The sequence below is a fragment of the Coenobita brevimanus genome, unplaced genomic scaffold (assembly GCF_032717465.1).
Source record: "Coenobita brevimanus isolate Jiangsu-jjx unplaced genomic scaffold, ASM3271746v2 jjx.HiC_scaffold_2780, whole genome shotgun sequence".
Lineage (NCBI taxonomy): Eukaryota > Metazoa > Arthropoda > Malacostraca > Decapoda > Coenobitidae > Coenobita > Coenobita brevimanus.
The window spans coordinates 21,996-166,174 of NW_027643742.1; positions in this window are offsets into that span (position 1 = coordinate 21,996).

A 144,179-nucleotide genomic window follows, 5' to 3' on the forward strand; every position below is an offset into this window, starting at 1 on the left:
AAGACAAAGCTACTTAGAGATACAGAAATATATAATAACAGCGACGGAGGTAGAAGCAGAGGGTAAGGCAGGGACAGGGCAGGACACAGACACACAGAGAGACAGACATCAAAATGGACGGCAGATGTTAGTGTCAAAGTGGTAGCATGCAAAGTTGTGTGAAGCCATCTGTTACCTCTTAGATTACTGCTAGGCCTAGGGAATGGGCTGGATAGTCTATGCTCAGAGTCGGATACACAGAATTGATGCAGCTAGTGTAGATCCGGCTACATTATACTGGTGCTAAGGTAGTGCACTGGTTTATGTGATGCATGCATTGTGTAGGAGGTAGGCCCCATTTACACACAACTCTCCTTAGCTCACTGATGCAAGATTTATCCATTAATTCTCTCTCTCTCTCTCTCTCTCTCTCTCTCACACACACACACACACACACACACACACACACACACACACACACACACACACACACACACACACACACGCACAGCAGCTGCCAACCCTTGCTTATCTCTACCCATATTTTGGATAGCATTACCTTCAACCTGTCTCAGGGCTTCACCTATGCATCTCATTATCACAGGTCATCTTGTTTATCAGTCCCTTTCACACCGTCGCCAAAATGAAAGTCACATCAACATTCCTCTATCAGCGTTAGCCCAGTCCAGACCTTAGGCTTAGAAATCACACCCTCTTTTACTCTAACTTGGTCTAAACTTGCCGTCTCTATGTTGAAATACCCAAACCAATCTAAAACGCAGCATAAACACAAGAATATCACTCTAGTTTGGCTGGAAAGAGTGTGGGTGAAGGGGGGAAAAGAGTACTTAGAAATCACACCTTTTATTACTCTAACTTGGTCTAAAATTGTCGTCTCTGTGTTGAAATACCCAAACCAGTCTAATACACAGCTTAAATACAAGAATATCACTCTAGTTTGGCTGGGAAAAGTGTGGGTGAAGGGGGGAAAAGTGTATGAACAGCCAGCATAAGTTCAGGAAAGTCCGGCAGTGAAATCGGATGATTATTAGCATGAGAATCTAGCAGTTGGCTGGTCCCGTCCATTTATCACAGTGAATGAGCTCTCTCGTCCAAATAAACCACTTCAAAGCTAGGACGCATTTCTTTCTTGATGTTAATTCCACCGGGCGATTATATTCAGTTTAGTAGGGAAATGTATAAGTAAAGACGTTTATGAAGGCTCTATCTAACCTCTCCTGTTCGAAAATTACATCCTAAGGTAGAGAAAATAGTATAAAGTGTCAATATTAAACACACACACACACACACACACACAGATTTATTACAAGCCAAGCCCCGTGTAGGCTGAAACATTACTAATCCATTGACAGTGACGAATACTTACACACACATTCACAAGCCCTCACATGCGCTTGCCTATGTATTACTAAGACTGAACAAAAGAAGGTGGTCTACACCTAATGAACATGTGTATGGAAATGGGATTGTGTCATTTGTTTGTGATAATTGTGTTTGTGTTTTATTTATTACACACACACACACACACACACACACACACACACACACACACACAAAATACATACATAGGTAGGTATAGATAGAAAGATCAATATATAGACAGACAGAATAAGATATAGATAGATTAGTGTTTACAAATTTCAGTGCAAATTATTCCACTCAGTCTTCCTTGTATTATAACCCTATTTTTTTCCCTTCCACCTCTCCCACCACCTTTCTCACTCCCGACCACTTTTGTCCCTCCTACTCCAACGTCTGTCACTGGACTATGCTAGATAAGAGAAACTAATATTATCGATAGGAGCCAAGCCGTCCTATCACATAAACACGCTTAATGATGCCCCTCTTATCTACCTCTTATCAGTCTATCTTGGCCCCCTCTCCCACACCTCAGCAATTATCGAATCAACAGCATCTTCCTGTTATCTGCCCACCTCATCAACTTGTATTTCTATGGGCTGGGAAATAGAACATAATGGTAAGGATGAGGACCCAGTCTAATTATCGCCCTTTTTCCCACGATGTGTGTGTGTGTGTGTGTGTGTGTGTGTGTGTGTGTGTGTGTGTGTGTGTGTGTGTGTGTGTGTGTGTGTTCTTCCTATCACCACATTTCACTCAATTTAGAGGGATTTTTTTGAACAAGAAAAGGCCCAATACCCGGCCCAAACAATCTGTCTACATGCCCTTCCACGCAATCAGAGCACCACTGAAGGAACGTTGTAAAATAATCGAAGAGACGTAATAAACTGAGGTCTTTTCCCCGCTTGTAATCTAGTGTTTATAAAATAACCGTCAGCATGAATAAAAACTAATAATAATGCTCAGAGTTGGCAGGCAGGCACTGACTCTGTGGAGGGGGGTACTCTCTAGTCTAAATGAAGTCGTATGTTACTGGCAAATATAAACAACAGTAAATGCCTATTGAAAAAATTAACTGCCTCACTTATCTATTATCACTCCATCAGGGACATTCCTCTCATACACCATCCATTAACGCATCACCAACATCGTCCAGTTATCTGCCCACCTCATCAGCTTACATTTCTGTGGAAGGAAAAATAGATTATGGTAATGGCAGTGATAAGGGACCTATCTGGTTAAATTAGGGGTCGCTTTCTAAGGGGTTGGATTTCGTAACACTTTCTCCTTTGCGATTTATTTTACACCACCACCATGCTTCCCCTACCAAACAACTGCTCTTTGGCCCTGTGCTGGAGAGGGGCGCCTTCACGTGGTGGCACTTACATATCCAGACCACTCAACTGCCTATTTATACAAACGTCCTTCAGTCACTTCCTATCTCCCGCAAGGACGATGGTGAACTGCAGAATATCACCTTAAGCCTGCAGTCCACTGAGTTCACGTTTGATGAACCTGGGGCTACTACTGCTACTACTACTACTACCACCACCACCACCATCACAACTGCTGCTACTATTACTATCACAGCTACTATTACTACTACCACCACCACCACCACTGTTACTGCTCTTGCTGCTACTGCTACTACTACTATTATTACTACTACTACTACTACTACTACTGCTCCATGACCCACCTCCTTTGCGGTCTCCTAATCTAATCCTAACATGAACTATCCAGCTTGGAACTAGAAATCAGTGGCCTAGGCAGCATGTTTGTAGACCCACTGAACTGCTTTTGGAACAACAGCTTGCTTGTGAGCCCTGTATGTTGTTTATAGCATCATCAGTCTGGTTGAACACACACACACACACACACACACACACACACACACACACACACACACACACACACACAACACGTAAACACATAAACACAAACACTTAACCACAGACACACAGACACACAGACACACACACACACACACACACACACACACACACACACACACACACACACACACAACACGTAAACACATAAACACAAACACATAACCACAGACAGACAGACACACACACACACACACACACACACACACACACACACACACACACACACACACACACACACAAACACATAATCACACACACGCGAGAGAGAGAGAGAGAGAGAGAGAGAGAGAGAGAGAGAGAGAGAGAGAGAGAGAGAGAGAGAGAGAATGGAGGTCATAAGCTGCACATAAATTCTGGAATAAAGAGCAGACCTCACAAGTGGCTCTGAGTTGACTTTTTTTTTTTCTAATTCTGACTCCTGGCATAGGTTTAACAGCCCTTGTCCTGAGGCCCAACATTCCTTCTACATACCATATTCCTCCACACGTCACCACTTCGGCGCTAACACCCACCGTCCATAACTAAATACATCTCATACGGGACTGGTGCACCCGTACGTATATTGGCGAAGGCGTTTTTACTGCACTGGGCACATAGACGCTTGCATGAGCCGTACTGGACTGAGCTGTAAATTATTCTCTCTCTCTCTCTCTCTCTCTCTCTCTCTCTCTCTCACACACACACACACACACACACACACACACACACACACACACGCAATTTTCGTACACTCATCTACCTTTCCATCTCCCCCCACTATCTGTGTTATTATCTCTCTCTTAATACCTTTGGTCATGCAGCAGCTTTCTCCTTTGACCACATGACCCCTACATTAAGAAGAGGTTATGACCCGAGTTCTGACCTCTGTTGACCTCAAACAAGTGCACAGAGGAGAAGGAGGATGGGCGAGGAGGAGGGATAGGAGGATGAAGATGGGCGAGGAGGAGGGATGGGAGGATAAGGATGAGGAGGAGAATGGGGAGGACGAGGAAGAGAAGGAGATGGATGATGAGGATGAGGTTGATGAGGATGAGGAGAAGGAAGATGAGGATAAGGAGGAAGGAAGGAAGGAGGGATAGGGTAAAACGGAGAATATATATTAGATTAAATTAGGATAGGCTGGATTGGGCTAGGTCTCTTCTAAGCTTAATAAAATCGTCATATCAAGAATTATGGAAAGCTTTCTGAGGTAAATTTGTATTTTATTACCAGTACTAACAAAGACAACAGGGCTATGTATCCATCCCTATATGCCTGACCCTACTGAATACAAAAGGTGCTATGTATCCACCTCTGTCTGACCCTACCCAAGACAGCAGGGGCTCTGTATCCCCTTGTGTGCCAACCTATCAGTAGGAAGTAAAAAGCATGGCCTTGTTGTACTTTCCACCCCCAAAGAAAGCGGTGTTATGGTGGCTTGGTGTCAGTATGGTCGCCTCCTGAGCACACACTTTGAAAGGTAAATCGTGGATAATCAAGTGGGTACTATCAATGATACACAAATACACTTAATTACGACTGATTGTAACTGAGGCGAGAAAAATTTTTACAACCGATTTAACTATCAAATGTTCGCCGATGATTCCCCGCTGGATGTGACGAAGAATGAAGTCACATAAAACACTATGATAACAGCAATATAAAGTATCAGCAACATAACGTCTATGAGGGAAGGATACTCTCTGACGATCGATGGGGTTTGAGAAATGTGGCGCGAAGCACACAAGGTCTGCTTGTGATAGTAACTGAGCAGATGCTGAAGGAAAGGGGTGAATGAGGAGAAAGAACCAGAAACTAAATTGATATGAAAAGCAGGCGGATAAGAAAGCAATGGTATGAATTTAAGAACAAGTACCACACACACACACACACACACACACACACACACACACACACACACACACACACACACACACACACACACACACACACACACACACACACACACACACACACACACACACACACACACACTCAACAACAACTCCACCCCATTACCTAGAACACGGAGATTAAACACTGCCTATTCCTCATGCAAGACGCACAATACCTAAGAACCACAAACATTGCTACCCCTAACACGTAGGTAAATGTGTGTGCTACAAGGTGCTTGCTTGTACCTATTTCTGACCAACACACACACACACACATACACACACACACACACACACACACACACACACACACACACACACACACACACACACACACACACACACACCACAAAATTTAAGCCACAAAAGTATAAGGTATGTGACTCGGAATACTACCTTGGAGAAACTCCTGATGAATGATGCTGTATAGATAAGATGAGAGAGAGAGAGAGAGAGAGAGAGAGAGAGAGAGAGAGAGAGAGAAGATAATTAATACTGCAGTAGTTAAAGTGCATGTGCTCACTTGAAATAGTTGTAGTAGATGTTATCACAGTGCCAGACTTCATTACCCATCATCCACACCACACCACAACACACTGCCACATCACAGCACATCACACCACCTCCACCATCCACACCTGTCCACCTCATCACCACCACCACATCTACACCTCCCTAGTACACCTGAGTACATCATGCCACCACCACCACCACCACCACTACTACTACCACTATTACCACCACCACCACTACTACTACTACTACTACTACTACTACTACTACTACTACCATTACTACTTCCACTACTACTGCTACTACTACCATTACTACTTCCACTACTACTACTACTACTACTACCCTACTTCCACCCAGCACACAGTCAGCACCATATATGGACGGTACAGTACTTGGTGTCACTGACCAGAACTTGCTTTCAGCGACTTCCAGATGCTATCACCTTACCCGGACACACGGAGGAGGGGGTAAGGGAGAGACGGGGGGTAAGGGTGAGACGGACGGGGTAAGGGAGAGACGGGGGGTAAGAGAGAGACGGACGGGGTAAAGGAGAGACGGAGGGGTAAGGGAGAGAGGGAGGGGTAAGGGAGAGAGGGGAGGGGTAAGGGAGAGGGAGGGGGTAAGGAGAGACGGACGGGGTAAGGAGAGACGGTGGAGGGGTAAAGGAGACGGGAGATAAGAGAAACTGGGAGGGACAGGCAAGTGGGAAGGAAGAGAGGAGGGAAATGGGGAAAAAGAAAGGAAGAGGGAAGAAAGAGGAGGAAGGGAGATGGGAAGAGAGGAGAGGAAGGAGTGTGTGTGTGGGGAGGGGGAGAGGAAGCATGGAAAGAGAGAGGGAGACAGGGAGAAAGAGAGAGGGAAAGAGATGCTTGAGTAGGGAAGGTAAGGGTTGGGTAGTGATAGCAGATGATAAAGGTGGGAGTGGTGAGAGAGGGAATGAGAGGTGTGAGTGAGGAAGGGAAGGGTGAGGAAGAGTTGCGGGTGAGAAAGGAGTTATGGCGAATATGAATCAGCAACAAGATTAATGCTTCCTTCAATCCGATTGGAAACTATATAAAAATCAATTCAGATCCTGCTAAATTAATCAGTAGAACAATAATGTAATGGATTAATCTTTTTCTAAGCTATACGGTGGACTGGTGGGTGGAGGAGAGCCTGTCAAAGTCTCACGGAAGAGATACCACATAGCCTATTTTACAACCAAAGACCACGACAGGACCAGTCAGTTTGTTGGCATTTGGACTTGTAAAGCTTGTCCCATTAGTTTTAAGAACAGTGGTGTAAACTTGTAAAGAAACCAACTGACCTTCTCTGTACATAAAAAGATTCAGAAGGAAGCTGTTGGTGGATGAGGAGAGAGAGAGGCAAAGAGTAAATTGACTCATAAAGCAGTGACAAAGAGGCCATTGGATAGACTTAGAAACGACTAGGCATGATGTCCCAGAGATTACCAACACTTAAGTCGTCTCTGTCAGCTTGCCTCTCTCCTATAGACGTATATACATACATAGACAGAAAACTAACGCGCAAACACACACACACACACACACACACACACACACACACACACACACACACACACACACACACACACACACACACACAGATATACAAAATAAAAAGCAAGTATACACAGCATCCTCTCCCTCTCTCTCTCTCTCTCTCTCTCTCTCTCTCTCTCTCTCATTCGTTAAGAATATGAACACAAATTGAGTTTATATTTGCCTAATGTAAGAAAAAACAGAAGCTCGAAGGAAACTATACCTGAAAAAACGAAGGTAATATATTTTGGGGTATATGGAGAAAAGTCGAAAATAAAGAGGAAGAAATATGCTCTGTGTGCCTGAACAAGAGTGGAAAAAAAAACACCGATAATAAACGAAAAACCTGCTCGCTGTAAACGTCGAAAAAACACGAAAAAACAGGAGGTTATTTCTGTCTTACATACGTGAAATACGGAAAGGACAGAAACAAAATATTACCCCAAGAAAACATGGAAATTCGTGGTTGTTTTGGGGTGATGGGTAAAAAATAGGGAAGAGGGAAGGTAGGGTTGGCACAAACAACAGAATGAATGCATAATGAATCTTCCTCCCAGCGAATTACCTTAGTGGGAGAAGCAAAGGTAAGGATCCGTGTGTGTGTGTGTGTGTGTGTGTGTGTGTGTGTGTGTGTGTGTGTGTGTGTGTGTGTGTGTGTGTGTGTGTGTGTGTGTGTGTGTGTGTGTGTGTGTGTGTGTGTGTGTGTGAGAGAGAGAGAGAGAGAGAGAGAGAGAGAGGGGACCACTGGAAAAAGTAAGTTAAGAAATCGGTGGTCTGTACAGGTAACTAAGTAACCTCCCCCCCCTCTTCTCTGTCTGTCTGTCTGTCTGTCTGTCTGCCTCTCTCTCTCTCTCTCTCTCTCTCTCTCTCTCTCTCTCTCTCTCTCTCTCTCTCTCTAACCACTTGAAATTACAGCCCCCGGATAACATCAAAAGTAGCAGGGCACTACAGGGGCAGCGGTCCTTTTGTGAACATCTAATGGGGTAAGTTGAACCACAGAACTAAGCCCATGATGGCAAGCGGTTTATTTACACTAATACCCCTCAGTGTAGTCATCATCTGAGAGACCAAGAACACTGAATTATGGGATATTTACACTACACTCTCTTGTCCTTCATCTCACTGAATTGGGCCACTCATATCTTAAATTCTATGCTGTGGTTGAATGAAATCTGGCAAGGCGGTGATAAAGAGTAGAAGCTCCTTGATTACTAGTTACATCAGCCTTACAATGTGACAACCTCTGGCCATCTACTGAGCTGAAGGTACCACGGATCTTGGTCATGTTTAACCCCTTATCGTATACTCAGAAATATACTACAAATTCCCTTCCACATATTCCCATTCAACATCACTCTTAACTCCATCACCTTTAAGTATTGTCTGTTTCATATTAGTGTTATAGTTACATGCGAAGGAGTTATCGTAAAGGACTATGGGCAGGTATGGAAATGTGTAAGAATATGGGCAGGTATGGAAATGTGTAAGAATATGGGCAGGTATGGAAAGGTGTAAGAATATGGGCAGGTATGGAAAGGTGTAGGAATATGGGCAGGTGTGGAAAGGTGTAGGAATATGGGCAGGTATGGAAAGGTGTAGGAATATGGGCAGGTGTGGAAAGGTGTAGGAATATGGGCAGGTGTGGAAAGGTGTAGGAATTTTGGCAGGTGTGGAAAGGTGTAGAAATAAGGGGCAGGTATGACTCGTGGCCATTGTGATACTAATTTGGAAGGCAGTGAATCGTGCCCTAGTGACTAATTTCGTACGGGCAAATAATTGAAAGTTATGTCAACACCTCAATGCCTGCGTCACCCTTCTCTCTTATTTCAGAACAATTGTGGCGAATGAGGGTGACCAGTGACACAGCAACAATGACTGGTGGTGGTGGTGACGGTGGTGTGATGTTGTGTGGTGTAGTGTGGTGGTGGTGGTGGTGGGGGGGGGATCGTTATTTAAAAAGTAGTGACGAGGGGGAAGAGGGAAATATAGAAAAGAGGTGATAGGGAAGGAAGGAAATAAGGAGGGAAGAGGGTGAGAGGAGAGTTGGAAAGTAGGGACATTTGGAGATAAGGGGAGAAAAGGAGAGAAAGTTAGCAGGGAAATATAGAAAGAATGAGAGAGACGTAGGGGGGGGGAGAGAAGAAGGAGAGAAGGAGGGGTAGGGAAGGAAAGAACTGTTTCGGTAAGACGAAGAGAGCGAGAGTTTGAGAAGGTAAAACATGATAATTGAAGAGATGGTGAAGGAAGGAAATACGGGGAGAAGAGGGAGAGAAGGAGAGACAGGGAAACAGGGAAATATGGAGAAAATGAGTGAGAGGGCGAGGTAAGACAGAAAGAAAACAGGACAGAAGAGGAAGGAAAGGAGAAGTAAGGAAGGAGAAAACAATGGAGAGAAGAGGGAGTGAAGAAGGTAGGAAAGCAGTGAAATAAGAGGGAGAGAACGAAAGGCTGGTTAGGAGAGGAATGAGGAGAGAGACAGGGAAGGAGGAAATTATGGAGAGGAGTGATAGAGAAAGAGGGAAATACAAAGAGAGGAGAGTGAAATGAAAATAATGTCACAAAAACAAATATTAAGAGAAGACAGAGAGAATGAGAGGTACGGAAGGAAGGAAAGAGTGAGAGATGGGAAAAATAAGGACAGACTCAAATGACACAGCAAATACAAAGCGTTCAGAGAGTGCATACCTCCGCTAACGCCAATATAATTTATGATTTCTTGTATCTGGATCCGGATCCACCTCAAAATATAATAAACTCCTCCTTGACCCACAGCCCACCTATCCACCAAACAGAGAAGCAAACTGATATAGCATTTTCCAAGTTCGATGGCAGAGACAGATATGTAGAGAGGAGGGAAAGAATGAAAGGTATGGAAGGAGGGAAATAAGGAGACAAGAGAGAGAAACCTGGAGATACCAAAGTGACACAGCAACAAACACGAGGGTGACAGTTGGAGCCCCTGTGTTACACAAACGTTTTTTATCCCACCGTCGTGCTGGGCCAGGTAGCGGACCAACTATGCTCTTTTTACTCTAACTTGGCCAAAAACTGCCATCTATCCATCGTGAATGCCGAGCGGGAACAGTAAATTAACGCTAGAATGTTATGCTGGTCACGTACATTGTTATGGAAAGGACGTGTTGTTGGGCCATAGCACTGTCTTTTTCGGGCACTGACCTACACGAAATCAAGCTGCAAAAGGACTAAAATCTGGGAGCATATTTATCACTTACCTCACAGGTTCCAGCTATCATTGCCCACGCTATGACACTCTCTTACCTGGAGAGAAGAAGGAGGGATTGAGAGTTGTTTGTATAACCGAGCATTGGTAGGCCTTAAACACGCATTTTCGTTGCCTCTCTTCACACAGGTGCTCAACGAAGGTAGCACATAATAGCTTGTTAGATGGTCATGGTTGTTATAGGATCCCATTACGTTAACCAAGTATATTTAGTGACGAAGGCAGCTCAAGGTGGTCCCCATTAGGAATTACCTTCCATCTATTAAGGTATAGCCCGTGGATATAAGACTAGAGGCTGAGAGGGGGAGGAGCAGAGGGGGAAGGTGTTGGGGTGTGGGAAGAGTAAATATATTGGGTGCAAATCATCATCATGACAAAGTTGATAAAGGCGTGTAGATGCAAGTTCTTTTTTTTTTTTCTAGGTGTGGAACTACAGATTACTATTCTGTTGTAGCAGTGCACACACACACACACACACACACACACACACACACACACACACACACACACACACACACACACACACACACACACACACACACACACACACACGCACGCACGCACACTCTCCTCTCTCTCTCTCTCTCTCTCTCTCTCTCTAACATCTGGTCCACTCTCCAACTTTCACTTCTGGACACAACAAGAGGACGAGACAAGGCTGATTTGGGGAAGGTGAGCGAGAGTGAGGCAGGATGATGGGTGAAAGTGAGGCAGGGTGGGAGGGAGGGAGGTAGGAAGTGAGGGAGGGAGAGAAGCAGAGTGGGAGGTAGGGAGGGAGGGAGTGAAGAAGGTAGGAAGCGAGGGAGGAAGGGAGGGAAGAAGGCGAAGATGTTGTTGTGGGGAAGGATGGTTTTGAAATGGAGACAGGGAGGGAGAGAGGTAGGAGGAATGGCTGAAGAGGAGGTAGTGAGATAGGGAGGGATTTAGGGAGGGAAAGAAGTAGGAATGGTAGGACGGAAGGTTGCAAAGAGGGAGGCAGAGGGGGCGGACGAGAGGATGACAGCGAAGGAAGGAGGTAATATGGGACAGGGAGAGAAAGACGGTAAAAAATCTAATACTGAAAACTGATGAATGCTCGATAAGGGATGCAATTGAATGTTTCTTTAAAAATTTGTTTTAAATTATTACTAATGCGAAGTCTTTATTCTTCTGCAATTTTAATATTACCGGTACCCTTTCACACACACACACACACACACACACACACACACACACACACACACACACACACACACACACACACACACACATACTATCTATCTATAGCCCAACGCCTCACTCCCGTATGGGGTAGCCACAAATTTCCTCTCTGTCACCCTGTCCCCTACCATTTAGCTGCCTTCCCTCCAACTAACATCACCCTCTTTCATATATTTCTCCACTCTATCCCTCCATCTCATCGTCGATCTCCCTTTCCCCCCTCCACCTCACTCGCATACATTCTTCTAGTCGATATCTCATTCTCCTTCCACGTATATACACTGGTAGGTATATAATGATGTTAGTCCATACATCTGACAGACTGAATATAAAAGAGTAAGGATATTTTCTTTTGTTTTCAGAGCTGCCTCCGTGTATGATCAAGGAAGAAGAGCGTTAAACAAAAGCCTCCTTCACTCCCAGGCACATACTTCTTATACAACATCCCTGTCAAGCCATCACCCTCATATCTGGACAAGAGATCAATCCAGCGTGGAGGCGGACATTAGAAGTGTGTGTACAGTAGTGGTATGTCTTTACACGTGTTATCAGTGCTGTACCCTGATGAGCTTCTCACGATGACTATACAGACTCATACAATTACTGCCACTATGCAATGCCAGGGTGAGAGCAGTCCATAAAAATATCTATCTATCTATCTATTGCCAGACGCCATAATCCCGTACGGGGTGGCCATTTGACTCTGAGTTACTTGTTTTACAGGGAGGGGCACTAACCCTCCACAAACCCACTTGACACGTAGGGAGCACGTATGGTTTGGTTATATGGTTACCACCCAGCGTTGTAAATGGTTTCTTGGCTTACAGGAAACCATTTGGTCCATAAAAAATATATATATTGTTAATTACTCTAGGAAACAGCCCCGGAAACAATGACTAATACCTAAATGAATAAATAAAATAATGGTGAGTGAATGGGAGTGTGGCACATTCAACTGGGCAAACTTTGATTAATATCTATATCATTTTTTTTTTAAATCTGAACCCTATCCCCCACTTTGGAGTGGGAAAGGAGATGATGATGATGATGATGATGATGATGATGATGATGATGATGATGGTGATGATGATGATAAATGACTAGCTGACTACCTTCCAGTTCACTTTATTCTGTTGGAAGGGTGGAGGGAGGGGGGGCAGGCTAATGGTCTCCCACTCCCCTCTTGGTTGTGCCCACGACTTGATATTATATGGAACAACGATGTGGATTATTTTTTACTATATGCATGTAAAGTCATTTGGGGTATGAACCACTGTCGACCCATTCTCCTTAACATCAATACCGCATAATTCTTTTTCTTTTTTCAGACGTTGGCACATAGACGGGATTTCCTGCCAGTACAGATCATATGAAGGAATATATAAGTGCGGGGAAGCGACCCCATTCAGCACACGATCGGACCCAGACAGTTACCCACACTCAGCAAGATTACCCCACGTACGCCTGTCATCCATATTGAGATAAAATTGCCCACCTATTAACAGATGATTTCCAAATGGCTCGGTTGTGAATAAATGTGTGTGTGTGTGTGTGTGTGTGTGTGTGTGTGTGTGTGTGTGTGTTTATAATGCTTGTACGTGTTTGGAGTTCTGAACCGTGCTGGTGAGAGCCTTCACGTGGTGGCACTGATATAACCAAGCTGCTTCGCTGCCCGGGTTATACAGTACAAACGTCCCTCCTGTCCCTCCCTATACTCCCAAAAGAAGCTGGTGAGGTGTAGGAGGACAACTTCAGCGGAAACGGTGGAAAATTTGAGGAAACTTGGAGGAAAGTAGGAGGAAAGAGAGAGAAGAGAAGAGGAAAGGGAAAACCACTTAGTAGGTCCTTGAAGGGTGACGCGACTGGATGAGAAAGAAGAGAGAAGAAACTGAAATGAAACTGGGAGAAAACTGGGAGGAAAGTGGGAGGACACTGGAAGGAAACTGAGAGGAAAAGAGGAGGAAACGAGGAGGAAACTGGAAGGAAAGTATGGGGAAGATTGGATGAAAGTGAGAGGAAACTTGGAGGAAAGACGATGAAGAGAATGGAGAAGTAACTAGTTGGCCAGAGAGAAGGAAGGAAGCTGTGAGGCACCATATAAGGTTGCCTAACCAGTTAAGTATAAATAATATTGCATTTACAGAACCAGTCACAAATGCACAGCCGTCTGGGCATCGGGAAAGTACTTAATATTCAGGTATCCAAGTTTCAGAACCACCTCTTAGTGGTAGGTGGTGACTATCATCCTCCACTCACTTGATGTAGTGCCGCCTCCTCCTTCTTTTACCATTATCATTCTTTTTCTGTGTCTGTCCCTTTCTCTTCCTATTTCTCCCGCCTCTCCTGTCACCTTTTATTGCTCTTCTTTCCTAGACCGAATGAATTTTAAAAGTAAAATGAGATTATTGTTTATACTGTGGAAGCATAGATTTCTCTCTTAGAGAGTCTTTGTGTGTGTGTGTGTGTGTGTGTGTGTGTGTGTGTGTGTGTGTGTGTGTGTGTGTGTGTGTTTCATCTTTAGTACAAAGTTATGGTTGCATGAAATTCGTTGAGCCTTAGTTAAGAGGCATGAAAGAGTCTCCTTGGTTACTAGTCAAATCAACCCTTGAGTCTGACTACACCTGACCACGAACCGAGTTCAGTGACGCCACAGATCGTTGTCAGGTAAAAATCGCCGTATATACCATAAACATACATTATATCCCATGCCTTAGTACACTGGCCCTCAACTTCTCTCTCTCTCTCTCTCTCTCTCTCTCTCTCTCTCGCACTGGAGAGTGGAATTAACTAACCCATATGAGCAGCCACAAGCAGCACTAGAATCAGCATCAAAGCTTATTTATGTGCAGTAAAATCGTCCGTAAATCAGGCTGGCGCAATATAAGCATCTGTTAAAGCCAGCCAACGCTTCAACGATACGACCTCCAAAATAGGCAGCGGTCGATCTAAATAGGGAGTAAAGGAATCAATGGCCTATGTATACTAAAATAGTTATAGAGTAGGTATTACGAGATTAGAGTTCATTTAGTTTACTCTCTCTAGACAGAAAGACAGACAGATAGACAGATAGATAAATGGATAGATACATAGATAGACAGATGGATAGATGAGTAGACAGATAGACAGATAGGTGGACATAGACAGATATAGATACTATGTAAAATTCTGGAGTTGCTTATCACCTACTTGGGAGACAAATAATCTGAGCACATTAGCACACCTGGAGGTTAATCAGGAACCGGTCCAACGATCATGCCAGGAGTGAGAGGGAGTGGTGATGGGGGGAGGTGTGAGAGTGATGGAGGGGGAGGGAGTAGGTGTGAGTGACAGACGGAGAGGAGGCACGTATAGGAGTGATGGAGTGAGAGGTGGCAGGTGTGCGAGTGATGGTGGGGGAGAAGGCAGGTGTGGGAGTGATGGAAAGAGAGAAGGAGAAAGAGAGGGAGAAGGTAGGGGGAGAAGGCAAGTGTGAGAGTGATGGAGGGGGAGAAGGCAAGTGTGAGAGTGACGGAGGAAGAGGAAGCATGTGCGAGTGTAACGGAGGTAAAAATATTAGGATGTTGAGAGAGACAGAGAAGAAGTGGAAGTGATGGTTCAGAAAGGGAATTAGGTAGAGGTGTAATGAAAAGCACACATTAATACGTAAATCTTTTCACTGCTGTTATGTCTTTTTTATTTAATTATCGTTACAGCTACACAATATATTCATTTTAGAAGAATCCTAACATAGTAACGTGATTAATTACAACCTCTGTTTAACTCCTTCACTACCAGAGATTGATTTAGTAGATTAGGTTAGATCAGGTTAGACTAGGTTAGGTCAGGGCATATACGAAGGAGCTATGAAACTGGCCCAGGGAGTTAGGAATTTAAGTAAGGTGAATGAAAGAGATATCAGGCTCAGCTAAGGGTAAGTCAGACCACGTAAGACGGGACTATGAAGCCTGGCAGAGAGTAAGACTATGTGAAGAAGAATATGGAATGAATATTAGATTAAGTTAGGCTAAGTCAGGTTAGGTTGAATCACGCTAAGTCAAAACGCGTACAAAAAAGAACTGTGAAACTGACCAGGGCGCGAAACAGATCGAAAAAGAGAGTAAGGAGTGGAGGGATGGATGTTGGGGTGTGAGAATGGGGAGGGAGGGGAGACCGGAGTGCAGATTCTGGCAGGAGAGGGAGGAACAGAAGAGGAGGAAAAGGCAGTTATGTCAGGCAAGATCCGGGTGTGATGGGATACAGGTGCATACGTCTTCCCTATCAGCATCACCAGATTCTGTCTCCCTATCTCTCTATCTTGATATCTATGCCTCACTATTTTCCTATCTCTGTCTCGTTATCTTCCTACCAAAACAACCAGCTAGCCTCCCTATCTCTCTATCTCCCTAGCAGAACGAACTTCCGTCTCCCTATCTCTCTGTCATTATCTCCCTCCCACCATCATCATCTTCCCTAACTCCATCTCCCTACCGTCACCACCAGCTTTCCTGTCTCCCTATCTCTCTATCTCCTTACCAGCATCACCATCTTCCTTATTTGTCTCCCAACTAGCATCACCAGCATCCCTATCAATCCATCTATTCCCTATCAGCATAACCAGCTTGCCTAACATTCTACTTGCACCATCATGTTCCTTATCTCTCTGTCTCTCTCTCTACCATTCTGACCTTTCCAACACCACTACCACTATTTTGACTTATTTCCAAATCTTCAGCATCCGTCCTACGTTTAAACCAAATAATGCTTAGAGGGTTAGCAATTTTCGTAGCTACAGCACTGAGGAAAGTTCACCAACACTTCTTTGCTGGCTGTGGCAATGGAAAGTGTTAACTGAAGCATACAAGTGTCACATAATTGCAAGTTCCAATCACTGCTCTCTAGGCTAAAGTGTCAGATGGTGCTACCCAGGCTAAAGTGCTCTTAGGTCATGTAGGAGTTAAAGTGTCAGATATTGAGTTAAGGTGTCATAATATTCCCACACGTGTCAGATATTGCTCTCTAGGCTACAAGTGTCAGACGCTGCTATCCAGGCTGCACTTAGTCTCTGGTGGTGTAGGGGTTAAAGTGTCACATATTTCCCCTTGCCAAATATAAACACCGTAAATCTGATAGTGATTCATGGCAGGTGTAACTCAGTGTGGTGTGAATAAGACTTGATGAATGTCTCGCGAGATAAGGCCATCCCAACTACACGAACCTGCCCTACAAGGAATACTAACTATACTGACGGCATGTCCAAAACTTGGGGCTCGTAGCATCTCTCCGTTAGCGATTTACCTTGTCTACTACACCCATAATCTATAGGCTACTAATAACACTGATGGCCTGTTCAAACTGAGCTCGTATTCTCGGTGACAGATTTTGTTACGTATTGCACCAAGGAAAATGTGGACAAAGTTGTTGTTGTTGTTGTTGCTGCTGCTGCTGCTGCAATCCCAGGCTGCCTGGCCGAGCAGACCCGTGGGCCACAGGTAAGCCACTGCTTCTCCGGGGACGTCCTACAAGAATAGTACAGCAAATACAACGTCCCCTTGTGGCAGACAGCGCCGGACCAGGGTCCTCCCCACGGTGAAATGCAGGGAAGTATGGGGAGGCTTGGCTCCTGGGTGGATGCTGCAGCTGCTCCATTCAGGGTGCACAAAGCCACTACCAGAGGAAAAGTGGCAAGAAAGGAGAGAGAGCAAAAAAGTGGGTAGGGATATTAAAATGTGTTTAGACAGGTGGACACAGGTGGTGAGATGGGCAGGGCAGCCAAATGATCATATTAGCGTGGAGGTAAATCAGGTGCATTGGCCATCTGGGAATTGAAGGAGAAAGGAGAGAGAGTGGAGAGTGTAGGACTAGAACTGCAGGTGTCTGAGAGGGGAAAGTGTTTTATTTTTTTACAGATTTACGTAGTGAGTGAGTGAGTTAGCCACTTGTCTATTACTTTATATATTTATCTATTTAATCATTTATTTAATTTATTCGTTTATTTATTCGTTTATTTGCGGGTTGTCAAGTAATGTGTAGTGGGACTGACAGGATGATTTAAAGGCGCAGTGAGCTGAGATTGGATTAAATAAAAAATAATTCAATAAAAACAAAAGTATCTGATAAGGAAATTTCAGGACCCTTCAGTTAATGCTCTTGGTGTGGTGTGGTGTGGTGTGGTGTGCTTTGCTGTGCTGTGGTGTGCTGTGCTGTGGTGGAGTGATGTGGAAGGGCAGAATGGTATGGTGTGGCATGGTAGGGAATGGTATGGCGTGCAGTGGTGCGGCCCCGCTGATGTCGTTATAATGCTGTGGTGAAGTGATGTGGTGTGATGTGGTAGGGTAGAATGGTATGGTGTGGTGTGGTGTGGTGTGGTGTGGTGTGGTATGGTGTGGTATGGTATGGTATAGTGTGCAGTGGTGTGGCTCCGCTGATGTCGCTATAGTGCATTGGAGTGATGCACCTCGGGTCCTAAAATCATTAATGACAGACAGACAGAGTCGTTCCCTGAAGCTACTACACCTAAAAACTGTATATATAAAAGTGGCAGGACTATCAGCTACGTGCCCAGTAATATGGACTACACATCATTCACATACAATTCAGTTTGATCACTATTACATATACACTATCAAATTAGCCATACCCATATCAAAGCATTTTCTACTAACGGTTTTAAATAGGACGCTAACTGTGATATAATAATAATAATAATAATAATAATAATAATAATAATAGGCTTACTACTCCACTGCGTCTACTTCACACTAAGGACAAAAGTTAGCCTATTGTTCCACCGCCCCTACTCACACTTGGGCCTGTCCGCCGCTTTCCACCCTGACGCATCGTATCAAGGAGAATCATCTATGGGTCCCCTAACTAGTGAACCAGATTCCAACCCTTCCAGCCCACTGAATGTTACTGATTAGCTTAGCAGGACATTACTAGGCCTTGACACAGTTTGAAGACAGTAGGGAATATTTAACCTGGTGATATTTCCGACCTTTGCAAGCTATTTCCCGTAACCTAGTGGCAGAGTTAATGATACGGCTTCTCATTCCTTCCATAGCAGTTTTTCGTGACTAGCATCACATCCTAGTGTTAATCTCTTCTCATAGCTCAGCATTCAGGGTGATGATGGCACTTTTACGCCTAGTTGGAGTGAACAGTGCATTGTGAAGCCGACAGTACAATATAAATCAGAAAATACTATGAGGGCACATGCCTTGACCAACGACAAATAAAATTACTATTTACTCCAGACTCCAGACTCGGATCCACCTCAAAACTGAAACAACTCTTTCTTGCTCCTTTGTCCACCTGTCCGCTAGATCTTTATTAAAATCCGATGCCAACTTTTTGACTGACACGGATGAAAACGGCCTTCCGACACCGTTAGCGAAGGTAATGACACTACAGCTGTAAGCATAGAGAAAAAAACTGCATCTGTCTTAAAGGAAATCTAGGCAAATGACTAACACAAATGCAAACGTAGATAAGAAATGCTGCACCTGTCTAAAGAAAACTGAGGCACAAGAAAAATGTAGCTGCAAACGAGGTAAGAAATACTGCATCTGTCCTAAGGAAATCGAGGCACAAGAGGAGATAAAAACCATATTACCAGATATATTTACAACCGCGAGCAAAAACCGCACCAAGACTACATAGCAAGATAGCGAGACTGGCCATACGGGGCGATCTGAATACTGTACTACCCTTGATATCATCTGGACCCCCTCTGACGGCAGTAAATATGGAGTACCTAAGGAATCAACCACAAGGCCAGCTGAGGGAAAGGAACTGCACCCATTTTGATGATAAGCAAGGTGCGTGGCGTGTAAGAAGACTGCCAGGCCTTTGGGAACGGGCTGTCAAGTCTACTCACAGAGTATATATATAGATTACCGGTGTGTGTGTGTGTGTGTGTGTGTGTGTGTGTGTGCAGAAATCTCAAAATGAATTAATCTTGAAATTTGGCATTTTGTTTTTCTCCAAATTATTTGAAAGGCACGGATTTTCATGGATCTAGGGATAATATTCTGCTTTCTTCCTTTTCTGGCATTAAATAAAAAAAAATGATATCGTATGCCACTTAAGATCAAGAAAATTTACGAATATGGACTCAGACTTCATTTCGTACGTGAACATCGGTCAAGGGAAAGTTATGGGGTTGTTTTTATACTACGTTGTCCCTGATACCATCATACTGCGACCACCCTCACTGAATAACTAATGTGATGGTGATGCTGAGGCCATGGCAAGCTACTGGACCCTACATAAAGTTCGTAGTGTGGACACCCTTATTGAAAAATTAATGTGATGGTGGTACTGGTGTCATGGCAAGCGACTGGGCCCTATAAAGTTATTACTGCGATCACCTTCACTGAATATATAACTAAAGTAACGGTGGTACTAGCGCCATGGCAAGCTACTGGACCCTACATAAAGTTCGTAGTGTGGACACCCTTATTGGAAAATTAATGTGATGATGGTACTGGCGCCATGGCAAGCGACTGAGCCCTGTAAAGTTATTACTGCGATCACCTTCACTGAATAACTAACGTAACGGTGGTACTAGCGCCATGGCAAGCTACTGGACCCTACATAAAGTTAGTAGTGTGGACACCCTTATTGGAAAATTAATGTGATGATGGTACTGGCGCCATGGCAAGCTACTGGGCTCTATAACGTTACTGCTATGGCCACCTTCACTGAATAGCTACTGTGATGTCAGTGCTGCGGCCATGGCAAGCTACTGAATCTTATATAAAGCTATTACTGTGGCCATCCTAGCTGAATAATTAATGCGATGGTGGTACTGGCGCCATAGCAAGCTACTAAGCTCTATACAAAGCGTCTCAAGCATAAAAATAACTGACTAGATGAACCAAAATACATGTGATAACAGAGAAATGATGCCCTGTCACAAGAGAAGAAAGATCTCATGATATTGTGTTATTTGTGTACAGTCGGATGAACCAAATATAGATGTTTTTAAAGATGATAATGCTTTCGCTTACGAGAGAGAGAGAGAGAGAGAGAGAGAGAGGTCCATGACTCCGGTTTTGTATGAATGTATTATATGAAAAAAATACATATTATGTTTATATAAAGTATGAAGGATTATACTGATATGTACTAGAGATAATAAACTGCCAAGGAAAAGGAGATAAGAGTCTTCCAAACCCTAAATACAAGCTATCATCACTGAGACAAAAACCATTCCCCCCACAGAAATTACCTGAGCCACCTTTGCAGGGGACCTGTTCAAACCTCCTTTCTAAACCACTATGACTACCCCTTTTCCTCTAACTTGGCCTAAAATTGCCATCTCTCCGCTTTGAATGCTGAGCTGTAACAATACACACTAAAATGGGACGCTAGTCAAGAAGAAGTGCTGTGGAAACCTGTAGTGCCACAGTACTGTCCTTTCCCTTCACTTACCTACGTTAAGCTGCAAAAGGACGAAAATCTGGGCCAAGTTAAGGTGAAAAGAGTACAGTTTTCAACATGTGGCCACGATGCTACTCTGTTCTTGTGCGTCAGTGTGGGAAGGGTGGATGGAGAGACATGCAAGCACGCACACACGCATCCTGACATGCATATTAACACACACACACACACACACACACACACACACACACACACACACACACACACAGGACATGGCTGAGATAGACGCTGTTAGTGAGTCATAGGGCGTGGTCTTGTTAGCTAAGCAAGCCTTGTAGCTTTTCCTAAGCTGTTTCTTTGCATATGGGAGATTAATATTCTCTTGGATCGTTTGAGAGAGAGAGAGAGAGAGAGGGGGGGGGGATACTGGGGATAAATATGCATAGTAAAGAGCATCATAAATCCTCCTATAGTGGGTTTACTCGAAGTTGACAAACACCCGCCACCCTTTTCTACCAAGTGCAGTCAGACTTGAAAGCAAACTCGACTAGTAACCAAGGAGACTCATTCCTACCTCACAACTACAACTCAACGACTATCTCTGTCATCACTTCTCCTTAATAGATCTCTTTGCATAGGGCCTTGATATTCTGTGTGCCATTCATGCAGTTTACATCATGTCTGTGGCCCAGAAGGTGAGCCTACACGTGGTGGCGCTGTGCATCCTGGACGGTGCAGATGTGGCGCACACCCGGGAGCCATATATCCCCATATTTCCCTACACCTCGCCGTGGGAAGGAACCTGGGCCGAACCTGTTGAGGCGCTGTCTAGCACAAGGGGGCAACGAATCCCAATACTTGTAGGACAGCCCCTCAAAAGTAGATCCTTGCCTTTGGTCGACGCGTCTGCTCGGCCAGGCACACCCGAGTTAAGCACCAACATCAGTATCAACAAGAACGACCATAATCATAGGCTACAGTACCAAGAATCTTTGACAATATCTTCATGAACAGACCTCAACAAAGAACAAGTCTCTGTTAGCCCCCTTGGAGTTACCATCAATTCAACAATAATAGTCTGTCTTTAAGCATCTGTAATCTCATGACCACGCCTGATGAGACTTCCTATGACAACCAAAATTAAATCCTTAAATGCAATTATAGGTTTAATCGAGGTTTTGGTACGTGTGAATGTGTGTGTGTGTGTGTGTGTGTGTGTGTGTGTGTGTGTGTGTGTGTGTGTGTGCGTGTGTGTGTGTGTGAGTGTGTGTGTGTGTGTGTGTGTGTGTGTGTGTGTGTGTGTGTGTGTGTGTGTGTGTGTGTGTGTGTGAGAGAGAGAGAGAGACACACACACACACACACATACATACATACACATACACACACACACACACACACACACAAAAGGTATATTTCATGACGTATGCACAACACAAGCACCAACGCGGCGCCACACACACACGTCATAGATTCTGCCTCACACACACACACACACACACACACACACACACACACACACACACACACACACAAGGACAGGATACTCTTCTTAAGTGGGCGAATCGACTGAGAACACGATACTTCAGCTAAAATTTGTTATCAGTAAGTGAAATTCTTGTCCAGTATGGCTTGTAAAATTGCCCTGCTTTGAGGAACACCAAAACATTGTCAACTTTCCATCTATTGAACTCTTTTTTATTTTTTCCATAGAGCCAAATATTCCCGAAAAAAGGACAAAACTTTTCCGCTAGGCAAGAAAACAGCACCATTATTTTTTCTCTCCTCAGCTGTTGTGCCGATCATGGCTTGTCGTGGTTTTTTTAAACTGTGGTGAAAGCTGTTTTCCAGTGGTACCAGATACTTGCCAAAACAACGACAAATGCTGCAGTAAAAAAAGGGCCACAAATTTACCCTTGCCCTCTCGGATGTGTTCTACACCTAGTGAGTGGACACTTATTACTTGATCATGCTATCTCAGTATCTCTCCTGTACCACCTTTTATAGCTCCAGCCGGATGCGAAAAGTCGACTTTTTTGCCTTGCAACAGGTTGACGTCATCACCAAGAACGAACACAAGCAACAGCGGACTCTTATCATCAGTATTTCTGGCCAGTACTGGCAAAATCAAAGTGGTTCCGTGCTAGTCTCATCGTTCCCATTATCACCTAAGGACAACACTAGCACAGTACCTTGCTTTAAGCTCACATCATCAGTATACTAAAGGAAGGTCAAAATCTCAGAGTGGTATGGTACAGTACGGTACAGCCAAAGTTTGCCCACATTCCCTACCGGTTGTGGCAATGTGGGCTGTTACATGAACTATTTCTATGTGATAGCAATATGAAGTACACAAGAAAAGAGTACGGGAAGGAAGGATATTCCCTGTCTCTGGGGAGGAAAGAGAAATACGCAAGATACGACGCAATGCTGGCTGAGAAATTCCGATGAACTCTTGGTCATGGCTGTGCAGAATCAAATCATCAGTCATTATCATCATCATACACACGACCAGATTAAAGTGCTATGGCCAAATACCTTGCAACTAGCTATGGGTCGACTTAATACCACATTGCTATAGGTCCACATCATCATTATATCATCATCATCATCATCATCACCATCATCATACTATCATCGACAATTTCAAAGCACACTACCTTGCAATTGGCTGTGGGTCGAGTTGAGACCACTTGTCAATGGGGTCACCCACGATCTACCTACAAAAATCCATGTGCTAATAGGGAAGTTTTTGTCTTTACCGATGTCCCACATATGGTGAAGCTAATCAGAAATAATCTTTTGGATTCTGGATTTTTGCTGGAGAATGGTGACATTGTGTCTGATGACTGTATTCATGAGATGTTAGCAAAGACAAAAACAGAATATGGTTTAGCCTATAAAGTAACTGACATTCATCTTAATGTGACTGGTCAACAGCGGCAGCGAGTTAAGTATGCAACACAGCTGCTGTCAAAGAGCTGTGCAAGTGCACTTCAGTATTTAGGAGAGAGAGGATTATTGCAGAGTAATCACTGGGATGCAAGAGCAAAATTCATTTGCCTTGTTGATCAGTGGTTTGATGTGATGAATTCTCACATGTATGGTGATAAGCAAGAGCGATGTGCATTTGGAATGTATTTTGATCACTAGGCAGATATATTACAAAAGATGGTCAGTTTGATGTCAACTATGAGAGTATATAATTCTGCAACAAAAACTCTCTATGGTTTCCAGAAGGGTGTGATTTTATCTACCCTATCTCTCTTAGGATTGTATGAAATGCTGAAACAAAACTATGGATTTGAATATATAATGACTAGGAGGCTAAATCAAGACTGCATAGAGCAGTTTTTCGGCTGTATCAGGCAAATGAGTGGACCCCATGATCAACCTCATGCTCTTAGTTTTAAGTACCGGCTGAGAAAATTCATATTGGGGAGAGAGTATGTTGTAGTCAGTGAGAAGGGTAATGTAAGCAATAATGTAGAAAACAGTGATTGTGAAACAAGCAGTAAATCTTCCTCTCATGATCGTGAACTTGGTCTGGAAATTTGCTTAACAAGCCTTCTCTTTAAGGAAATGGATTTGGATGTGGAGGAAGTGGATGATGTGCTGTCTAGGGAGTTGCAGGAACCTGATGAAAAGAAGGAGAATATAAGTGTATCAGTTTCACCTAGCACAGTCATTGAAGAACAGTCCCTACACTATGTTGGTGGGTATATTGTACAAAAGTTTGCAAATAAACATCCAGACCTAGGATATGTGGCAAGGAACTGTGATTCCTCTAGTAAGTCATGGACTGAAATGATCAGTAGAGGTCATTTATATATGCCCTCTGATAGCTTTTACTCAAAGTTATTAGTAATGAGGGAAGTGTTTAAAGGCGTGCACGGTGAGGGCTTGAGAGAAGGACTATTGTGTGTACAGACTCTTACATCAGAGATAAAAAGTGCTGGAGTAGATTTGCCACATGAGATAATTTCTTTTTATGCAAGAATATCCATCTTCTTTAGGATGAGACAACAAAATACTCAGAATGAACAAACAGAAATATGCTGTATATAAAGGAATGCCAAGGAAAACTATGAAACTTGTTACCTGAACTGTTAGTAATCTTCACTGGAGAAAACTGAACTTTCCTTATGTTAAAGTTAAGACAGTGTATTCCCTCAGTATTAATGTTTAAATTTTACTGGATGTATTTGCCTAGTTTCAATGTACCAGTTAAAGTTATGTTTACAATATATTCTACTTTTAACAACCTTTCATTGTGTTTAACCTTAAAGAGAATTCCTGTGTTATATATCACTGTTTTTGTCATCATTTATACTAGTATTGTCCATAAGAACTATCGGTATAATAATGGTACACTGCATTTGGATAAATGTATCCTACTGTAAGTGAATTAAATATCAGTGATGACTTAATTGCCTTTCACCAGAAATTTAAGTGAAAATAATAACTAAATGTGGGGAACATAATACAAAATGAGCGAGGACGTAGAATGAAGGAGTGGAATGAGGGTGAGAGAGCGGTTGGTGGTGAGGTGGACCGCGCGTGACGTCACTGCGCGGGTTGGGTTCATTTTGGGAGGCAGGCTGGCTGACCTGGTGTAGGTAGATCGTGAGAAAACCATGATTGCGTGTTCTCGTCAGTTAATGTAACCTCTTTGGAGATCATCAAGCGCTTATCACAGTTGACAAAAATCGATCCCATAAAACACACACACACACACACACACACACACACACACACACACACACACACACACACACACACACACACACACACACACACACACACACACACACACACACACACACACACACACACAGGCAATGAAATAACAGTAATCCCCAGTATAAGATGGGCAGTCAGACCAACCCCGCTCTGACTTGATATACAGTTTTTTTTTTTTGGTGGGTGTAGTCCTTGGGGTGGAATCCAATGTGCAGGTGTCTTCTTGATGCCTTTTTTACACCCTCTTCTCTTCTTCAGGCTCCACCGTTTCCTCTCTCACTCCAGCGCGGGGATGGAGTGGGGCTGGGGAGGCGTGGGAGTTCAGGAGGAGAGAGTGGGGAGGAATGAATGTGGGTTGGGTAGGAATGGAGGGGGATAAATGGGGCGGAAGTGGATGGGGAGGCGTGGAAATGAACTGGGAAGGGTAGAAGTGGAATAGGATGGGAATGGAGTGATAGGGATGGGAATAGACTGAGTGAGCTGGGATTGGAGAGGGTAGGAAGGAGTAGGAGAATAGTGGATGGGGTATGAATGGAGTGGGATAGAGGGGGGCGAGTAGGTGGGCAGGAGGCGTGGGAATGGATTGGGAGGGGTAGAAATGGGATGGGTTGGGAAGGGAGTGGGAGGGATGGGACGGGAAACGAACGTGTGAGATTGAAATAAGTGGAAATGGAGTGTGTGAGGTGAAAGTGACATGAGTGGGCAAAGAGCAGATGGAAATGGAGTGGATGGAGTGGGGCGGAAAAGGGATGAGTGGCACTGGATTTAGTGGAAATGGAGTGGGTGAGGTGGGATTGGAGTAGGAATGGGGGTGAGTGGCAAGGGAACACGAGAGATGAGGGCAAACAGAGAATAATTTTATAATATTTAAGGAACCTGAAAGAAAAACAGAAAACTAAAGAGAGAGAGAGAGGGAGAGAGAGGTGAGAGGGACAGCAGAATACCGGCGGACCAAATAAGAATGTTCTGAATATTTCATATGTTGTGATGGTACTGGGAATGTGGGGGAGGAGGGAGAGAGAGAGAGAGAGAGAGAGAGAGAGAGAGAGAGACAGACAGACAGACAGACAGACAGACAGAACTGGTGGGGTAAGGAACAAAACAAAAGGATGTGACTAACAAATGAAAAAGATGGGAAAAAAGAAAACGGGGATAATAATGAACAAGTGACATAGGATATAAAGTATAAGAAGAAGCAAGAAGAAAAAAGAAGAAGAATTAAAAAGAAACAAGAAGAAAAACATACTGTGTGAAAACGTGAAGGAAACTACAAATGAGGAACAAGGAAAGAAATGTAAGATAGGAGACAAAAATGAGAAGAGACATTGTATAAGAGGTTAAGAATAAGAGCAATGGAATGATGAGAGAAATATGCAGAACTAGTACGGTAGAAAATAGAGAGAGAGAGAAAGAGAGAGAGAGAGATGGAGGGAATCTAGGGAGACAAAGGGGGGAGGGAGGGAGAGAGAGAGAACATGGAGAGAAAGGAGAGGCAGGATTGGGGGGCGAGGTAGTGGGTACCGCATTGTGCAGCCTCCACCACCGGAAAATTGACTTGGCCCCACCACACTTAGATACCAGCCCGCCCCTTAAGTGGTAACTGCAGTTGTGGGGCCCCTTAAGTGGTGTTGCGGGGCCCCTTACCACTCGCTGGCTCCTGTGACTCACTCTCAGCTGAATGAAATCGTGTACCGTGAGCTGAGATAGAATGCTAGAGTTAACCTGACCACGTGGGGGTTGAGTGTCGTAGTAGGGACCCTTAAGTGGTGAAGTGGCATACTGATGGTCTTTAAATTGTACAGTGGATGCCCTTAAGTGGTGTGATGTGATTCCTTATGTAATGTAGTGGTTGCAATTGTAAGTGTAGTGGAGCCCTTAAGTGACAATCGTTAGCTGTTCTTTCGATTATTAAGTAGTTTGGGGAGTGTCTGATTATCATTTACATGGCGGTATAATCTGTAATTTTAAGTGGTGCTAAGAGAGAGACTAGTTCGGTTCTCTCAGTGGTGTATTCTGGACTCTTCTGGTATTGTGAGTTACTGTGTCGAAATCGCAAATGGTAAAGGACGCACCAGCATGAGGATATTCAAGTGGCGTTCTGCAGACTCTCAGGACCATATTCTAAGTGGAGAAGGAGAATTTTGTAACACCTCATTCGCTTTATAATTTTCTTACTGTCTCAATTTTCCTTGTCTGTAATTAATAGCGTTTTAAACTTGGCCTAGCTTGCCTCAGTGACATACTAGAGGATACTGAAGTGTACTCGTAATATGCAAAATAGATCGTTAAGAGGGAGGTGTTACGAAATCTCCAAAGTCACTTAGAACACGGTCCCTAATTTGTTTGGTGACTTGTAGTTCCTGGTTCTGAAGTTGTACAGGTAATGGTGGTTTAAAGGACGTCAAGTGTAGGTGTTAATTATTAAGGCTTGATTAGGATTTCTGAGGGATAATTTTAGGGTTCTCTTGTGGTGTGGTGCTGTGATGATGTGGTGCTGTGAGAGAGGTGTGGTGAGTGGTGTGGTAATGTGGTATGTGGTGAGGGTAGTGTGGTGTGGTGAGGTGAGAGTGGCGTGGTGAGAGTAGTGTGGTGTGGGGTAATGAGAGTGGTGTAGTGAGCGTGATGTAGTGTGGGGTGATGAGAATGGTGTGGTGAAGTTGGTATGGTGAGTGGTATGTTGGGAATGTTGTGATATGACTGGTGTGATGAAAATGGGAAGCTGGAATCAATAGAGGAAGTGTGTTCTGGTTAATGTTATCTCAAAGCAGATTCGATTATATCAGTGGTGGGTGGAATGGTGGTTGTCTGACCTTGTTTGGTAGTACAGTTATTGTTATTATGGTCGGTTTGTTATCACATGACAGAACGGCGCAACTCCCACAACCTAAATACCAAGTTGTGGCTGCATGAAACTATGAGTCCTACTTGTGAAACGGATATGAATCTCTTTAGTTACTAGTCAAATCAGCCTGAAAATGGAAAGAGGCGGTAATTCATGTGATAATTTACGTAACTGTTCGATGACCTGTACATTTTTTCACTTGCTATATCTAAATAATTTTATTCTTTGGTGACAACTCATAGTGAAGGGATTGGAATCAGAGTCCATAAGTGTGGTGGGCAACAATTCTTTATTTGGGATAGTATGTGCTCGTTAAGTGGTAAAGTGACTAGTGCTGATAATACTGTTTATGTAGATGATTGTAAGAGGTAACTAAATGGTAGATCCCCTAATATGGTAATGAAATTGGTGTAGTAATGTTTGTCAGATGACTAAAGTGGCTGCTGTCAGAGAATTAAGTGGTAAATAATGCTTTATTGTTGTGATCAGCTGGCATTTAAGTAAGAGAGATTGGTTCTTGAGTGGTAAATAAAGTGGTATACTGTTGTTGGAGAGATGCTTGTAATGGTTCCTATAATCCATTCACTTTAACTTGACCCAGATTTTAGTCCCTTTGCAGCTTATTGCACGTAGTTCGGTGGCAGAGGACAATGCTACGACTCTACATTCTCCCCATGGAACTTCTTCGTGACTAGCAATATATTCTAGTGTTTATCTCTTGTTACAGCTCAATACTCAAGACGAAGACATGGAAATTTTAAGCCAAGTAAAAGTGAACAGAATACAGAACATGGAGTAGTAATTTCCTAATTGGCTAGTGATAAAAACAGTGATTCTTCTGGAGTAATAACAGGTAATTACTGTAGGTTAGGGATAGTTTAATTTTATAAGATGATAGCCGCTTTAATTGGTACTGAAGTCTACTAAACTGCCGCTAATCTCGCCACACTGCTAATTACTCTTCATCAAAAGGCAGTTACGCGGTACTCGCTTGCACTCACATTCCTTCCCCACTAAATCCGTCGTTAAAGGCATTCCCAGAGCCAGCTAATTGGGGCGTATTCTCGCTGACGTAGGCGATTCGTAACACCTATTCCCCAGCGAATTATTCTCATATTGCTACTTAACCGCTTCGTTGAAATGAATGTTCGCAAGGTATTTTATTCATGTTAAGTCTTGGTCATTGTATGTAAGGAAAATTCTAGCATTTCAAAAACTAAAAAGAGACAAATTTTTGATAATATTTAGTAGAAACAGCACATGGATTTTTTCGCTTGAGCATACCTCGCCATTTGCTGACACTTTTCCTCTATGACACTTCCCTCGCAAAAGATCCCTGGGTGTATTAATGACCCCAGGGGAAGGTGGTAATTTGCTATGAAGTGTTATAGAAGGAAAAAAGTTAGCAAATGGAGAGGACATTAAAGAAAAAAAGTTCAGAGTACATGAATGCGAGATAAAGTTTCTGCTAAATATTTACCCAATTTTCCTCCCTCTGATGAATGGATTTTCCCTCAGCTGGGCAAAATCGTCAAGGGAAAGCCTAACTAAAATAGCTTGATGTGTCCATAAAAAGAGAAAGAAAAATGGTCCCTTGTATGCTGCTGATGAATATTATATCAGTATTGAAAAGCTAAACAGTATAAAGAATATCAGACAGTAATAGTAATGTACAATGTGCAAGGTAAACTGTAAAGTCAAAAGTCCTACAAAGTCTTTCTGTGTAACCGAATCTACAAACCAGTATGTCTACGTATATGGGTTTTAGTTGCGTTTCCTCAGTCGTTCAGTCTCTGGGTTATGATATTAGTCCATTTTAACTTGCTGGAGGCTTTCGTTTTTGTGGGCTTATTACCGGTAGTACAGTGGACGAATACGATAATAAGACGGCCCTACGTCCTTTCCGTGACACCTCTTCGTGATTAGCACCATATTAGAGCTTTAATGCCCTGGTACACCTCAGCATTCAAGACTGAGAGATGCTAACTTTAGGTCAAGTTATAGTGGACATCGTATAGTTTGGTCAGCTCTAGTTTCTTCATTCTCTGTCTGTCTGTCTGTCTGTCTGTCTGTCTGTCTCTCTCTCTCTCTCTCTCTCTCTCTCTCTCTCTCTCTCTCTCTCTCTCTCTCTCTCTCTCCACTTCAGTGTTCTGTAACTGGCTCTCACTTCCTTAACTTCTTTAGCCTGGTGACGTATATGGCTGAAATATTCGTGCTACTTCCAAACCACCAAATTAAGCTTTGGGAAGACCTCTAATAATGAAGGAGTGAATAAAGACAATATCTGACACCTCGAGCTCTCTCTAAGTAAGATATAACCACCTGGCGACAGCAATGACTTAATAGAAAAAAACATCTAGGGGGTTAAGCTGTGTCACATTGCTAAAGGAAAAAACTTATAATCATTGTATTCCATGGTACAAGAGTGTTACCCATCTCACAAGTCCATAGCATTAGATGATGTAGAATTACTCTGAACAAAATTGTCTGAGTAGGAAGAATGAAAAGCCATCGTAGGGAAAAGGCTGATGGAGACTTACTTTTCCTTAACCTGCATATTATTTACCTTCTTTCATAACCTGATGCGCTTGAAGAAGGAAGTTTCCCTTTTATAGTCACTAATGAGTATACCGGCAGTTTAGTTAAAGAAAGAGGTTTGCTGATATGACAGATTACGTAACCTTTTCAGAAGCTTTTATGGCAGGGCGAGTATTTACAGGCTGGGGGCTTAATGGTAGCTGTCAGTTTGTTTACTGTTTTTATTCTCATTGCATAACATGTTGTGCGTTAACCCCTTTAGCCTGAGGACTCCTTTAGCTTATTTCCTTTCTATTTTCTTCAGCGAAAGTCAGATTATTAAGTTCAGCTCAGGACATCCCCGTCGAAGTGAAGGGGTTAATGAAGGCTAAATCTAACCCCTCCAGTTCGGAATGTTGCTCCAAAGCCAAGTAAAATGGCCTGAAAATAACAGTACTAATATACAAAAATGCGTCATCGTTGTGAAAAGGTTAATAGTATACGTCTAAGCTCTCTCTCTCTCTCTCTAATTCTCATCTCCCCATTATTATTTTTTTTTTTGTAATATTCTCCAACTGTCTTTGTGAGATGATGTATTCTTTCTCACTCTGTTCTTGTTAGGTTTTATATCTCTCCTTGTAAAATATCCTTTGCTGGGCTACATGAGGGGAGGATGCATATAACTTGTGTGCCTTGTACCATGACCTACAAATTCCATCTCTTTCCCATCATTTTGTCTCCCTATAATAATTTGTGCACTGTTATCTGATAAATCTATTCTGCCACTGTGTCTAACCTGTAATTCTCCTGTACCTTGTTACCTATCCTCTACCTATCCCTACCAAACTGTACCTTCTCTGACCCAGTCATCCTCCTGTACATTATTATCTACCCTCTACTCAACCCCGCCAACAGTACCTTCTCTACACCCTTTTCTCCAAGTGACGTACCTTGTTGTGATGGTACCAGTAGATGTAGACGGGCCGCTCCGTACCGTGGGTGACTACGCACGTGAGGTTGATGGGCGAGCCTCGGTGCACGTGCATCTCGCGAGAGTTTAGGACCCACGCCCAGGGCACTGTGGGTGGAGGGGTTAGATTATTAGAGTGTGTTAGTTTTAGTTAGGGTGGGTTAAGTTAGGCTAGGTTAGGTTAGATACGGTTTAGTTAGATGAGGTGAGTCTTGTTTAAGTAGAGATAGGGTGGGCTGAGTTAAGTTGAGTTGGGCTAGGGCTAGGGCTAGGTTAGGTTAGGTTAGGTTAGTTCCTTAGGGTGGATTGGGTTTGGTTGATCTGGGTTGGTTCCGGTAGGTTTGGTTGTCAGGTTTTGATGGGATGGGATGGGTTGGATTTGATTGTCGTAAGATAGGTTAAACCAGTAAAGTGCGCTTTGTGAGCGCATGAAGAGCGAACGAGCCCCATGATATTACAATTTCCCTCTAATATACTAGAAATGGGGTGTTTTCCCTTGGTGATTTCAAAAACGAAACATAGCAATAACGTTAATGTAATGTTATAGGTGGAATCTACGACATTACATTGCTAGAGCTGATGCCAAGAAACAATGTTACGACGAAAAATCTCTATTACTTTGATTTCATAATTGATGCGTTCACCGATTAGAGCAGAACACTCCCTTGGAAACTTGAGATTCCAAGGAGTTCCTACACATTCACTGATGAGTTTTTAGTTGATAACAAAATTTATTGACTGAATGTAGCACATGCAGAAAGACTTTCAATTCTACTTCACATAGGTGTAAATTTATTAGTTTATGCTTGGCGTGACGGTCGGGTCGGGCTGGGCAGGGTCGGGCAGGGCTGCTCATTTCCAAACTTAACTGGGAATACACATCGCTCGCTTGCTTCGCTCGCTCGCTATGGGCTGGTTTAGACTGAACTGAGTTAGACTGAGATTTAGCTGAGTTGAGTTGGAATGTGATGTGTTAGTCTAGGTTGGGTTAGGCTATGTTAAGTAAGATTGTGTTGTTGGGATGGACTGAGGTGGGCTGAGTTTAATTAAACTGACATGTATTACGCTGTGCCAAGATAAGTTAAGTTCCGCTAAGGTAGGTTGATTTCGGTTAGGATGGGTTAAGTGAATTAGGTAAGGCTATTTACGATGTCAGGTTAAGTTAGGTTAGTTTGTACTGGGTTTAGGTGAGATGGGTAGGGTTGGGTTAGATTGGCTTATGTTTGGTTCGATTAGTAGAAGATATGTTATGTGCACGGTCATCGGGAGAGGACAGAGTTGGTTTAGGTTAGACTGGGAGTTGAGTTAGGTTACTTGAAGCAAGAGAGAGAAAGGCTGGAGAGTAGTAGTTTAGGTTAGATTAAGTTAGGCTACAATTGTGTGCGAGGTGGGTGAGGGATAGTATCTTTAGGCTGATGAGAAAGACGGCTTGTACTGTAATTTGCGAGACAGATGATAATAACCAACCGATACAAATTAACCAGATTCTCTCAGATGTAAGCAAAGGGTAGATTTTCACCAGCATCATAAATAAGGAAAAGGTCAGATGTCAAGGGTAGAGGGACACAGGGGAGGAAGGGTGAGAGTAATATCGCTAAGAGTAATCACACATACACATTAGGTAGATTGGCTGGAGGGGGACACACCTCAATCCTTGCCTTCCTCCGACTCTTTGTGACAGTCAAAAGGATACATATTAGGCCAACTTTACCTCAGCGAACATAGGAGCCGGTTCTACACACCAATGCCTGTTCCATTCAGTTTCACCTTAATTCCCACCATACGATTTAATTCAGTTTAGCAGAGCACTGTATTAAGCAAGAAATTAATGAATGCCACTCCAATCCATGTAGTTCGAAAAGTCGCTCTTCATCTGAATAAATTACCTGACGACAGCGAGAATAAGATGAATAAAAAAAGATGCCGTGATACCGAAGGGATAAAATACACATTAGGAAGATTGGACAACAGAGGACATCACCTGCGTCAGCTCGGTGTGACAGACAGAAGAAAGACACGCCAGCCCGACTTTGCATCAGTGATAATATGTACCACAACCATACCTACTTTCGTGCCTGCATTTCAAGCTACACTTGGAAACTATCTTCTCAGTAAACATAATTTCCAGATGTAAGTTTAAATCTTCCAGTTCTACTTTCATTATGAAGTTAAAATAATTCACAATTCTGCTCATTTAATTTCCTTTATTCCTTTAATATGTCTCACAAATTATTGTATCCTTACAAATACTTGTAGGCTATATAATTATGCTCTGCGTACCTTATGCAGTATTCGTAGCGAGATTCCGACCGCACTGTAAACTGTTTAAATATTCAGTGGTCCACGGTAATGATTCCTCCTACGTCTGCACCAGCTCCCGGGCCCCAATGGAGTTGTATTCTCGTGTGCATAGTAGGCTTCCCAGCATTTCTTCCTAAGAGATTTATTTTTCCTATTGCTCTCTACTGTCCTCTTTGATGGTATTTATGTCTTTTCATAACGAGACAGAATGCAATGAACAAATACTAATATAATAACGTTCTATGTCTACAAATTAACGATACGGAAGAAGCTTCGTGATTCTCCTATACATTAGTCGAATGGGACAGTCCTGGATGATGGCACTCAACAGCTTCCACAGTTGCCCAGTAATCCTATACAGCTGAATTACACAATAATTAATCAAATAAATTAATTGATATTCACCAGAAATTCACAGGTCTTTCGATAAAACCACCGTATAATCTTCGACCAACATAACCAGCTTTACTTAATGATTCTCAACCCCCTCATGATAGGGACAACTCTAGTATTCCTTGCTAACAAACACCTCACGATTTTTTTCAAGATAGATTCACAGGAGCCTGAGAGTGTTGCTAGCTCCTTTAATTTCACTCTGAGTTCGTTTTTGCTGAGTATTCACGTTATTCCGACGGCGCTGAAGAAGTAACCAATTCCATTCCCATTCGCTGCTAGTGCACAGTCCTCCATTCCCTGCCCACTTGTTTGGCTTTAGATATCGTGAAAATACGCCACATTTCAGTTTTGCATCACCGATAACCTAACCATCAACTGCAGTTAACCCCTTCACTACGATGGCGTACATTCATTTTGCTCAGGCTGCCACCGGACGATTTTCAATTAAAGTTAGGACGGGCTTCTTGTTTTGGAGGGATTAACCGTTGCCATATCTCACCACGCCTGTTATAAAAGTCTCTCCTAAGCTGTATAAAATCGTCTAAACTAGATTTTAAAAAGTTCAAATACATAAACAGTGACGAGGATGTAATAAAATGAAATATGCGTACAGTATGTTCAAAATAAATTATCTACTCGGTCCTGTTTGTCCAAATTAATCATGTTTTTTGTACTCTTCTGAAACAACTGCTTGGAAAAACAATGCTTATCACCGAAAACAGACCCTTCTCTGCCTCAAATAAACCAAAAAATATTGAGGATTCTAAACCCATTGGCCATTCAGTCCTTCCCTGCCACACTACTTTCCCTTCGCTGTACTCTTCAGGAAAATACGCAACTCTTCGCTTTTTCCAGGATACTCGATCGTATTTCCAGGATTTCCTACCCAGAAAACCTTTTGAAGGCTTTGGGTCTTAGTATCAGCAAAGCGGATTTCAGTGACCTTGTATTTAATGGCGTTATATTTTAGTCGTTATTTTTCTTTCCAGCTTCTTTTTTTTCTCTGTATTTATCTACTTTTATTTGAAGGCAGGTAAACTTTGTAACCTTACCTGACTGAAAAATAAAAGTATGTAAGGGAAGGAGCAGGAAGGGATAGATGGGGAGGAGGGGTTTTGGAGGAAAGAAGAGTCTTTGAGGAAGGTAGGGGGTCGATTTAGAGGGGGGGGGAGTCATGTGGGAAGTAGGATGGGAAGAGTGAATGGGTGTGAGAGTCGATAGAGAGAGAGAGAGAGAGAGAGAGAATGGTGAGGGAGAGTGGAGGGTAGGGAGAGGAGGGAATGGGAGGGAGGAGACCGATTTAGAAAGGGAAACTAAGAGAAGGCTAGACAGGGAGAGGAGTAAGGGAGGGTGGAGGAGTAGACAGGGATGATGGAGAGTGAAAATGAGTGAGGGATGGAGAAGGCTAAGGAAGCGGGGGAGTGACGGGGCTGGGAGAAAGGCGAGTGAGTGGGGAGGGGGTATGGTTGAAGGAGGAAAGATGGACAGAGGGAAGGGCAGTGGATGGTGGGGAGGGAGGGGGAAGATAAGGAGTTGAAACGTGTGAGAGATGGATGGAAAGAAAGAGAAGAAGCAGGGGGGGAGGGTGAAGGAGAGGGGAGGGACAGACACAAGAGGATGGAAAGGGGAAGAGAGATGGGTAAGGCAATAAAGGTTACCGTAAAGGGAAGTCGTAGTGACCACTCAGGTAGGCTGGCATGGGGAGCATAAAGGTAGGGAGGAAGAACGTTGGAAGAAACAGAGAACAGTGAGCGAAGGGAGAAAGAAAGGAGAGTAAGGCAGCGAGAAATGAGATATAGGGGACTGTGAGGAAAGAAAGGAAAGGGGGATAATGAGGTAGGGAGGAATAGCAGTGAGAAATATAAGGGAAGGGAAAATAGTGGATCATAAGGTACATAGGAATGGGGGATGATGAGATAGGGAGGAACAGATGGTGCAAGAGGGACTAGTGAAAGAATCTACAGTAAGAATGAATAGATGGAAAAATTGTAGTAAACATAATTCGTTGTTTTCGTTGTTAGATAGGCTGACACACGTAGGAAAAAGAGTGCAGGGTGAAATAACTGAAGTAAAAATGGATATGGAACACTGAAGCAAGAGCAACTGGGGATAAGGAGAAGTGAATGAAGAAATGGAACAATGAAATGACGGTAGAATATATTGGGATAAAGGGAAATAATACCCAATAACTATGAGTGCAGAAGTAAAAACAACGATAACAATCTTTCTCATATACCCTGTGAAGTGTACAGGCCCAAGGATACGTTGATATCATCTGGAACGTTTGACGCATTCACTACGATGACCTATTTTGTGGTTTATTCTTGCTACTTCCTAACGACTGCATTAATAATTTGAAAGGCCTATGATATGGAAGGGGTGTGTGAAGGCCATAAGTCAATTCTCACTTTCAAGGTTTCTGCTAAATGGAATAAAATAGTCTTAGGAAAGCAAGAAGAAAGATACTAGAAAAAAACATCCTGGTATCTATGGCTGAAGAGTAAGTAACCATCGTACTCCCTTGGTACCACTGACAAAATGAAGTCTGGATGAGAGGTGAAGGGGAGGGGGGAGAGACGTAGGAGCTCTGAGGTATTAGGCTGAGGTAAAATTGGAAGGAAGATGTGAGATGACGGGAATAGTAACTGTATTTCTCAGAGAACATATCTTCATATTATTGCGTAGAAGTATCCCCTGAAAATGCATAGATTTTTGTGAATTTATGAACTAACGAGTATGTCCATAAATATGTGTTACTCCTTTCGGTACAAAGACGCCAATTAAATTTTTTATTGTTACCGCCTGGTGCTCTTCTGTAGCTTAGGGAAGACCTCTGCTGGATATATATATATATATATATATATATATATATATATATATATATATATAGTAATGTACGAAAAACTAATAATGTTCGCCCTTCAGCAAGTCATGTTATTTTAAATGTAATGCCCTATAGACTGGCAGTGAAGGCGGTAACATTTGAGGGAAGTGAGTAACACGTGTGAGAAGGAAATATACAAAAGAACTTATCTTTTTTATTACTTGTATTTCCGTCCAACCCAGTATACATAAATGTTCATGGCAGGATAGTATTTTCCAAGTCTCCTGGCCATGATATTTTGTTTTTAATACGGCCACACGATTTTTTTCTTCAGATTAATAGAAACCCATTGTAGTGTAAGGGTTTGATGCATAAGGAAGCGCTTCTGTTGCCACGTGTGCCGGTCATAGCTTATTCCTTTATTATGTTTCCAAGTTAGAACAGCTGAATTCATGGCTGAGCACACACACATTGCATCTGACATAAGAGACACATCGTTTTTCGTCAGCTTTAGTTGCGTTAGGTCAGTGGGAGGCTTTGTTTGTGAGGCCAAGAGTGGAAGTGTGTCACAGGGATGGCGTAGGCTGGCTTTACATGCTTTTATCTGCTTTATTCGCCTTTGTGTGCTTCCTGAGCTTTATGGCGCCCTTCGTATTGGCAAGTTTAAACAATAGTTCAGGTGCTGCGCGATAGTGGCACCTGAGCTGTGTGTGTGTGTGTGTGTGTGTGTGTGTGTGTGTGTGTGTGTGTGTGTGTGTGTGTGTGTGTGTGTGTGTGTGTGTGTGTGTGTGTGTGTGTGTGTGTGTGTGTGTGTGTGTGCGCGCGCGCGCGCGTGCGTGTGTATCCACAGACTAATGCTTTGGCAGATATGACATACTGCCCAAGCGGCTTTTGTAGTGCATTCGAACTGTTTGTGTCTCTCTTTGTTAAAACACACACACACACACACACACACACACACACACACACACACACATTCATTCGGTACGATTTTTTTTTTTTAACCGTCCACAACCATACAATGATTTCTATTTTACTCTGCTACCACCAGACGATTTCATTCGTACCTGGGATGGCTTTTGGAAATGGATGGGTTAGATATTGCCTTCACCGACGCCTCTGGTTAATGGAAAGAGTACGTCATCGGAGTGAAGGGCTTAATTTTAATGGCAGACGATTTTATTCAGCGTAGGTAAAATCTCTCGTAGCGAAGAGGTTAATAAAATGAAACTTTACAAGCACTTGTGTCTGTCTACCTCTTGCATCCTCTCTCTCTCTCTCTCTCTCTCTCTCTCTCTCCTTCCGTATTCCGTTTTCTGTATTTCATCATATCCGTACTTCCTTTTTCTCCTTCCTGTGTTTCACCCTCACCCTTCTTTCATTTGAGTTATATATCTCTGTGACACCTCATTCGTTCATTTACATGCTGATCCTCTCTCTCTTTCCCTCTCTCTCTCTCTCTCTCTCTCTCTCTCTCTCTCTCTCTCTCTCTCTCTCTCTCTCTCTCTCTCTCTCTCTCTCTCTCTCTCTCTCTCTCTCACCCAGCCAATACAATCCCCCAACAGAATATGACAAAACTTCGAGCTTTTTCTTTTTTCCTCAGCACCCTCTCAAGTTAAGTTGGGTTGCCTCTGTATATTCCTTCTAAGGCCTCGACACAAGTTATAATAGAGGGGTGTGAGGAGGTGGGAGGGAAGGAGGGGGGAGAGAGGAGGGAGGGAGGGAGGGGATAGAGAAGAGGAGAACTAAGAGACTGAGAGGGAAATTCTATTGAATGAGGGAAGGAAGACAGAGAAGGAAATGAGGAGGAAGAGGAGGAGAGTAAGGGTGAATGGGAAGAAGGAATGAGGTTCTTAAAGGGAGAGAATTAACAAGGTGAAATGCATTTATGGGCAGGGGAAGGACAGGAAAGAAGGAAGAAGAGCGAGGGATAGAAGAACTGAGGTATAAAGAGATGCAAGGAGAAGGAGGCGGAGATAAGTTGGATAGAAGGGAAGAATTGGAATGGATAATGGGAGAATTAAGAGATTTAAACGAATGTTAGTGGGTGAATGAGAGATGGGAAAGAAAGAAATGCAATTAGCGTACGAGGGAAGAAATAATGAAGGTATGCAAAAATGGACGGTGAAGTAGAGGGAAGAAAGGAAGGAAGGAAGGAGGAAGAAAATGAAAGTATGCAAAAATTGAAAGTGAGAAATGAGGAAGGAAGGAAGGAGGAAGGTAGAGGGGAGGGGAGATGTGGAATGGAAAGGATAATGAAAAATATAATTGGCTAACTGAATATACTGTAAGTGGTAAGGAAAGGATAAGAAAGAAGGCAGAGTAGAGGAAAGGGAAAGAAGAAGGAATGAAGAGAAAGCAGGAGGAAAGGAAGACTGGGACAGTGAGGAAGACAGATGTGGAAGAGATGAAAAGTTTGACAGACGAATGAACGAACAGACGGATGAGGAGACAGAGAGAGAGAGAGAGAGAGAGAGAGAGAGAGAGAGAGAGAGAGAGAGAAAGTATTGATGGAGGAGGGGAAACAGAAAGAGAGCGAGAGAGAGAAACTGCACGGTAGGAGGAAATTTTGACAGCAATATTGAGTTAAGGAGGAGGGAAGAGACATACAAATTCCCAGGAAGAAGAAACGAAAGAAAGAAAGGAAGGAGGGACTGAAGGAAGGAAGAAAACTAGGAATGAATGAATGAAGTAAGGAAGGAAGGAAAGAAGGAAGGAAGGCTGGAAGGATGAAAGGACGGAAGTCGGACGGAAAAAAGGAAGGAAAGAAGGAAGGATAAAGAAATGGGGGCAGGCAGCGCTGGAGATAGGTGAAAGGAAGAAAGGAAGTAGGTAAGAAAGGAATGACTTTATGAAGGGAGAGAGGGAGGAAAAAGATTGTCTAGGAACAAGAGAAGGTAAACAGAGGGAGAGAGAGATAAGTGAGGAAGAAAAGGAGGGAGGGAAGGAAGACAACCGACAGGGAGGGGGATAGGGAGAGAAGCAGGAAAGATAGCTTGCTAGGAGGGGAGGGGAGGAGGGTAAGAAACAGATAGAGTGGGCTGAGTGAGAGGGAGGAAGAGGGGGACAAGGGATAGGGGGTTGAAGGTAGGCGAGGAGGTAAAGAGAGAGGGATGGTGAGTAGGAGAGAGGGAGATATGCAGGGATGGAGTGAGAAACGTAAGCAGGGGGAGGGGAAATTGAAGATATGAGGATAGACAGGAGAGCAAGGATGGAGGGTGGGATGGTAGGCCGACATACAGGAGGTACTGATGGGAGAAGGTATTTGGAGAAGCTAAGGGGAAAAGGAGGAGAGGATGGGAGGAAGAATGGGAGGAAGGCAGGGAGAAAGGGAGGGAAGGAGGAAGGGATTACAGACTGACAGGAAGGTAGAAAGAGAGGGACAGTGAAAGGAATAGAGGACGGGTGGGAAACTGGAGAGATGGAGGAAGGAGGGTGAGGTGGAGGGAGGAATGCGCACATAATTAGGGGACGAAAGGAAGGAGGAGGAGAAACTGGAGGGTGGGACGGAGGGAAGGAGGGATGGTAGGTAGAGAGACTGAGAGGGAGGGAAATTGGAAAGATGGAGGGGGGAGGGAGAGGATGCACCGCTTGGGAATTTCTCTGGACTTAAGAATTTATGTAAACGTGTTCCTTTATGTGGCATGGGACTGCGACAGGTTGTGGTGCGGCAGTGTTGTGGTGATAGTTATGGCGGTTGTGGTGCTGGTGGTGGTAGTGGGTTTTCGTGGTGGTAGTTGTAGAGGTGGTGATAGTGGTTGCGGTGGTTGTGTTGGAGATAGTTCTGGTGGTTGTGGTGGTCTTGGTTGTTGCAGTTACCGTGGTGTTTGTGATGCTTGTGGTAGCTGTGGTGGTAGTTTTGCTTGTGGAGATGATGGTAGTTGTCTTTGTTGTGGTGGTATTGGTAGGTACGGTGCATGTGGTGGTAGTGGTTATCGTGGTGGTGGTAGGTGTGTTTGTTGTGGTTATTTTCGTGGTGGTTGTGGTGGTGATGGGTGTGGTTGGTGTGGTAGGTGTGGCTGTTGTGACTTTTGCTGTTGCTTGTTTGATTTGTCGTCCGTTCGGAAAGCTGATGATGTGGCTGTGGTGGTGGGGGGTTGCTACTGTGGTACGTGAGACTGTTGTGGTAGCTGGAACTGGAAGGGTTTAGTAGATGTGACTGTGATAAGCTTAGTAACTGAGGTTGTGGTAGTGAATGGTTGCTATTGTGGTAGACGGAATTTCCATGGTAATAGAGTCAGAAACAGTATGGTAGATGAGAGTAGATGAGATTGTTGTCCTGTAGCTGTGATTGTGACAGTCGCAATAGTTATGGTTGTGAAAGATGTGATTGATTGTGCATGGTGGATTTTATATAATTATTGAAATGTCTGCAATGTTGAAAAAAAGTTATAATAATTGATGAGTTTGCAAAATGGTTTATATGATTACTCTTTCCGGTTGTTGTCGATGCTGTTATGTTTGTCCTTGTACTTGTTCTTGATGTTGTAGTTGTCGTTGTTCTTGTTCTTGATGTAGTTGTCGTTGTTCTTGTTCTTGATGTTGTTGTTGTTGTTGTTAGTTGTGGTGTTTGTACGATACTGACAAATTTAGGCTACTGTTGTTGTTACTGATGTTCCTATTGTTGTCATAAACCTGAGTGATGAGGTAAGTTTCTGTTATTGTAGCCTCGGCCGTGACAGTTATGGAGAGAGAGAGAGAGAGAGAGAGAGAGAGAGAGAGAGAGAGAGAGAGAGAGAGAGAGAGAGAGAGAGAGCTAATTTCGAAATCCATGTACAAATCAGTTCCTATCTCAGTTCACCCTTGTTAAATCCACCCTTCTTCTGACTTCCAGACTCCTCATTTTTTCAGCATTAACACCTCCCTGCGTTCCATTTTCTTCCTACTCCTACTTGTCATCCTTCCTTTAATTTTTCTTCATCACACCTTAAGACTGATGGGCCTTCTTTGCACACTATTGCTGGACTTCTTACATTTCGTCTCTGTAGTTATGAAGAGAATATTCATGGCTATTTTTACACGAAGCTTTCATTTCTCGTACTTCCCTGTCTTTTGTTTTTATGCATGATTACCTATATGTCTTTTACTGAAACATTGATTGCTTTACCGACTTCATAAATAATCCTTTTGCTTTCTCTTTCCTCGCTATTTCATTCCAATATTCTTGCAATCGTTTCATGAAGCAATTTATTACCAGACGTCTCCCTTAAACCTCAATAAAATCGTTTGGTTGTAACAAGAATATAATTAAAGACAACTTAATTACCTCATCTCTCTCTCTTCTTGGCTGCCTTTTTCTCCCTCTCTTGTCCTACTTTTCACCCTTGTTCCGCGCACATCGTTTCTGGCTGTTAACTTTTCTCCTTAAGAGAGTAAGCTCACACCCCACACTGCCGCCTACCTTTCTTGCTCTTTTTTTTTTCTTTGCTCTCTTTCTCTCGCTGGTTAATGCGTTGGCTCCCACCCTATCGTTGTTCTTAATGCCTGTGTAGCTTGGGACTTCTCTCTCTCTCTCACTCACTCTAATAAAATGAATAAAATCGTCTCTAAGTATGAGAGAGAGAGAGAGAGAGAGAGAGAGAGAGAGAGAGAGAGAGAGAGAGAGAGAGAGAGAGTTTTGGAGCTGGTGGGATTAAATACAGCCTTCAGTATCTAGCATATGAGAACTGTCCTAAGCTGAATGAACTGATCTGACGGTAGCAACAATACAGTGCAAAGTACTTCGTTGGGTCGAAGCTCAGACATCATCATCGTCATCACCACACATCATCATCCCTTAACACATCGCTGGCATCATCATCTGTCATCATCACCACCACCACCATCACTACCTTACATCACCTTTTAACACTACACCGACGCTTCCATCTTGTAAGCAGTGGTGCCCTCCCCCCTCCCACTTCAATGCCCTCCCCTCTAGCTCACACCCCAACTGTGTATTTCTCCTAACGCTTTCTGTCACATCCATATCCACACCACAACGCTCCTTCACTTCCTCATTTGTCAGTCTGTCTTTCCTTTTAACTCCACATGCTCCTCTCAGTAATCCTTCCTCCATCCCCCACCTGAAGAGTTAGACGGCATGGCGCCATGGCCTAACCGAAGCAAATACACACAACACCATCCCAAGAGCGACACTGAGGGTCGCTGACTGGGCATAGGGGTTTTAAATGGGTAGAGGCAGACAGGTAGACGCCGCATTGGGGGCGGGGCTTGCAATAAAGAAAATTCCCACATAATGTAGGGGACCCTTATGTAACTTCGACTAATCTTTATACCGTCCATTGTCGTTTCGTTTTTATTTTCTCTCTCTCTCTCTCTTGTTCTTACGTTGCCTCATGTTCAAAGGTACTTTTATTTCTTAATGGCGGTGGTCTAATATAAATTTCCATGTGGCTCTATATGTGGACACTCAGTGGATTGTGTTTTCCATTTTTTCCTCCTAATCTACAGTTTATCACATCTTTCCTGGCTTATTTCCCAGCGATATCTATACTGCATTCGGATTCTACACTAAGTTATTTCCTGCTTAATCAGTTGCTTTGTACTGTGATCGTATCGTATCTTTTATAAAAGCTCCAATAAGCTTGCATGCGTCGGCCTTAGTCACATGATGGCTCTCCACGCTGCTTGATCTCTGGCAGCCTCCCTATTCAGTCCCTTATCCCTGAGGTCACACTCTATGACCTCGTCTCAGGTCTTTTTCGGTCTGCCTCTCGCAACCCTACCCCCGACGTTCACACTTCTTACTGTAGATCCATAATATCTGAATGTTTCTTGTCTGCTTCTTACCATTTATAGAGGTTCCCTGTACTCTATGTGTGTGTGTGTGTGTGTGTGTGTGTGTGTGTTCTTACCTAATTGTATCTTTATAGGAATGAATAAAGCTCGTAGTCCCGTGTATTAAACCATTTTCATCATACATATCCTTAAATTTATGAAACGTTTTGGCACACACTATTTCATTCGGTAGTGCATTCCACTGGTCAATTATTGCTCTATTTGGGAAACTAAATTTCCTTATGTCTTTATTGCCTCTCCTTTTATGCAGTACTTTGCAGTGTCCTCTTACTGCTGCATCCCCATAGGTTATATACTCATTTATGTCTATTTTCTCCTTCCCTGATATGCATTTATATAGTATAATCATGTCTCCTCTTTTCCTTCTCTCCTGTAGTGTAGGTAGATTCAGTTTTTCTTCGTAGCTTAGATCCCTTAAGCTTGGTACCCATCTTGTAGCTGCCCTTTGAACTTTTTCAATCTTATCTATGTGTTTTTTTAGATGAGGACTCCAGACTACTGACGCATACTCCAGGGTTGGTCTGATGACTGATGTTATTATCTTTATTAGTATGTCTTCATTTATGTGTGTGTGTGTGTGTGTGTGTGTGTGTGTGTGTGTGTGTGTTCTTACCTAATTGTATCTTTACAGGAATGAGTCAAGCTCGTACTGTCCCGTGTCTTAAACCATATTAATCGTACATATCCTTAAATCTGTGAATTGTTTTGGCACACACTATTTCATTCGGTAGTGCATTCCATTGATCAATTGCTCTGTTTGGGAAACTGAATTTCCTTACGTCTTTATCACCTCTCTTCTTATGCAGTTTTTTGCAGTGTCCTCTTGCTGATGCTTCTCCATATGTTAAGTAATCATTTAAGTCTATTTTCTCCTTCCCTGATATGCACTTATATAGCATTATCATGTCACCTCTTTTCCTTCTCTCCTGTAGTGTTGGTAGATTCAGTTTATTTAGTCTTTCTTCGTAGCTTAGGTCCCTTAAGCTTGGTTTCCATCTTGTAGTGGCCCTTTGAACTTTTTCAATCTTGTCTATGTGCTTTTTGAGATGAGGACTCCAGACTACCAATGCATATTCCAGGGTTGGTCTAATGAATGATGTTATTATCCTTCTTAGCATGTCTTCATTTATGTATGTGAATGCTATTCTCATATTTGCAAGCAGTGTATACATGTTCCGTACCTTCTCGCTGATGTGGTCAGCCGGAGATAGTCTGTTATTGATAATCACACCTAGGTCTTTCTCTCTTTCTGATGTGTATAGGGTTTTATTTCCTAACTTATATTCCCAATCAGGTCTTTTTCCACTTTTACCAAACTTGATTACATGTGTGTGTGTGTGTGTGTGTGTGTGTGTGTGTTCAAAGGGATATTAACCAGCCTTATCCAAAATATATCGATAAGAAGATCCTTACTTGACTGGTTGTAGGTGACTGTTACCATGGCAACCTCCCACACCACCACATTTACATAAAGACATTTCCTCACCAGCATGATCCGTTAGAGAGTATTTTGTGTGTGTGTGTGTGTGTGTGTGTGTGTGTGTGTGTGTGTGTGTGTGTGTGTGTGTGTGTGTGTGTGTATGGAGATATGGTTATATCTAAGGTGGATCTGCAGGACTCTGTGGGACTGATTGGCTTTATGTACGGCTTGGATAGGTAGTTCGTAGGCTGATGAGGACTATGAGAAGTGCAAGTATAAGCAGACGAGACTACTTGGTTCAGAGGCTGATGAAGGCTATGAGAAGACCATAAATGATTTGAGAGAGTTGTCATTGTATAATCAGACAGGACGTGTGCGACTCCCTTTATGATGTGTGTAATCAGCAGTAAAAAGCCTTGAAGGAGGGAGGTCGGAAACTAAAAACATGCCCTTGACAAATTACGAATAGGAGGAGTGTAATAGATAATAAACACCCTTGCACGAGAGGGAGGTAGGAGGCTTGAAAAACATACCATCGACAGATTACCAATATGACGAGTGTAATAGAAACTCATGTAACAGACACGAGTAAACACCCATGCCTGAGAGGTGGGGAGCTGTAAACATATACCAGTAATGTTACCAATAGGAAGAGTTTAATAGACGGTAAACATCCTTACTTGAGAGGAGGCGGAAAGCTTTAGAAACATTCCATTGACATATTAACCTTCATATTAAGGAATGCAGAGATATCTATTAACGCTTGCCATAAAAGACTGAACTTGAGTCTGTTATCTCGCAGCCACATACGAAAAGACATAAAACAAGCCATATCCAACGACTTTGAGTACAGCAATGTATCTTCAAGCCTATTCTTACTTCAGACGACTTTATTCAACTTGGGCAAGATATCTGCTAATGAAACTTGGGCAGGATATCTGGTACACAAGGCTGTATCTACTGCCATCGTTCTAGTTCTAGTATTTTCCACGAAGCTCTTATACAATCATCAAGAGAGAGCTAAATAAACTAAAAACATATGCTATACTGAGGAAGAGGCAATCGTAACTATAAAGGACCCTATTCTTAAGTAGTCCACCCTCAGTCACACGAGAAGCCAAACGTAAAAACAAAATTTCAGTTACACAAGACACACACAAACTATATAAAACAGACGAAACACGAAGCGAGCACACACATAAACACACACACACACACACACACACACACACACACACACACACACACACACACACACACACACACACACACACACACACACACACACACACACACACACACACACACACACACACACACACAAAACCACGCCCACCTCCTGTGATGTTTGACTTTGGAAGGACCGACCAACAAAAGACCGCAGTGCATCAACCAATTTATATAGGCCTAGTCTCAACTAACCTATCCATATTTGCTCGAACTGAATCTTGCCTAACCTCGAATGACCTAATCCAACCCAAATTAACCCAATCTAATCTAACTTAACCTCACCTAAAGTAGTCTAATTGTATTTAACCTCACAATCTCACGTAACCTCCTCATACTTAACCTAACCAATTCTGACGCAGCCTAACCGCATCTAACCCTACCTAATCCTACCCAGTCTCACTTAACCATACCATACCCGACCTAACCCAACCCAGTCAAGCCTAAAATGACCTAATCCAACCGAACCTAACCCAGCCTAACCCAGCCAAATAAAACCCAACCCAAAACCTATCAAAATCGACGTATTCTAAAGCAATCTAACCTAATCCGTCTATATCTAGTCGAACTGAAGCCAACCCAACCAAAAATTACCTAATCAGACCAAACCCTGCCCAAAGTGACCTAACCTAACTTTCGATCGGCTATATATTCGTTAAGAAATTTTGCTGCTTGAAAGTCAACGGATTTCACATTCTAAGTTTCGCCTGTTCTGTGTACATAAGTTTGTGTGTTTGTGTGTGTGTTTATTTAGGAGTGTCTGAGATGTGTACTACAGGGAAAAATTTACACTTTCTCTCTCTCTCTCTCTCTCTCTCTCTCTCTCTCTCTCTCTCTCGTGTTAAAAAATTGGGTACACAATCGGCACGATGCGTCTTTCTAATGCAGTACAGACAAAAAACGAGAGAGAGAGAGAGAGAGAGAGAGAGAGAGAGAGAGAATCCTCCCGTAGATAATTAGGGCCAACTGCTAGTGTTGTGTTGAATGGAAGAGGCAGTACATAACAGCCCTCCCTCCCGCCCTCCTTCCTGCCTCCTGTTTATAATCCTCTGTTGTTTTTTCTATTGTTTTGGCCCACTGTTACAGTCAAAACAAAAGACAATGACCATAAATGACTCCCGTAGTGTCCAACGCTCTGTCAGATAGAGGAGACAATCAAGGCAATCAACACAGCCTGATCTCCTGCCCTCCTTGTTGTCTTTTGTTTTTAAGGCCCTACTGTTTTTCGTATATTGTTTTTCTGGCCCAGTGGTGCTTTTTCCTGTACATTGCTTTGGTGTGTGTTTTGTAATGTGGCCTAAAACTTGAGTCCCTTCCACTTGGTACTCTGTCTGAGGTTTAAGTGACTGGATGTGTTTTGTTCCTATTTCTGTCTGCATCCTCGTACTCTCTCTCTCTCTCTCTCTCTCACACACACACACACACACACACACACACACACACACACACACACACACACACACACACACACACACACACAAGGATAGGATACTTTTCTTAAGTGGGCGAATCGAGTGAGAACACAATACTTCAGCTAAAATTTGGTATCAATAAGTAAAACTCTTGCCCAGTATGGCTTGTAAAATTGTCCTGCTTTGAGGAACACCAAAGCATTGTCTCCTTTCCAGCTATTGAACTCTCTCTCTCTCTCTCTCTCTCTCTCTCTCTCTCTCTCTCTCTCTCTCTCTCTCTCTCTTTTCCCATAGAGCCAAGTATAGCCGAGAAACACCCAAAACTTTTCTACTAGACAAGAACAGAGCATCATTATTTTTTCTCTGCTCAGCTGTTGTGCCGGTCACGGCATGTCGTGGCTTTCTTAAGAGTTATATCAAGACCTGCCACTTCAAGCAGACCCTCTTAACTAAATAAAATCGTCTGGAAATAGCTAGAATAATAAAATGTCAGGGAATAAGAGGGTTAATACTCAGACTATATTTTCAGCTCTGGAAAGAAGTAAACACATGACACCATAGCCTAAGTACGGGTCACTGAGCATAAAAGGGCACTGGGGTTGAGGTGTGTGTGTGTGTGTGTGTGTGTGTGTGTGTGTGAAAGTGTAGTTGTGTAACAGTACTATACTGCCAGACACAAAAACTTCACCCAATATTTCACCTCATCTCTTCTACTTTTTACTTCCCTCTGTTGCCTAATATTCCTAAGCTGGGAGAGGCTTCGTATGCTTCTCCCCCCAATCATTCCCTCTGATACAATACAGGAAAGTGACGGATTTCCCCCCCCCCCACACACACCCTCTCTCTCTCTCTCTCTCTCTCTCTCTCTCTCTAAGTGTTAAGTGGCAGCAGCAGAATACCAGGCAGAACTTTTGTCTCTTAAGTGTACCTCGTTTCATTCACTGTCCTAGAACTCGAGGAGTGAGGGTGTGCGGTGTGGCTAATGTGGTACACAACCCTTTCACTACGAGTACTGTAATCTTATTCGTGCAATCTCCAGACGATTTTATCCAGCTTAAAGGGGATTTGTCGAACTGGAGGGGTTATATCTAGCCTTCATTAACCCCTTCGCCACTAAGGGTCTTTTCCAAGTTTAAAATCGTCTTGAGAGAGAGAGACAGACAGACAGACAGAGACAGAGGCAGACAGAGAGACAGAAATAGACAAACAGAATTAAAATAAAACTGTGTCATCGGACTGAAGGAGTTAACAAGTTTCTATGACCAACGCCAGACGATTTTATTCAGCCGAGGGACAATTTTTTTTTTTTTTTTTTTAAGCATGGAAGAAGGAACTGCGGCTAAACGGTGGAAAACTATCTCTTATAAACTTTTTTTTTCCTTTTCCGTGATAACAAATTTAACTCTTTCAATTCGGCGGGGTATTTTTTTATGCATTCGTGCTGGAGAGCAGATTTGACTAGTAACCAAGGAGACTCATTTCTATCTCTTAACTGAGGCCCACTGAATTTCACGCAACCACGACTTAGCATTCTCTTTGTGGGAGTGGTCTGGTTCCGTCAGATGAAAACAAACAGGCTATAATAACAAGAATAAACTTAAAAAAAAGAATGGACATCACCGGGATTCAAGGCATTAACCCGGGAAGATTTCACTCAGTAGCGGGAAATTCGCACGTGTAGTAACAACGTGACTGAATCTGGCACCTCCCCGGACTCCCAGATACGATAGGATCACGTCTTTTCCGTTTTATTCTTGCTGGGCAGAAGAGAGCGAGATGGAGGGGTGCTGTTAGGTGAACCCGTCTGACCTACGCTGAATACGTGGTTAGAAAGTCTCCATTAACCCCTTCTATATGCAAGCGTTTTTCAGTGTCGGTATATCGACCAGAAAGTCTCTATTAATCCCATCTCTATGCAAACTTCATTCGGTATCTGTAAATTTGCTAGAAGGCCCCCATTAATCCTTTCTATATACAAACGTTTCTCGGCATCGGTATCTTCTTATCACCCACACGTTTTCATTCAGCTTAGACCAGGCCTCTTCTAATTTGTCTTCGAGTATTATAGTAAGATACCTGAATCTAGGAAAGGCTGGCTACAAATCTATCGTCTCCAGGTCATTCTATCCTTTGCCATCCCGCTTCCTTCTCTCCAGTTTACACCCTCCTCACTCATCTACCTCTCCACCCGACCCCTCCATCTCATCCTCGGTTTCTCCCACACCCCCTCCACCTTCACCCCACTCACATACTCTCCTAGTCAGTCTCGCATTCTCCATTCTCTCTAAAAACACCAGCACATCCACAGCGCCACCACAACGTTCCATATCTTCTTTTTTGTGCCACTCTGTCTGCAGTAGTGAAGGAAATAATGCTCAGACTGATGGGATTAATGCCTGTATGCTCGTCGGTTAAGGTGACTCCCTGACACCTTATCCATAGCGAATTATTTTCCATAGTGTGCCTTACTACTCTCCTGTATATTGCGTATATCTTTTAAACACCATCATGGAAGGCAAAAATAACATGTATGGAATTATTAATGAGATGCAAGCAAAAATAAACCGGTAAGGAAAAGGTGTTAGGGAGCTTACTTACCTGACGAGAATACGCGACTAAAAAGATTATTCCGAATCCCAACTGATGCCAAACTCGAGGATGGACAGATGAACCCCCTGACTGCGATATGTTCCCTCCGCTAAGTATAAGGGTATGATGTTTGCCTCAGTGGAATACCTAGGTGAGTCCATGGCAGCGAGAAAAAGATACACACACACACACACACACACACACACACACACACACACACTTAGGTCTGCTTGATCAACTCTCTGACCCTGGGGATGCCTTCTTCATTCCTTAATATTTTCTTCCAGTTTTATTCAACACAGGACAGACTTATAGAACAGGAAGAGATGACCCCTCCAGTACGACAGACCTTTCCTATGCTGAATAAAATCGTCTGGTAACAACAAGAATAAACAGGACGTCACCTGGATGCTGCAGCCAGGATTCAGTATTAAAATTGAAAGCGCAAATGTAAAGACAAGCTCCCTATTGGTTACGACAATTTTTGAAATACCTGATGAGGATAGGACACGTCTCACCTTTCCGTACCTGCAGTGAGGGATGTGGGCTAATCACCTTTAATTACAGGTGTCCCTTTAATTACCGTCAAATCATAGGACAGTACTTGACTTCCCCTTCGCGTTCCCAATTACAATACAATGGTCATGATCCTCTTTAACCAGAATTTACGTTTTTTACGCTGCTTTATTTTCTAACATAAAGCCTCTCCTACTGAAGGGATTATTCCAGCTGAAAAAAGCGAGAAACAAACAACAACTTTCCTAATAACATCCAGTAAGAGGCCGAGGTGCAATACACGCAATAAATCGCTGAGAAAAGGGAGCTCCGAAGTCTACACTGCAACCTGTAATATGGAACAAAAGGCGACAGCACACTTACAAGCACACCAGGGAAATATACCGTAACAAGGGCTATACTGTAGACTAATGATGGTGGATTTTGGCTCGTACGCTACCACTGTCATTCAGAGTACCGTGAACTGGAATGTAGGTGACCGCGAAAAGCTTTTATTCGAGGTCATCCTTCCTAAGCTGAATAAAATCGTCCGGCGGTAACAAGAAGGAAAATCGAAGTGATGTTCTCGGAATGGTTATGACGGAGACTATATTGCTCTAGGGTAGAAGGGGCAAACTAATCTTTGCTCATCTATCTATCATTCAATCTATCTAGGGTGTAAGGAGAGATAGAGATTACCTTCCACTTTACGATGTGAGAAATGGAGCCTTCTCTCTCTCTCTCTCTCTCTCTCCACCAGCCAGATAATATGATGTACTCGTCCGTGCCAAGTAAAGACAAACAGCCGGGAGAAGGCCGGTCACCTGCACCACTAGGGTACTTTTTACGAGTTATTTTTAGAAGTTTAATTTATAGTTACCTTAAATCTCTCTGCTTCACATATTTAAACTGTGGTGAAAGCTGTTTTCCAGTGGTACCAGATATCTGCCAAAACAACGACAAATGCTGCAGAAAATAAGGGCCACAAATTTACCCTTGCCCTCTCGGATACGTTGTACGTCTAGTGACTGGACACTATAACTCGATCACGCTGTCTCAGTCATCTCTCCTTTACTACCTTTTAAAGTTACAGACCGAGGAGAAAAGTTGACTTTTTTGCCTTGCAACAGGTTGCCGTCATCACCAAGAACTAACACAAGCAATAACGAACCCTTATCATCAGTAGTTCTGGCCAGTACTAGCAAAATCAAAGTGGTTCCGTGCAAGTCTCACCGTTCCCATCATCACCCAAGGACAGTACTAACACAGTACCTTGCTTTAAGCTCACATCATCAATATACTACGTTGCAATACAGGAAGGTTAAAATCTCAGAGTGGTGTGGTACGGGACAGCCAAAGTTTGCCCACATTCCCTACCGGTTGTGGCAATGTGGGCAGTTACATGAACTATTTCTATGTGATAGCAATATAAAGTACACAAGAAAAGAGTATGGGAAGGAAGGATATTCCCTGTCTCTGGGGAGGAAAGAGAAATACGCAAGTTACGACGCAATGCTGGCTGAGAAATTCCGATGAACTCTTGGTCATGGCTGTGCAGAATCAAATCATCAGTCATTATCATCATCATACACACGACCAGATTAAAGTGCTATGGCCAAATACCTTGCAACTAGCTATGGGTCGACTTAATACCACATTGCTATAGGTCCACATCATCATTATATCATCATCATCATCATCATCACCATCATCATACTATCATCGACAATTTCAAAGCACACTACCTTGGAATTGGCTGTGGGTCGAGTTGAGACCACTTGTCAATGGGGTCAGCGATGCTTAGCCTGGCCAGAGCCGCCTCCGTCAGTGTCACCAGCCCGTTCGTTCGTTCGTTCGTTCAAAGATTTTCCCCCCCTGTAGAGGGGACCGGGCCATATATTAGCCCAGTTGGTGGGTTATGGGCTGAGAGTAGTTGTTTGTTCAGTCTTTTTTTTTTTTAAGTTGGAGGGGGAGTGCTACGCACTACTTCAATGAGAGTGGGAAGGTGGGAGGTGGCAACAACTGTGGCGGCAGTGTTTCTAAATGTGCTTTCAGGTTTTGCTTTAGTGTGGGACCGAGGGATGTCGGGGTTTGGGTATCGGGAGCTTGTTGTGATGCGGGAAGTGGCTGGACAGAGGAGGAGGTAATGTAGGAGTGGGTAGAGCGTGATCATTTTGCAGTGTGAGCATTCAGTGGTGGGGTCGTTATCTGTGGTGATAAGGTTACTCCGGCACATGTATCCCAGGCGAAGACGGTGTAGGCGCGTAAGTGTTTTGTTGTCAATGGATTTGGTAATTTTTAGTGGCTTGTATTGTGTGGCCATGGCAAACCACATGGCAGAAGGTGAGCCCAGTTGTACGTGTACTTGGTAATCTTCGCGGTTGAGAGTGAGCGCCTTCTGTTTTATGGTGCGCTTGATGTGGCTTAGGCTAGTTGAAATGTTGATGTCAATGTGAGGGTGTTCAATGGGGCTCTTTGCGATCTTGTCGGCTTTTTCATTTCCAGCTATGCCAACATGGCTGGGGACCCAGTGAATGGTGATTGATCCTCCAGTGTCGTGGATTTTTTGGGCGGTGGCTAGGATGTCAGAGGTTAATTGGATGTTGTCGGTATGGTGGGATCGTCGTAGCGTGTGCAAAGCAGTTGCAGAGTCTGTGTGGATGATGACTGTGGATGCAGGGGCGTTGGCAAGGGCATCTGAAAGGGCGGCTGAGATGGCAGTCAGTTCAGCCTGTAGAGTGGAGGCTCCGTTGGTGATGCGAAAGCCACATGTTCTGTCTCCGCAGACGAAGGCAGCACCGGCTCTCGATGCAGCAACGGAGCCGTCAGTGTAGTGGGTGGTGGAGTTCAGTGGAGTGAGGAGGGCTATGCGCTGGAGGCCCTCCTGACGGAGCTGTTGGGTGGGAGTTTGGGCTTTGGTTGGTGAGTGAGGGAGAAGGAGATTTAACAATGGGGTGTTCCACGGTGGTTGTGGATGGTAGGACGAGCTGGGTGTGTCGGAGGCTTGTGTAATGAATGGGTTGAGTTCAAAGGTGTGAATGGCACGTGCAGCAGAGTGTACCCAGTTGTTGGATAGCACCTCGGGGTGAAGGTTGGATGCGGCTCTGAGCCGTGGCAAGAGAGGAAGAGGGGATAACCCAGTCTCGGGGTCGGCGCTCCACTGGCCTGCCTGTAGACCCCCGCCACCGCCACCAACTCCCTCAGTCTTACCTCCGTCGCCAAGTCTCACCTCTTCCACCATCATCCTTGGACTTGAACCTCCTCTATTTGGAAGGTTCTCTGCTACCTTCTCAACCAGCTTGAAGGCTTGTACTCTTGTCGTAGCGAAAAAAATTGTGTCTTGTCCTTATATCTGCCGGAATCGTATCATTATCCTTTCAGGTGAACCTCCTGTGTCTTGAAGGTTCTCTGCAACCTTCTCAACCAGCCTAAAGATGCTTCGTTGTAAAGAAATATACTAATGGAGTTTTAGTTACTTCTGCCGGAATGGTATCACACAATCGTCCTAAGCACTGATGCCGTCCCTCATTATCACGGAGCTAACAGGATCATCGACACTCAGAAAATGTTAGGTAAATTCACTGTTCTATTCCAGAAAAATACACTGCATGTAAACCATAAGGCTTTGAGCTGGGACCTCTGCAGGAGGGAAGGGGACTGGGTGAGACTTCTTCAGGGGGGTGAAGGAGGTTTTTGAGACTTCTGGAGGAGGAGTAGGCCACTGAATGAGACTTGTAGGTGCTCAAGGAAGCTTTTGAGACTTTTGCAGGAGGGGAAAAATACTGCTGTAGGTGCTCAAGGAGGCTTTTGAGACTTGTGAACGAGGGGAAGGAGGCTTCGAGGTGAGACTTCTGCAGGAGAGTAAGGAACCGAACCACTAACACAGCCGCGACACTCTGTCCCTGGAGGGAGTGACAGGGGCGTCCGTCCTCTCTTAGCTCACTCGCGGTCCACACTGACTCCATTCACCACTGCGCTCCCTCGGCCCTCTCTCTAGACTTGGAGAATTGACGGCTAGGATGCTGGGTCGACATACATTTATAAACATTCTTTTGCCTTATCAACGTTCTCTGTCTCAACCAGAGTTTAGGACTGCTTACTTAATCCTTTGTCGTCACTTATATAACCACCAAACGTTTCACAATAAGGCAAGTTAATATTAAAAAGGAAAAACATAAAACTAACACATAAAGGTGGGTTTAGCTGAGCTTGAGAATAAATTGGTTTTGGGATAAATAATTACATTGAGAAAGAGTGTCTGAGAAAGAGGTGGATCTGATTAGTATGGTAATAATGAGACAGATTTGGGGTAGTCTATGGATAATTAAGATAGAAGATAAATAATAACTAAGAGAATAAATAGGAACTTCGATAATTGTATGGTAAATGGAGATTTTGTCTTAATGTGGAAATAAATAAACAGGTTTTTGGGGTGGTTAGTGCTCGTTAAGCTGAGAAACAGAGGGCAGGACACATCAAACAAAACCTTGCTAGTGTTATCACGGTGTTCATCCCATCATTAAATAGCCCTAAACATGTCTGGACCCCTAGCCTTTGTGTGTGTGTGTGTGTGTGTGTGTGTGTGTGTGTGTAGGCAGGCAGGTAGGTAGACGAACAGGCAGGTACGAAGGCAGTTACGCAGGAACGCATGTAAGTGGTTAGGTAATCAGGTAGGCAGACAGGCAGGCACCCAGGCAGGTAAGCAGGTAGGCAAGTTAATCCATCCTAAACCTAAACTGAATCTTTTAAATGTAATCTCTTCGAAAGGACTAAGAAGTATGACCAAGGCGCCTGATACACTGTTGGTAACGAGTACTATGCCATCTCAAGTCAGTCACGAGGCTATAAAAATATCACCCAATTCTCCTCTCAGCAACATACAGGGGAAGAGGCTTGATAACTGGGCACTGGTCGAGGGAGGTAGTGATTTGAGGTGCCAGTCATCGGTGTTGGTTAGTGATGTTACGGGAGCTAGTTTGGTGATGAAGCAGAACTGCCTCAAGAACACGAACACGATAACGAACACACACACACACACACACCCACACACACACACACACACACACACACACAGGATAACCTCAGATGTGTCCTTTCCATATGCCTACAGACTTATGCCTCACCCTTTATAATGAGGAGGACCGTAAGTCGAAGAGGCTGTGTATTTCAAGTGTACAATTTTCCTGCTTGGAATGATTATAACCACTGATGCTATCGGCTCTAAGTACAGGCTTGCGAGGACCCTAAGTGATTTGCCTGATAAGGGAAATTACAATGAGGAAAAGAATTAATGAAGGTAGGAGTGTGGAGGATATAAATGGGGGAAAGAATAAATGAAAGTAGGGAAAAGGAAAATATAAAAATAAAAATATAAACTGAGATGACATGAGAGAAAAGTGATACCATGCCTTTTGCTGATAGGAAATTCCAGCACCTTATTACATGGACTGAGGTAGCGAAAGGGAACTGGTCAAAGTTTTCCATTTTCTACTTACAAAATGCTGCGGTAAAGGACGCACGCACGCACACACTCACTCACCCACTCTCTCTCTCTCAAAAGAAAAAAAAAAGATGCACAATTAACTTATATGTCATGCCAGAACACAAAATGTATTGTATCACCGAAAACTCAAGAACGGTAGATTTTACAGCCAATAAACTGGAAGGGAAGTCTCAAAGAAATCGTTTTATTGCCCAGACGAAACACCTACAGCTTTTGATTGTGCCTTGACGACCCGAGACCAATTTAAGAGACCGAGGTGGACCAGAATACTAAGAAAGTGTATCGCCTTTAATATGAGAGACTTTGGAGACGAGAGATGTAGGAAAGGGCTTGACGGATTAAGGGAGGGGCCCAAGGGGCCCGGGCCCTTGGCCACCCACCAAGAGGGGGCCTCCCACCAGAGCAACTTGTGTTCATTTCATTTCGTGTTTATGCATTACATATTACAACATTGGATGAATAGTCCCCGTTCAGTATTTCCTAACTAAAGGTGTCCTATTTATATATTAGGATTTAGGTTACCAGTCTGTGGTGTATGCCATTGGGGGAGTTGGAACGGGGGCCTCCCTTCCAAGCGGGCCCCGGGCCTCCCACATGCTTAATCCAGCCGTGATGAGAGGATTACTAGTTCAATACGAGAGGCCTTTGGATAGGAGTGAAGCAAGACAAGGAAACTTCAGGTAAGAAAATTATCTATTTCAATACGAGAAACTGTGGAGGGGAGTGAAGTTAGAGAGGAAGGGTTGAGGTGAGAAAAGGGGGCGTGAGTTGCAGAGAAGGTCGCCATATGGAGAAGGAAAGGGTGACATGGAGGTGATTCATTTGTGGTCACCCCTGACGGGATTAAGGCATCTGGTGACAGACAGGTAGACAGTTAGACTGATTGACTGACTGACTGATTGATTGATAAGTGAAGTTTGTATGGAAGACGTAAATTTGGACCAGCTTAAAGTGAGTGTACAGTAGAAATGGATGGTCGAAATAGGTATCTATCTATCTATCTATCTATATACCTAGGCTGCTTCCCCCAAGGAAAGGGAGGTAGTCGAGACAGGACGACACACTACCCATTTACTTATCCATTCAAACACATTCATTCGCATCGTAGCCCAAAGGGAAGAAGTAGGTATACAGGACAAAAATCTACCAAGTGAAGGTGAAGGTAATACAGAAATGGGTGGCAGATGTATTTATGAAGGACGAGAAAATGGACCAGGAGATATATGTATGAAGGACGAAAATAATGGGCCAGGTTATTGTGAAAGACCTATAATTATCACAGTATAAAAAACAAGGGATCAATAAGCTTCAAGTACTGAGATACAAGTCCTTCAAGTCTAGAGAGAAGCCATAAACCACACACAGAGGCCAATTAAGGAAACTCGCCAATGAACGAGCAAGATGATGACCATAACCATTTTCGTAATAACTTTCCTTGTATATCTTGCACGTAGGTAGGTTTGTACAACTTTAAGATGTGGAAACTGATTAGCTTGAGTGTAGATGTATGTAGGGGGGGGGGGTGCGTTGTTGTTGTTGAGATTCGTCCATTTTATTATGAAAATGGACCCGGGCTCAGGGTGGAGAGCCCGCCAGAGTTATCAGAGATGTCAGTGGAGCAGCCTCTACGAGGAACTGCTGGGGCTGGTTAGTTTGGAAAATAAGGATACGTCTGTCTGTTTTAGACGGCCTAGGAGAATGTCGGGATTAAAGGCCGACTTTACGATGTTGGAAATTTCTGCCTTGCTGAGGGTGTCGTTATAGCTGAGGTCAGGTTCAGAAGCGTGTGGAGTAGTGCCTTCAGGATCTATCTCGGCAGGTGGCGGTGGTTTAGGCTGTTTCTTCCTCTTCCTCTTCTTGTTCGATGTCGGTGGTGGGGAGGGAGAGGTACATGCCTCCTCGGTGGCCTGGAGGTTCACGACAGCATCAGGTGGTGAGGGGGAGGTGTGGTCGCTTTCTTCCTGTAGGATGGAAAGGACAGGAGAGGCGACCCTTCCCTCAGCTGCTGACGGCGGGCGGTGATCGTCGGCGGTGTCGGTGTCCATGGGCGGGGCAGAGGTAGAGCAGGAGGAGGCAGTCGCTCTGTTAAGAGGAGCGTCAAGCTGCAGCCTTTTCCGCGGTGTTGTGCGGGGTCTAGGAGGCTGCAGCGAGGTGGTGTGACGCTCCTGACGAGGGGCTGGCAGAGCATCACGAGCGAAGCTCTGAGGGATGACAAGGCCTGGCAGCCAGTTCTTCTCGAAGATTTCGGGGATTAGAACGAGCATAGCTGCCTTGTCATCGCCACAGAAAGCCTTCGCCGTCACGATGCACATGGCGACAATGGTATTCACATCCTCAGGACATCGGGGATCCCCAGGCTGGCGCCCCTGGGCCGTGGGGCGCCGCCGTGCATTGGCAAAGCCTTGCACGGCTGCACCTCCCGGTCCAGTGACGTCTCTAGCCTCGGGACCCTTCGGTGTCTGGTGAATGTGGAACTCCACTGTCTCGCCCTGGCGTAACGAGAGCGAGGGGCGCCGAGAAGAGGTAGCAGCGATCGCTGAGCGATGCACAAATACATCGACGCCAGTGTCCTGGCGCCGGATGAACCCGTACTTCGCCCTGATGCTGTACCACTTCACGGTGCCGGTGATGGTGATGGTCTGCACTCCTCCTTCAGGCTCAGTACTGCTATGATTAGCCCCCCTCAACGGGTCGTAGGCTGGAGCAGTAGTAGACGAGGCCATGATGAGGAGAGATGTTGCTGCCACCGCTGCTGGACGAGGAATTCGGGGGGTGCGCGCGCAAGGAAAGGGGGGGAGGTCATGTAATCTACTGGTGTTTGCACTTTGCTCATAAAAACACACTACAGAACTAATATGTGATGTTACAGCAGACCAACGTACATATCACTACTATTTAACCATCAATATACTTTCAGCTGGAGATCCACGGTCGCTCAGTGAAAGCGTTTTTGTCTCGTGATCTGTTTTTAGGGTAACTCAAACCAAGGCGGCCATTTAAAGAGAATCCTGATATTAAGTATTTTCATGTGGAGTCAAAATTCTCTGCCAGCCTTGCGTCCTAATTTCCGTATTTCTCACTCTTGTCAAATGAGAGTATCGTTCCTTCTGACACCTTTCTCTTGTGTGTTTCATATTGCTATCACAAGAAACTAGTTCATATGGCACCTTCCATTCCCTTAACTGGCAGATAGGTGTTGGAGGCTTTTTGCTCACGGACATACTTGCATATGTGTTCACCCTGTCGGTTCATATTGCAGACTGACGGGATGAATCATTATAACACATTTACGTATCACTCTCACTACAGACACCCATCACCATTTGTGCTTCTCTGTTGCGTGCCTAACCTTGTAAGACTTAAGGCTTCCCAATGTGAGAGACATTAACCTGGTCCATATATTGCAACTGAGCACAAACAACATTCAATTAGACTTGCGTGATACTAGAGCTGTCCCGAACTGCAGAGGGTTAATATTGGATCTGGCATCATTCTCACTACAGAAACCCATCACCATTTGTGCTTCACCAGTATGTTGCGTGCGGAGGCTTGTATGACTAGAGGCTTTACTATGTGTGAGGCATTTAGCCGGCCCATAAAACCCAGCAAAAACAATATTCGATTACCTTTCGTCAAAGGACTCGTAACACTGAGGCGGGAATCGGTCATATACTGATGCAAATCGTCCCGAGTGTGAAGTATGGGATAAAAATTGGATGGGGAAATACTCGTTTCATTTAGCTGGATTCTGGGTAAGCTTTCATAAGGAAGATAAACAGTAAAATTATGGTGTATTCGCTGCTGTATATAGAGAAAGACCAAAAGCAGAGTACAGAATCCCACTTGCAACATTCTGCCACAAGACTTCTTCAGGAACAACACCAGTAGACAGTGCTTCACTATTTAAATTGACCTAAGCCTGAATGGTGACCAGAACACAAGTACACAATCCTGCACTACCAGTCAGGCTTGGGTCTGTTTAAGGAGTGGAGTGTTGTCCAGTAATGATGTTCCTGAAGAAGCTTTGTGGGCGAAACGTTGACATAAACTGGTTCCTGTACTCTGCTTTTGGCCTTCCTTCGAGTATTAATATTCTTGCTATCTTTGCTGCTTCCTGGACTTTGATGAATAGTCGTGGAGAAGGAAGACGTGTTTCTGAGCTCTCCTCTAGCCGCAGGGTTGCCTCACCGGCGTTAGCTTTTTCCTTTTACTCGCCACTAGGGCGTTTTTCAATAAAGTTAGGTTAGCTAGACCTCATTTTCCTCCCTAGCCTTAGTAGATATAGTAGGTGTCTATATCTAATTACTGAGATTGCCTTTGCTTACTCACCTCTGGAGTGTACCCCCCACTGATCGCTCTGGGGTGTGAGTCACACACAGGCGCGTCCTCCCGAGAGTGGTTTGAGAGGGTAAAACCAGCCTAGGTGGGTCTTCCCCAGGTACTTTGCCCTTTGGTCGTTTTTCTCTCTCTTCCCACTTCCCCTTCACGGGGGAAGTGGTAGCTATGACGGACGCCCCTACTGCCTTCCCCCCCTTCAGGGGGGGAGGTAGTCCTGACGACATCCCTACCGTGACTGACCGGCCCCAGACTGACGGACGCCAGACTCGTTCCCCGCTTGACATCCCTGTAAATAACGCGACCTTCGCAACGCTTCATGCACTAGGTTCCACTCCCCTGTCCAGGCTCAATCCCTTCATTGTCAAGAAGGTGATTGACCACTGTGCGGGAGAGGTGGAACAAGTAAAAAAACTTGGAAATGGGGACCTCCTAGTAAAGACATTCAACTCAGCTCAGGTTAAAGACTTGCTAAAGCTGCGCAAGTTTCACTGCCATGATATCGAAGCCAAGATCCCAACATCCATGAATTCCTGCAAGGGTGTTATCGCTTGCAGGGATCTCATGGTGATGAGTGAGGAAGAGATCATACAGGAACTTGCTCACCAGGATGTAATTGATGCCAGATTCATCACTCGTTATCAGGAAGGCGTAAGGACGAAGACAGCCACTGTTGTCCTCACTTTTGGCAAAGTTTTTCTACCTACAAATGTCAAAGTAGGATATGAAATTGTAAATGTAAGACCGTACATCCCGAATCCCCTTCGTTGTTCAAAATGTCAGCTCTATGGACATCATGAAAAGGCTTGTCGGGCTTCCAACATCGTGTGTGGCAAGTGTGCGACTGTAGGTCACTCTGCTGACAACTGTACATCCGAGACTGAGTGCTGCTTTCACTGTAAGGATGCTCACTCCACTTCCTCGAGGGTTTGTCCCAAGTGGACTTTTACCTGGTCGTGGTGTAGTGGTATGGTGCCTGGCTCTCACCTGAGAGTCCCGGGTTCGATTCCCGGCATATTGGTAATTTCTCTGATGATTTTTCCTGTGTAAAAAATACAGGTTCTCTCTTCATGACCTGAGTAGGTTATTCCTTGGGGATTAGGAGCCATTCCTCACCTCACCTGTCCTGTCCTCACTCCCTACATCCACCCCTCCCCTTCTCTCTCTCTCTCTCTCTCTCTATGTCTATTTGCCTCTCTCATATATAGTATATAGATAGATAGATAAATAGATAGAGATAGATAGATAGATAGACATATAAATAGATAGATAAATCGATCTACAGAAAAAGCCAGATAGATATAGGTAGAAATAGACAAGTAGACGGATAGATAGTTGTGTGTGTGTGTGTGTGTGTGTGTGTGTGTGTGTGTGGCCCTGGGAAAATGACAGTTCCACAAGGTGACGTCTCTAGAGGTGGAAAATCAACCGTGCTTTGTCAACCTTTTTAAATTTTCATATATGTGTGAATTGGAAATGTCAGATTCCTGGCCAGATATAAGGAGCCTGCACTGGATGTACATCTCATTCAGTTCGCACTCCAGTTGTTGTAGACGTCTCGGCATCAATTATTTTACTCTTCGTAGGAATGGCCATGGGTGGATCAACCCCCTCAGAAATAGCAAGACACCTGGGAATATCAAGAACGACAGTATATTTTTGGTTGAGGCGATATGAAGAAGAAGGAAATGTTGATGCGCGCAAGTCGCCTGGAGTAACAAAGAAAACTACTGCAGAGGAAGAGAGAAGAATTGTGGAAGCAGTTAACCGAAATCCTTTCCTTAAGAGCAGTGAAGTTAAAAGGCAGTTGCAGTTAACGGTGCCGGACGGGACAGTGAGGAGAAGACTTCATTCATCAGGTTTTCGATGCCACGTTGCAGCTGTTAAGGAAAAAATGACGGACAGCCACAAAGAACGCCGCCTTCAGTTTGCCCAGCGATACTGTGACGAAGGGCTCGACTTCTGGGCTAGGGTAATCTTCTCAGACGAAAAGACCTTCTCGTCATGTAGCCATGGGAAAGTGCATTGCTGGAGGATGACCAACACTAGGTAAGACCTGCATTTATTTTGAATCCTTAAACATGTTCTTCCATCATCACATCTATCGGTTATTGTTTTAGAGATAAAATACGCAATTAGAACCATTTTCTTTTATATTATTATTATTATTAGATTGAACCGGTGAAGGTTTATATTCAAGGGGTGGTTGGGGTTATTGCGCACATAATGCCACTCAGGGTTGTGAGGCTTGTCACTCTCATCTTAAATGTCAGGACCAACATGCCTAGCCCTGGGCTCCTACGCTCCTCATGGAGCAAGGTAGGATTGGATGATGATTATTATTATCGTTATTATTATTATTATTATTATTATCATCATCATCATTATTATTATCATTCAGACATTCGGGACGTTTATGAAATAACTCGAAATATATTCGGCTTTCAGTGGTTTGGGATATAATCCATATCCAGCCCGGCAGAGACCAATCGATACCTTAATCCTTAATCACTTGATCATCCGCACTGATCATTGTTTTCCTACGACAGATATAACGAGGCGAACATCTTTTACGAGGGGAGGAGCGGCCACGTCACTTGCAATGTGTGGGGGTGGATCCATCTATATGGTGCTGGGGAGTTGGCTCGGAATGAGGGAAGATTCACCGCTGATACTTACCTTGAAATTTTAGAAGAGGTGATGCTTCCTTCAGTACGGGCCTATGCTCTCCCTTACCCAGAGAAGATCCTCTTCATGCAGGACAATTGTAGTGTTCACACGGCAAGAATAGTGAGGAGGTGGTTCGATGAACGAAATGATGTTGACCTCTTGCCCTGGCCCAGTAAGTCAAGTGACTTAAATCCCATCGAAAATGTGTGGGGAAACATTGTCAATTCCTGGGAACAGGAAATGGAGAGAACGCCAGCAAATCTGTTCCAGCATACTCAACGGGAATGGGAAGTCATGCGCAGGAAACAGCACATAATCTATAATCATGTCAGCTCTATGCCAAACCGCCTGCAAGAAGTGATTAGAAATAATGGAGGTTGGACACGATACTGATCGAGAGAGAGAGAGAGAGAGAGAGAGAGAGAGAGAGAGAGAGAGAGAGAGAGAGGAAGGCAAATGTTGAGAGGCAGGGTGTATGCAGACGCGAGCTTAAAAGCTGGCTACATTTGTCTAACCGCGAACTGTAGTTATCTTTAAATGTGTTAAAATGCTTTGTTTATTTTATAATAACATATTTATTTTATAATAATTATATCAATAAAATCATACTTTGCACTGACATTATCATTCACCCTACAGAACCTCAGAGAGAGAGAGAGAGAGAGAGAGAGAGAGAGAGAGAGAGAGAGAGAGAGAGGCATATAGACATAAGGGAAGGTGTTAAGAGAAAGTAACAGGGACAGAAGAAAGGAGGAAATCAGATACTGAGACAGATAGACAGACAGACCGAGTAGATTAGGAAGGGAGAGAAGAAAGGAGAAAAGCAAATGTTGAGAGGCAGAGTGTATGCTGACGCCGCTTAAAAGCTGGCTACATTTGTCTACCCGCGAATTGCAGTTATCTTTAAATGTGTTAAAATGCTTTATTTATTTTATACTAACATGCTTTATTTATTTTATAATAATTATATCAGTAAACGTATACTTTGCATTGACGTTATTATTCACCTTACAAAACCTTTGAGAGAGAGAGAGAGAGAGAGAGAGAGAGTACTGAGTGACTCAGGGATAAGGGAGGGATGGGATTAACTGGATGGGAGGTGGGAGGGTGGGGGAAAGGAGTCGTGAACGAAGACTGAAGGACAGGCTGGGGGAAATGAGAAAATCTGACATTTGCCTCGCCTCATCTGTCCATGACTGTACTTGCTGTGCCGATGTGTGGTATAATTCATTATAATTTCATAGGTTATTACGCAAAATAGCTGTAATTCCTTATATGCACAGAGAGATAAAGATAGCAGGTAAATGATGCACCAAGAGTATAGCGTTGACAGTCATTTTTTCAGTAGTAAAAGTGCTCAAGAAATTTGTGGTACCGAGGAAAAAATAAATATTTTGAGGTAGAACGGAGGGAAGTTAGCATGCAGGTATCGATAATACTACCATCTACGAGAGTACCCTGATGACCAAGGATACTAGTGACATGGAGATGTCTTTGCTAGGGCAACTCCAGTGCCTTCTAATTTATTGCTGGTGTTTCCATTTTCTCTCTAATGAAATAGTAGACCTCTGGTAACATTATGCACTGAGTGTTTTTACATACTTGTCCTCTGAAAGGATTATTAGCTATTAACTTAAAGTAACTTCAAGAAAGCTGTGAATATGTGGGGAAAAGATAGTTTTTCTTTAAGACATTGGAACAAATGCGACAGTAATGATGTCAGTTTATTTCTGATGACATAAAACATCAAATCTAGGAAAATTTGTGGTGACATATTATGGGCAAATATTCCAAGTGTTTGCCCCCCCCCCTGGCAAATTTCCTGGATACGCCACTGGCTCACCCCTCTCTCTCTCTCTCTCTCACATACCTCCATCCCATCCTTCCATCTCATCTTAGGCCTCCCCTCCCTCTCCTCCCCCCCTTCACCTCACTCACATACACTCTCCTCGCTTGTCTCTCGCTCTCCATCCTCTCCACATGGCCAAACCACCTCAGTGTATTTTCTCCTAACGCTTTCTATCACGTTCACATTAACACCACAACGCTCCTGCACTTCCTCATTTGTCAGTCTGTCTCTCTTTTTAACTACACATGCTCCTCTCAATTCTCTCCATCCCCCACCCTGAGCGAAACATATTTCTCATTTGCAATGAGCCTGGTATGGTATGGGTAAGAAGACAGCCAGGCACCGCGGAGCTGGGCATCACACGTACACACCCCCTGCCCGACATTAGGTGACTGAAGGCGAGGGAGAGGGTAAGGTAACCGTTGGTGTGGCAGATGCGATCATGCGAGTGTAGACGGCTTGGCGCCATGGGCTAACCGTCGGAGATATACACCCAACCCTGGCAAGAGCGACACTGAGGCTCACTGACTCTGGGCTGCTGGCATGGGGGGGGGGTTATAGGTAGAGGCAGACTGATGGGCGCCGCATTGGGGGCGGGGCTTGCAACAATGGAAACTCCCATAAAATAGAGGGGAGCCTTATGTAACTTCGACGAATCTTTATACTGATCATTGTCTTTTCGTTTTTTTCTCTCTGTCTTGTTCTTGCGTTGCCTCCATGTTAAGCCCCGTACACACTGGGCATCAAGTTCGCAACATGTCGCGCAACGTGTTGAAAATCACCATGTCACTGCATCAGCCTCGCGTGATGGTGACAGGCAAGCAGCGTGGAGTCAACCTTGTATGTGCTGCCCTCGCGCGGCGATGACGACTGACGTTGGCCTTGACAATCCAATGGTGCCACTTGTACAAATTTTGTGGGTAATTTCAGAGTGTCAGATTTTGAAAACTGTACAGTATTTATCTATCTAGCTATTTTAAAACCTATCTATCTATCCGTCTACCTATCTGTCTATATATCTATCTGTAGTTCTATAACATTTTCTCCTTCTCTCTCTCCCCCACAATCTCTCCCCACTTCCCTTCCCTAGCTTCCTCCCCACCTCTACCTCCCATTTTGTCTTCCACTCCCTCCACTTCACCTCTCTCCCCCCCCTCCCTCTTTATCCCTCCTTCCTCCTCAACTACCCCCTTCCAAACACCCCCAGGGCCTCCCCCCACCCAACACCCCAGGGGAGGAAGACCGCCCCTGAGATTTACCTGATAACCCACGTGTACCTTGCCTACCTCACCTGTTTTACCTGTGTGTGTGTGTGTGTGTGTGTGTGTGTGTGTGAAGAAAATGTATGTGTAATTCATCATATGTACACTATTACAATATGCCTGTGTGTACGCCTTTGTGTGTATACGTGTGCGTCTACAAATATGTGCGAGTATCCTAAGCAATAATAATATTCCCTTGTGAGTTGCCAAAATAATATTACTACAACAATATCAACGTTAATTTACAGTAATGGGATTTATGGAGAAACAAACCCGCTACATAAATACATAAAGCGCTACATACATTTACAAATCTAGCTGAAAGACTTAAACGCATTATTATTATTGTTGTTATTATTATTATTAAAGTATTTGTTTAGATTTTACTGCTTAATTCTCTGTCTGTCTGTCTGTCTGTCTGTCTCTCTCACTTCCTGATAACCCACGTTCACCTGTGGCTTCGTCAGCAGGTTAAAGTCTTTTGCTTCCTCTCTCTCTCTCTCTCTCTCTCTCTCACACACACACACACACACACACACACACACACACACACACACACACACACACACACAGATGAGGCCCCAGATAAGGTCCACCACTTCACACTCATTGTTTGCTTTCACGTCCACACCAATGACCTTCTCTCTCTCTCTCTCTCTCTCTCTCTCTCTCTCTCTCTCTCTCTCTCTCTCTCTCTCTCTCTCTCTCTCTCTCTCTCTGTTAACCCAGTATTTCTTTTATCTGTTTCTCTTAATTGGTCATGTTTCTCTCTCTCTCTCTCTCTCTCTCTCTCTCTCTCTCTCTCTCTCTCTCTCTCTCTCTCTCTCTCCCTCTCTCAAAACTTTACAATCTCAACACCTTCAGTCTTTTCACCTCCAAGTAATTTGTCTTCCCTAGGGTCATTTTCGCTTCACCCCCCCTATAAATCTTGCCCTCCTACAGCGTCCCCTTCAGCGTCGGAGGCGTAACAAAGGTCAAATGAGGTCTAATCTACGTTTAAACTCCGGGATTAGGACAGTGGGGGTGGTGGTGGTCGGGTCTAAAGTAATAATGAAATAGATCATCTAAAGTAATAATGAAATAGATCATCTAAAGTAATAATGAAACTTTATCTAGCATTAGTAAGGCCACATAGATCATCTAAAGTAATAATGAAACTTTATCTAGCATTAGTAAGGCCACATAGATCATCTAAAGTAATACTGAAACTTTATCTAGCATTAGTAAGGCCACATTTAGACTACGCAGTACAATTTTGGTGTCCTTACTATAGAATGGATATTAATTCGTTAGAAAATGTACAGAGAAGAATGACTAAAATGATACATGACGTCCGGAACCTGTCATATGAAGACAGACTGAAAAGACTAAGTCTGCATTCGCTAGAGAGGCGTAGAGTAAGGGGAGACTTAATTGAGGTGTTTAAGTGGATGAAGGTATAAATAAGGGAGATATCAGCAAGGTACTTAAAGTGAGCATACAGGATAGAACTAGAAATAATGGTTTCAAACTAGAAAAATTCCGTTTCAGTAAGGAAATCGGTAGAAATTGGTTTGGTAATAGAGTAGTAGACGAATGGAATAAGCTACCTAGTAAAGTAGTTGCTGCCTCTTCCATTGAGAGTTTCAAGCATAGGCCAGAAAAGCATATGACTAATAAGGGGTGGATATAGAAAAAAGAAAATCTTATAACCAATACTAATTCATAATTTTTCCTTTTCAGGTTACACTATGATAGTCTCTATTCTCCTTTCACACTTTCCTGTAAAATGTCCACGCCAGTTTTTCTATACTGCGTGGTGTTCTTTCTGACTTTTTCTTGCCGGCTTCAGCTGGAGGGTTTGGAGGGCGGGGGAGAGCCTTCTTCTTTGCTATCCTTATCTCATTCTAGTAGTTCAGTTACTCTTCTAGGAGCTGCCTAGTATGGGCCAACCGGCCTACTGCAGTTATCCTCTCTTCTTATGTTCTTATGTGAATGCTAAATGGTTCACGGTACTTCTCTCTCTCTCTCTCTCTCTCTCTCTCTCTCTGATGGTTTAGGCCTGTCACTCATTTTTCTTTACATCTCAGGTACACCAAAGGAAAATAGAGTCTGTGTAACATTCCTTTCATTTCTGGGTACTGACCGGGTGGGGGAGGGATTAGGGAGGTGGGGGAAGGATTAGGAGGGGGGGGGAGGGAAGGAGAGGAGGAGGAAGTGGAGGGAAGGAGGGGTAGTGGAGGGAAGGAGGCAAAATGGAGGGATGGTGAAATGGAAGGGTGTGAGAGAGAAGGGTAGGTGAGAAAGGGAGGTTTGGGAGGAGGTGAAAGGAAGAAAAAGAAAGAAATGGAGAATGGAATAATGAGAGAGAGAGAGAGAGAGAGAGAGAGAGAGAGAGAGAGAGAGAGAGAGAGAGAGAGAGAGATTATGGAGACGAATGAGAACAGCAAACCAAATTACCGAAGGAAGAAAGGATGGATGAAAGAGGGAGACGAAAAGAAAAGAAAAGAATGAAGAGAAAGGAAGGAAGGAGAAAGTGAAAGAGAGAGGGAGGCCAAGGAGGAGGAGGAGAGAGATTAAGACAACAAGAGGGATTAAGGGAGGGAGAGGGAGGTATGGAGGAGGGAGAGGGGGAGGGAAGAGAGAAGGGAAAAAAAATTAAGAAATAGCCAGAGTATAAACGAAGAAGGAAGAAGTGAGAAACAATGAAGAAAGGTAGATTAATAGACAAATAGTTATACACAGATAGATAGATAGATAGATATATGGACTGACTGAGAGAGAGAGAGAGAGAGAGAGAGAGAGAGAGACGAAAGAACAATCCATCTTATACCAAAAAATCCAAATTGCATCTCTCTCTCTCTCTCTCTCTCTCTCTCTCTCTCTCTCTCTCTCTCTCTCTCTCTCTCTCAATACCGCAAAGGAGGAGGTTGAACTGTTTGCTCGACATGTGAGTTTTATTGCGGGTTGAAGGGTATTGACGAGTTTGTGTGTGTGTGTGTGTGTGTGTGTGTGTGTGTGTGTGTGTATATGGCTGATCTGATGGATGGTGAAGAGATGGAAGGCTGGATGGTTATGTAAGGACTGATGCATTAAAGAAACCACAGATGCAGACAGAGATCGAGTTGGTTTATGTCTGTATGTTTATGTATGTATGTATGGATAGATGGAATAGAAAAATATTTGCTAGTCAATTTTCCACCTGATTTTTACCTGTGTGTACGTATGGATGTATACACGTATTTATATGCATGTCTGTAAGAACATAAGAACATAAGAAGAGAGGATAACTGCAGTAGGCCGGTTAGCCCATGCTAGGCAGCTCCTAGAAGAGTAACTGAACTACTAGAATGAGATAAGGATAGCAAAGAAGAAGGCTCTCCCCCGCCCTCCAAACCCTCCAGCCGAAGCCGGCAGGAAAAAGTCAGAAAGAACACCACGCCGTATAGAAAAACTGGCGTGGACATTTTACAGGAAAGTGTGAAAGGAGAATAGAGACTATCATAGTGTAACCTGAAAAGGGAAAATTATGAACTAGTATTGGTTATAAGATTTTCTTTTTTCTATATCCACCCCTTATTAGTCATATGCTTATCTAGCCTATGCTTGAAACTCTCAATGGAAGAGGCAGCAACGACTCCACTAGGTAGCCTACTCCACTCGTCCACCACTCCATTAGCAAACCAACTTCTACCTATTTCCCCACCGAAACGGAACCTGTCTAGCTTGAAACCACCATTTCCAGTTCCATCCTGTATGCTCACCTCAAGCACCCTGCCGATATCTTCCCTATTTACACCCTTCATCCACTCAAACACCTCAATCAAGTCCCCCCCCACTCCACGCCTCTCCAGCGAATGCAGACCCAGTCTCCTCAGTCCGCCCCCACATGACAGGTTCCGGACGTCATGCATCATTCCTGTCACTCCTCTCTGCACATTTTCCAACGAATCAACATCCACTCCACAGCAAGACACCAAAACTGCACTGCGCAGTCCAAATGTGGCCCTACTAATGCTAGTTAAGAACAGGGTAGAGACTGGTTTTGCAATAGAGTAGTAGATGAATGGAATAAGCTACCTAGTAAAGTAGTTGCTGCCTCTTCCATTGAGAGTTTCAAGCATAGGCTAGATAAGCATATGACAAATAAGGGATGGGTATAGAAAAAAAATCTCATAACCAGTACTAATTCATTCGTTTCCCTTCTCAGGTTACACTATGATAGTCTCTATTCTCCTTTCACACTTTCCTGTAAAATGTCCACGCCAGTTTTTCTATACTGCTTGGTGTTCTTTCTGACTTTTTCCTGCCGGCTTCGGCTGGAGGGTTTGGAGGGCGGGGGAGAGCCTTCTTCTTTGCTATCCTTATCTCATTCTAGTAGTTCAGTTACTCTTCTAGGAGCTGCCTAGCATGGGCCAACCGGCCTACTGCAGTTGTCCTCTCTTATGTTAATCTCCGGCACAACTTCCCACCAACAACTCTGAGAGAGAGAGAGAGAGAGAGAGAGAGAGAGAGAGATTCTGCACATTTATAGCCTCGTTTTTTGGAGAGGAAGACGAGAAAGAAAACTCTCTCTCTCTCTCTCTCTCTCTCTCTCTCTCTCTCTCTCTCTCTCTCTCTCTCTCTCTCATTATTTCTGTCTTGTCATTCTATCTTTTAGCATTGTGTTTGCCTCCCCCCCCTCCTCTCTCTCTCTCTCTCTCTCTCTCATTATTTCTGTCTTGTCATTCTATCTTTTAGCACTGTGATTGCCACCTCCCCATCCTCTCTCTCTCTCTCTCTCTCTCTCTCTCTCTCTCCTTCATATCATACATCTCCACATGTCTCCACTTTGGCACTAAGACGCACCGTCCATACTGAATACACAAAGGAGTACAAAGGAAAGCAAACAGCAACAGACCTTATCGTCCTTTCGAGGCTGTTTGTTACAGAATAGACCATGACTACGAGATCTAACTCTACATGCTGAAGGGTAAAGATAGTAAAGCAAGAAGGTTCACCCCGCCTCCAAACCCTCCAGTTAAAACTGGCAGGAAAAGGTGAGAAAAACCACCAATAGGCATGGAATAACTGATATGGAAATTTCATAGGAAAGACTGAAAAGGAAAAGTTACATCTATAATACTGTATCAATTTCATCTATAAGGTACCACGCTAGGGCTGTCTCATACAGGACCGGTGTATTGGTATTAGCGGGGGTATTTTACTGTTAGGAAGCTTCCTAACACCTCTTCCTGACCGATTTATTTCTGCTTCTGCTCCGTTACTATATTCTACTCATGCAATCGATGACGATATGAAGACATAGGAAGCCAACCAGGGGATAGTAATGAGTCGTTTGGAGAATAAATCGGTAAGGAGGAGGGAAAAACACTGTTGGGAGGAGACTGGTATGTAGGGAGAGTACGGTTTCTATAGGGTCACACACACACACACACACACACACACAGACACACACACACACACACACACACACACACACACACCCCTACCGCGTTGCTCCGGAGGGCGTACATGCATGCATTCAGACATATTTATATATATATTATATATATATATATATATATATATATATATATATATATATATACAGTACAGAGAGAGAGAGAGAGAGAGAGAGAGAGAGAGAATAAACTGGCTTAAACCAACACCAACAGGAGCATCGCTCATTGTGAAAACATTGTTCACCTGTGTCAAGATTTTTTTTTTTTTTTGATCGATTGAACGCAGGTCTGCTAAGTTTATATTTTAGAATAAAGCATTAGAATGGCCATACAATATACATCTCAAGCCAAAAGCAATGCATTCCGTCGGACAAGCAGACAAAGCAGCTGGAAGGTGAGGTGAAGAGTCAAGATGCAAAATACAGAGGAAACAAAGGCAAACATTCTCTGAGGCTCACACTGCGCTCACGTCCCTGGGGATTGTCATGGAGGGCTGAAGGGAATCACAGGTCACAAGATCCACCTGTCCATACTTGCCACTCCTTAACCCTTTCTTCCCTATGTTGATCTCTCTCTCTCTCTCTCTCTCTCTCTCTCTCTCTCTCTCTCTCCAAACACACCACAAGAAAATGTAAGCAAAAAAGTATATATATATATATATATATATATATATATATATATATATATATATATATATATATATATATATATATATGTGGAGGGATTGCATATACCGATAATGACTTTATTGACGTGGAACAAAGTGTACAAGTCCTGGAGTATGATAGTGAGAGAGGCGCGCGCACACACGCGCACACACAACACACACACACACACACACACACACACACACACACACACACATTCACATACATAAATGAAGGCATGCTAAGAAGGATAATAACATCATTCATTAGACCAACCCTGGAATATGCATCAGTAGTCTGGAGTCCTCATCTCAAAAAGCACATAGACAAGATTGAAAAAGTTCAAAGGGCCGCTACAAGATGCATACCAAGCTTAAGGGACCTAAGCTACGAAGGAAGACTAAATAAACTGAATCTACCAACACTACAGGAGAGAAGGAAAAGAGGTGACATGATAATGCTATATAAGTGCATATCAGGGAAGGAGAAAATAGACAGAAATGATTACTTAACACATGGAGAAGCATCAGCAAGAGGACACTGCAAAAAACTGCATAAGAAGAGAGGTGATAAAGACGTAAGGATATTCAGTTTCCCAAACAGAGCAATTGATCAATGGAATGCACTACCGAATGAAATAGTGTGTGCCAAAACAATTCACAAATTTAAGGATATGTACGATAAATATGGTTCAAGACACGGGACAGTACGAGCTTGACTCATTCCTGTAAAGATACAATTAGGTAAGTACAATTAGGTAAGAACACACCAGAATATATTGTCCCTTGAGAATTAGCCTTCCTCCTCAGGTCACACACACTCTTGGCTGCCTTTCATTTTAACTTCCTTCTTCCTTATGTATTATGAAACTTATCTCTACATCAAATCCTTTATCAATACTCCTCTTATTTTTCCTTTTTTCGCTCGCTCGCTCGCTCGAGAGAGAGAGAGAGAGAGAGAGAGACAAACAGACAGACAGAGACAGAGACAGACAGAGATGAGTTGAAGGGGAGAGGCTGATGCAGTACATTTAAGGTTATTAAATACGGCGATGAATTACGGATGACTTGATGAGCCTTACAATGGGATACTGACTGCATAAGTACAGCATGATAAATACAGTATTTTCCTTTGTATTTCAAGACCATGAAAAAAGAGATTATAAAATATAATGAAAACACATCACAACAAAATGTTACAAAAAACGTACATACATACATACATAGAGAGAGAGAGAGAGAGAGAAAGGGAGAGAGAGAGAGAGAGAGAGAGAGAGAGAGAGAGAGAGAGAGAGAGAGAGAGTAGCACCAGGCAGGTGAAGATGTCTTTCCAGATTAGACGATACACCTGTACTGGTCATCAAATGGACTCCTAACCTCACTCACGCACCTCCCACCCCACCATCCATCAATCACAGACATTCCAGTGGGAAGAGAGTGGGATGAGCTTCTCCGCCACCTCTCGCTGTCGCCACTTTCAGTCTTTGGAGGTTTCATTTCTTGGAAAAGCCAAATCTGCTGTGTGTGTGTGTGTGTGTGTGTGTGTGTGGAGGGTGCGTGATGGGTGGCATACGGATGTCTGTGAGGGGAGTGTTATGGAAATGCTTGTGTTCATGGGCGCCTACGTGTGTGTGTGTGTGTGTGTGTGTGTGTGTGGAGGGTGGGTGATGGGTGGCATATGGATATGTGTAGGGAGAGTGTTATAACCGATTTAATTTAGCCCAGTCTCACCTAACCTATCAATATTTGCTCGAATTGAACCCTGCTTAACCTCGAATGACCTAATCCAACCTAAATCAACCCAGCCTAATCTAGCTTAACCTCACCTAACCCAGTCTAATTGCATTTAACCTCACAATCTCACATAACCTTGCCATACCTAACCTAACCTATTCTGACGCTGCCTAACCCTATCTAAAGCGACCTAATCTCACCCAGTCTAACTTAACCTAACAATACCTGACCTAACCCAAACCAGCCAAGCCTAAAATGACCTAATCCAACCGAACCTAACCCAATCTAACCCAACCAAATAAAACCCAACCCAAAACCTATCAAAACCGACGTATTCTAAAGCAATCTAACCTAATCCGTCTATATCTAGTCGAACTGAAGCCAACCCAACCAAAAATTACCTAATCAGACCAAACCCTGCCCAAAGTGACCTAACCTAACTTTCGATCGGCTATAAATTTGCTAAAGAAATTTTGCTGCCGCCTGAAAGTCTACGGGTGTCACATTCCAAGTTTCGCCCGTTCTATGTACTAGTATGAGAGAGAGAGAGAGAGAGAGAAAGTGTGTGTGTGTGTGTGTGTGTGTGTGTGTGGGTGTGGCGATGCGTGTGTGCAAGAGAGAAAAACCCAACTGTCGGTGTGAACCAAAAGGCAGGAGTGGCCATAAAGAATTTTCATGTACACCATTGGGGCTCCTCCACGTGATTCATAGGCTACGCCTTCGCCATCAGACGTAAGTGATACCGTTATAGGAGATCCCTGGCCACAGCAGACCTACTCGCCACAGCAGACCTACTCCCCACAGCAGACCTACTCCTCACAGCAGACCCACTCTCACAGCACACTCAGGCATATGTGTAGCTCTGGTGGGCTAGAACAGTAAGTGCTTCTGTTATACAAGACCCCTGGCCACTGGAATCCTTCTCTACTCCAGTGTATGCCTGGTGCGATAAAGCTGGTTCCTGCAGCCTTTAAGATAAGTACATAATATGAAGTGCCACTGAAAAGAGGTGTAGGTGCTGCCTCGTTTGTATCTTCATAGTGTTCCACCAGGTCGTCGGCAGATGTCTAGGATGCTACTGTGAGAAACATCGAGATCAATGGTTCATCCTGTTACAACATTCCTTATACCTGGCCCCTGCAGTACCTTTGACAAACAGTACTCCCTTTACCTGGCCCTTACAGTACTTTATTTACCTTGTCCCCACAGTACCTTTCACAGCAGTCCCTTTACCTGGCCCCTGCAGTACCTTTGACAAACAGTAGTCCCTTTACCTGGCCCCTGCAGTACCCTTCTGTCTACCACCACATTGCTAGCCTCATGTACTCTCATAATTCGTATGCTACTGCACTACCTTATCCTGTACTCCCGTCTCCCTACATACATTCTATCACACCAAGCCCCACCATACATACTCAGCTGCCCTTTTGTGCACGCTTCGGCTCACCTTCCCGATCAGCCTCTGTTTCTGTGCAGTACATCGTCCTGCTGTTTCTGTTTCGCTCCCTGTTCTTCTGGCTGGAGGGATAATATAGTGTTCTTTAAATCTTCACTAATGACGGCAAGGTTAACACACACACACACACACACACACACACACACACACACACACACACACACACACACACACAGTATGTAAAAAAGAAGTCCCCACCAACATTAAAGGGAGCGAGAAGGCCTGAAGGTGGCCGATAATTTTACAACCTAGTCTTGCCAGCACAACACTAGCGGTCGCACCTCATTATGCAGGAGTCTGTGTCGCCCTGCTCTTGCCTGACACACACCCATATGTCAGTCCCTCGTACACACCAAGAACCTAACTGTGCCGCAGTCTGTGTCGCCCTGCTCTTGCCTGACACTCACCCATATCTCAGTCCCTCAGTACTACAGGGTATTTTCGGCGATACTTTATAAAAATCAATCAACAAGCGTTTGTACTACATTCTTTTCAGGCGGATCCTTAGCAACAATCACACAATCGGAACCCTGGCAAATTTCTCTTAAAACATTTAGACAGACGGCAGATTATTCTCACAGATTCTTTACAACAATCGCTTCAATTATATCCCTTGCAACAGCCACTACAGGCTTTTCTCGGATCCTTGCAATAATTAGACAATCACACCCACAGCAGACTCTGCTCCTCACAGACCGCCTGGCCGGAGATAAGGTGATCCCAAACTTACTGACGGAAGTGGGAAAGACAAGATTCACGATCTAAAAGGCCTTCTTCCCGCTGAGAATTGTGTGTACGTCTCTCTCACTCTCTCTCTCTCTCTCTCTCTCTCTCTCTCTCTCTCACTCTTTCTGTAATATATTTTCAGTGCCAATAAGAGTACAGCATAATGTCGTGGCTGAGGTCAGTATAGTCAGTCAGGCAGTGGGAAGTGTCGGGTGTCCTTGAGACCTCAGTATCAACAGTAAAATGAACAAGGCACTCAGTCACAAACAATGCATCATTATTCTTGTTTGCCATTGAGATATAAAGGTAAAGATCTGGTAAATTACTTTTCTATAAAGCCTGACATTTGGACAGTCTGGCTAGAACCCAATTCTATGCCCCAGTATAGCAACTGTAAAGAAAAAAAAAAGTGAGAGCCAATGGATGGGAGGGGATTAAATGTGTGTGTGTGTGTGTGTGTGTGTGTGTGTGTGTGTGTGTGTGTGTGTGTGTGTGTGTGTGTGTGGAGACTTAAAACATGTTAATTGCATTCGGAACCCTTTCGACGCCAGGTATGACAATGGCGTGAGCTTACTTCAGTCTTGATATCGTTCTTGGACAAATGTTTGGGAATATGCCCAGGCGACGCTCATACCGACCAGCATAAAACGCCCATCTTCACACTGTGCATTACTCCCGCCTCCCCTCCTCCCCGTCATCCGCCACCGTCCACTCTCATCCCCCCACTCCTCTCTGTCCACCCCACCCATTACTGCTGTGATGTAGTGAATAGCATAAAAATGAACATCTCATCCTGCAACCCAACTCCAACGCGTCAATTCAAAGGGCTTTCTTATCCCGTCATCGTCCTCCATCTTCTGTCATCAAGGTCCATCCTACCCACTCGTCTCCATCCATGACATCTAGTCTTGAAAAACTTGACGCAGCACATCACATTATGACACCAGTAAGGTTCCGTGTAATCATTTGCTATTCAGGCTACTGTGTGCAAATTCATCCATCACACCTAGCTGTATTTTCTCGTCATTCAGGTTAGTTTATATAAATTTAAATATCACGCTCGTTTTTTTTTTTTTTTTTCGCTGAGGATTTTATATGTAACTTGGTGGTTCATGCTTCAGTGTAGGTCATTCATTAGTCATTGCGACTACTTCTGGTATATACAGTTTCGTCCTTCAGGTATCAATCTCCAGGCTTCGCTGTTCGTGTTAGCCTTCAGGAGATAATTTGTGTTCCACGACTGAAGAAGTTTATCTCGTCCTTCAGGTTTTCGCCCCTTCAAAATTAAATGGCATTTTGTAAATACTGTACATATCATACAGGAAGAATTATACAACTGAATGTTGTCATCCAGCCTTAACATAGCGGCAGAAAGTGTTATTTTATATTAATAGGTACTTGAGCCAACAGACTTCCTTTTTTATATTATTACTTATATACTCCTCTGTGCTCAGTGTTACATTTGCTGCAAGCACGAAGGGCGGATGAATTCTTCCCCTATAGTAGATTATCAAAACAAAATCGTCACTGAACAAGAATCAAAAAGCAAACTAGCAACTCCGCATTCTAAGGTCACCAATGGAAGTGAGTGTACCTTCTGGGAAGAGCCACCTTGAATTAATGTTTCTTCCATAACAATGTGGTAGTGGGGTTGGATGTTCGTATCTTCAAAATAGCATTAGAATGACAGAGATTGCTCGTAGTGAGTATTTATTTCCCTGTTGATATCAATATTTTCAAGGACTGTGTGGTTTACATATATATATATATATATATATATATATATATATATATATATATATATATATATATATATATATATATATATATATATATATATATATATATATATATATATCACGAAATATAGCTAGTAATAAGCACTGGACCTTGGTAATAAGTGGTGTTCAACATAATGCTCTTCCAACGAAGCAACTGGAAACACACACTTGGTGGAGAAACGTAGTTTCATAACCAGTTTATGTTCATACGGTCCTTGCAGACCTCCTTGTTCCTGTGAGAATGGGTGCAAGGAGACACAGTTGCTCTCTTACCACTGGGGACGGTCGTTTATTCTCTGAAGTGAGAATCCTGCTGCGTCAGCGAGTGTTGGAGCTTTCACCACTTCTCTCACGTTCCCCTCCCCTATCCTTTTCCATTCCTGATTCACCTTGTGTCTTTCACTTTTATTCCATTTAAAATAATTCTATTAGTCGATATTCAGTCTCACATAATTTTCACTCTCCCTCTTTTTCTCGCCATCCTTCATTCTTACTTTGTCATCTGTTACTCCTCACGTCCATGAGGTATTTGCTGTACCTCCTGTGTTCTCTCGTTGTGCTCCATTTTCTTCCTTCTCCAAATATTTTCCCTTCATCACCGCGCCTTAGCCCCGTCCAGTCCACATATTACATGTTCCTTTACTAATTACCTTCCCCTGCCTGACACTATCTCCATCACATCATGTGTCCTTTCCCTGCCCTTTATATTCCTTCTCTTCTTAGCACTTGCCCATGACCCACACTCCCTGCATGACCCACACTCCCTTCCTGCCTCACATCTTGCACCACACAGCTATTGTCCACACTTGATGCCCCTGCCAGTTTCCCACACACTTGGTTCTAACCCTGGCCCGTATTGTCGTAAGCTTCTAACACATATTCCTTTTTAGCGTATTCCTACACATACGAAGTGCTGTAATGGCATTTCCAAAAGGCGTATTTACTCCACATAATTTGAAATTTTGTATTAGCTATATTGTCAAGTCTGCAGTTCATGCCATCGGGAGAATCAACAGCGTGCAAACATACGCAAGAATTTGAAACTACATACTAGCAGCACCCACTTTAAGTATGTTCCACGGCCTCCGTTTCCAACTCTAAACATGAGTTGTACTGTACGTACATCGGGAGAGGAACTTGTATCATCTACGTCACAGTGGCTCCATGCACTAGCGAAGCAAGATATGCTTTGCACCTCTCTTACCAACACATAAAATGACTGTGCAGAGTTGACATTTGTTTAGAGTTTTCTCCTTTCTTTCCATTTCATGCAGTTCTCCCGCCACACAACTAACCTTATGCAGTCGCTAAGTATTGATTTTACATTAATATAATTTTTAAAAATCATTGGCTACAGATGACATATATTTAAATACAGAGTTCTGCTCCTGTTACCTTTGTGTATTATTTTGGGGTTCAGTTTTTTTGGCCTCGTCGGCTGGGTCTGCATAAACCGTGAATTCTTCCACGTCTTTCCGGAAAGAAAACGAATTTTCTTGTTGCGTTGTTATGTTTTACCAGGCCACTGTTGTTGTCCTCTTTACACACACACACACACAATCTATCTATCTCTGTCTATCTATCTATCTATCTATCTATATATATCTATATATATCTATATATATATATATATATATATATATATATATATATATATATATATATACAACAAGAAGAAAATCCATTTCATTTCTGGAAACACATGGAAAAAAATAACTGTATATCCTGACAAATCGATGACGAGACCAAGAAAAACTGAACCCCAGAATAATACACAGGTGTAACAGGAGCAGGACTCGAGACTGAAACAAATGTCGACTCTAGCCAATGATTTTAAAAAATGATATTAGTTATTGCTGTCGTGATCAACAACAACAACAAGAACGACGACGACGACGACGACGACGACGACGACGATGTTAAAACTAGCATCAGTATTGTTGCCTCAACATCAACACTGACATCAGTATCGACATTAATATCATCAGCCACAACCTTGACCGGTGGAAGGCTTTTACTTCACTTTGACCCAATGTATTTTGGTCTGTTTAGTACGTCCTTCACATTATTGCACCAGCTACTTCCCCGTCACACACACACACACACACACACACACACACACACACACACACACACACACACACACACACACACACACACACACACACACACACACACACACGCACATACACGCACTTCAGCCATAACTCACCAATACAGAGTTCATTCCTGTTGCAAATTGGCGTGGTAAAATTACAATGCCATCCTGTGGTCAGCAAATTAAGTATCTTGAATCATGATACATGGTTCGCTTTAACCTTCAGGCTTCCACTGACGAATTTTTTATTGTATATCGGTAAACGCCAGGTAATGTTGTTCATTTATAAAACCTACCTCCGTGGGACTGTTAAAACCCATCTTTAGTAGCATCTTTGTTGATATAGAAGTTTGCAGTTTAAGTTTTCACCAGGCAATATTTTTAAGTAAAGAAAATCTGCTCACAGGACTTGATATTAGCGCTTACGAGCACTTGGCATGTAATGCATATTCATGTTTGTTTAATCTCAGTCGTGACCTACTATCCCTAATATTTATGAAGGTGTAAAACTGCGGCCTAGCATTTCCCCTGTCAATACATTTTTAAATATAAGGCAGGTAGGAATATATATATATATATATATATATATATATATATATATATATATATATATATATATATATATATATATATCGTCATGGTGGTAAACAAAATTTCTGCTGAAAAAAAATCCAAAACATAAACGCCAATACCAGTTAGTTAATTTGTACGCGACCCCATTACCGCCGATATCTGTTTTCGATAATGGTGATTATGTCTGGCAACTAGCTGATGCTTCTGTGGGAGGGTAGGTGGCCAGTCCGACCCTCACCCCATCACACCCCTACGTTGTCACACTCATCATACTCTGACACTTTCACAGCACAATATTTTTACTACCCACACCATCATCATAGACTAGCACCCTGATCTCACCACACGCTCTAATATCCTCATCACACAAACACAGTATTTCTACACACACCCTCATTATACACTGTCATTCGCATCACTCACTCTGATTGCTTCACCACACCAACACATCATCGCCACACATTCTTAAAGCCCTCATAACAACACCTTTTGACATCTCAGCCACACACCATCAATAAGAACAAGAGACACGGGAAGACTCTGCATTCCCATTTCCCTGTCCTGTCTGCAAAAACAAATATAACGTACAATAATCTTCCTTTCGTAACCAAGGTGTACTCGCATTTTCTGTCGGTGGAACAAGAGGCATGAAAAGATTCTGTAATCTCCTTTCAGAAAGAAAGAAAAAACAATTACCACAGGAAAGCGATTGCAAGAGTATATGTGAATGTGTCCCCAGTTTTTTAACGTTTTTCCTTTCTCAATCCCTGTAACTTAAAATGTGCATCACCACCAGGATAAAACAGAGGCACTACATCACACTCTAAGATAAATCTAGTTCCAGCCGACAACAAACTTGTTTGTAGAGTTTTCAATCAATATTTCAGCAAGAATACTTTTTTTGCCCCTGTTATGTATTTGTTATTATGATTATTTTGTTGGTGGTGCCAAGAGTTAATTAAACAAATCGCTATATTAACAAAAAGTTCATAAGGATACAAGTACAAGAGAATGCTATGACAGCATCAGCAACAAATGACCAAGGCAGAGGAGCCTTGCTGCTTTACTCTCCTAAGCTTAAGTTCGCAGAAAAGTTATCATGATCACTGCCTACCCTAAAAAAACAAAAAAAAACAAAAAAAACAAAGTGAGCTGGCCAATACATATTGCCGTCTGCTTTCCTTTGTACGCATTTATATGTTCTAGACAACCTTGCAGCCTCATCACAAAATAAAGTAACATTTGATAGATTCTTGCTAACACCATGAAAATTTATCCATCCTGCGAGAGCACCCCTTTAATGATGGGAATAATCAGTATTATATCTAGCTCCTCCTGTTGCAGAAATCTACTCCGAGCTTAATAAAATCAGGAAAGTCCGGCAAACATAAATAAATAAATAAATAACGTTTACGAGAACAAGGCCCCCAAATCAGCATATTCAGTTCCCGTTTTAGCTGGAACGTGACATGCAGTATTTGCCCCTCCTCTTTGCACCCCATTCACCAAGTTCTGAAAACAATTTTACGATCTGGTCAAAGTAACTGACTGGAGTGCTGAAAATAAAAATCCTGTTTGCTTGCGTGGCCACGCTGCACGTAGGCAGTTAGATTTACTGATTCTCTTTATTTTTTATTCCTAATTTCATCAAGACATTTCAAGGTCTTCATTATTCTAGCTAACTTATCATTTTTTGTTTCCATGCTTATTATTGTCTTTTTCCTTTAATCCTACTGCATCTTCTCCATATTATTCACCATTACTTGTTGGATATAATCTGTGTTTACCCCTCGCATACCTCTCGTCTGTTAGTATTTGCAGGATCGCTATCGGTGTGCCGTTTTAGATATTTAGTATTGTACAGCAAATTTCTCTTACAACTCTTCGACAGCTGCACCGCCTCCAGCCAGAAATGTTGTGCGATATTCTCTGCATTTACCTGCGTACATTTTTATCTTAATGGTATAAGGCCTGAGTTTATCTGGTAGGTGCAGAGGTGTATATGAATTTCCTCTGGTAACAGAAGTTTTAAAATGTGCCAATGGTTTGACTCAGAGAGTGAAGCCAGGATATCTGGGCCTATTATTTCTAGGACGGAGGTGCTTGGTATGTCTGTCGGACCACAGACGATTCTTTTAATCTGAACGCAAACGACAGACATGCCCTAAGTGAGCTGTGGAAACAGTTGACTATTAGGGGAACTTTTAGCTCTGGCTGTTCCGGAAACTTTTGAGATCACTGTACAACTGAAGAATGACAGTTGTTATGGGTGGGAGGATAGGAAAGCTGGCAGGGCAAGAGGCGCTAAGTGTCAACGGGGTGCAGGCACAGAGAAGGAAGTTCTTATTGTGTAACAACAAAATACTGACTGAAAAAAGGAGAGAAATACCCCGTAAAGACAGATAAGAAACTCAAGACGGAAGAGCCTCAAAGGATTCCAATATCTGTTTCTCCGCTCTTGAGGGGTCGCCTCAGAACGAAGAAAATCCTTGAAGAGAAAAGTGGAAAAATATCTTAAATTCCAGACAGGAGGAGAGGCGGGTCATGACGTTTTCTGGCAACACGCAAAAGGTCACACAAAAGAAGCCTGCGCACACCTCACGTCTAGAGAGGATATGAAAGATACAAATTCTTCAAAACTGTAAGAGACTATCATTACTTTGAACAAACCTGTGGTAGAAATCGCTTGAAAATGACAGCAATATAAAATGTACATGACATATTATTACTGAAAAAAAAAGTATCCTTTGTTTCGACTAGAATGCTTTGATATATACAGTCATTAACTCTATTACAATAGTTCCTGACAGTGGGAATACCATGGACAATTTCGAATGATCACACGTATGTGTTTGAAATGTGGTCATAGTAAAAAACGACGTAAGTAATCAGTGAATATATTAATCTCATTTACAGAAGCCAAATCCATTAGTTACTTCCACCAACGAAGTTGTAGGAGGTTCTGTATTCACCTATGTTTGTATGTTTATTTGTTTCTTTGTCCACACGATATTTCCAAAAGTTCTCAGTTAATTTCAATGACATTGTGTGGAAGGCTGGGCCCTGAGCCAAGAGATATTTGATTACATTTGGGGGCGGATCCGGATCCCATGTATCCCGTACAATATATGTTCTCAATGAATTTCAATGAATTTTTGTGGAAGGGTGGGCCATGGACCAAGAAAGAATTAATTACATTTGGGGTCGGCTCCGTATCGGACATCGGCGGAGGTATGCGCTCCCTGAGTGTTTTCTAGCTGATTCTATGTAGCATATATAATATTATATCACCGTCATTTCCGAGAGAAAAACTCATTCATATTCTCGTATCTGAAGTGTGGTCTGATAAAACAAATGTGCAGTGAATGTGAACCTCTCAATTATTAAACCCCAGATCAAGAATAAAGTATACTGAGTTGATCTCCCGTTAACTATCTGCGTTGTTCAGTTTTCAGCAGTCAAATTTTCGTTTACATAAACTATTTTAAACATGAATTAGACTTAGGAGGGGTTGTGAGTAAGATTCCTGAACACTAAGCTTCTTGAACGTCTATTGAATCATGCGACTTGTCTGTGATACACTTCACTCCCACACACACACACAGGATCCCTTGGGCTACATTAACCTCTCTCCCCCCCCCCCTCTCTCTCTCTCTGAAAAAGTAAGCCCCTCCCCCCTCCACACACACACACACACACACACACACACACACACACTCGCGGAAGCAAGCAAGCGCGCGGGAACTGTACTGAACCGCTAATCTCCAGATTGCCTAACAAAAACGCTGCCAGAAAATTAGGCAGAAGTGAAGCGCTATATTCACGTTTAATTAACCTTAAGTGGTAGAGTACTTTTCATACTCACAAGCCATTACAAAACACGGAGGTATTTATATCCAGGAAATCTAACATTTTAAAACAATGAAATAGCTAACTTATGATTTTTACACATATGAATTAAGACAACTCGTATCACACATCTGACATTTTCCTGTATTACAATGATACGGTATCGTTGAGTTTGTATGTATGTATTTATGCATGTACGGGTATTAATCTATTCCTGCTGCAACTAGACAATTTTATTCATCTTATAGGACACCTGTTATTGCGATGGGGTTAATGGAGGATCATACGATCTCTCCATATAAAGAGGTCTTCATTAAGGTACGCAAAATCGTCTGGTGAGAGGACGTCTAAAGATTTTATTCAGTCTGGAGAAATACCTCTCGCGTTTTGCTAATAAACTGTGGCGTAGTATTTCTCTTTTGCTTCCGTTCCTTTGACTCTGCTCTCTCGCGTCACTTTCGGGAACTGTGTGTGTGTGTGTGTGTGTGTGTGTGTGTGTGTGTTTTACACGATTCCATTCCATTTAGGAGAGAGGTTCTGAACTGGATGGGTTACGCTTTTCTTTAACTCTCTAAGTATGAGAGATCTTTCCTAAGCTGAACTAAATCGTCTGGAGTAGCAAAACTAAGCAAGGAAAAATGTCACAACATTTTTTTTTATATTACAATACTGTGGCATGGTATTCCTCTTGGCATCATATAACGATTTTATTAGTTTTGCAGCTGATCTTGCTACTAATGACGATTTTATATAGCTCTCGAGAGACCTTTTATTCCTGCCACTACATGGCAATTATTTTATTTAGTTTTGAGGAGACTGAATGGAGTTGCTTCTATACCCTTCACTGTCAGGATTCCCCACATATTACATAAATTCTTCTGAAGATACCAAGAACAAAGGAAAAGCACGTCCTTGGGTTGAAGCGTTCAATTATGCAAGCACCATCGTACCTTATTTTCCTTCCCTAAATCCCATAGCTCACGGCCAGGCTTCTATTTTCCCTCGAGGCAACAGGATCAGTAGTGGTATCCCTCGCCTTCCCTACTACGTGCACAATTCATACTACATACTTAGCAATATACAGTTCAGAAAACCAATTTCAAGAGTAGAAGGCTATACCTATGCAGCTTAAACGAGACAGGAATTACTATTACCATTTAAAAAGTGTCGTCTTTCAGATTTTTTCCCCATCCATTAAAGAATAAGAAAAAGGCAAAATACAAATGGTAAAATAAAAATAGAGCGTCAAAAGGAAAAAATCACGCTGACAAACGCAGGAAAAAGGCTAGCTTTAAAGGGCAAAGGCAATCAGACTTGGGATGAGATAATGTAACATGAGATATTAACACAAGTGAGTGGAAAAGGATACTAACTAAGGTAAGATGAGAAATAATGTCATTCGGTGTCCTGAGTCTTGGAGGAGGAGCATGTGTAACATAAGTGTTATGGGTCCAAATGCCACATGTGTCGTGATTAATTCCATTGCATTTTATCAGACTCATTCAGTAGAGTTAATCAGTCAGTGCAAATTATACCTGTATTTTTTATTATCATTTTTATCCCTCCCCCCCCTCTCTCTCTCTCTCTCTCTCTGTTTATTTTGCATTCCATCCTATATTTATCTTCTTCCTTTGTCGCGTCGTCTTCTGAATCGTTTCTCTTCTTTCATCTCGGGTCTTCTCACTGATTCATCCGTCTTTTTGTTACACTCTTTCTCTCGCTTCTGTCTTTCCATTTCTTAGGCCCCTCCTTCTCAGTTCATTTTGCATTTCATCCTGCGTTTTGTTTCATTTTCTCTCCTGTTTCTTCTAAACTACTTTTTCTTTTCTACTCATCCAGCTTCTTCATGCCAACCCCCCTTTATAAAGGATCTCATTTTTCTTTCCACCACTTTCTTACCATCACTCATAACTCCTCCCATTGTATTATTTCATCCTTCCTCTTCTTTCGTGTTCCCTCTAATTATTTTTCTCATCATCCATTTCTCTCCTACTATCTGTCTTCCCATGTCCTTTTTTTCTCGTGGCCCTCGTCATATTCATTTCTTCACTCATGCGTCTCTCCTCTTAATATGCTTTGCAAATCATCCTGTATTTGCTTTCCTCCTCTTTCGCGTTCTCTTCCAACCTCCTTTTCTTTCTGCATCATTCGTCTTCCCTCTGTTTTCTCCCGCTTTTCCTGTCCACTTGTTTCTCGTACCCCTCTTTGGATCTCCATTATCCGCATTTCTCTTCTTCATCTGGTCCCTGTATTGTTTCATCTCGTACATTCTCCTACGGTTTTCGGTCCTTTCCTTTGTCTCTGCATTTCCTCATCTTTCTCCTTTCTGCCGTTCTCGGTCGCCCTCCTTCCTCTCTGCATCATTTCTGCACTTTCCTTTCTTGTTTCTTCTTTTTCCTCTTCATGCATCTCCTTATATGAATCCTTTACCATTAAAAACGAGACATGTTACAGAATTTAACGTTGTTCCAGCTGCTGTCAAACAAATTATCCACCTTAAGAGACTACTCCTGAAGGAAAGGAATTAGTGAATGCTGTATCAAATCACTCATGTTCAAAAAATTTCTCCAGTGATAAAAGAAATAAAAACTGTCTAGTATTAACAAGAATTAAATAATACGTCTTTAAATTGAAGTTAAAACCTGCTGCATTTGATCGTATTTGCAATAACTGTTTACACGTAACAGGTAAAGAAACATTCCCTCTTATCCAATACACTACTATAATAGGACTTAATATTTATTTTTTTTAGTTTTGCCCCCAAAAGATTATGGGCGATTTTTTGAACTGATGGTGGTAGATGTAGCCTTTATTAACTCCTTCACTACTCTTTTAAGTCGAATAATGTGCGGAGGTGGGAAGAAAAAACTATAGAAGTCGCCATCGTGCTGAAGGGATTACAGGAGACTGGGGCACCCTTCCCTATCTATCTATCTATAGCCCGACGCCCTAATCCCGCAAAGGGTGGCCGCAGACAAAACGCCTCCAAGTCACTCTGTCACCCACCATTTGACTCCCCTCCCCCCAACTCACCCCCCCCTCCCTCATATACCTCTCAACTCCATCCCTCCACCTCATCCTCGGTCTACCCCTCCCTCTCCCTCCCTCCACCTCACCTACATACACCCTCTTAGTCAGTCTTTCATTCTCCATTCTCTCCACATGTCCAAACCACCTCAGTGTATTTCTCCTAATCTTTTCAACCACATCCACATCTACCCCACAACGTTCCTTCACTTCTTCATTCGTCAACCTGTCCCTCCACGTCACTCCACATGCTCCTCTCAAGTAACTCATTTCCACTGCTCTCACTCTTGACTTGTTCCCCTCTTGCAAGGTCCACGTCTCGCTTCCATACCCTTCCCTGATTTAAAAAAAAAAAATGAACCTCTAAAATGAAGATCATTCCAAATCCGTTCTTAGCATCTGCACATACACACTCCTACCAGTCCTCCTCTTCTTTCCCTCTCCTTGTGAATGTTTCTGGTCACTTTCGCAGTCATAAAATCATTTCGTGGTAGCAGGAAGCGTTTAGTATTGTAGTGGTGGTTATAGCATTCTAGGTGATGCATTGCTTAGCCCATCCAGCCCACCATTGGAAAACCCGAGTTCGATTCTCGTGCCGGTCAGACTTTTGGACGATGTTTGTTTCTTCTTTATCCATATTACCACTACCTTCATATGACATTTATGCAAGGTAAAAACAACGATCTGATACAAAACTAACAAAACTAAACACAACGTACTGCTCTACTTTATACGGCATCAAAGTTAAGCAGAAACTCATCATTTAACACGGCACATACTCGTATTATGCAGGTCAATACTGGGCTGGCAAGAGTTTTTGGGCGTGTATGAATCGCTATTTCTTCGTTTAATTAACTGCTCTGACTTGGGTTTAGCTGTAGGTGTTGAAATGTATTGCTGGACAGATAGTATGCTGTTCACTGGACCCTTTACATTTGTGGGATAGAACATTAACATTATGTAGGATAGAAGATGGAGAAGAATTGAGAGGAGTGAAAGTTGAAGAGGAAATAAATACACATGGATAAAAAATAGGAGACATAAGACGAGACAGAACGAGATGAGGGAAACGGAGTGGGAATCAAGAAAATATGATTGAATATGGAAGGAAGCGGATAGGATACAACAAATAAAGGAATAGGAGACAAAGAAAAGAAGAAGAAAAAGTGGGCTGAATGGTGAAGAAAAGAGGTGAATTCAAGACGAAGTGAGGGAAGATTGAAGAGGAAACATGTATACCGATAAAACTGGAGAGGAAAACGTGAATACTAAGAGACAGGAGAAAAAATTATTGTAGGATTTACCAGCTTAGAGTCAGGACATACATTTTGTGCTTTTAATTATTACATAATTTTACTCTGCTTAGGAGACATTTTTCTCATTTGAGGGGTTACATCCAGTCATCAGTAACCACCATACTATATGATTTTTTTGTAAGTTGATTAATAGTCCATCAAACGGTGCTTTCTATGTGACTGAACATTGCTTCTAAGCACTAATATATTCGTCAGTTACAACGTGCTAAGCAACTGTGTTTATACATATACTTCACCCCATCCATAGGTGGGAAGAAAGGTCAGAATCATAAAAAATGCTGATGAATATGCTTGATTTTCACGAACACTGTTTTCAGTTGATATTCCAACAATACGATAGTGGGAGTGAAGGTGTGAAGGAGGTAAAAATGTGTTCCAACCCAGGAAAATAAGCACAACAGATAAAGTCAGGAGCAGCTTGGTGATGGATTCATAAATAAATAGTTTTGGTTAGTGTATTATGTAACACACACACACACACACACACACACACACACACACACACACACACACACACACACACACACACACCACAATAAAAACATGCTAGTGGTGTTGTAGTCACAATACACGTGTGCGTGTACTTTATTATAACTGCGAGCAACAACCATTTTCTACGTGTAAAACTACTGTAACATGAAACTTTTTACGAATAATAGAACTGCGTATATTGTATTAGATTCTGCATCAGCCACAAGCCCTAAATGATGTTTGTCAGTATTGTTATCTCATAATTCTTCTTCCCCCTCCTCCGCATAGCAATTAGGAATGTATTGAATGAAGGGCCAGCGGCGATGGGATGAAAAAAAGGATAGCGGTAGCATAAAAACTGGGTGAGGATGGCGCATGCAAGGGTAATCGGACTGACGGGATTAAAAACAAAAAACGGATATAAGTCAGAGAGAGAGAGAGAGAGAGAGAGAGAGAGAGAGAGACGGGAGGGGGAAGCTGGGAGAGAAGTTAAAAAGTAGAATTTTGGAGGCCAGTGTGCAATAATAGTGTCTGCATAACTTTGTTTCCCCAAGACCAGTAATATCTTAGGGAAAACATGAGACCCCAAATATTTCACCAACGAGAAGTTTGGACAATAAACCTGAAATACAGAGGGGTTGTTAAGTTTTAAGGAGAGACAAGTTTTGATTGCTGCTGCCAAGGTTGGTCATGGGAGGTTGACGGTGGGTGCTTTGACTTGCTCGTCGCAACCCTTTCATTTCGGTGATGCAGTTTCTACACAAAGGTCTTGTCATTTACAGACGACTTTGACTAACTTATAAAAGTTCTCTAGCACTGAATGGATTAAGTGAAGGCTGTGACTAACCCCTCTACTTCCAATATCTCTCCTAAGCTGAATAAATTAAGGTTGCCAATATTCGTAAGGGAATCCAGGATGGTCTCCACACAGCTGCACTACACTGGCATACCTCTGTGCAAAGTGCCGTGATGATTAGTGAACGTGCAATAACTTAGCATTATTGAATTTGTGTGTTTATTTGGTGTGATCTTTGATTCCATTAATTCTAACCAAGCTTGGTGGAGGGCAGGACGGTTAGCCAAGAGGTTGACCTATTGCTTGTTAGAACGACAGGCTAAAAGTTAAAGTCGCACGACTACAGTAGATGCAAGTTTGACTTAGAAAGGTGTGCTTGGAAAGTTTATATCGATACAGATCAAGCCTGATGATTGATGGAGGATAATACAAGAACGAAGGGGTTCTATTTTTGTGAACAATCAGTCAAAGGTCAAGGCCACATAGCAAGGTCAAATTTCGACCCGTGTGTCTGTGTGAACAATAGTGTTAAAAACAGTTTTGACCCGAACTGAACTAAGCTTAGTGGACGGACTGAGGATGAGCCAAAGGGATGAGCTAATGTTTTGAGAGTAGTAGGTCAAAGATCAAGATCACATATTGGGGCCAAAATATATATATTTTCAAAATCTGATTTACACCAAATTTTGCAGAAGGGTTCCGGGAAAGGCAAGAACAAATGAATTCTATTTTTAGAACAATCAGTCAAAGGTCAACTCACAGGGAAAGTCAAAAGCCACCGTCACAGAACAAAGTCGAATCAGTTTTTGTCTTATTATCGCCGAATTTGATGGAATGATTTAGGGTCAGATGAGAAAGAAGTTTTTTCGATTTGAAGAACAACTGGTCCAATGTGAAGGTCATATTCCAACGGCAAATATTCGGCCGTTAGTCCAGTTGGTAGGCGCGGGTATTACACTCACTGAGGGCTCCTTTTTTACTTGTTTCTCCATTGGTCTATATCAACATATGTATCAAAAAAATGGAAATTTCAGTGACAGACTTATAATTATCAGCAAGGGGGATGGATGGCAAGATGAGAAATCGCGACGGAGTAGCATTCCTCATAACCGGTAGAAATGGATAATACATTTAGTAACATCTGGAGGACATATGAAGATGAGATTCTTGTTCATTTAGACGTATCAGATTATGAACTTTAGGAGATACTTCTGGCTACGTCTCCCTGATCACGACACTGGAAAGTTAATACAGCAGTCAAGATTTCTCATCTAGATACTCGTGCATTAATCCGGAAGAAAATCCTTCCAGAACTAAGTGAAATTCTAACTCTTAACGAAAATAATAAAACACTAGAACTGAAACCGGATATGGTAGAGGTGCATGATATGTTCTGTCATGTAACTTTTTTATTATTCATCGACTATCAGTTTCCAGCATTTATATACAGGTATCTATGTCTATCTGCCTGTCATTTATATATCTACCTATCCAATCTCTCTCTCTCTCTCTCTCTCTCTCTCTCTCTCTCTCTCTCTCTCTCCCAGGCTCCTTCTTCTCCTCCCTTTGTACTCTCAAGACCTCTCAGCTAAGTGTGAAGTACTTCTTGGAGTCGGAGTTATGGAGGGGAGGGGAAGGAAGCGGGAAGCAACAACAGTTAAGATCACTGACACTGCGAATAGGAGGGCGAATGGGTAACGTGAAGAAGAGAGATAATGGTGATAAAAGAGATGCTAAAGGTAGAATTGACCAAAGTCTGGGATATGGTCAGTTTCTTCAGTATTCCATTTCACTTTTCCTCCCCCCTACCCTTCAAAAAAGAAAAAAGGTGAGATTCGGAATGTCTACCCGTCTGTCTATCTGTCTGTCTCTCATTCAACTCCTACACAAATGGATGGACTGTAGTGAAAGTTGGCATGTAAATAAATCTGGTTGACTGCAGCCAAAATGTAATCCCGGGAAAAATATTCGTAATATTTTTACCACTTCCATTTAAAGTTTCCTCTGCCAGAATATTCTTAAGATGAGAGAGGTTTGCTATGTTTCTCTGTCTCCAAATGATTCTCCTTGACATGACAGCTAAGTCAGGAAGATAAGTGACGGATATGCCCTAAGTGTGAAGTAAACGTAGCGAAATCTTAGGCAAACTTTTGTCCCTGGCAGCACGTTGTGTTGCCGCTAACAAAGTATGTCATCCAGTCTTCCCTGATATTGATTTCCTTTTTCTTATCAAAGGTCTCTTGACTACGAGCACCAGTTCCTTCTTTAACCTTCTCTCATTATCTACCATATTCTTTCTTTTCTGGCTTCATTGTCACTCCATATTTCTGTCATATTTATTGTCGCTTTGCTTTTGCTTTTCTTTCGGACCCTCTTCTCCCTTCATCTTACTTAAATGTACGCACTGTACAGTATAACTTCTCGTAATTTGCATTCCTAAACATTAACTAGGGATTAAGCAGAATGTACTGGCCTGGGTAACCTTGTGTGCTTGTGGGCGCTGATTAATTACCAGACATTAAGTTATAGGAATGATATAATGTTCTATTTGCGTGAAGCTTGCACGAGTAATAAATTAACCTGGAAGTGAAGGGTATACCTGTGTGCTGGTTTGGAGAATATTCTTTTCATTCCGGTGGATCTCTCATCACGTGAATAAAATCACCATATTATACAAAATGAAATCAACAGTGAGCTCTCGACTGACAGGACTGACTACAGGGGGTTATTTCTGTGTGATCTCTCTTCCCTTTTTCCCCCAACCAACGTTAACTCTCTCATGGCTGAAACAGTTCTAGTATTCCATTTCTGTTAACATCAGATGATGTCATGCGTTTCACTGAGTCATAGGAACCTGTTAGTGTTAATACGACCATTACCTTTCCCATGGTCAGGACTTGTATGGCACTATGGGTGTATTCTATGACTGTTCAGGAGAGAGGGAATCAAACAAGCATGAGAGTGTTAACTTGTCCCAAAGGTATGTTTACCAGTTCACTCTAACCAAAAATAGAGGTGGTGATACCTATGGCGTGTCAGGTATATCCACCTTCACTTTGATGGATGAGAATGTGGGGTTTAATTTCGTTTCATATTGTAACTTTCCTGGACTAGATTTTAGGCCTATGTTCCTGCTGTGTAGCGGGCACTGACTACTTCTCTCTAATGACTTAGTTTTAATTACTTTCTTGTTATTTCCTTTTATCTTTTATTAGTGTTTTTAGAGCTGATAGATGGTAGAGGGATGTCCAAGATTTGTGCTGGTTGGGAGAGCAAGGTGAAGATGGGGGGAAGGAAGAATGAGATAATGGATTTTAAAGGTCAGTCGATGAGTGGAGGGTGTATGCGAACAGGAAAGACATGTATGTGAAAGTGAAATAGGTAGGAATATTGGGAGAGCAAAACGTATAGATTAAAAACGCATATGTTATAATGACCTCCGTGTACTCGATAGGTACATTTCTTAAACTTTCTTCTTCAGGATGGCATTTAGGGAAAGGGAGAGTGGCTGGTGATGAAGGTGGCGGAAGAGAGGACACAGCAGCGGAGGACACCATTCAGGAAGGGTGAACTCGTTATCCGGTAGAAAACTTTTTTACGAGCAATAATCCACCATAATTATCCTTATTACAGCTTAGAGTACATAAAAAACAGTGCTGTGAAAAATGCTGACACTATAGCATTAATTATTGTTGTTTCAGAGAGATTTTTGCTCGAACATAACTATTTTTTTCATGCCCAGCGGAAAAATAAAGGAAGCAACATTGCCATTAATTTCGTACTAGCCACTTATGCAACCAAAAACGGGTCCAATGTTCATTTACAGAATGTTTTTTCATGTGCGACCAGGAATGTACTTTCGATCCACACCTTGCATACAGTCAGCAATTAATGGCAGTATATTTTATGCAACACAGAAAATAATGTGCTGTGCTGTGCTACCTGGGGCAGACAATAGACACACGGATAATTGCAACACTGGAATCGTCATATTTAACTGAGTTCGTAAAACAGGCTCCCAAAATACGCTGCTACCTTCTTGAATAATAATAACAACGATTGGAGGTAACCAGTGTTAATTATATGAGATAAGAACGATCCGTCAGAATTCTGTTATCTTGTGCAGTGTTTAGGTTTTGTAACTGCAAGAGTACAATAAATGAGTTTTGAACTATTTAGTGACCAGATGGACTTTTACACCTGCGCACAAAAGCGCGTGGGGGTTGTGTGTTTGGTTCGGTTTGTCTTTCTATTATAAAGATTATGGGAAAATGTATATACATTGGATAGAACTGCACCAAATTTGGTTAAAACGATTGAGGACCATCAGAGGAACAGGCGAATACTTTTTGGCCGAAAAAGGCTATAGATCGTAGTCAAGGGCAACGTCAACTCAGTTTTGATCCGGTTTTGATCAAATCTGGTGGAAGAGTTGAGGACCAAAAGAAGGAATGCGGTTCAGATTTGAGAACAATCGGACAAAGGTAACGGTCACAGGACTAAATGACAGATTCGGCCATTTAACACGAAAAGGTTTGATTCGGTTTGGATCAAAATTGGTGGTAGAGTATTAGGGTAGCTGACGATGCATGGTTCCATTTTCAGAAAATGACGTCAAAAGTCAGTGTCAGACAGTAATGCCATCTTAAGCTCTTTTATCCAATTTAAACCAAGCTTTGTGAATCGGCTGAGGGTCTGGTTTGGAAGACGTAATTAGAATTTAAGAGCAATAAGACAAAGGTGATGGACACAGGGCAGGGTTAGAGGTTCGGCTGTTAGGTCTTTCCATACGATCACTGGCTACCTTGTGTCTTCGAGCAGGTTGCTTTTCAATTTGATAGCATGTTGACGAATCACGCTATAAAAAGGAGATCAAAAGCGAGGAAGATTACCCAATTCCTCATGTCTGCATAATTGTTTTTCAATAATTTGTTACCATATTGCAACATCACAGGTGCCCACTGACCATGCTGATTGGCCTTTAAACCTATGTAAGGCGCGGGTGTTGCATTCTCTGAATGATTCCTATTGTTCTTTCTGTTTGTTTGTGAATTGGAGGCTCGAAATTGTGCTCGTGTTTGATGTAAGTTAAGAACTGTGAACTTATGAGTTTACATTAGAATACATGGATTTTTGCCTCTGAAGGACACAGGATGGTAGGTAAATTAGATGTGAAGGAGAGAGAGGAGGGTACAGCTGGAGACAAGAGTTCACCTAGAATAACAGCTTTTTTGTTTCTTTGTTAGCTAATATTCATACTGTGATACAGGTTCTGCATGCTTCATTGGTCACAGATGATCAGGGAAGATAATTACGAACATGCTTCAAGTGGGAATTAGACGCACTGGAATAGCAGACGAACGTATATAGTCTGGCAAAATTTTCGCCGCCATTCTTCAACCAGCATTGTATAATGCCTTCTTTATTTACTGTCCTCCCTTTTTTGCTTCTCATTCTTCCTTAAGCGACAGAACGTTTCCTTCAGTCTCATACTCTTGTTGTTTGCTTCCCATTTCTATCACATAAAAATATCTCATTTAACACATTTCATTGTCACAGTCTGCAAAGAAGTGTTAGCAAACTTGCTTATGTCTGTAACCTGGCTATATTAAATAATTATCTAATCGTCATTCACCCTTTCATCTGTCTCCTTTTCACCATCCATCACCCAGTACAGTAATTCTTTACACTGACGAACAGAAATGCAAAGCAATGTTTTCGAGATGATGAGATAAATAACAAAAATTAAGGCTGGAGGAAAAAGGAGGGAGAAAAAGAGGAACAAACCAGGTGAGAGGCTGCCCATAGAAGGAGAAGAGTAAGAAGAAAATATTTCGATCAAGAATATCAATTAATCTTACAATGAAATTATACTAATAAAAAAGGGCTAGATGCGGACCAAGTCTGTTGTATCTCCACAATAAGGCAACTTTCCCAAATCTTGGTATAATTCCTCAATTTCATCAAAATCACGGAACAGTGAAAACAAGACGCATTTTATATATCCCTTCAATGCGGTTACGAATCTTATTTTGCTTGTGGCTGACGAAGTGTTATTGATATAGCTTAGGCTAGGCGGATGCAGTGAAGATATTACGCTGAAAAGGGAAATGATGGAATAAAGAGGAAGGCATTAAGCCGAGAAGAGCATGGATCGACTGCGGTGGAAGAAAATACGCAAAAAAATACTGTCGAGTGGAGGGAAATATATGCTGAGAAGAGTGAAGGTTGACTAGAGAGGGAGATGTTACGCTGAAAGGAGTAATGACCAAATAGAGAGGAAAATAATAACCTTACAAGGATCGACTTCGGAAGGAAAAAAAAAACCGCTGAAGATACAAGTGAAAACAGCAGATGAGAAGCAGAGATGGTAGTAAATGAATATAACAAGAATATATGAAGTAAAAGGAATGCAATGACTAATGACAAGTTGAGAAGGGAGAGAAAGAAAGAATCCAGATGAGGTGAAAAGGTTGGAAAGTTATGAAGTCGGTGAACATAAACTTACTCTTTGACGTAAGCAAAGGAAGGAAGAGAATGCCGCGGAGAGAGAGAGAGAGAGAGAGAGAGAGAGAGAGAGAGGGGGGGGGGCTTTCGTAAAGGTGTCAGAGCTGTCTTTTTTTTTTTCTTATAATAAATGCATTCTTCTTTTTCTCCATGTCATTTTCACTCAAGACTTTCTCCCATCATGTGTTCACTTTTTTCTGTTGCGTTCGTTTTCTCTCTTCATGTATATCTGTCGTTTTCTCTCTCTCTCTCTCTCTCTCTCTCTCTCTCTCTCTCTTGTCACTTTTGCTTGCACACAACTCTCATCTTAACTTTCGTCCGTCTAACTTTTCCCACATTTCTCCCACTTTCTTTCTTCTCTCTCTGATGCTCTCCACTAATGCGATTCTCGTGATACATTTCCCACCTTATCTTTTAGTCGTTTCCTTGACATTTCGCTAAGGATATCCCGTCTGTCACCTTCCTGACATTAGTTACCCTCTTCATTTTCACTCTCATTTCATTTCGCTGCATTTTTATTTCTCTATCGTAGCTTTAACTTCCATCTTTCATCTTCTGCTCATGAATGTTTCAACCTGTTTATTTATTCATTTATCTACCTACCCACCGACCTACCTACCTTCCTACCTACCTGCCTACCTATTTATCTATCTATGCATCAATTTTTCACCCATCAGGAGTGTCCAGGCCGGGGATTAGGCTGCTTGGTCCTGACATTTGAGGTGTCACCAGTCGATAGTCCCTGAGTGGCATTATGTGGGCCCTAAACCAGAATGCTGCACTGTCGTCAACCACATTAATGAACCTGTCGACGAATCACGACCAAAGACAGACTGATGTGCTCTTGTGTTTTTCGTGCCTCCTGTGTTCTCTGATTTCTTGTTTTATAATGAACACGCATATTCGCTTGCCCTGAGAGAGAGAGAGAGAGAGAGAGAGAGAGAGAGAGAGAGAGAGAGGAATATTACCACCGTGACAAGCTATTTCTCCATGTTATATAGATCATACCCACTCTTCCTGGTTGTTTACCTGATTACTTCCTTTTAACAGAGTCCCTTTTAATTAACCGCCTTGCTTTTACTGTTGTTTCCAACGGGACAATAACACAATTAACTCGGGAGGGAGCGAGGGAGAGTTAGGGGGGAGGGTAGTGGGCATTGAGAGGGGTGAAGGATGTAGGATTGGGGAGGGGGAGAGAGGGGCAAATGGAGGGGCAGTAGGGGAGGGAGGGGTACGGGAGGCCGTCACTGGATTTACAAGGTTAGCTAAGTAGGGCAAAAGGGGAGAAATTTTTTGTGAGTTGAGAAGGTCAGAAACTGGGAAACTGAAACTGAAGGAAATAGATTGAGAGCTTTTATGTGCTGAGGATAAAGACAGGTCCTACTTTGGTTCGTTTTTTTTTTCTTCTGTTTCTAAACCCTACCAGGCTATTCATAAAAGTGGAGAGAGGGTAATGATGATGAAGATGACACTGATAACGACTACCAAAAGAAGACAATAGGGTGAGATGTGGCCGAAAGGGAAGTAGGTGATGGCTAAAACAACAGGATGAGAGAGAGAGAGAGAGAGAGAGAGAGAGAGAGAGAGAGAGAGAGAGAGGACTAAAGTGTCCGGCCATAGATAGATGGACAGATAGGTAGAAAGATAATGATAAATGCTTAATGACAAAAGAATGTTTTCTTTTTTAACAATGTTCTTTTGCCTGTAGTAGATGTAATATCAGAGATTTGAAGGGAACTTTTATTCTGCATCATGTTTGGAAATACAGTATATTTATTAAACGAAAGAAGATCATTAATTCTGTTGTTTTCTGGTTTTCGAGTTTAATATTATAATTAGTCCCCTATAACATACTTTTGATCTCTTCTTGATATTATTCACTATTTCGAACTTCCCCTCCTTCCTCTTCTTCCTGAACCATATCTTCCTTGTCCGCCTACCTCATTGCTGATCCTTTTCTTCAGGCCTTTTTTTTTTTTTTTACGCCACACTTCTTCCTCTCTGCTACAGCTTTTATTATTGTTCTCCCTTCTTCTTTTGTTGTAATTTTCCCTTTCCTCATATTTTCCACTGAGTCGCCTTCTCCTCCTCCTACCCCTCCTCCTCCTCCTCCTCCTCCTCCTCCTCCTCCTCCTCTTCCTCTTTGCCTGGCGGTGTAGCAGCTGCTGGTGCAAGTTATGACTCGATTTACCTTTATCACCTCCAACCCTCTCCCTCCTTCACACTTTCTTAGTTCACTCGGCACCCTTGTCCGCCTCTGCCCTATGATCTGCCCGTTTCATTTAACTTGGCTTAAAATTGCCACCTCTCCATCTTCAGTTGAGTGCTGAGGTGTAAGAAGACATTAACATTAGATTATGGTGGAAGTCACGAAAAAGTGCTATGGAAAGGATGTACAGTCTTAGTTTCTCCTACTCTGCCACTGAGCTGTACCCAGAGATTAACACTAAAATATGGTGAAAATCACGAGAAAATGTTAAGGAAACGACGTAAAACAGAGGTGTTGTCTTTTTCTGCCACCGACCTACGGAAAATAAGCCACAATAGGACGATTATCTCTGCCAAGTTAAGGTGAATAGCAACACTCCTAAAATCTTTCCTTCAAAATACATACTTCCTTCCTTGAAAGTTTACACTCTTTCCTTCAAACTACACACTAGCTTTCTCCAAATTATACTCTGGCCATTTCGACATGGCCTAAAATTATCATCACTCCATCTTGAATGCAATCCTGTAAAAAAAAATTAATAATGGAATACGCGTCAAGACATGGAGCAGTGCCATGGAAAGTGTGCAGATACGTAGTATTATCTTATTCAGCTACTGCACTGTATCAACTCATTCATGAAAAGCCGTATGAAAAGGTTTACAGCCAAATTATTGCTTTATTCTGCCTACGTGTCAAGTGGGGTTGGTGGAGGATTAGTGCCCCTCCCTGTAAAACAATTAACTCTAAGCTGTCGGCCACCCCGTTTGGGATACATGGCGTCTGGCAATGGATGGATGGATGGATGAAATTAGCTAACAAAGGACGAAACTATCCGACAAATTAAGAGAGAAGAACAATACACACTGGCAAAGCCCTTATTTTGACAGGTCTTCCTAATATCCCCCTTATTGTTGGACCGATCATGTGTGTGTGTGTGTGTGTGTGTGTGTGTGTGTGTGTGTGTGTGTGTGTGTGTGTGTGTGACAAAGTGCTTGTATGAATAGGTTTTATTTTCCATTATTACACAATTGTCGTATTTCTTGGTTTTCCGTAATTCTTTTTCATTTTATACAGATTTCTTTCGTCTTCTCGTCGTATCCATTTCAGTTATGACGTCTATGTTACATTGGTGATGTTCCTTCCATTCTTGCCAAAAAATCTTATCTTGCTGTAAACTTTTGCCTCTCACTTCGCCAGACTTTTCTCTTTTCAATTGATCTTTTCTCATTCTTTTATATTTTGTATTTTCTTTTGTTTCTTTTTACTTGATATATCCTCACCACTTTCTTTGTGGCCAATTTTTTTTTATTAATCCTACTTTCTTTGTTTCCTTTATTTTGTCTGAATCCCCTTTTCTTTCTTCTCATTTGACCACATGTTACCTCCTCAGCATGGGTCGAAAGATCCTTTAAGGTATTACCTGTCCTTGTAACTCATGATAATCTCTCTCTCTCTCTCTCTCTCTCTCTCTCTCTCTCTCTCTCTCTCTCTCTCTCTCTCTCTCGGCCAAGCTCATTATTTTTCCACAACAGCTCCTTCCCTGTACAGCATCTCCCGCCCTTCCCTTACCCGCACGCCGTCAGTTCCAGCTCCCTCAGACAAGTTCCCAGCTGCAACTTACGGTAATCTGGCCGTAACTCTGACACACGTGGAAATTGCTGTGATTCAGGTGACTATTTTTCGGACTACTATCCAATTACCACACCATCTAATAACTTTCACAGAATTATGAGGATATGATCTCATTAGCTTTAAGTTAGAGGATCTATCCAGTATCATCCACATATTTTAGTAGGGCGTATTTGACGTCTTGGACGGAACGTCACCTCGTTGCGCGAAGAAAGTTGCGTATTCCAGCGATGAAGAGAGCTACTTTTGTCTGGCATAGAATAACAGGCATTTTCACCGTTAAGTATCAGAAGAAAAGTATTCATCTCGTCTAATCTACTCGTACATCTAAGGTAAGCAGAAATGATGATCAAAAAATAATTGTAAACTTGTGACAGACGCCAAAATGCACTTAACAGAGACGTTCGTCTCCATAATTTTGGTCGTTGAGCCGGTGGTGGGATATTTACCCACTATCTTGTGATACAAGACCACTGCATCATCCTCGATATCACAGTTACGTCCCTTAGTTGTTAACCTGGACACTCATTTTTCCGATCAACACACAAAGGGTGAATGTACGTTACACTTGACTCCAGTAGTGCCAGCTGCTAGCTGCAGGAATTGAACCCTGGGTCTATCGTGCCGATAGCTTCGTAGCTCCATTGACAACTTGACCACCGCGGTGGAGAGAAGTACTTAAATTCTCTAGATATGTGTGTGAACATGAAAACTAGTATCGAGAAATTATGCACACGAGGGACCAAACATTTTTAGGTAATATAAAGATTGGAACTCAAAAAGGAGGAATTGTGAGGAGGGGTAAAGAGTGCAACAGTGTGGAATGGTTATGAACACAGTATAAAGGTAAAGTGTAAACAGCTCAGGGTCATATTTTTGGTGCCATAGGAAGCTTCTTTACATCTCTTCCTAAGCGATTTACTATGCCAATTGCATATTGATATTCTTTCCCTTGTTTATCGATATAATATCAATACAGTCCGTATAATAATAACGTGTGACAGGTAAAATATTATTGAGGAAGAGGAGCTACGAATCTAAAAAACGACGTCGCATTATACTCCAAGTAGCTTCTGGGATTCGTAACACCTCGAGCAATTTATTTTACGCAAATAACCTGAACATCCTCTTTCGTCAGTGTTGCAAACTTTGATGATATCAAAACGAGATGAATAATATAATAGGGATAACATAATAGGGGATGGTATGTTGTAATATGCAGAATAAATAGCTGAGGGGGATTTGCTAAGAAAATTCCAAAGCATCACATGGCATGTGCGCAATGGTATCAATGCCCATCCCCTCTTGTTTCTTTGCTTTTTTGAACCTCCCATCCCTACTCCTGTTGCATTTTCTCAAAATATTTCGTACACCTGTATAAAGATGCCAGCGTTTCCCTGCAAAAATTTGCTGGGCTAACTGATAGCCTTTCCATCACAGAATGTTTGCAGATACCATTATCTTTGTTTCCATACCGTTACTCACCCCACACTGACTACTTCTGACGAAAAAGTAGAAAATATGACATTCGCATTTTTCCGCCGTCGCGTCGCGCGTAATACCCAAATTTTTACTTTGGCATTTTTCTGACACTCCCTGGACTTACCCCGACCTAATGTAAAAAGAATTATGTCGATGTCTATTACTGTTCTCGTGAAAGAAACGAACAAACGTAAAGACATACAGACACACGCACATACACAGATTGACTTTATTATTTAGATATTTAACGACATTCTCACAGCAGCAGACCCCCACTATAACCAGGACTTATGCAGGAGTGGAATTCTATCACTTTCCTCGTGGTGCATCTGTGTGGGTAACATCAGCTTTTAGCTAGGAACACAAAATTTTGCACAGTAGTACACGGTCACTGCAACCAGGTTTTAGGCAGGATGGAACCCCTGCAAGGCAGCCACTCACCCCGCCCCCATACACAGGGATTCCTGCTGTGGAGATGGGCAGTTTTGCTGTGCTTTCTTCAGTCTCTTTTCTCTCTTTTACTCTCTCCAGGTTTCTTTCACCAAGTTTTTCCCTTCAGTACTCTGTCTTAATTTTAAGCCTTTTCCTTGAATCGTTCACTTCCCTCAGGTTGCTTTTATCCCTCTCTGTCCCTTTCCCATCATCTTATCTCACGAAACACCCAATAAACCGTGTAATCAGCTGATAAGTTACTTTGTATTTACCCGACCCTAACATTCTACCTACCGCTCTGACAGTATCCTCGTAAACGCAGCGGATATAGCGGCCTGATAGATAGTCCTATTCCCCCATACCTACAATACACCGGAGGCTGTTGTTACTGATGATGAAGTAACGGCTGAACGTTTCTATACTGCTTACCCGGGGAACAAACCAACAATATTCCTATATTGTCCAGTGCCTCAGTAGAAACACATTTTTATTGCTTATATTTCTGGTTGCTTTTCTTTCACTACACATAATGTCTTCACCAGCATTACATGAACACTTACTTATGTCCCCTTACAGTATCGTCACTCATTTCATTGTTCATCTGGGTAGGACCAGTGTGTCGTTAATATGTTATAAAAAGAAGAAATGAAAAGAAAAGGATATTTGCTGTAGGTGTGGAACGAATATCCGAAAAATATGAAAGACAAAAAGTCCAGCACGTATGATATGTCACCACTTTCCTCTGCCTCTGAACATAATGCTGGACTCTAGACACTTTTGGCACTGGTGAACTGGAGAAAGTTTCTTATCAAAGAACTTTTTGTGAGAGAAGTGCGATATGAAAAACACGGTGAATAGTATACTTACACCGATAACGGTACTGATAGGAGGCAGAGAAAAGTTGTATTAGAGTGGGAAATATGAACATACTTGTAGGAGACAAGCTTATTATCAATAAAGGAATCAAATAAGAAACAAAATCCAATACATGGTGTTGCAAAGTTTTCTGCCTGCCTATCTATCAGCCAGTCTGATATCGTGTGGCATTTTTGCGAATATCTCAAACAGGTTCAATAAAGGTGCATTCTCAGGAGTCAGCATACTGTACATTAAACTACTGGTCAGCCCACAACATGACATTCCCACCCCTATACCATGTGTTTAAATTTCATCATGGTGATAGACTAGTCTCATGGGGTGTCTACATATATCTCAGTGATAAATGGTGGAAGAAATCTCTAAAATGATGCAGTAAAAAAATACTGTCCTGTGTAATGGTTCTCAAGCTTTTACTCGTATAAAGAGGAAAAATTGGTACCCACACAGATAAGACAGATCGAACTGCTATATCTACTTTGATGTATAAAAGAGGCCTGTAAATGTGCTTAAATTTTAATTGGCAATCAAGCAAACTGGCATATATTCTTATGCATCTGATCACAGGCTTTCATTTTATTGGTTTGTCATTTGCAGAGGCTCTATGGAGGTGTATAAGCTGGATTACAGGACGCTGTTTATGTCATCAAACTGCGCCGTGGTGTTGGAAAATTATGTGGTACAGTTCTATTTATTCGTTGCTATTTTCAACCACGAAACTTAACAAAGTACAGAAAGGAAAGCATGGAAAAAGGAAAAATTTCCAATCAGCAAAGTACAAATTTCATCACGAGTTGTAAAAGTGACAGTCCAAAACTGACACACCCACCCACCCACACACACACACACACACACACACACACACACACACACACACACACACACACACACACACACACACACACACACACACACACACACACACACACACACACACACACACACACACACACACATTAAACTCATACGAGTATTTCCATAACTTTTTTTTTTTTTTTGCCATATCATTGCCAACGCCAGAGAAGCCTCTACCAACATCCTGACACTATTTGAAAGCAGTAAGTGGCTGCGAAGCAATAATGTATTTTACTCTACAACACAAAACATGCAATTCCAGCTTTACAGTTTCTTTCTCCAATTAGATTGAAAAAAAAAAAACAAGTTATTGTTTTTGGTAGGGCGGTGGAGATGCATTAAATAGATAGATAAACTAGCTGAGCTAAGAAAGGGAGATGAATGTGAATCATTTACAACGCCGGTTCTGCTGAAGAAAAAATAAATAAAAACCCATCTTCACAGAGTTGAAAAAGATAAAAAAATTGACATGGCACATGAACAAAGAAGCATACAACCTAACCCTAACTAACCCTTAGCACAATACTGAAGCAGAAAAAGCAATGTTATGTGTTACATGAATAGCCTATAGATACAATGGAATGCTAGTTATACTGCGGGTGCGTACACCCAGTACATTAGGCCTGTGCTTTAGGTGCCATTGGAGAATTCGTAGCCCCTCTTCCATAACGATTTAACTTGCATGTAACACCTTGACATTCTTTGGTATTCTATTTGAGTCGTTTAAATATCGATAGAGATTGCATAAATAACAAAAAAAAAAAACTATATTAAGGAGTTACTGTGGAGAACAAATCGCAAAAAGAGAGGTATTATAAAATCTCCAATGCCGTTTATTGTACAGTGTTTTGTGTATAAATCATTATTGGTACTCACAGTGACATCGCGTATTCCTGCTGCTGATGACGACCATATAGTGCACACACCTGGAATGAAGGACAGTATAACTGTACACAGTAACAACATAAAAGTTATAACAGAAAAAGTTAAGATTCATGCCTGAGTTCACAGATGTGTAGGGGTTTAATCAACCGTAGTCTCCGTTAACCCTAAATCCGAGTAAAAGCATCTAGTCGTTATATGAATATTGCATAAATTCGTCGGTTGATTCATGGGGTTAGAGTTTTTCTTCAGCTGAATAAGAAAAGGAATCATTTAAGTGAAACCCTGAGACTTCTTTCAACCTTCCTCTCGCTGGTACTGGCGGCCCATCATCAACGTCGCAGTAACTTCTTCACACTTTTATCGGATATTACTTCCTTCCTACACCCAACCTTCCTGTGGACTCTTCGCCTTGAAGAAAAAGAAGGTGGAAAAACATGAGAAACTGCATGGTGGACGAAAAATGAAGGTGATGCTGCAGAATATGCCTAAGAATTTAAATCAAGGAAACTACAAGGAACCATGAATCAGACCACCCCAAGTGAAATATACATGGGAGACGGAATAATGTACAGACACTGGTGAGAAAACACACACACACACACACACACACACACACACACACACACACACACACACACACACACACACACACACAGTTTCAATGGTGGCAGTGCAGCAATATGGCAGCAGCGGGATCCAGGGAGCAGTAGTGTACATTGTCACTTTCCTTGGAACAACTGCCATCACGGTTATCGTGGCACTGGGGAACATTGTCAGGGATATTGCTCAGGGAAATACTTGCAGCGGCTGGGGGCAGGAAGGTGTGCAATGCCAGAGTTTACACCTTTGTTACAGTCTAACTATATTCTCTTCGCTTAATTTGGCCTAAATTTGATATCTCTCCATCTTGTATACTGAGCTGCGGAAGGAGATATACACTAGAACATAGGGCTAGTCACGAAAAAGAGCTGTGGAAAGAAGGACGACCCATAACAAAGACTATTATGACACTGATATATGGAAAATGAGCTGCAAAACTACGAATACCTAAACGAAGTAAAGATGAAGAAACTCTAGAGGCCGTATTCTCGAAAGCTTATTAGATACTTTAGCGCCTCTTCCTAGTTAGCCTACTTACTCATATGGTATACCTACATTAATATTTTTTACTATGACACTTATGCAAACTATGTCGATATGAATAAAATTTGATGAGCAATGATTGGTGTGGTGTGTGGAGGGGTATGGAGATCAATTGGGGTACCAGTGGAAATTACAGCAACCAGAAATCACATCTATTTATCATTAGCCTTCCCTTCAACCTAACCCCAGCCACATTTCGCACCTGTACAGTGACTGGCACTAATGACAGTTTACGGAATAAGTTTAGATGATCCCAGAAGGCTATATATTCTTGCTTGATTTCAGGAGGAATGCTTACTTAAGGTATATGAATTTTTGACAACGTGAACATTCTTGAAATAATTTGCGGTAGGTGGGCTCATTCCTATGACCATCTCTTCCAGCCCCCCCTACCCCCACCGTCCAGACTATTTTTTAACACTATTAGTATGAATTTTTCTGCTCCTGTTATCACCAAACCAATATAATCGTTTGCAGTAGCTGAAGTAAAAGGCAACTACCAATAATAATCATAATCATCATCATCATCATCATCATCATCCGGACCTCCTTTCCCACCCAAGGGCAGCGTGAGGAGTAGCAATGTCCAGACAGCCCAAAAATGCCCAGTCCAATGGGCCACGCTTCCATTCACTCATCATTCAAGCCCCGGAATCCTGGCTCTATCGGATACGCCAAAACATTCACCACGTTCTGTAGCTTCACATAATCGTATCCGACAGTCAATCCAAACGAATGTCTGAATATCCGACAGACAAATAATAATAATAATAATAATAATAATAATAATAATAATAATAATAATAATAATAATAATAATAATAATAATAATAATAATAATAATAATAAATCGCAACTAAAGGGCTAAGTAAACAATCTTGCAAATTACGATACTCGCGAATTATGTATCACGTACACTATGACGTTGAGTTTGTGTGCAGCAAAGTTCCAAGCTCTCACAAACGTCGTAAACAAAAGTGTGCACACACAATTACTGGGCACCGATTGCTGACAGCATCTTTCGGAAAATATGGGTGATAGAATGCACAGTTTTGTTTTGTTTTGTTTTTTGTCACACTTTGTCGTCACAGGCGACTACGAAACCGCCAAGTCCCCGACGGCATAAATGCCTTCTTAAGCCGTGGGAGAGAAGGTGTTTGTGTTTTTGTAAATAATATTTAAAGAAGAAAATATTTAAAAAATTTGATAATTACATTTAAAATTCCTCACTTACAAAACACGGCAATATTCATATCGAAACCTAAAACTGCTGCTGTTGGCATTTCATCAGAAAAATATATTTATTCACTCCGCAAATGGTGTTATTGCAGTCACGGTAACACGGTGGATTTGGCTGTTGTAAAGACCTGTCAACTAAGCATAATTAATTTTTGCTCTTTTGTTGACCTAGCCTGTGCATCGCCAGAGTGCGCCATGCCAGCTGGTGCACCCATTGTCTCCTGTACAAGGCATGTCAGCCCGTGTCTGATTTACGAGTATACGGTCTATATCCAATATATTTCGACAGTATTTTAATTGGTATTTTAAATGCGTACCTAACTCTATCACAATTAAACTTCTTCCATAAGCTGAACATACTGTTGTTGTTTTTCTTGCGTCTCTGTATCGAAAGATTTTTCATATATCGTCAGTACAACTGAGTGACAATGTTAATGTATTCCTAACACCATTACAACGAGAAATCCGCTGGGTAAGTATAATCATCCGGTGTGTGCAAGAAGAAAATATATTATTGTTATCCTAAATAAAAAGGCCGATAACTCCAATGCGTATCCCGCAACATCTTCACCAATTATGGTTGAATTCGGTCAAAAAATTGTTTGCTGTCTCAAGCCCGAAACAATATGTACTGCCCCGGGAGAATAGTTCCGGTCCCGTGAGAATACTTCCTGCCATGCTAAAACGAAGAGTTTTAATGCCAACTTTAGCCAAATTTGAAGGAAGAGTTTAAGAGCCACTCATGAGGAAAATCACTAGGTTCGAGCAAAATGGCAGAAAATCTAGGTTACAAATCAGACTTAATGTTGGCCTTACCTAGTGACGTTGAGCTTTAGCCGAATATCCAGAAAAATCGTCGATAATGGGCTGCCCCGCAACAACCCCACCAAATTTGTTCAAAAACTGATAAAAAAAAAAAATGCTCGTTTGTCAAGACCGGAACTATTCTCATATCTCAGCCGTGAAAGTAGCTCTGGGCCCATGAGAATAGTTCCGGTAATGTAGGAACGAACAATTTTTCTCCGATTTTCATCTTATTTGGTGGAAAGGTTCAAGGGCCGGTCATGACGAAACCATCTAGGTATGAGCACGAAAGATCAAAGATGAAGGTTACAACCAATCTCAAAGTTGATCTTGTCCTGTGACCTTCATCGTTAATATACTGTTCTGAAAAACAGTCCGTGTCGTCATGGACTGCCTTACAAATTCTACGCCAAATTTGGTTAAACTCGGATAGAAATTGTTCCCTACCTGTAGGCCGGAACTATTCTCAGGGCTCCGTGAGAGTACTTCCTGCTCTGTGAGAATAGTTGCAGCTATGCCTTGAAATCCTTATCTCTACCTCACAGCATTAGTTAATCATAGTTATGGTGTTCTCTGTAACAAACAGTCTCGAAAGAACCATTAGGTCTATTGCTGTTTGGTTTCCTTTGTACTCCTTTCTACAGACGCCTTATGTCTCGACTAGTAGCCTAGCCTCGGGACCTTATGGGTCTTATGGGACAGTTAAGGAGAATAATAAATAGATTATGTACATTTGCTGCCATATTTCTTCCCATGAGACAGTTGTTATGTTTGCCGTCTGCCGGCACCAAGTGATCCTGGTTTCTGCTTCGATAAGCTGTCCACTATTCTATGCCCAATCGTTCCAATCCGCCCGTTGCCATCGTTACCCCCACCCATATTTCTGTAATTAAGTACCGTATTCTAGTAGGATTAGCTGGTTTTGCAGCACCTCTTCATTACTGTTTTTGTTTTGACATGTGACTCGTTAAAAATAATATTACCATGTAATAATCAATGACTTTATAGGAAGCCTTCTAGAAACACTAAAATACCAACTCACACACCCATATCAGCCTCACCGTTATCATCGCTGACACTTTTTACTTCGTGTTTTTTTTTTTTTTTCTGCAGTGCCTTGTCATCACTACCCGGAAGTGCTAGTGAGCCAGGGCCGGGTTGCTGTATAAAACAGTGGTAATACAAATTCAGGACGAACGATACATGAAACTGAGCAAAGGAATATTACGTACAACAGCATATATTTTTCGTGTGTTGAGGGCTGAAAAGCGAAATGTGTGTGAGTGAAGTGGTGTGTGAGAGGGGGGAGGGAGAGACCAAGGATGAGGCGGAGGGATGAAGTGGAGAGGTATACGAATGAGGGTGGTGAGAGTTGAAGGGAGGGAAGGGTAACATGGAGGTGGTTTGTTTGTGGCCGACACTTCCGGGATAAAGTTGTATGGTGACGGATACTCAGGCATAGATAGATGAGTAGATAGACAGATAGAGACAAAGATAGACAGATAGACTGATAGATAGTTGGACAGAATATGCAATAAGTAGTTGAGTTCATAAGGCGAGACCAAAATATGCTTTTATCGTCGCATCAACTTACACCCTTCATATTAATTTATTTACGCTTTCTCAGTTTTTTTTTACCACATCCTACACTTTTTCGTACTCTGAACACACACACACACACACACACACACACACACACACACACACACACTCTCTCTCTCTCTCTCTCTCTCTCTCTCTCTCTCTCTCTCTCTCTCTCTCTCTCTCTCTCTCATGCATACATACACCACAAAAAGATGAAATCATCCCTCCCCTGTGAGCAATGACAAGCATTTCTTTTCTTTCAGCCGAAGATTGAATGGTAAAATTGTTTCTCATTTTCCCTCATACATGCTGTAAATAACATGAGAACAATTTCCGATTACAGGGCAAACTTTTCTATGATATTTGCAGCACTTTTCGTGGACTTGGAAACTAAGACCTGAGTGTATTTCACGGCGTTTCATGTTTCATAATTAGAGTAGAATATATTTTTATATTATATTCATTTTCTTCTTTCCTAGTCATACAGGGGTATGAAGTGGTTTCAGGAGAAGAACTGAGCTCGGTTTGTCTCCCACCGGTTGTATGGTTGTCATAGTTGCCTTAAAACATCTTCATCAGGTCCACTGAAACATAATTTCTTCACTACCGATGGTCACTCCTAAAACTACTGTAAACACGGGGGTAACCATATAGGCCTAATTATCATCGCAATCGCTTCTAGCCTTATGTCACTGTAAAGTGTTACTCTTCGAAATATACAATAATCAGGATGAAACATGTTCTGCTTTATGAGAGTAGTTCAGTATATATATATATATATATATATATATATATATATATATATATATATATATATATATATATATATATATATATATATATATATATATATATATATATATATATATATATATATATATATATATATATATATATATATATATAAGAATCACACACTGCACGTTTGTACAGTTCATATGTGGAAAGTTTTTAACGCCTGGTTGTTTTCTAGTAGTCCCGGATTCGACTCCCAGCTAGAGCGTTAAAAACTTCCAGGTAGATAGACGTATATCCTAAACCCCACCGACGAGGTGTAGGCCTATTTCGACAGACATCATGAAAGGTCCTGATTCGATTTCGCTAAACGTTTTAATATAATATATATCCATCGACTTCCAGTTTCACTCGTCAGATCTACTATAGGTCATCAGTATGTTTTGGCAGATGCGAAACAATTCTTAACAGTAGATTGTCGTTTTATGTTTGTAGTGAATGTGACGTGATAATAACAAAAGTAACGAACATTCGTTATATTGGTGGATGGGTTTACGTCTGAATTATCATTGTAATGAGTCTGCCGAAGTCAATAATGTATACAAACTTTGATTCCGACTCTGAAGAGAATTAATTTTGAGTCGTTCACCCTCCAGCTGAGGCTAATAACATTATGCAGATCTCACTTTTCTATGCAGAGGGCCTGGTGGAAATTACTTATAATGTATGATGATTAATTGCACACACTGACACAAGCGGGTAGTTATTATTCATGGCAATGTTTTCCACCTTACAGACAGCATGGAAACGACCTACGTCAATGGCTGGAATTGTGACATACAATTTCTCTGTATTTGCTGTTCCGTTACTGTTGTATATTTCTTATGGCTGTGTTCTGTTTCATGGTATTTGCAACATTATTTCTGGTGTACAGTTTTTTGGGTTGTATTTTTCCATTTCCCTGTATTTAGTTTTGCATTTTTGTTGTACATTTGTTATTTTCCGCTATCATTCTAGCACCGTTAATCTCGTGAATGTTACTTACTACCATTGTATCATTCAGCTTTCCTTTTTTATTGTTTTCATTGTCGATAAAAGTTAATGATCAGAATCAGTATACTGTTGTCACACACTGTTTGGCATCTCTCACCTCTTACGTATCGTATCATGGAAGCACTTTAGTCTCACGCTATCCTTCCCTCTCACTTCAGCTTCAACTAGTCCCTTTCTCCCACTCAAGTCTCACCCTGCCACTCTCTCACCATAGTTTGTTTCACATCAGTAACCCCCTGCCATTTTCCACGCCCTCTGCCATCCCCCTCTCTGACATTTCCCACCTCCCTCTGCCATCCCCCCTGGCCATTTCCCTCCCCCTCGGCCACCCCCCCCCCTGCCATTTCCCACTTTCCTCTGCAATTCCCCACCCTGCCATTTCCCACTTTCCTCTGCAATTCCCCACCCTGCCATTTCCCCACCAAGCTCTGACTCACCAGTCTTATGCTGTCAATTCAGTCTCATTATATTTGCTAGAACCTAATCGTACCTCACTTCATTTTCTTCATGTATCCCACGTATTCGACTCTCTCTCTCTCTCTCTCTCTCTCTCTCTCTCTCTCTCTCTCTCTCCAAATGTATATCCTGTATGTGTGACCCTTGCCCTCTCTTTCATCCTGTAAATCCTTGCCTTTCCCAGCACGACCGACTAGACACACATTGTACAGCGTCGAGAAAACACATAAAACTGGGACTTTGAGAGCTGAACGACCTGGTAGTCCTCTCACGCATTTGTATATAGAAAGACAGGTAAATTAACGAGAGAGAGAAACAGAGACACAGAGAGATTAACAAGTTTTATTTCGCACTATGTGATATTGCTGTTACTGACCTTAGAACAAAGACATAGCCCCCATTCCCAACCGTCCCAGCGTTATACAAATTTTTGTCATACTTATAAGTTATAACCAACTGGTAGGGTAAAAACTGCTTTTCTATTTCTTTGTTATTACTGTTACCGCCATACACGTTTTACTTAAATAGCAAGATGGCCTGTAAATGAGAGCAACGAGAGCATATCGTCTTTTTACTGGAGAAAACTATGAAATAAATGTTCACATCAATCAAATTTTTAACCCTCCAGCACACACTGCCACAGGATATACATCCCAGTCCAAGCCCCACCGTCCACCATATATTCAGCCCATCCCGCCCACTCCTGTACTCATTTTTTTTTTTTTTTTACCACATCTTTGATGGTTATATGGCGCGACGGAGGTCATGCGGTCGAAAAAGCTTGTTCGTGCGATGATTGCACTATATATATTTTTCTCTTATTATTGTCTCCAAAATATGTAACATAACGTAAGAGATAGCAACTAACCTCTTAGACTTTTTTCCTCTTGCCATCCTATGTTTAGATAATGGAAGTATGCCTTATATTGGTAAATAGGCTCAAAGGCAATTTTGTGCAACATATAGGATGAGGAAGCATAAAGTAATGTATCAGGCGAGGTTTCAGTTGTGTTAATTTTTTATATATCATTTTTCAAATACATGACTGACAAAGATGTGATTATTTTATCCTTGTACTTACCCCCTCCTTAAGACAGAAAGACACAGCAGGATGCAGACACACGGTGAGGTCTATCGGATATGCAAATCGAGAAAACATCACTAATGCACACAAGCATGCAAGCTTGAAAGCTTCTATCCCTGCATTCTTCCAGTGCTGTGCCAACACACGGATTAGTTATCCAAGTAATTGAATATAAACAGTGAACACTTGTTAAGTAAATATCACTCCAGTGCAAAACACACAAAAAAGACTACGTACGCAACTACTGTCGAGTCCGAACAATGTTTCATCTCACGTCCTGATGCACATCAGATCTAGACGAAGCTAAGAGAAATCGCACTAAACTCACCGACAACGAACAGGCTTCTAACCCTCCAGCCCTGAGGTATTAAGGGTTCACGAGGCCAGTGGAGATAGTCAGCTGTTCGTTCACTCCCCGCAAACTTTGAAATATGATCATTCACGTTTTGTCAATGTGTTTCTTATATTCTGAAAATTTTCACCTCCATGCAGTATCATTTTGGTTTTTCTTTAGGTTGATTAAAAAAAAAAAATGAAACTCTTTGTTTCTTGCCTTTTTGAAGACGGAAATCCTGCAGCAGCTAATCGTCAGATCTGAGAGATGCGAACCATCGTGAGAAAATTAGGAAATCTGGGTGGTTGTAAATAATGTGAAGCTTTGAAAGGTGGGAGTTGTTTTAGTTATAGAGTGGTTTGATCTGTGAGAGTCGGCTGCCTTGTGCTTGTGGATAGGCGAATGGTTTAATACGAGACTGAGTGTTAATAGGGAGATTGAACTAGATGCAAGTAGCTAAACTAGACAGGACGGAATGGGAGGGCAAGGGAGATGTGAACTGGGCTAGCATGAAGTACGAGCAGCGAGCAAGGGATAACGAAACAAATCGCCAGGTCACAGTGCATGCAGTGTTTCGCTAGTAAAGATTGTAGAAAAAAAATATATATATACCGGTAGCTAGCCGAACAAGCATGAACAAAGATAACGTCATTGCAGTAAAGAGAGTAGAAAAAAAAGTGACTAGCTGAGCGAGCATCAACATAGTTAAAGCCATTGTTGCATCTGTGCCTGGACGTTTGCTAGAGTGGATAAAATTTCATGGGGTTTCATTTTCGTTGGGTTTGGAGCGTTCGTAGTACTTCATCTGAAGCGATTTGTTTTGCGTGTGGCTATTCGTATTTTCTTTCATGTCACTAATGCAAACTCAGCCAACTTCACACAAGATATATCTTACATACAAGAGGGTAGTAAGTAGTAATGTGCCCTTCCCTTAAAAAAAAAAAAAAAAAAAAAAAAAAAATGAATCCGCTTCGACATCTGGGAACTTAATTGATTTTTCATATAACTTCTTCGTGGTTTATTTTGCATATTGTACCTAACCATTCCCTTGCATGTCTTTGATGCAAAGTGTTATAGAAACAAAAACAATATTATAGCAAACAGTAGAATGGTAAGGCATTATATCCAAATACTCGTAAATCGCTGATGAACACTTGCTAGGAAAGTCGTCAAACCCACTCAGAACATCTCAGAATAGCGGTGATAGGGATAGCGGTGTTGCGCTATCGATGTTACCACTGGCATTATCGGTAGTCAGTAATAAGGATCCGTCATCAACAGTAGTGTGATTTCATTCTCTTCCTGTGGTGCAAACTGACAACCCCTCTCAATAATTCCTCCATTTATTATTATCTTCCTTTTCCTCTTCTTTGCTTCTACTCATCCTTCATTTCCTTCTTCTTCCCTTTCATCTCCCATTCTTCCCTTACCTCCATTTCCTCCTCCTCCTCCTTCTTTTCCGCCTCCTCCTCCTCATCCGTTTCCCTGTCCCCCCTTTTCCACTCCTTTTCCTCCTCCATGTCCGTTACTGTTCCTCCTCCTTCTCCCTTTTTCCTTTTCCTTCTTCCTTTTCTTCCGTTCATATTTCTCCTCGACAATCTTTATTTCATCTTCTTCATTTCCCCTAAATTCCTCCTTTCGAAGCATCTCACAATCGTTTCAAGTTTAGTGAAGGAAATCAGTTAGTCTAAGTGACTCCCTGCAGGAGACTTATCTCCCATTCTCCACCACAACTTGGCAGATGCAAGATGGCTCCAGAAGTGAATGTACTGCGGTATCTCTTGCTTCTTTCTGTAGAAGGTGAGTAAAAAATAAAGATCTTTGCTTTTCATGTTATGCTTGGTCTCTTTTAAGTTTTATGTTTAATCGCAGACTTCATCACTGATTTTTTACTTCATTTTTGTTTATCAAGTATATTACACTCCTTTGGGGTTCCCTAGGTGTTATCATAAAACACATTAGCTACACTGAATTACCTGCGACAAGGAAGTGATGGCTTATGCTAGGTTACCGTTTGTTAAATTCTCTAAACTGTTATTTTTTTCTTTGTATTTTAAGTCCATCGCAATTCACATAAAGATGCATATTAAAGTTCTAATACTACCTATGATGCAGATTTACGGTACCTTTTTTCCCAAATTTATGATAAAAGTTTTAACAGAAAAAGATGCAGCATTTTGAACACATCCCTGACATAATACAGCCTTGCTGCAGTTGTATTAAGTTGATTTTTGATGCTGTAGCAAGTACCTTGTTACGTGCGTCGATTTGGCTATATCATTCAGTCCTTCGTAATTACTAAGAGTGTAGGAGCTCTGGGCTAGGCTAATCATACCCGGAATTTAAGGCAAAGTGACGAGCCTCCCGTGCTCCCGAGTGACAATGTGAACAGTAAGGTCCAGCCATTCCTGAGATATAAACCCTTACAGGCTCAGTCCAGCGTAACAAAGTGTTTCCTGGGTAGCAGGGGAAAAAAATATAATAACTCAGTGTAGGGTTCGTTAAACGATAACTAAATCAGATAGAAACGGGAGGTTGGACAGAGGGACACTGACTGAAAGACATCATAATATAAAACCCATACTGCCAATCTGCAATGATGCGCTGTTTAGAGATACAGCATCGAGAGGAGGACGGGGGTAGAGATGAGTGATCTGAAGTAGGTAGTTTAATTAGATGTGAAAAAATCACATATACAGGTACTTTCTAAGGATATCATTGTAAGGGCGGAAAGTGTGGCTTAGTACCTATACCTCTGTCTATATCTAAATCTGTCTGTCTATATAGGCTAAGTGGAATGGAGGTAGTCAATCAGAAGCTAATCACTGTAAGGAGTGTGTGTGTGTGTGTGTGTGTGTGTGTGTGTGTGTGTGTGTGTGTGTGTGTGTGTGTGTGTGTGTCGCTTAACCTAACTTTTAAAGCCCTCGGATAGCTATCAGGCCAAATCCCAATGTCCTGTCTTACGGTACAAAAAGTAATCTATCATAATCTAACCTATCCTGTCCTAACCTAACCTAACCTACCCCACCCCACCTTTATCAGCCGAAACTATCCAAACCTAACATATCGATGAGGAATATGGAATTTCACCAAAAGTAAGACGTGCATTAGAAGAGTTTGGTCAAAAGTTTAGCTACTGGTGGTAACTTGTGTGATATACCAAATCTAAGTCTTTAAGGATTTTACAGTTAAAATATTGAAACTGTCTAGTACCTGTGGTCGTCTATGAAACATATAAAAAATATCCTGAGAAACGCTCATTCCAAAATGATATCTTGAAGACTCTCATCCGTGTGGTAAATTATTAATAGTATATACGTCGCACTGTATTGTAGTATTGGTGGGGCCGCTCACCATCCACTTGCGCGATATAGTGCTGCTCTCGGGAGACTGCCCTTTCCTTTCTTCCTTCCTTATTTCCTTCCATCCTCTTCTGTCTTTCTTTCCTTCATTCTTTCCTCTTCCTTCTGCCTATGGATGGCTCTACGCTGGGTGGTAACCATATAACCCAATTATGGCGCCTGGTGGTTTAGAGAGTAATTAAGGTGCTCCAGTCGGATTGAGTCTGTGCAGGTTTATATCCAAGGGATGGTTGGGTTTGTTGCTCACGTAATGCCACTTAGGGATGAGTGAGGGTGGTCACTCTCATCTTAAATGTCAGGACCAACTTGCCTAGCCCCGGGCTCCGACGCTCCTTATAGGGCAGCGCAGGATTAGATGATGATGATCAGGATGATGAGTATGTAACACAGGTAAGGTGCTACAATGCCTCCCTCCTAAGACATCTGCTGTACAGTAAGAGAGTATACTATACTCTTATTACTTTAACTTGTCCTGCTATCTCTCCATCCAGGATACTGAGTTGGAACATAAAATAACACAACAACACCATGTTCGTCACGAAGTTCCTTCAAATATACGTTCCATATTAACGTGTTTGTGGAAGACATGGGAGTAGCATTAATCCTCACTGCCCCTCCTCTCTCTCTCTCTCTCTCTCTCTCTCTCTCTCTCTCTCTCTCTCTCTCTCTCTCTCTCAAGGCAAACTGGCTGATTAATGCTTTCCCCACCTGCATGACTGCGGCACACATATAGAGTCAATACACAATAGATCACAGACGCCACCACAGCCACGTCTAAAATAATTATGAAGCTGGTGGAGTGACAGAGACAAATGGTGGCAACACCACACACACCTGCTTGCTTGTACAGTCACTCTTTCCCCCAGAGGATAACCTGGTCCTACACTGAACCTTATATTGACTGATGAAGACATAAGTGCCCTTCTTTGCCATAACATATCGAATTAAGCATGAAATAGCCTAATCTTCGCAATCTAAGTTCACAAACACGATTTCCATTGATGCCGCTGTAAGAATTAATTTACGAGGTTCACGGACAGACGTAGTGAAGCTTAAAATGAACAGTCATCAATGATTACACAGAATGGGACAGAAGTGCGCCTGGTACAGCACTGCATTAGCTTCACACATGGAGTATGTCCATCACTTCCCTTCCTGGCTCATCATATAGAGTCATCTATGGGTGGGATACATTTCAAACCTCTCTTAACTTAGGAATCTTGGTCGGAAAGGGGAAGTGAAACATTAGACGAACGTTTGTCGTGAATGAACTTCACACTGCAACAAATATTTTGCTAACTCTGCATCTCTCTTGTCACTATTCATCCAGCAACACAGTTGGGGACCTGGATATAACATCGACTATTGAAGGTCGAATTCTTGGAAAACATTAGAAATTAGCTAAAACTGATTGTCTGGCTTCACTACCCTCGTGTGGTCGATAAGAAATAATTTTAAGCATACATATGTATGGATAAACTACCGCATAAAAGTCTTTAATACCAAAGGTATTTTTGAGCTGCCATGAGTGTGATTTATTTCTGCTGTCCTCTGATCCTGAAAAAAAAATAATAATAATCCGTGATGCACTGAAATAATTACCGATGATGATAAAAGCTTCAGCACTTGGTGGCCATATTCCAAGCGCATTTGAGGTTTCCTTACACATTTTTCTGAAAGATTTATTTTGTATGTGACACCCTCTTAAGCATTTTGTACTTTTCTCTGACAAATCATTTGGGACAGTAAATATATAAACAACTCAACAGATAGTATCAAGATGCGATTTGCGTAATAAAGCGCAGTAAAATCGATGCATCGAAGCCTCCAGTGCCACCAAGAGTACGGCTCTTGGTACGAAGGAACCCCTTAATGTTTTTGAGTGTGCATCATAAAGATCTCCAGTCATATTTGATGTAGGTCTACTTAGAACAGGATGGAACTATAGATACAACCCCATTCTATATAACTTTCAAAACATTCCACGAAATCCTCGTCTCTGTTTTAACTACAACACTCGTGACTGGATAAAATTCAGTGCCCCTAACTTAGCCTCCTTGACCGCTTCTCTGCCACTAGGCTCTGGGGAACAAGCCACAGAAATAACAATAATAATAATACTGAAGCAGCGGGATATATACTGAATGAAAGGCGAGGGTTTGTGACTTTGTGGAACCTGACAAAATTGGTGATTCTCTCTCTCTCTCTCTCTCTCTCTCTCTCTCTCTCCACACACACACACACACACACACACACACACACACACACACACACACACACACACACACACACACACTATTTCCAGCGGAAAGACGACCATAAGTGCTTAGCCAACAGAAGGCTATATTTTTCTTAACGAGTACTAGAAGAGTGCTATGCAGGATGTCTAATACACCTTAAACCTTGGGGCAAAATTAGTCAAATTGATACCAGTAATATACATCATTAACCATTTTAGTAGAATTGTCTCGTTTGTATTTTATTTGTACTATTACCACTTCTATAAGAGGCGGAGTTAACAGTAGCCCTCATCTGCCCTTTGAGGATCTAACTCATGCAAGGCCATCACTCAGATTGGGCTGTTCTAACACCCTAAGCTACTAAAAGCAGAATAGGTATAATATTAGGTTAACTTTTGTCACCAGCCTTATACCAGCCTTGCCATGACATAACACGCTATTAATGTTAACACCCTCATTAACCTTAATCACCTCTTTCATAGTTAAATTAAGTGTGGTAACTCAGTGAGGATGGAACCTTATGCAAGTTTATGAAAAAATGTAGATGAGGTGAGTTAGGTCATATAATCTCTGTGATACAGGTCCAGCATCTTCTCATCATAGCAGTGTTGTAATACTCATGTGTGGAAAGAGAGGCAAAATATAACCTTTTGATTTCTTGTAGTTTTCCCTTCCTTTAACATAACCTTAAAAAATAATTACCTTTATTATAACTGAATTTTTAACTACTTTTAAACTGAGGCTTAAAACAAATAGGCTAAAAGTTAAAAATAGTAACACTGCGAAAGAAACAAAAAACTGATTGATCATATTATTCAGACGTCTACTGCATTTGTTCTAACATGCCAAAGATCTCTAACCATTTTCAGCTTCGTTGATGACCATGTTTAATTATACTGGAGGGTAGGTTTTACTAGTAACCCAAGAAAGTAATTCCTACCTCCATAAGAAGAGTTCATAGAGTTTTATGCGACCGCGACTTAATATTCAAATTATGGGAAAGACCCAATTCCGTCAGATGAAGACATGTCGACTATAGTATTGTGTGTGTGTGTGTGTGTGTGTGTGTGTGTGTGTGTGTGTGTGTGTGTGTGTGTGTGCTTTATCTATTTATCGCCATATATCCGTCTATCCGTCTATCTGTCTGTCTGTCTTCCTATCGCTCTCTTAAGTACTCCTCTTCATACGGACAGACCACATGCGCTAACTAACAGCAAAATTTATTCAGATTTTTTCCAGTCTGTTGGCCATTTATCATTTAATGCATTTAACCCCATCAAAATAAAAGTAAGAGTGTTTCAGGTCAACTCTGCTGCAGTGGGAATAACGAGCTACTGTCACCCAAACCGTCTCTTCGTTCAGTGGAGGGAAATTTGGACAAAAACATTCTCTTCAAGGGGGAAAAAAAATAGGTAACGTTATGTCTGGATTCTGTGTACAGAGTCCAGTGCGTTTAGGGATATTTGGACAGGTATTTTCTTATCCACACGGAGCCAAACTGTCACAGCATTTGCACCCTCACCATAACGACGGTTTTGTCATTCTATTCCTGCAACCTACAGGCAATGTCTATATTTATTTTTCCATTTCGGGGCAGATTCCTTTGAGCGATTTTGTTAAGGAAGTCTACATCTGATAAGTACGTCTCGAAAAGTTTCTCCTAAACTACATAAAGTGGTCCGGTGGAAGAAGGTATTGGTGAAAGTATTAGCCAACGTAGTATACGGGTTTAATGATGTGACGTAAATAGCGACTTGAGGGATGGTGCGAACATCCTGCCACTAACAGTGTCCTCTGTGTCGCTGACATCTCAAACTGTTGTGCTTCGCCACATCTTGCAATGGGGATAATTACTATGCCTACCTGTCAGTATATGGATACACACTATAGTCTATTTGATTGACCTGTGCACCTGAGATATACCTGTATGGGGCCAGTAGGGTGTGTTTGTTTCGCGGCTGCTGATTGGCCGAGGATGATGTCATGGAAGTAAATGCATTCATGTACTGTAATGCAACATGCGGACGTGGGTGTACGCCATGAGTGAATAATTTGCTTCAAACATCACTCATCGTTTTATGAAACTTTATAATCAAGTGTAATTTTCTTTGATAACATTAAACTTTTAACGCTAATTCTGACCTTTTCAGCTTCGGAAATTATTCCATATTTAATCTGCATGGTTGTATTAAAGGCAGTTAAAAAATATAAATATAGATGTGTTAAAATAAGAAGAGATGTAGATTTAAATAATCGGCGGCCAATCAGCAGCCTCGATTCAAACACACCCTACTCGCCCTATACATCTCAGCTACACAGGTCAATCAAACAGGATATAGTTTGTGAAAAAATTTTCTTTATCCACGTTAATTGATGTACGTACTCATTAAAATACATATTTCTATATGTCACACACACACACACACACACACACACACACACACACACACACACACACACACACACACACACACACACACACACACACCTCTTTCCTTCGTCAAGAATCCCTCCATCACTGCCACCTGCCTTCTCTGACTCCTCATCCTATAGCTTCACCATCTCTCCCCCTCCCTCCTACTCATGTCTCCATTTCTCCTACCTTTGCCCCCGTCCTTCTATACCCTTTCACCTCTTCCTCTCTCTCCTCCATCCCTGCTTGTCTTTCTCTTACACATCTACTCCTCTCCTTCCTCCCATCTCCATCCTTACATATATTTCTTCCATCCTCCCCTCTTTTCCTCCTCTCCCACTTCCTCCAGCATCCCCTCTTCCATCTCCCTCTCCCTCCTATACGCCACCCTCCTCTGTATCGGAAATTTTGGCGGATGAGGATGGAGGTCAGACGATATCCCTGCGGCCGCTGCATCTGATGGTTCATGAGCACCAGTCCGTCCCCCGGCCCTGCTCACTGACTGGCTGCTCGGCTTCGGGTTGTCTTTCGTTTTTTCCCTCTCATCTTCGTCTTCCTTTTTTAACTCATTTTTTTTTTACCTTGTTACTGTTGCTTTTTTTTTGCGCCTTCCCCTATCACTTTCCATTATTTCTCCTTTTTTTTTTTATCACTTTATTTCATATTTTCGTTTCTCCCTATCCCCTTTTTATGTATCCTTCTCACGCTTTAGATTTTCTTTTGTTTTTGTCAGCTCTCGTAAGTGACTCTCATTGTCGGTAACTTGTGTTATACACTACACATCCTGGATAAATGTATGTGTTTTAGCAGCCGGCATACACACGCCAGTCATGGAAAGGCAGCTCTATTGTGCATCTGTGGTTCTAGAAAGACAGCTGATCCGTAGAGCCGAGGAACCTTTTCTGCCAAGGGGGAAGTGACCTGCTCCCAATCACGTCTTCATGCATGAGTATGGGAGTGGTAGGTTTTTGTGGTGCTTGGTGTGGGCTGCATGTGCAAGTGTGTTTTGAGGTGGCTGTGTTTCTGTGTGAGAGTCTGTATACGTCATCCAAGGAATCTTGACTTGGTGTTGGCGTACGAGACCACTTGAAAGGACACATTACAGTATACACTAAATATCTGCCATGGAGATTTTTTTTTTTTTTTTTTTTGTCCCATTCCTTCCTTCGTACTCCTTTAAAAATTTGGCACATTTTCATTTTTCATGTACAGTCAGCATCATAAGTTGCGTTACCTCTACAGTACAAGTGCGAGCTAGTGTGTATTTTTCTTGATATGGGAGATATTATTTCTGTAGATTATGACTTGAATATTCACAGTGTAATTTTGTTCATATTACTCCAGGAATGAGACATATTGCTGCTAATTCTCTCAGACTAATTCTACTTTAGGTGAGGTGTAGGATTTGCCTATACATTAAATCTATTTTATCCATTTGCTTCTCCCACCTACCAGCAACATTCCTCGTCACTCACTCCTGCCCTGAATTTTAAGAAGAAACAGTTTAAATGAACGTAACCCAGTAAAGCAATTTCTCTGGTGCTACTGTGAGTAAGGTTGGGAATTTGTCTATAAGCAATGCGTAGCCTACCGTACATTTTTCTTTGCTGTGCCTCATGGCTTTCAGCAGCACATCCCACTATCCTTCGCCACTCACTGAAGGATTGAAATTTAGTATCAAACTCACAAAGATAACAACATAAAGGAAGATATAAGCCTGCACTCTTGTCAGGTGAGGAGCCATTCTAGCACTTTATTCCCAGCGATTTAACCTGAATATTGCCTATGTATTCCTTTTCATGCTATCTGACATAGATTGCATAGTTAACAAAAAAGAGATTCTTAACGTACCATAAATAAATCCGTAGGGATATGATGGAATATCTTAGGTTAGAATTCTTGTCGATTAAGGAAACTCCCCAACAGCTCTTCCTTGGCGATTTATATTTTGATACGGCTGGCCAATATCAATTTGTTTGATATTTATGATGGGTATGGCGTTTCTGAATGATTTAAACGACACAGAAGAGGATAGTAAGGAGTAATAAGCAAAATAAATCGCTTAGGAAGAGGCATTTACAGAAGCTTCCCTAACCGACGAGAATACGGGCCCTAAACTGACAAAAATACGGGCCCTGGTAAAGTCCTATCTTTGTGGGGGTTGTGTGTAGGGCGTGGAATTTTACTCTGTCTCACGTTTACTTTAATTTGTGTCTTTGTGCGTGTCGCCTTTCAGCCACACGTCAGAGGCCCAGCGTCACCCCTCCCCATTCACTTCACTGATTGCTGCCTCGGCCTTGATGGCGAAGGAGGCACTGGCACGTGCTGGCCCTTGGCACTTTAGCAAGATAAACGTCAATTCCTCTGTCTCGCGGTTTGTGTGTTTCTGTCAATCTGTCTCTTCGTCTGTCAGTTTGTGTGTGTGTGTGTGTGTGTGTGTGTGTGTGTGTGTGTGTGTGTGTGTGTGTGTGTGTGTGTGTGTGTGTTTTCAATACTCACTCTCGTTTTATTTTAAAGTGCTTTATAGCTCGTTGAAGGAAGAAAATCTTATACAGAATGAATCCTATGCACTACTAAACTTAGGAGAGTATAAATACCGGTTCTATCCACAGCCTTTCCGCTTGGCCTGACATGTCCTCCACAGAGAGAGGAGACAAGAAATATACTCAGAAGCCAAAGTATTACCTCGGCATAATTACCAGCACACACTTCACCTTTGTCACTCCACATTGGCTGGCATGTGTGTGTGTGTGTGTGTGTGTGCATAAAGATATATTAATATATTAGATATAGAAATAAGCTAGCGTGTGTGTGTGTGTGTACGTGTGCATAAAGATATATTAATATATCAGATATAGAAATAAGCTAGTGTGTGTGTGTGTGTGTGTGTGTGTGTGTGTGTGTGTGTGTGTGTGTGTGTGTGTGTGTGTGCATAAAGATATATTAATATATCAGATATAGAAATAAGCTAGTGTGTGTGTGTACGTGTGCATAAAGATATATTAATATATCAGATATAGAAATAAGCTAGTCGGAAAGGAACGTAAAGAAACTTTCCGGTATATTATCGACGAGAAACGGGCTTTACTAAAAACGTGGCAAATAATTCACTCTTTTCTAGGTTTTGCTGAAAGCGGTGGTCAGGGTGACAATATTATTTTCATTATGCTTGGAAATTCAACTCCCTGCCAAAGAATCTACCAAAATTGCTGTTATAATGCCCGAAAGTGAAAAAAAAAAAATAATCGGAGCTCAGAATGAGGAGACTGACGGCCTCAAGTCTCTTCCTGTAAAAGTGAAGGATTCCCCTCTTTTTCTCTCCTCTTCTCTTTCGTCTACACCGGCTGGAATCTGCTGCTGCCAGTCTCATCAAGGTTTATTGGCAGTAGCAAGAGTCCTATGGGACCAAAACAGGGGAAACTCGTGTGGTCTTCCTAGTGTACTATAAGTGTGAGCTCAAAGACTTACTGGCTGAGGCAGTATCTCTGTTCTCTCATTTAGCCTACTCCAGTCTCATGAACTATTTGGTACCGTCCCAGTGACGGGATTCACAAGCAAATATAAGATCAACTTCATATCGTAACTGTGATTTTTGCAATGTGGAATTATCTCTATGAAGGGCCCTGCCCGTCTGTCTCTCACTAACGATATTAGGAAACGAGGGACTTCATTTACGTAGACTTTAGCGAAGCTACGCAGCATTACATCATACAACGCAACACAACACACAACACAACACACCATATAATCATCTCACACCACACCACACCACACAGAATCACTCTCCCACACCACACAGCACCAAGGACATTAACTAAATGGCCCTGTTAATTGCGGTTCTAGTATTTTAGCAGTTTTTTTTTCCCTCGGAAGGCCGAGAAGAATACAGAATCTTTCCATGTGCCACATTCTTCCTTCTAAGAATATCAATTGTGAGAGGGATATTATTGTTAGCTTCCTTGACATGATGGAGAAAGATGAGAACATGCTAAAGCTTTCCATTCACTTGTTTTCTCTCTCTCTCTCTCTCTCTCTCTCTCTCTCTCTCTCTCTCTCTCTCTCTCTCTCTCTCATTGAACTATCAGGCCTCTGCAGCTGGATACAAAATATATATTTGCTTATTTTTCAAGTTAAGCCGAGTTAGAGTTGTAGTCAGAACTAGACTGCGATGTTTGGTTGCAACGGCTGGCAGGTAAAAAAAAAAAAAAAAAAAACAACGCTAATTTTATGTACTGCTGATAAAGGCTGATGTAAAAAATGGTAACCATACAAATGACATCATGAATTTTAGAGGATTTTTTATTTCTGTGTGAATGAATGAACGTCATATTGCCAACAAGGAAAAAAAAAGTGAATCTGAACTGAATAAGATATTAGGAAACTGAAGAAATTTTGTACTGTATATCCATGTCGTACAGCACATGATTTTTTTCTATGATTAGCCTACCCTTGTTGAGTTCTTTAGTGTTAGAAAGGATACCTGTTATCCAATATGAGTGACTTTGCTCCAAAATTAAGGATGAGAACAATTTATTGATTGCATTTTTGATCAAATAGCCTTTACTGATCATCTATATGATCCACCGACATTCACTCTAATGCAAGGAAGGATATAAATCGTTTAGTTTCGTTTTTAAAGGCTCCAACATGCTTGCATGCGTCGGCCTTTGTCACCTAATGGTAGCTCTCCGTGCTGCTCGATCTCTGGCAGCTTCCTTATTCAGTCCCTTATCCCTGAGGTCACACTCAGTGTCCTCGTGCCAGGTCTTTTTCGGTCCACCTGTCGCAACCTTACCCCTAACGTTAACACTTCTCACTTTCTGCACCCAGTTATCATCCTCCATCCTCTCGACATGTCAAACCGTCTCAATCTACCCCTCCTCATGACAGCACCAATACACTCCAGTCTCACCCTACCTTCCAACTCTTTCATCGTAAACCTAGCCCTCCCCCCTCCAGGCCTAGCGCATATACAGTATATATATATATATATATATATATATATATATATATATATATATATATATATATATATATATATATATATATATGGCTCTTCGAGCGTTGAGTTCAGTTTTACCTCAGTAAACCGAATCTGTATTTTCTTTACACTCCTAGTCATGTGACTCACTTGCTGCTGCATAAAATCTTCGGAAACTGAAACTAACTGCTAAAGAAAACACGGTCATGAATGGGCTAATTATCTCACTTTTTTTTTTTTCCTGCTGGACATTGTCGCTGATGTTATGATGTCGCCCTTTTTCGCTGCATTTTTCCGCTCATCTTTCCTCTCTTTACCCTACCTCCCACTGCCATTACTGTTATTAACCGGACTAATTAATCTCTCCTCAGAGTCAACAAATTATCTTCCTCGCATGACATTGCATGATAATACGACATTTTCGTGTCTTTAAAAATTACTCCGCTTTTCTCCCCCTTACCCGTATACGCGTCTCTGTTCTTCTCTCTTACTCCTTAATTTTTCATCTTCACACTCGTTTCTGCTTTTCCTCCAAATACTCCTTCGCTTTTCTTCTTCCCACTTTTCTTTGCTTTTCCTCCTCCACCTTCTGCTTTTCCTCCTCCTACTTCTTTCTGCCTTTCCTTCTCCTACTTCTGTCTGTTTTTTCCTCCTCCTACTTCTTTCTGCTTTTCCTCCTCCTGTATCCCTCTCTTTCCTTCTGCTCCCCTCTGCTTTTCCTCCTTCTATTCCTTCTCCTGCCCCTCTCTTCATTTCTTCTTCTTGCTCCTATCTGCTTCCCCTCCTCGCCCTCCCCACTGCTTTTTCTCCTCTTTCTCCCCTCTACTTTTTTCTCATTACTACCCTCTGCATTTTCTCCCCTTACTACTCTCTGCTTTTTCTCCCCTTACTTCCCTCTAGTTTTTCTCTCATAGCTTTTTCTGCCTTTTCTTTTTCTTCCCTGTCATTTCGATGCGGCATTTACCTCCGACTATATTATGAAAACATACATACATACATACATATATATACTGTACATGCATAGGTACTGTAAATAAAAAATTAATAAATGAATGAATAATAGATAGATAGATAGATAGATATACACACTGTTTTTACCCCGGGATGCGATGAGCTTTGAAAATTATGTAGAACTCAACTCATGTTAATTTAGCCGTGTTGAAAATTCTGAATTCATTTTCCATGTCATGACAGCAGCACACCATAAAGACGGATATTATTTTTTTTGTCTTTTTCGTAAACTTACCTAAAGCTATTATCAATGTTTAAATGTCAAGGTGTGTCTTGAACGATATCACGACCTTTTAATGTTTACCTAAGGACGTTGACGTCGATTGTATCCATTTATTACTGTATTACTTTATTCTTTGGCTTAGTGTAAGTACCGTAGGCTATGTGATTGGCGGGAGGGGGTTGTTCAATGCTGACAGAATTTCCTAGGGAAGAAAAGCGCCTCATTTTTTAACTCAGTCCTAAATGAACGTAGTCAACGTTTTTTTCATAATCTTCGAAATATGTTACCTTGGTGACGACATACTCTGAAATGTGTACAAGGTTAAATATGGCTTGTGAGATGATTAGGCGTGTGGAGAGGATGAATGATGAGAAACTGATTATACATTTCTGTGAGGGGTGGAGAGGAGAGGGTGAGAAGGGGTACTGAAGATGAATGGAAAGAGTGGCAAGGCATATTAGAGAGGTGGGTGTAAGTTGCAGAGATGGCAGCCTGATGGCAGACTGGAGGGTGTCAATAAGGTGATTTATCTGTAGCCATCTCTTTGATATAAAGGGAAAATTTATCTATCTATCTATCTATATCTATCTATAGCTGTCTATCTATTTATCTGTCTATCTATCTATAGGCTATATATTATGTGTGTGTGTGTGTGTGTGTGTGTGTGTGTGTGTGTGTGTGTGTGTGTGGTGAAGGGGACCTGGAGAGGAAATGACCGATTCGTCACATCTTTTCCCAGCGCTTTTAACTGATCACCAGGAGAGAAGTTTTCATTAATCATTAGACAAACGAGGTGGAAGAATTTCGTCAAGTTGTCAGAAGAGAGGTTCGGGGAAAATAAAATATGAGGGGCGTGATGATGAATGCTGTGAAAGCAATGAATACGAAAGTCAGAGGTCAAGGATTTCTAGATGATGACAAAGGAACAGGAAGTGGGCACAGATAAAAAGAGTGGTATTGAATGGTGTGCGGATAAAAGGCAGAGAGAAAAAAATCGAATGAAAAAGGTAAAGATCTGAGTGACGATAAACTGAGAGAAAAAAAAAAATCGGGACCATATAAAGGAACGGTGGGAGTAAAGGAGTGAATTAAAAAAGATTATAACAGCTATCGAAAAAGCGGTGAGTGCGCGCGCATTAAACACACACACACACACACACACACACACACACACACCATGAACAAAGGATGATAGATAAAAAAAAAAACGAGAGGTATAGAACGGTGAAACGAAAGTGAAAGGAATGATCTTGTGAAAGGAATGAACTGTTGGAAAAGATATGAAAAGAGACTGAATGGCGAAAGGAATGACCTGGTGAAAAGAAACTGAAAAGAGTATAGCTGGAGAAATGGAAATGAAAGTGATTTAACTGGTGAAAGGAATATGAAATGGTATGAATGGTGAAAAAATGAAGTGGTAAAAAGCAAATGAAAATGAATGAACTAGTGAAAGGAATGAGCTGGTGAAAGGGAAAATGAATTTATGGTGAAAGAAACGACCCGATGAAAAGGAAATGAAAGAAGCATGAACTGGTGAAGGAAATGAAGAAGTGAAAATAAATTGAAAGTGAATGAACTGGCGATAGGAATGAATTGGTGAAAAGAGAATGAAAAGGAGTGAAATGGTGAACACAAATAGCCTGAAAAAAAGAACGATATGACAAACTGCCGGAAGAGTAAAGGAGTCAGAGCCTTCAAAATGCACCGTCCAACATTCTCTTCCCTTTTCACACCCCACTGGCATACAGAGGAGCGGCAGATCTCCAGCCATTTGATCCTCTCTTCACCATTTGTCGTCTTTCTTTCTTCATCTCTCACTCTTCCCTGCAGCCTTTTAGTCCTTGGATTTCTTTGGTTTCATTTATATGTTTTCCCTTGTGGTCTTTCTACCAGCTCCTTCTTCTTAATTTTATTTTCAGGTCTAGGTTTTTTTTTTTTTTTGCTTTGATTAGTTCTGGCCATTCTTCACGTTAAAAAATATTTAGTAATCGCTTTCTTTGTTTTTTTTCGTAACCTTGTGTTTTACTTTGATTATTTCTCCCTTTGGACATCTGCTGTTTTATATATATATATATATATATATATATATATATATATATATATATATATATATTGTTACGGAACAGAGAAAGATAACGTACACTTTAAGTGAGAATACTAAAAATCACTACTGTCCCGTAAAGTTCCAGGTTCAAAACAAAATTGTTAGGTAAAATTACAAGTTAAAGTTTAATGCTCAAACTAACAACAAAACATTCAGGACTCATAAGGATAATGTAATGACAAATAAACAGGTTAAATATATGGTTAACTGCAATAGCCTCTATTAACACGAAATTAGCAAGAGTAAATTTATCTAAGTCAGCCCTGATAAAATGAGATACCAGATAATACTCAGTGAATGCCAGATAAATTATTACAGATACAAACTATTATAAAAAATGACTGACATAAAACCCAACATCAATCAAAAACCTCACCAGGCCTAAGAATTAACCTTATGCTACACAGTACAAGAAAAAATGCAATAACACTTATACTCAAATTACACACAGCTGCTAGATGTTTGGAGATTTCTTGAGCACTCACAATAATAATATCTGTACAGGGGAGGACAGAGATGTGAACAAAATGAGGAGCAGATCTAAGTGGCAATGATGCAGAGACTGAGCTCATTATATAGGGGCCGGCAGAGCTTGATACAACTTGTAAGAAGGACGCGCAAATGAAGCCATGGGGACAAAAAGCTGAAAATCCCGCACTGAACTCCAGAAATGACGACTTACTCTACTATAACGGTAGAAGGGGGGGACTGAGGCAGAACACGCTCGTGATCAAACATGCAGCATACTGTGCGTTAAAATTACACAAAGGATGATGAAATCATAGGCTATGAAACACCTCCCCAAAAAGAAAAAAAGAAATTTACAAAGGAAATTTCTTATTACTCTAAAACAATCTGTATATGGCATTACAGAACATGCAAAAGTCTTTCCTAATGTTACAAAACATGAGATCTCCCTAGCACGTTCAGTCATAGGTACTTGCCAGTATCCCTTTAACAAATCAAACTTACTTATGTACCTAGCCTTTCCGATCTTGTCTATGCAATCTTCCACGCGAGGGAGAGGGTAAGTGTCTGTTTTGGTTATCTGATTAACACGTCTGTAGTCAATGCAAAGCCGCTGTGACCCACCTGGCTTAGGGACTAGAGTGACAGGAGAACTCCACTCGCTCTGACAGGGCTCAATCATCTTGTGGTCCAACAGGTAGCCAAGCTCCTTCTGGATGAGAGGAACTTTCACTGGGTTCACACGGTAAGGAGGCAATTTAATTGGCTTTGCGTCTCCAACATCGACATCATGCATCAACACAGTGGTTCTTCCTGGAGTGGCACGGAACACTTGCGGGTACTCCTGCAGTAATGCCAAAAACTCCTGCCTTTCCTTGGGAGGTAGATGAGAAAGCTTAGTCTGGAGATCATTCATGATATCAGGATTCTTCCCCAAACTATCACTCAGGCTCATACTGCATGGGAGAGCTTCACTTGCAGACTCGGGTGGAACAGCTACAGTGCAGACTGGATTATTTTCGTCCCGCCTGTGATATAACTTTAGCATGTTGATGTGACATAGTTGCTTGCTCTTTCTACGATCTGGTGTGGCGATGACATAGTTGACATCACTGAGTTTCTTCTCCACGAAATAAGGACCACTAAACTTGGCTTGAAGAGGTTGCCCATGCACTGGTAGCAGAATCAAAACCTGATCTCCTGGCTGAAAGTGGCGTAACCTGGACTTCTTATCATACCAAGTCTTCATCTTCTCCTGAGCAGCTCCTAAATTCTCTCTCGCCAGCTGTAAAGCAGTGGACAGCCGTTCTTTGAACTTCATCACATACTCCAGCAGGTTGACGTCATCTTCCTCCGACAGCCAGCATTCCTTGAGTAACTTAAGGGGTCCTCTTACTTCATGGCCAAACAGTAGTTCAAAAGGTGAGAAACCCAGTGATTCATTTGGAGATTCTCTTGCAGCAAACACAACGAATGGAAGACCTTTATCCCAGTCTTTCTGATGTTCCAAACAGTATTTCTTGAGCATCGAATTGAGTGTTTGATGGTATCTCTCCAACGCTCCTTGGGTCTGGGGATGGTAAGCTGAAGACGTGATCTGGGTGATGCCCAACTCTTTCAGAGACTGCTTGAAAACGTTTGACATGAAATTACTTCCCCGGTCTGACTGTACCTCCTTGGGCAGACTAAACTTTGTGAAGAACCCTAGCATTTCCTTAACCACGTTCTTTGCTGAGATATTTCTAAGTGGAATGGCTTCAGGATAACGAGTAGCCATATCAATCATGGTCAACACATAAGAAAATCCTGAAGAAGTCTTAGGAAGAGGGCCCACAATATCCACCAACACACGGGTGAAAGGCGCCTCAAAAGGAGGAATGGGAACTAGAGGTGCAACCTTTTCGGTCTGATTACACTTCCCACAACTTGACAGGTGTGACAAGACTTACAATACCAGGAAACATCCCTGAAGATACCTGGCCAGTAGAAGTGTTTCAAAATGCGTGCCACAGTCTTCCTCACTCCAAGGTGTCCTGCCAAACTGGAATCATGAGCCACTCGAATGATATCCTGCCTACAAACACGAGGGATGACAACTTGATGTACAACCTCCCATTCACAGTCGGCTGATGCTGTTGGGGGTCTCCACTTCCTCATAAGTACTCCTGACTTTACATAATAACAAGTAGAAGCACCGGCTGACTCTTCTTCACTGTAAGCAGAGTTAGCTAGACCTTTCAACTCAGGGTCAGCAACCTGCAACTCAACCAACTCTTGACGAGACAAATTATCAACACTACGGGGTACTGCCTCATCTGGTGAGTGGTCCAAATTAGCAAGAAAAGTGTCAGCTAGGATAACATCATCATCATCATTATCCTCTAAATCACCAGTAACTTTAGACTTAGCCCTAGTGACAGCACATGCAGGAAACACATCAGGGACATCACAATCCCGGGCCGCAGCCACTGGCTCACTAGACAACTGAGGAGCTGGACACACTTGATTTCCACCAATATCATTTCCAAGTAAGAAAGTTACACCTGACATTGGGAGTGTCTCAACCAACCCAACCATAACGGAACCATTAACAAAACCAGACTCTAAATTCACTCTGCACAGAGGGACAGAGAAGTAATTATTCCCTACACCTTGTAAGATTACAGTTTCATCAGAGGAATTAACATTAGAGCCTAGAACACTGGTCAGCATAAGGGATTGGCAAGCACCTGTATCACGATATATTTGAACTGATTTCCTGTCATTACTGTCCAGAGGACTGACAAAACCATCAGACAGGAAATTAGCACATGAACTCTTGAGAGTGTCACCCACGTTACTGCTCAAAAGATGAGCTCCATCATGAGAATTTAAGTTACCCCTCAAAGCAGGTTCAGTTAACTCAGTTAAAGAATTCTGGGAACTCTCGAGAGTGGACACTAGACCAATTGACTGAATATTTAAAGACTCCTTTTTGTTCACATCACGCTGTCTCCTGAAACATCTCTCCGTAGTATGACCAAGCTTACTACAATAAGTACATTTACTTTTCTGAAATCTAGAGGTGAAGCTGGTATTTACTTCCTGAGAAACATCATCCTTATTCTCTTTCCTGTTACCTGTACTCTGAGTAGAGGCAACGTACTTACTCTCAGCTTTCCCTTTTTCTCTAGAATATCTCTTGTGAGTGAGAACATATTCATTAGCTAAAACTGCAGCATCAGACAAATTATCTATTCTTCTCTCATCAAGATATAGGCTTACATCTTTACTAATACACCTCTTGAAATCCTCCAGCAAAATCATCTGCTTAAATTTACCAAAATCAGAATCCACATTCTTAGAATTTAACCACTGCTGTAACAGATCTTCTTTGATTTTTGCATACTCAACATGGGATTGCTTATCTTGCTTGTAAGTTGTCCTAAATTTTACTCTATAGGCTTCAGGAACAAGCTCATAGGCCTTAAGAATCAAGCTCTTAACTACATCATAATTATCAGATTGATCCTGAGGCAAAGATGCATAAGTTACTTGAGCTTTACCGGTGAGAACAGTCTGAAGGAGTACTGGTCAATACTCCTTGGGCCAACTAAAACCTGTAGCTACCCTCTCAAACAACTGAAAATACTTTGTTAAATCAGATTCATTAAAAGGAGGGACAAGTTTAACATTTTTAGCCACATCAAAATCATCAGAGCTAGATGATCCAGTTCCACCTTGTTTCATGCGATACTCATGGTCTGCCTGAATCCTAGCAAGTTCAACTTGTGCGTGAAACTCAGCCTCCTTAACATCAGCCTCCTTAGCACGTGCTTGAAATTCAGCTTCCTTCACACGAGCCTCCTGCAGGGCTAGCTGTAACTTAGCTAATTCAATCTGCGTTTGCTCATTTGGAGGAGTTACATTAAACAAGCTTTCATTAATCATGTCAACAATTTGATCTTTAGAATGATGAGAGCGAACAGCAATTCCCAATTGTTGAGCAACAAGCTTAAGTTCATTCTTTGTTCTGTTTTCTACATCACACACTGTTTGCACATTTGACAAAAAATCTTTGGCTTCATCAAGTGTAGTAATAGTAGACATAATTAATAAGTAACAGTCACAAAATATCAAGCAATATCCTTATGATAATATCCTGAATATCCTGGCGAGGTCGCCAAATTTATGTTACGGAACAGAGAAAGATAACGTACACTTTAAGTGAGAATACTAAAAATCACTACTGTCCCGTAAAGTTCCAGGTTCAAAACAAAAGTGTTAGGTAAAATTACAAGTTAAAGTTTAATGCTCAAACTAACAACAAAACATTCAGGACTCATAAGGATAATGTAATGACAAATAAACAGGTTAAATATATGGTTAACTGCAATAGCCTCTATTAACACGAAATTAGCAAGAGTAAATTTATCTAAGTCAGCCCTGATAAAATGAGATACCAGATAATACTCAGTGAATGCCAGATAAATTATTACAGATACAAACTATTATAAAAAATGACTGACATAAAACCCAACATCAATCAAAAACCTCACCAGGCCTAAGAATTAACCCTATGCTACACAGTACAAGAAAAAATGCAATAACACTTATACTCAAATTACACACAGCTGCTAGATGGTTGGAGATTTCTTGAGCACTCACAATAATAATATCTGTACAGGGGAGGACAGAGATGTGAACAAAATGAGGAGCAGATCTAAGTGGCAATGATGCAGAGACTGAGCTCATTATATAGGGGCCGGCAGAGCTTGATACAACTTGTAAGAAGGACGTGCAAATGAAGCCATGGGGACAAAAAGCTGAAAATCCCGCACTGAACTCCAGAAATGACGACTTACTCTACTATAACGGTAGAAGGGGGGGACTGAGGCAGAACACGCTCGTGATCAAACATGCAGCACACTGTGCGTTAAAATTACACCACAAAGGATGATGAAATCATAGGCTATGTAACAATATATATATATATATATATATATATATATATATATATATATATATATATATATAATATATATATGTGTGTGTATGTATGTATGTATATAAAACAGCAGACGTCCAAAGAGAGAAAATTTAATCAAAGTAAAACACAAAGTTACGAAAACAACAAATAATGCGATTATTAAATATTTTTTGAACGTGAAGAATAGCCAGTATGTGTGTGTGTGTGTGTGTGTGTGTGTGTGTGTGTGTGTGTGTGTGTGTGTATGTGTGTGTGTGTGTGTAGCCTCTCCTCTTGGATAAGGTCCTATCTCGACTGCTCTCAGACACGCCTCAAAGGAGTATGCCAAAAAACTGGACAAAGGTCTACACCCGTTTTCTCCCCTCATAAACTTTTTATAGATCTTCTTCACCCTTCTAAAACTTTTCCCACTGTGCTTGCTTCAGCTCCTCGTCTCTCCTCTCGTCTTGCTCTTTCATGTAATTACCCAACTTCTCTCCTTGCTATTTATTCCTATCATTGTTTCCGTCCTGTACACCAACCTGCCTACACACACACAAACACACACACATACACATATATAGATAGATAGATAGATAGATGGATAGGTAGATAGATAGGTATAGATATAGATATAGATATATTTTGTCTTTCACTAGGCATGCCTCCTCCTAGACAAACTCTCATCCAGCCGTCTTTCTGCTCCAACCAAAGCATACACTATTCTCCGTCCCTGTATATAATTTCTCTTATTCCCTCTTCTTATATCAACTACCAGCTCACAAACAACCGTCATCTTTATTTCCTCTCACATCCACGTATTGTTTTCTTCTTTCTTTAAGTCAGCGCTTTTCATACCCAGTCCAAATAACTTCGCCTTAGGGCTCATTCTAGCCCCCATGGTTTCAGTTTACACTGCTTGAAAACTACATTGAATTCACTGGGAAGGTTCCCTCTGTAGTAACTCATGTTTACTGGTTTTGCTGCCATATCCCTTCTTTCGCCTCTCTTCCTCCTCTTCTTTTTACTTTCTTACCTTTCCATTTTCCTCTCCGCCTTCCGTCTTCCCCAAGAAATGTCGTAGTATTATCAGTGTCTTATTCTTTCTCTCTTTACACCTCTATCTCTTCCTTATGTCCTCTTCTTCTCTCATGCATTCATTCATCTATTAACATTTTTATCTCTGCCTTTTTCCTTCTTATTGTGTTCTTTCTTCTCATGCAACGCAATTTCTCTTCACCATTTTCCTTCTCTCTACCTTCTTCCTCCTCCTGCCTTTCATTATCATTCTTCCCTCTCTTAACCCATACTATTTTCCTCCCTTACTCCCTTCCTTCATCTCCCTGTGAACCTTTCATGTTTACATATTTCCTCCCCCTTACCGTCTCTCTTCTTTCGCTTCTGTTCTTCCCTTTTTCTTCTCTCTGCCTTCATCCTTTTCCCATCCGCCTTCCTCCCCAAAGAAGAGTGTCCTCGCTCCATCTCCCTGTCTCTCTTTTTGTCTTCATCTCGCTCCTTCCCTGCCCACCACTCCATCTTGCTTCCAGTTCCCTTCCTCACCTTTTCCTTCACATTTTCCTGCGCCTCTCCATCTTCCTTGCAGGGAATAAAGGTTTTACGTCAGGGCCATAACATACATCAGATCATACCATTTTCAGTACCTCAGTGACGGCACTGTATTTCTGCTAACATTATTCACATCTAGTTTTAATTCTTAGTGTGTGTTGCTCTTGTCCAGTTTTATCCTTAAGCAATTTTCAAGAACTTAGCAACGAAACTGTATTGCTCATCAGTTAATTTGCCTCTAGCTATAATGTTCCGTGTGTGTATCTATAGTTCAGTTTATCTTGTAACAATTGTAATACCTATATCTAACTCTTCCAGTCCCCAAAATCCCCCCTTAAGCTGAATTAGTCTGCTAGATATGGTATTAACAGAATACCAGATGTTAACTACTTCAGGCAAGGAACGTATCATTTCGTATATTCTTTCTACCCAGCAGATTATTGGGTGCAGTTCCTAGAGGGCCCCTTGTTATGAGTGGGCTGTTAAGGTGTATTTTGGACTCCTACATTTCGAAAAGTGTCTCCTAAGCTGAATATAGCGTCTTGAGGTACCAATAAAAAACAAATAAGCGACTCCCGGCTGAATGGGTTAATTAGCGGGTCATAAAGTTCAGCAACGAAGTGGGAGATTGAAGTAGGCTGCTGACCTCAGCACTCTTAACACTCTGATTCTCTCTCTCTCTCTCTCTCTCTCTCTCTCTCTCTCTCTCTCTCTCTCTCTCTCTCTCCTTTCCCTTTTATTCTCTCCATCTGTCACGAATCAATTCGCGACATTTCCTTTTTGTGAGAGGCCACGAACTATTAGTGGAAAACTCACTGTTTTTCGTTCAGTTAACCGCTCATTCGGACGGAAGCTTTGTCAAATCAGTTTTTCATTGTCATACGTGATCGTCTGTGTGTGAGACATTAGCGCTTCCGATGAGCGATTGTTTTGGGCGCGTTTCGTTCACTCGACCGTTAGAAAATACGGCTTAGTGCTCCGCCTTTCTTTCCCACGATTTGAATTCAGTCTTGTGTTTGCTGTGGCGGAGAAAGGTTCTGTGCTCAGAAGTGGAGAGGTCAGCTAGCACCCCAAGCTCCACTAGACAGTTAATCCAGTCCTCCCACCTTAGTGGTGATACATAGCATTCATCGACTGGTATTTCCTTTGTGTATTTCCTAGTTTTAAGAGTTTAGTTAAGGTGTTTTTCCTAGGCGTAAGTATTTAGCTATTGTGTGAGTGAGCGAGTGCGTCTCATTTAATTGATTTGAATTATTACGATCCATGGGGAGTATTTAACTGTATCTACCCTATGAAGACCCATGGAAAGCAATAAGAAAAGAGAAGGATCATGAACACTATGCAACTAGACAAACTACAGGGTAGATTGATAATGATTTGGTTGATTATTCATTTAATTTAACAAACTAAACATACAATAATTACAACCTTAAACCTAACTAAACCTAAGAAAAAAACAATATAAATACCTAAAGCCATTCACCATCAGAAGATTAATGAACTAATGCAAGGAGAAAACTGATACTCATGGTTTACAGCAAAAGAAGGCGTTGAAGATGGGTTCCCTATAACACAGGCTTCCAGGTAAAGGTCAGGAGTGGTTCACTAAGATATTCCCAGGGCAGAGGATGAGTGTGAACTGAACTTGCGCGGGAAACCAGATAATCAGGCAACCTCGCTTCACACAGAAAAAGGGAGGGAAAGTCAGGTGACATGTTGGGAAACTAGTAGTATCAAATCCAGTCAACAGATGGAGCGCTGGTAGCGTGAGGTGGACGAGTGCTTGACTTCAGTCAAAAGATGGGAGTTCACGAGGGATGAGGCGGAGGAGTAATAATTATAGCCGTAACACCTCCCCCACAAAGACCTACGCAGTGGAAGCACGAAGGAGGTAGATTACTCTGTAGCCTCGATGGGATGTCTCGACAGGGTATCCGCGAGAATGTTGTCAACACCCCTTATATGCTGAACTTGAAGATTAAATGGCTGAACAAGCAGGGCCCATCGTAGAATCCGTTGATTGGAATTCTTCATAGTCTGGAGAAATACAAGAGGATTGTGGTCCGTAAAGACAGTAGTAGGATGAGGATGGTGGCGAAGATAGCACTCGAACTTCTTGATTGCTAGCACGAGAGCTAGAGCCTCTTTCTCAATTGTGGAGTAGCCCCGTTGATGTCCTTTCAGCTTCGACGAATAGTAGGCAATAGGATGGAGAACACCACTCACTGGGTTGGTTTGCAGCAAAACGGCACCAACCCCAACTCCACTAGCATCGATATGAAGATGGAAAGGTTGCGAGTGGTCAGGAGTTCTGAGGACAGGTCTGCTGGCAAGAAAAGTTTTCAGACGTTGAAAGGCAGTCTCGCAGGCAGAGGTCCACTTGAAGGGGGTTCGAAGTGCGGTGAGATCAGTCAGTGGAGCTGCAACACTGGAGAAGTTCTTACAAAAACGACGATAGAAACCGGCCATCCCCAAAAACCTCATGACTTCCTTTCTGGTGGTTGGAGTTGGGAACGCTAGAACTGCTTCCACATTGGCCTCCTTCGGTAGAACTTGCCCCTGTCCCACAACATGTCCAAGATATGTTACTGTAGAGTCTCCAAAAGTAGATTTAGCTAAGTTGATGGTAAATCCTACTTCTTTTAGTTTGTTGAAGAGGGCCTGGAGACGTGTCAGGTGTTCGTCCCACTGGTCAGCCATCACCACAAGGTCATCCAGATAAGCTGAAGTCCCAACCAAATCCTGTGTGATGAAGTTGATGATCCTCTGGAATGTGGCCGGAGCATTAGATAACCCAAATGGCATTACAGTGTACTGATATAACCCAAATGGGGTTATGAAAGCAGATATTAGTTTAGCTCTGTCTGTCATACCTATCTGGTAATAGCCAGATCTATTGTGCTAATAAATTCGGAGTTTCCTATGCAATCTATTAAGTCCTCTATGAGTGGTAGGGGATAAGAGTCAGAGACAGTGACCTTATTGACTTTACGATAGTCTGTACAGAACCTGTGGCTTCCATCGGGTTTTGGAACTAAAAGGCATGGGGAAGCCCAAGGAGAAAAACTTGGTTCTGCAAGGTGATTAGCAGTTAAGAATTCAACTTCCTTTTTCATTACTTTCATTTTTAAAGGATTAAGACGATATGCTGGCTGTTTAATTGGACTAGTAGCATCGCTAACCAACCGTATGTCATGTTTTAAGAGACCACAAAACCCTGGTAAATCAGCAGTAACTTCAGGATAAGACTTCAATAACAATTCTAGGTCATCCTTTTGTATGTTGGTCAAACTTGATAGGTAATCACAGAGATTCCATGATCATGCTGTTAGGTAGGTTACCGGACGGTTGGGGTAGGTCCAATTCTGGGTTTGTCAAGTCTGAAGTCTCTGGCTCTGGCTCTGGCTCCGTTCCCACAAACAGTACAGGGTTCATCTCATTTCTCTCTGCATAGTGCTCCTCTGGGCATCTAGTAAAATAAGGTTTCATTAAATTCACATGAACAAGTTGAGAGTCTTTACGTCTATCTGGGGTGTGTACTACATAATTCAACTTTGATAGTTTTTTGGCAACTACATATGGGCCAGTGAATTTACTCCTGAGGGGACTACCTGGAATGGGAAGAAAGAGCAAGACCTTGTCTCCTGGGGAGTAACTGTGTGCAACAGACGATGGATGTTGAAGTCTTTCCATTTTACACTGAGCCTTTAATAAGGTATCTTTAGCAATCGTTCTGACTTCTGATAATCTAGATCTTAAATTATCAATATAGTGAGATACAGATGGACTTTCTTGAGTAGTGCTGTTAAACCACTGATCTTTCAGAAGCTTCAAGGGACCCCTTATTTGTCGTCCATATAATACCTCAAATGGAGAATATCCTAAAGACTCCTGAGGACACTCCCTTATAGCAAAAAGAAGAAAGTCTATGCCTTCATCCCATTCCTTGTGGTTTTCCAAGCAATACTTTTCAACATTGATTTAAAGGTCTGGTGGAACCTTTCTAAACAGCCCTGGGATTGTGGGTGATAAGCCGAGGAAGTGACATGTTTAACCTCTAGTTCCTCCATAACTTTTTTGAAAAGCCTACTGGTAAAATTCGTCCCTTGATCCGATTGGATTTCTTTAGGGATGCCAAATGCAGTGAACAAATGAAGCAGGGATTTCATTATAGTTTTAGAGGTGATATTTCTGAGGGGATAGACTTCAGGGTATCTTGTTGCAGTATCCATGATAGTAAATAAGTACTGGTTACCTTTCTTTGTCCTAGGTAGAGGTCCCACACAATCAATAACTACCTTTTCAAAAGGTGCTGTCACTACAGGAATTGCATGGAGTGGAGCAGACTTAAGCTGTTCATTAGGTTTACCAGCCACTTGACAAACATGACAAGTTTTTATAAAAGTAGAAACATCCTTTCTAAGACCTGACCAATAGTAATGTTGTAGGATTTTTTTTGTAAGTTTTTAAGACCCCTAGGTGACCAGCTATCCCGTCATGAGCCAGTTTAAGGATGGATTGTCTGACAGATTTGGGAATCACAACTTGGTGGATTTCTGACCAGGTATCAAGATGTTTTAGTTCTGGTGGTCTATAAGCTCTCATCAAAACGCCATCATGGAAGTAAAAACAAGGCAATGTATTTAGGTCTTTACCTTCGACTGCAGCATGTCTCAGGGTAGCAAGTGATGGATCAGCCTTCTGAGCTTTAATTAGGTTTTCTTTTGAGATAGTCTGATCCAGCAGATATTCCTTGGGAGCAGGTGGTGGTAATGGATTGATTTTGTTCTTTTTAGCCTTCTGTGACCTAGTTACAACACAGGAGGGAAATAAGTGGGGAGCAACAGTATCTAGAATCTCAGTTGGGCTCTCAGTTAAAGGGTTTTCAACCACTGAAACCATAGGCACAATGAGTTCTCCTGCCAAATCATTTCCCAATAGCAGATGAGATCCCTTGACTGGCAAAGGGTCTTCTCTGACAGCTACTTTAACATTTCCAGATAAAAGGTCACACTGGAGATAAACTTCAGCTAAGGGATAGGAGGGATTAGATGAAAGGTCAGACAAAATCACCTTCTCCCCAGTGAAGGCACTAGATACACAAGGAATAGCATTTCTGACCAAAATTGATTGAGATGCTCCAGTATCTCTCAAGATATTAATGGGATATGACTCATCATCTTTATTCAGTGAGACTGTACCCTGAAACATAAAAGGAAGGAAGGAATTCTGATGAGGCTTATTTGAATCATAAGTCACTACTGGCTTTTCAATTTCATGAGGAGATTTTTCTTTGGGGTTAAACATGTTTTTTGAAGTTTTACAATTAGGGTGTTTGCAGGACTGGATAAGAATGACCTGGCTTTTGCTATAACTACAGGATATATTGGAGATATTTTGAGTCCAAGGCATCAAGTGTGAAGAGCTCTGCTTACCACCCACCATACCGGAGCTTACACCAGAGGAGTACTTAACACCTGAGATGGAACCACTCCTGTTATTTAGAGATCCCATCAATAAATCATAGGCGTCAGCCAACTCCGCTGCTTTCATGAGATCCTTCTGTCCTTGCTCCTCCACATGCTTCAGGATGGTGAATGGCAACTTACTCTTCCACTCTTCCAAAACCATGAGATTAACCAGGTCTGAAAATGTTGAGGTGTTAGTTGTTTCAAGCCATTTCTTAAACTGTCTTAATTTATCATTTGCAAACTCCACATAAGTATGAGAAATTGATTTTACATGTTTTCTGAACTTCTGTCGATATCCATCAGGAGAAATTGAATATGCACGAAGAATACTAGTCTTTAAACCATTATAATCATTTTTATCATCAAAACTATTATAAACTCTCTGAGCTTTTCCGATCAGCTTTGGGACCAAGACTGATATCCAGTGTTGTTCAGGCCACTCATTTATCTTGGCAATGTGCTCAAATGTGTTTAAAAATCCATCCACATCATTCTCATCAAACTGAGGCAATAAAGCAGCTTCCTTGTGTGGTTTAAACGCAGTTAATTTCTCTCTCAATTCAATTTCCTTTTCCCTAAGGTTTGAATTTGCATTTTGCTTCAAGCTCTCTTATTTGTAATTCTTTCATTTTACTCTCTCTTCTTGAGCTAATTGTTCTGTTCTCATTATCTTTTCTTGAGCTAATTGTTCTGTTCTCATTATCTTTTCTTGAGCTAATTGTTCTGTTCTCATTCTCTCTTCTTGAGCTAATTGTTCTGTTCTCATTCTTTCTTCTTGAGCTAATTGTTCTATCTTAAGCTGATATTCTAATCTTAATCTTTCCATCTCCACTGGGTCACTGTGTCCTTGTTTAGTATGAGTTGAATAAGGATTATCAACCCTAGTAGGAAAGGAATAACTCATAGGAGTCAAAACATCAATAGCCTCTGTCCCCAGGACTTCCCTTTGAACTAAAGACTCTATAATTGTGTTTTTTAAGACCTCTTTTGTCATACGAGATTCAATTTCTATTTGGAAGTAGGTAGCAATGCTTTTCCACTCATCTT